Source organism: Thalia democratica, chromosome 1, assembly GCF_965202585.1.
Source record: "Thalia democratica chromosome 1, ktThaDemo2.hap1.1, whole genome shotgun sequence".
NCBI classification, from domain to species: Eukaryota; Metazoa; Chordata; class Thaliacea; order Salpida; family Salpidae; genus Thalia; species Thalia democratica.
In genome coordinates this window covers 51,247,740-51,365,582 of record NC_139165.1, presented here as the reverse complement: position 1 = coordinate 51,365,582, position 117,843 = coordinate 51,247,740, and the positions used below count along the sequence as shown (strand labels likewise).

The window sequence follows — 117,843 nt, the reverse complement described above, 5'->3', positions numbered from 1 at the left end:
TGTTTGCTAGATCAAAACGTACTCTTTTGCGCCTTCAGTCAGTTCATCGCTCAACACAAGATCAGGGACTCCATGCAGCCTCCTATACTTGTTATGCGCATTCAAGCAGATGGTGGGTACGTCTACTGTTACCAGTTCAACAGTGGTCGGCTGCGTCTGTGGACTCAGTTTTTTTGTGGTTGATTTTACCGTCGTTGGCGACATTGTTGTTTTTGGTAACGTAGTGGTTGTAACGACTGTCACAGGTTTTCCCGAGTTTCCTTGAAACCGTAAAGTACTTTATTGGTTAGTTTGACTTATTAAAAGAATCTAAGCAACTTGAATTTTTCACTAAAGCAGTAAGATTTGTAAATTGTAGAAAAAATTTATAAGTTAGAGTTTAGTTCGTTAGTTTTGAAAAAAAAAACCGAGGTTAAAGAAAAATACTTTTCCTTGAAAGACTAACTTCCAAATATTCTCCAGTATATTTCAAATCCTGTAGAGTTATAAAGTGCCGTGCTCAAAAACATAAACTCGACCGTCTCTTGTGTTAAAAATGTCATTGCATTTTTACGTCCACAAAATGTTTTCCCTGTGAACTATTAAAAAAAGATTAAGTTTTTTAATTAGTAGTATTGTTTATTGAACGACAAAAAATACACTAAAAAAGTTTGGTCTAAGGACCTGGTGTACAAAAAAATAACCTTTTGGTTATCAAGTCGTACACTAGAACAGTTTAATGTCATGTCCAGAACAGGGAACTCGTTATCAAAACTTCAAAATATATATAAGCATTAAAAAACTAGTTGGATATACTAAATATGAGTTAGTCTTTACGGTTCTTTTTATTAAACTTTATAAAATATATTTTGAGTTACTAAAAATAATCGTTCAGCTCTTATGTATAATGACAGTTATGTTAAAACAAATTAAAAAAAGACATCTTCGTTAAATAAAAAAAAATCAGTGAATAAAAACCTAAAATTTTATTTTGACTTATTATAAATGACTAATGAATAAAAAAGGTAATTTTTGATACTTAAATACTTATAAATAAAACTAAGCTAATAAAAATTTCTATTCATCATCTGTAAAGAGTTTTTTTTGTAATCAGTTTGCTTATACAAATTAAAGTAATGTCTGAAAATATTTTTTAAGATTAATGGTAATAACTTTGCATAAAAATGAAAAAGAAACTAAAAAACTGCTTGATTTTATTTTAATTACAAAACTTTCTCAAACATTACAAATTAAATAACTTTTGTACAGACATGATTTGCACAATATACGAGGCTTGTAAATTACTTCTTTAAAATGCTAATATAAATATTTACTCTTCTACTTCCGATCTTGATTGTCAAAGCATTAAATCGACATCCTTGTCTTTCCGTGCTTCCATTTAGTTCTATTTCTAAAAGCTGGAAATATTTTTTTTTAGTTTTTCTTAAAAACTATATTTTTCAGTTGTTGACAAACCTGTTCATCAGGTGGGGTAATAGTCTGTGTGCATTTTGTGCCAATAGGATACTCATTTGGTTCACTTGGTAGTGTAAGCTGTTCACATATGTCGTAATACTGCCCTTTAACTAAAACAGTATAGACAACAACAAGTAGTACTTTTGCATTCATTTTATTAAAATAAGCTTTTAAAAACTGAAAAATATTAGTCTTTGTTAGTTTTTGTATTTATTTTCTGTACTATATTATATATTTGTCCTTCGAGACACACTATATATCTAAAAGTTAAAGGTCACTACGTAGTTGTTTATATTATTTCAATATACAAAGTAAATTATTTAAATCTTTGTTAGTTTTTGTATTTATTTTCTGTACTATATTATATATTTGTCCTTCGAGACACACTATATATCTAAAAGTTAAAGGTCACTACGTAGTTGTTTATATTATTTCAATATACAAAGTAAATTATTTAAAACCTACTTTGGTTATAAAAATAGTTTACATTTTTGTCGCATACTACTTGGATACCTTTTAACGTCTTGTCCAGGACTAGTAACTGAAATTTTTACAAATGCTAAACAATGCACCTAAAATGTTTGCAATAAAATGTTATGCTTGAAGATGTATAGCTTAAAAAATTGTAAAAAAGTTTTACAAGTCTTCACAATAACATATTTTAAATCAACAAAAATTAAAATGTCTTTTAAATATTCTGTATTTTACAGTCAATATACCAGAGATCCTATAAAAAACACGACGATCAAAATTTCAGCTCAAAATACGTTATACATATTAAATATCATAATAACACCTTAGCTGATTTGATAAGCTTTTTTACATGCTTATCTATTTTTTTTGAAAAATCCCTAAAATATAATCAAAACGACCTCTTACTAAAAGACGTCATAAAAACACGATCATGTTTACATTAATGTTTAAGAACATTTTAAAAAGTTAAAAGTCATCAATTTAATTTGTATAATTAATAATTTTTTTATAAAAACTTACGTAGAAGCTACCTTAATAAAGAATCAATTTTAATCAACCCATAATTTTATTTATTGCAATATAGTGACATTTATATTACAAAAATATACAAACTAAGAGTACTTGATTACTGTACTAGTCCCTTAAAGCAACTTTTCACACTAGTTTTTTGAATTAATAAGTATACAAAACTGTAACCAACTTAATTTCAAAAAACCGAAAACTCATGAATGCTGTAGTACCTTAAGAAAGAGCTACACAATGAAGACACTAATATAAATTATAATATTAAACAAACAAAGTGTTGCAATGAATATTTTTAAAAGGATACAGAACTAATGAAATAACATACTAAAAAAGAATTAAATGACTCAATTCTTACTTAGTCTAAAACTACTCCTTTCTTATGCTTTAGTTACTATTTGTAATGCGGGTATAAGTATTTTTTTAGAGAAAATTAAATCTAATATAACGATTATATATATATAGTTTAATTTGATCGGTTTATCTAGGCAGCTAAAAAGTACAAAAAAAAATCTTAAACTGAAATTGTTGATTCTTGAGAAATATTTTTAATGAGCAAACTTACTGCCCTCTTTGCACATTCATTAACAACAAGCATGTGATTTAATACTTTTTAGACTCTTTTCGATACTTATCATTTTAGAATCATTCTTGCTAGGTCTGAGAGCTATTAAATAGTTGTTTCAAACTTAATTATTGGTTGTACCTTATAAAAAATACACGTAAAAATATAAAATAAAACTACTATTGTTTTTAATAGCTTGAAAAACAACCATTATCAAAAGGCTTCTAAAACTCGTTAATTAGATTTTTATCAAAACGTCATTAACATAAAATTTAAAACAAGTTTAAACCCTACAAACGTTCTTTTATTTTTAGGTTAATGACGTTTTAATAAAATCTATAAGCTTTGTATTCTCAAAAACTTCAGCTCTTTAAAGCTCCTTCTTACTAAATTACAGTCAAGGAAAAATATTAATACTAGATCTACCTCATTGATAGCTTTTAGCAAAGGCTGTTATGAACTTAAAAGTAAAATACTTCCCTGATTACGATTTTAACTTATTATGTTACAGTAAGAAAAATACTTAAAATTCAAAGCAAGTTTAAACCTCACAAAAGTTCTTTTATTTTTAAGTATTTTCCTCACTGTATTAAAATAAGTTTTAGAAGAAAAATTTTTTAAATATTTAAATTACAAAATATCCTTTAATATGAATACAATTCCAAAAATGAATTTTACATTCCAAAAAATGTAAAAAATATATTTAGTTATCTTAACTTTTAAGTATAAAACTTGATCAAAAGAATAGTTTTTCGGTCATTTTAGTTGTTTAAAAAAAATTAAGATGTGCCTTCAAATCAAATTTCCAGGTGTAAAATATTTTTAGCTAAAAAATTAAAATTCGTGCTCTTAATAAGTATTCGTTATATGGTTTTAATTATATTTTTCATAGTTGTACAGTTTAAACTACAGTTCTAACTAAAAAGTTATTTTAACAACAGCTTCATACTAAGAAAATATTATTCTTTATATTTTTTATTAATTACATCGGATTATATTGTCAATATAATCAATGAAATTAACAGAAAAATAACGTACTTGTACTTAATTGAAATTATTGTATTATATAAAACAAAGACTAGTTTAAACATGTTTTGAGCCTAAAGCCCTAAAACATATGCAAACTAGTGTCTGTTTTATAAAAGATATATGTTGATCTACTTTGACTATAAAGTTTAAAAAAATGTAAACCAAATTAAAATAAAACAATAATATATTTAGTTTAAATTTTAAATAAAAAATATTGTTAAACTAAGTATATTTATTAAGGTTAAATCAGTTTTTTTAATTTTATCTAAATTCTGATAAAGAATATTACAGTAACCTCTCGCTTATTTACGCACATTGTGTCCACAAAAAAAATGCGTATAGATACGAGAGATCGTAAAGATACGAGAGGTACCAGGTATACTTACTATAATAACTATTTTTTGATATTGCTTCTTAAACAACTGAAGAATACTCAGAAAGTATTTTAGAGGAAGTTGAAGTGGCAAACAGTCAAGAATGCCTGGAACTTCAAAGGATCATCTTGAAACTGATGAAAAATATTTTTCAGAGCAAGAAGAAGAATTTGAATTTGAGGGTTTTAAACCAATGTTAATGAAGACCATCAGTTTTAACGCGCAGTTGTATTCTTCCAAAGCTGTAACTGGTGCTGGTGAGCATTACGAAGAATTGAAGGCAACGTGCGAAAAAGTTCAACGCTTGCTGTACAAAGCAAGTGTTACAGAAGAAGAACTCAAACTAAAAAAAAAGCGTCAAATGAAAATTAGTGATATGCTTACTAAAAAAAACACTTGACATTGTGTTAAATGTAAGCTCTATATTAATTAAGTATCACTGCTACTTTTACTAAGAAGTTTCATTAGATTTCTTTTTCAGATGTTTATTCATATATAGGGCAAGAGTGCTGTATTATTATCATTTTTTTCAAACTCTCATTATTTCATTATACTTTCATTATTTAACACAGTCATATTTCTTTCAGAATTTTAATTTAATCTCTTATTCTTAACAAAATTTCTGGTATGCTGAAGTATAACTAAATGCTTATCAATTAGTCAAGGAACATAAGTTTACAAAGTCTAAAGATATAGAGAGGTGAGCATTTAAAAACATATTTTAAATTAAAAATTTACCAAACCTAATTTGTTCAATACTAAAAAAATTAAAAATTTTATTTTTTGAAGTTTTTAGAATTCTAAAATGCGTATCTAAACGAGAGTGCGTAATGTCACGAGTACGTAAAGATGTAATAGGTTACTGTACTTAATTTTCGTTATCAAAAAAATAAATCTATAGCTAAAAATTAAATTAAATGTGTTAAACTAGTTCTTATTTTAAAACGGCCTCTAAAATTTATAAGGTATTGAGAAAAATTTAAAATGAATTATGAATAAAATATAATATTATTCCAAAGAAATTTAAATTTCTTACTTTATCTAAAAACAAAATTAACTGTTGAATATTTTTATGTTTTTGTACTTTAAATTCAAAAATATTATTTTCTTAAGATAAGTTAGGTATAAACATTTTTGTCTTGTAAAATAGTAATTAAATAGTTTATAATTTTCAATACAACAAACTAAATTAATTAAACTATTTTTTTTAATAAACTTGATAAACTAGTAAAAAAATGCATCTTCAACAAGTGCTTATTACACATTTTCATAACTATTTTCTAACCGGATGGGAACAAAAAACATTACAAATATGTACTAATTTTTTTGTGATTACAAAGTGTATTTTAAATTGACTACATAACTTTGTATAACGGACTTACTTTCTAGAGCTAACCATAAAAAAATTCAAACTAAGTTTCTACTTTGTGTATATTTGATTTTTTTATAGGTCTCTAAAATAAAACTTCGAAATATACTATTTTATTTCTATGCATACCAAAATTTGTAAACATAAATGTTCTTATTTGTAGCTGGAAATAAACTTTATCATATTCAAAAAAATTTCAATAAAATGTTATCAGTATTTCACATTTTTTGTGAAATTCCCAAACTTAAAAAGATTTACTTAAAAAGAATTTAACTACGTACTAAAGTAAGCATTTTATTTTAGGGATTTTTAAATTAACTCTATTTTGAGTGCAAAAACAAGACAGTTATTTTACTTAAAGTATTTAAAAACTAGTTTTTATATCACTAAGTAATATAAAAATATAAACGATCATTATATTTATTATGACTTTGTTTATTGTACTTGTATTTAGAAAAAAAATTAAGTTTTATGTAAATAAATTTATAAAAAACTTTATTTTTTCTAATTAGACTTATGATTAAAAATTATAAAAAAGTATGGTTTTAATAACTAACTGAGTCTTTTTACTAAGCTTAGCATTGAGTATATTCTATACATTACACTAAACCACTAGCAGAGTATAAATTTATTAATTAGTACCATTTTTTTTCTGCATTGTATTTTCCACAACCAAAGTTTCTTTTCTTAATAAACTTTTATAAAAAATATACCGACAAATATATAATAAGTCATTTTAAACCAAAAATGAGAGACTAAAGAAAAGTATCTAGTTTTTTACAGTAATTTAAATTTTAAAACTTGTAGTGCCTTATAGGCAAGTCACTTTAATTTATAAGAATATAAAACCAGACAACAATTTATTAATTTAACGTTGGTGGACAATTTAAGGTTCAAGTTCTAAAATGCTTTCTGAAATATAACACCGATTTTCAAAATTAAGCTAAAAACGACAACTTCCTTTTACATTGTAGATATTTTTTACACGAAAATAGTTAACAAACATAATTTTTAAGTGTTAAAAAAGTTTAAAGTGTATTTATAACTTTAATTATATATAACTTAAAAAACAGTTTTAAACTTAATTACAATCAATTCAGTTTGTCTTTACTGAGTTTATAAGTTACACTATTTGGTAGGTATTAAAAACTTAAAGTTTTACAAATTTTAATTAAGTTTTTTATAGTTTAAACTTTCATACAAATTTATATAATTATTGTTCTTATTTATAGATTTTACTGTAAAATGATAAAAAGTTTTATCTTGATAGAAGAATATTAAATATAAGTAAAATGCTTCAAACAAGTATATATATGCAATGTTAAATCAAAAACGAAATTTGAAAAGTAGTTAACTTATTCATTTACGACATATCGCTGTGATATTTTAACAACTTAGTTCATCGTAATTTTAGCTGGATGTTAGATACCCTGCATTTGAAACATTAAATATCATTAACCTACTTAAATTTAAGGTTAGTAGATATCAAGTTCATAATGAAATAACTCTAAAGCTTAAAATTAGAAAACAAATTTTCGTGTTGTGTATGGAAGACTGTGTAGGTATATCTAAAATAAAGATATTTCATATCATAGTTTTACTTTTGATAATAAAGTATTTTATTTTATTCAATTTTAAAACTCACTAACCGCATTTTTAAATAACACAAAATACTATCTTTATATAGTGTTTTGCTTTCATTTTGATGATGTTCAAACTTATGTTAAAAATAATTATGTTTTTGGGGTGTCGAAAAATATGTATCTTTAAAGCGGTTGAAATACTCTTTTTAAATCGTTTTGCAAAAACAGTTTGAGTTTTTAGTGTAACTTAAATTTTTAATTATATCAAAATCATAACGATCTTTATACATTTCGTATTTAATCATTTGAATTTGAACTTTCAAATGCACTACCTATCAATATTTTCAAACGCTTTTAAAAGTTAATGTATCAATTAACATTTAAAAAACGTGATAGCAAAGATTTACTATCATAATTGTTTTGATTCGTATTTTAAACCTTTAAGCACATAGTACAGTGCAGTGAAAGCATCTGAATTTTCCAAAAAAAAATTTTGTTTTAAACAAAATTAAAAACTTTACTTATTTTTAAAAAATTTTTAGGAAAACTAAGAAAGAAAAAAACTTTCAACCATAGCATTTTATGAAGGTTTTCTTTTGTGTGATATAATAAAGACATTTAAAACACGACATAAAACCAAGGTAAGTTTTGATAATCTTTATATTGCTTAAGTAGCAACACAAATGTAAATTAACAAACGTCGTTTTATATCACATAAAAAATTAAAAAAATATATTTTACAAAAAAAATCTGCCAATAAAAATTAAAATATTAAAGCTTACCTTTATAATGCATATTGCAAAATAAAAGAGTAGGAGTAAATTTTAAATTAAACTTTGATAATTCCAGTTTTAAAATATCATCAAAAGAGTTTGTTGTAATAAACATTCATTATGTTTAGTTGAAATTTTAGATTGAAAAAAACATTGACGTTGTAGTGACGTTTTTGTGATGACATCATTGGTCAGTTATATCTTTAATCTTAACCCTTGTTAACCCTTAAGAAAACATTCATTTAGAGTTAAATAACTTACAACTAAATAAAATAAGCAACTAAAAATTGAATTTGTTTCGTTATGTTATAAGAAAGCTTAGTTTATTATGAACTTGCGTTAACCAAGCTTGCTAGTTTACAAAAAACTAACTTTAACCAATTTTATATTTAACGTTTTTAACATAATTTTTTAATAAATACAAGATTATTGAAAAGTTTGGTCATATAATAATAACTACATCCATTGAAATGATATTTTGTATTCATTTTTGAAGTATTGTAACAAAAGTAGTGTTTAATATACATACAACATTAGGGAAACAGTAAACTGCTGAGCACACTTATTTGCATTTAGTATTTTTGCTATTCAGAAACAACAAATTTTTTGACTACATAGAAGTTTTTCTTGTTAAAACAATTATTAAATTCAATGCTACCAAACATTAAAAGTTAATTTTAGGAAAACTTAGTTTTAAACAGTAAGTTTATGTTGTTTAAAACTATCTTTTGTTTCAATTTCAAAGTTTTATGAAAATTATAAATAGAACAGAAAGTGCAATTTTGTTTTGAAAAATTAAGCACTCACTTTATATAGAAAAATGTAAAACAAATTGAAAATATTTTTTGTCAAATCTTTACATTAGCATTTGTTCTAAGCTTAAATAATAGTTTACGAGATAAAATATATATAAGTAACTTTATTAGTTAGAAATCTTTTGATCTTTATGCCACAAAAATAGACAGTACTCTCTCTGTACACTGATTTAAATACCAAAAAAAAAGTGCCTATATTACTATTTTAACTTATAGTAAAAAAGATTATTGAAAAAAAGAAGATTTTTTAATGTTCTTACTAATAGTTACTCTAAATTAGCTAGTTAAATCGTATTTATATTCAAGACAAAAACTGTTTTTCTTATGGATGTGATCACGAAAAGCAAGGTTATGTCTACTATTTTTTTAAATACCATAAACTAATTTTTAAGTTCTTAAAAATTTCAGCAAAAAATTGTGCTTTAATTTGATCAAAACTATTTAGTTTACATATATATCCATAAATTATTACATTATTTAAAGCTAACTAATTTTATTAGTAAAGTTTTTTAAATTAATTTTACAGATATGTAACTTGACTAGACCTGTAGCAATTTGTAAAGCAATTTGTGAAAATGACGTTTTATCTCTTAATAAAACAATATTTGAAAGTCCATTATGCAGGTAAAATTATTTTGTTATTCAGTATATCTTATAATTATGTGTACAGTTTATTTTTGTATGCTAAGGTTTTTAAAGTAAATAGTATTAAAAAATTCAAAACACTATATAAACAATAGTACAAATTAAAAAAAAATATATATAGTTAGAGTTTTTTTCTGTTAATGTAATCAATAAATGATTTGTAGTTTTGTATCAATTTCTAAAACCTAAAAAATAGTTTTTTCTTTGCAAATAAGTTGACAAAATTTTGCTAATAGCTAAATAAATCAACAACTCAGAATTATTATAACATTAAGACAACTGTAAAAAAATAGCATAAAACTTTTTTTAAATAAAGTTTAATAGTTATATTTTAACAAGGGTATTTTTTGGCTAAAACAGAATTTTAGACTGTTGGTTTATTTATAAAATCATACCTGGGGTAGACTTAAGTGAGACTTTTATTGTAGATGGTTGTTTGTTTTAATTCAAGATTTTATAAATTTTTTTAAACTACTAAAAACTAACTTTTAATTTTATTTTCGAAGTTTTCCAAAATCTATAATTGAATAATCAATTGACTTTGTTTGGTTAGGCTTTATAATAAATAACGAGATGCGATTTAAAAAGAAATAATACTATGAAATTTTGTATTTTTTAATGTTTCAAGAACGACTAAAAGCTTTAAATTATAAGATAATATAAAGTGCTTTTATATTGCCTATCTAACAAATGAGAACATAAGAATTACTTAAAGTTTCATGCGTCGTTTGATTTTTTAATTATTGAAAATTTCTTAAAACTAATATTATTCCAATAAAAATGATAAATCTTCTAATGATAAGTTTCAGTACTTTTTTAAACGTCTTTAGCGATAATTAGACTGACTTTTTTAAATTTATGGCTACAATACGAAAACGCAATTATCGTAAGTTGATATAGAAATTAGCAAAGTTTATGATTTTAAAAATTTAAATACCTTAGTCTTAATTTAACCTTAATTTTAATTTAATAGAAATTCTTACACCTTAAGTTGCATATAGATCAGGGGTCGGCAGGCAGTTGGTGCTCGCGGGCCAAATTTCAAGTTTTCAAAGTTTTCGCGGGCCGCAGTTTTAGTTTTAGTGACATTTGAATAATTTTTTCGTTTTAGTCACGCGAGAGAAGGTTTAGTTTTTATTCACTTAATTATTTTAAATTATATTTAGCTGTACACAGAATGTCTATTTAAGTTATAAATACTTATGAGAATAACATTTACATTGACTAATATACTTAAGTGTTAAAAAACTTTGAACTTTCTTAAGGACTTAATAAGTTATTGTTAATATTTTTAATTTTTACTTACAACCTGACTCTCTATAAAAATCGAGCGTGAAAAACACTTTTATACATTTTATAAATTATTCACCATTATTTTATAATGTCACCATATTTCTAAAGTTATTTACTTTTAAAAACAGTTTTTACGTCTAAAATACACTCTTTAAAAATTTCAGTAGTCAGTTAACTAAGCAAAATTAATCCCTATTTGTACTGTAGAAAGCTCAAACAAATTTTTTAACATTATTAAATCTTGAATACTTTAATAAAATACCTTATTAGTAATTAATTAGTATTTTACATGGTTGCCACTTTAAAAGCAAAAATGTCTGAGTTATATCAAACCAGCCTAAGTTTATTAAAAGTTAAAAAAGCTAAAAACTTGCTGCTAATCAAGCGTAAATACTTAATTTATTTACCATCATTATAAAAAAGTACACATTATGTAAGTACACAAAAAAAAAGCAATTAGTAAACTACATTACAGTAATAAAAACTATTCTGATAACTTAAAGATTTATTCAAAGCGTTTGAAATAAAAGTATCACTCACACCTGAGGTTTTAAAAAAGTTTTAAACAGGTTTAACCTAGTTTTAGTTTTTTTAAACTTTTAAACTAGCCTGTTTGTTTGGCAACCCTGTTTAAAATAAAGTTCAAGAAAAAAAGAAAAAACAAAGTTTATAACAGTGAATTAAATATATAGCAAAAAATTTTTTTTAAGTCAGTTTGAATGGACAATTTAGTTTATTAAACATTTTAAACAAAAGTATTAAAGTTTATTAAGCCATTAAAGAAGTAGAAAAAAAAATTATTGATGATTATGGCAATTCTTTATCTGGTATAAAAATATTGCATTTAAAAAGTGTAAATGTGAAGTATAAGAAGAGTTATAAGAATTAAAAAACGTTACTTAGGAGTTATTAGGAGAAACGAAAAAAAAAAACAAATCGCTAAAGTCAGTTTTAAATAAGCACTTATCATTTTCAGTAACTACAGAATGATCAAAAGAAATTGTTAAGGCAAGTTATAATATAGAAAAATTAACTACTACAAAGAAGATACCGCTTACAATTAAAAACTTTTTTGAATAATTTGTGTTGGCAGTCGTAAAAGATTTTTGTTTATTACTTCAATGACTACGAGAAGTCGCGTTTAGGAAATGGCTGAAGATCATAAAGCCGCATAAGTCAAATTAGGACTTTAATCAATCCGTTAAGATGAGAGCACTGATACAACAAATATTGCTTGTCTTAGAATTTTTTTAGAGGTATTTTTACTAACTTTGACATTTTAGATGAGTTTACAGGTTTAGTTCCAATGCAAAGCACAACAATAGGTAAATATATTTTAAAAGCAAAGGTGCAATGCACCAATATAAAGTTTCTGAAAGTAGATTTTTTTTTCTATTTTTAGTATATAATTAAATTAAAAGTAAAAACAAACTGTCCTAAAAAACAAATAAAAGTTGAAATGATACTGTTAAGCTTTATACATGTTTTTTAATCAAAAATATTTATACGGTAGAATTTTTTGTTAAATTGAAATTTCATAACTTCACATGTAAAAGTTATTTGAAATTCTAAGATTTTTCAAAAATTTTCAACTTCAAGCTTTTTCCAGATTTTTTTAAGCATAAACTGTCAAATTCCAAGCTTTCAAGATTCAAGTTTTTGGCAACACTGATTGTCCACACTTATGTTGATACAATAATATAAGTAATATTTCAAATTATATCAGCTGCAAGACTTAATGTTTAACATATATCATAATTCAACTCAAAACTGAATTGAACAAAACATTCATCATAAGTTTAATTTCCACTCTTTAAAGCAAAACAGGCAGCCTGAGTGACAAAAAACTAGCCTTATATTGTCGTATACAAAAATCAATTTAAGTAAAAAACTGAAAAGATAACTAAATTGGCCTGCGATTTAAAGTCTTCAAATAGTCATAGTCTGAGTGTGTGCCAATGTTTAGTTATTTAGTTGCTTGAATTTGAACTATTTTGATTAAAAATTTACAAACTAGATAAATTCATCATCCCTAAGTTTAGTTTGTATTAAATAGGTAGTTCCAAAAAACAGCAACTGTGTATATTAGTATACCACGCATAAAAATTAAGTTAACTTGCCAAAAAAACACTGTTTGAAAAGTGAAAATGTATACTTAACAATAAGTATTTTAATTTATGTCATGTATTCTGTTTTAAATGTGTCTGTACACACTTAGATATTACATGTATAAACTAAACTTAATCTAATTTCAGTATAATAAAAGTGGTTTAAGATTTAAGCATCTCTGTACATTGGTGTGCAAATGATTTAATTTAAAGTGCAAAAAAAATCAAATATGTAGTGTCAAAATTAAAATCAAATAAACCTCATTTCTTATAATTATAATATTTTAAATGTTTTTGTGCACACTCAATTATAGCATTTAGTAATAAAACATCTATAAAATAAACTTAGGGACATAAAACATTTAAAAAGAATACCTTAAATGTAAAGAAATGACATTTTAGTTAATTACTGTGCATTACTTTTGTAAAAAACGGAAAACATTTGCACTTATTTATTTTAATAAATGAGTAATATATAACTAACTTACTAAATCCAAGCACTCTAGGTCTATTCTTTACACCTTTTTTTCAGATAATTACTTACTGTTGTAAGAAGAAAGTTATTATGCAACTGAGAAAAAAAAAACCTGTTAGAATGCTAATCTATCTTTTTAACATTTTTAATCTAACCGATTAAGTCTTTTAATTATTTAAAATTTCTATACAGGGACTTAAAACGAGATTAATCAAACTAAATCAATTACCGTAAAAACTTAATTTAAGATAAATTTTTCTTCAACGGGCCACATTTACATACTTGCGGGCCACAAAATTTTCTTTTGCGGGCCGCATTCCATTCAAAAAAAAACGTGCTCGCGGGCCGCAGTTTGCCGACCCCTGATATAGACGAATGAAACTAGCGTCAATTTAACAAATTTAGATTAGTTATGGGTTTAAAGCAAGGATCAGCAGTGTTTAGTTTAATATTACTATAAGTTAAAGGGCCATAATTTTTAGAAAAAAAGTGTGGCGTGGTTCACAGTAACTTTGAAAAACTTTCAAAAATAAAAAGGTCTTAAAATCTAAATCGTAAAGAAACTAACAACAAATAAGCATTGTTGCTAACTCACGATAAAATAAGTATGTTGTTTTTGAAAATAGTGAATTTTAGGTCATTTGCAAAAGTTTATTTTTAATTAAAAGATGCCTTGTAGGCCGGATCTTTCTGATTGACGGGCTAAAACTGAGCTGTAATTTGATGACAAAACAACCAAATAAAAAATATGTGCTTTTCAAAAATGCTTGTTTCAATACGATTAACCGCAAAAGAAATTTTGAAATAATTAATACTTAAAAACTTTTATTGCAAAAATTTTTACTAAGAATATTTGTTAATGGTTTAAACAGGTCTTAAATTTTCATGTTTTTAAAGGGCTGTAACACCAACTTTACCATCAAAGGCTGATTAAGTATCATTAAAAGTAAAATACAATAATTATTAAAACTATGTAAAAGATTAATTTATAACTAATTAAAATATCATTGATAGTTGTAAAAGTTTATGCACACTACCATTACTTAGTTAGTTCAACATAAAGTTAGATCATACCAATTCGACCACAAGCTTTTAGTAGACTGAAACCGGTTTAATCCTGATTAGGATTTATCAGTCTACCGAAGGCTTGTGGTCTAATGATCAAATTAGTATGATCAAATCTTATGTTAATTTGAGCTTGTCTCACGGCATATGAAAGTCCAGGCTTCGGCTCTGTAGACTTGCGCCAATGTTTTCGTTGATCTTAGTCAGATTATACAAACTTTCGGTAACTTTACGAAAATTTAAAAAATATAATTAAATGTGTTTTAGTCTTAAAAAGGTTTTGTTTTTGTGTTACCTACCATAAAAACAGTACAAATATCTTAATTGATCGAAAATAAAGTTAAAAAATAAAGTTTTTACCCAAGAAATCTTAAGATTTAATACTTAAATATAATTGAATCCAAAGTTAAACAAGAAAGTTAAAGTGTAACATAATCTAAGATAGAAAGATATTTTCTAAGAACTTTTTGTTTTTATAGCCCAGCAGTAGGAACTCTTCTGGTGATTTTTGCCACACTTGCTGGTATTTTAACTTTAATACTAAATGGAATTCTAATATGGTCTATCAATAGAAAAACACGGTTTAGTCAACTTAGTCCAATGGACCATTTTAAAAGCTCACTAGCTGTTTGTGGTGTTCTTTACGGTAAAATAAATCCTAACTTGTTACAAAAATTTAATTTTTTACTATTAGTTATATTATATGATTTTTATGCTTTAGTACAATGAGTTTCACTACTAACAATTTAAAATAATAATAATCTTACTTTCATAAAAAGTCTTATAGTTAAATAACATACTACTACGATGCAATTTAGTGCTTTTTTACAGTTTGAATTTCGATCACTAATTGAAAAATATCATGAAAACTAATGTAAACTTTTTGTATTATTATGCCTATTGTTATAATACAACTATAATTGATATTCTACTTAACAGCTTTTATAGAACAATATTATTTTATGAAGTTTGTTGTAGAATCAAAAACTTAACATTATAACTGTTAAGAGTATATAACAATATGTTATAATAGTTGTTATGACATAACTTTTGATATTAACTTAACAGGTTTTAGTATTCTTTTTTCTTACTTACCAAGTGTAGTGTGGACGTTCCAACAGTCGTTGGCGACTTTAGTTGAAGTTCATTTGAAACTAACGAACAATGCATTAGATTATGTTTTGCTAATGTACGTCACGTTTACTTTTATATCGACAGTCTATCATTTACTTTTACTTAGCATTATGAGACTTTTTGCAGTCACTAGAGTTTTTGAATTCAAAAATCTCAGAAATCAAAGAATTATAGCAGCCATAACTACGATATGGATGGTCTCATTTGTCATAAGCTTTACTATTTGTTAGTTTGATTTTTATAACAGCTGATACATTAACTATCATAAAAAAAAACCATAAATGTTGTGTTAAAAATAGAACAAATTAGTAAGATTTACATTTTAACAGTTTTTTATAAAATATTCAGAGCATAGGCAATATAATAAGGTGTATGATAGCATTTTTAAAATCCTTTATTTTTTACGAAAAATCATGTCTTACTGCATTAACATTGGTTTGCCTAGGTTTAGAATTTACTGTAAGCTTTAACCTATTTATTATATTTGAGATAGTAAAGTTTTTTATAATTTAAAAAACCAGATCGAAAACTTTTATTTTTTAATACATTTTTAGATTAATGTAAAACTGTACAATCTAAAACAAAATTTAACTTTAAGCGTTGAAATTTTGGAGGTCATTTTTTTATAAATCAAAAATTATTTTTAGAATTTTAATGTTTTAGGCATAACTGTTAATGTAGATCTAGTTCTACAAAATAAAAAAACTTGGAAAAAAAGTAAAAGTAGTATCGATCTAGGGTAACTAAATTTAAATAAATTCAGCTTACTTTTTAATAACTACATATTTTTTAACTAAAATCAAGAAAAAAACCTGTACACAGTAAAAACTTTATAGTTATTTTATGCTTAATACTATCGTAACAAAACTAGATTAATTTTTGAACTCCTATCTAAAATAATTTAAAGCCTAAATTTGACTTTAGAAAAGTTAGTTATTTCATTTTCGTGATATGTAGTACTTTTGCATTTAGCAAGGAGACCATCTTTCGGTTATTTAAACATTTCTAAAAAAATTTCGATGCACCTATACATCCGTAATAACTTCTTCAAACCAAATAAATTTTTACACACTGTGTTTTTATTGTATTTAACTATGTATATCTTTGTTAGGGTGAATTTTAAAAAATTCCGTTTTCTATAAGGTCCCTAAAAGCATTAAATACGTTAGTACATAAACAATTCTACGTTGCACAGTTGCCAGAACTAAATCAAATCAAAACTCAATAAAAATTTGTTTTTATTTATTCAAATTTTATGATTGAGTACATTTTGTTAGTCAAATTAATTTAAAATGGCAAGTTTGTACATTACATGGTAACAAAATAAAATTTAGAAAAATTGAAAAAAGTTGTTACAAGTGTGTGGCTAAACTTGATAGTAGTTACTATTTTGTAGCAAAGCAGTTACAGTTAAAATTTTTGCAGTTTTCTTTCCCAACAATTTAGGAGTCGCCTATGATGGAAATTTAATGTACAAGTTTTACGCGGAATCGAAAAACGGCAAAAATAAAAGTAGTGTGGGAATCATGATTTATTCGTTTTTGATCCTTATACTTCCGTGTTTAGTAATGGTTGTTTATATTTCTATTTATTTTTATTTAATTATTCAAGAGGCGGCTTTAGAGTTTTTAACAGAGGCAGTAGAGACTTTACTTGTTTTATGAAACACTAATCAATAGCTTAAAACCACAACTCATAAATGTATTGTTTTACTGTTAGTCACATAAAATTAATTACTATTTTTAATTTAAGTTTATTTTAAACTTTTAGTAAGGTTAATAATTTAATTTTTCATTTCAATTTTCTCATTGTGTCTTCATTCAATTTAAACTGTTCTCGTCATTTTTTCAAAAAAAAATTTTTACTTTAGCAACATTTTAATTTCTTCTTTAAAGTTAGAACTTATTTTTGTTATAATTATATATTTTTATTAGAATAAGCTATTTTAGCTTTAAGTTGAAGTGATAACTTTTTTTTTAACTTTAAAAAATTGAAGTGTACCCTTGGCAAAGTTTAATTATTACAGCCGTTTTATTTTCAAATTACTTTAAAATTTTAAGGCAACATCGATTTTAAGTTAGACTCCAATTAAAAAAAAATAAATTTTTATATGGTAGTTTCGGGGTATAATAGCTGAAATGACATGGTCAATTTATAATGATCTGCAAAAATCAGAACTAAACATTAAGAAAAAACTAAATATCATAATTAAATGCTAAGCGTGCATTACCTTACCTGTTTTACTATAACTCAATTTTCAAGGCACTTTTTTCAGAAAGACTCTCATTAGTTTTAAATATAACATTATAACAAACTTTAATTTACATCTGTGTTCAACTCTTGTTTAGGTAACTTTTTACTTTGTTATTATATTATAGAAAATAATTTGTAAATTTAAAGTAAAAACTAAATCTGATTCTAAAATGTATTAAATTTGATTTTTAGGGGTAACATAGACTCCAAAGTCGATGCACTATTAAAAGAAAATATTTACAGAATCAGTAATTTTTTTTTAATGTTAACAAAGTTAAGAAATAAATAAACTAGTAAAAAAAGAAATAAGTAAATAAAGTCTATGTTACAGGCTGGTTTTACTTTCACTACTTTTGTAAAAGTTCGAATAGAACTTAAAAAAGCCTCTACGCTAACGAAAAGTAGTCAAACAGCGAGTAAAGAAAAAATTAAAAAAGAGCGCGAACTTTTACATTATCTAGTATTTTTACAAATTGGAAGCCTTATACTGTTTAGTTAGTTTAGTTTGTATAAAGTTATTATTTGTATTATTTAAAAGCTACTTTATATGTATGTATTTTTTTATAATGTTTACAAAAACTATATTGTTTATTAAACGACAAGAAACGCTCAAAAAGTTTGGTCTAAGGAGTTTTATCTTAATTGCAACCATAAACAGAAAAAGATTTAAAAAAAAGTTTAGCTTAATATAACAGTAGAATATTTTTTTTTTTTAATTGTCATGCAATTTTTTTTTCTTTTATTAATTATCAGCTTTAAAAGTTTAAAAAATAATAATTTTAGTTATACATTTTAGTAAAATGTTTTACACAATTAGTATTATTGTAAGTTTACACTTATAAGTTGATTATTACCATTTTATTTGTAAAGATAACAAAGTTTAAGTTTTATTTTCTACAGTAAAATGATATACATAAGTTTTAGTATACAGATTTAGAAAACATAGTTTTAAATTTAAACTTGTTTTTTTTTGTATTTAAGACAGATATTTTGGAATTGTAAGTGATTTACACATAGTCAAAATGTAAGCATAAATTTGTAGTATAAGTATAATTAAGTTTATTTACGAAAACATCTTTAAAATATAAATGTATTATTTTTTACAATTAATCAATGTTGAAGTAAATATAGTGTGTGAAGTTTAAATGTTTCCTGCTTTAAAACTTTGGTATAAATTTGCTGTGTTTTATAGCTCCTTTTTTTGTGGTTACTACTCTTGGATTTTTGAAAATTGATCATGACCCTCTATTTTTCACATTTGCCACTTACTTCTCACATTGCATGGGGTTAGTTTAAAAAAAAGACTACATAATTTTTTTTTTATGTAAAATTCATTCTAAAACTTAAAAACTTTCTTAGTTGGAAATAAGAATTTTTTTTTTTAATTAATATCAACATTTTTTTACAACGAAACTAGTTATGTAATAAAAATTAGGTTGATGTCTGTTTTAGTTACGATGATGAGAGACTCTAAATTTCAAGCTGACATAAAACTTTTATTCAAAATGATTGGATCAAAATGCTCTTTTATAAAGGTTAAAGAATTTATTTAAACAAAAAAGTATTAATAAAGTTTATAAGTCAACTGATTTTTTTGTTTCTCTCTTAATCATTGGCTTAATTTGTCAGCAATACCTATCGCTAAATTGATAATTCTTTTTCAGTATTCCTAAAATATGTGTTTTTATTAGTTTATCTACAGTTAACAATTTTAAGGCTTTGGATTAAGAAACTTATTACTGATTATTAAATGATTAAATTTTTGCTGTTATTTTGTTGTCTGTTCTTTAATACATGGTAAATTTTGTTTATCTAAAGTGAAACCTTTTTTTATCCCTTAATTTATGCTCAGGAAAATTTATTGAATAAAAAAAATTCAGAAACGTTGTAAATGGAATTTTTTGTAGTTTTCTTTTATTGTTGTAAAACATATGCCTTTTAGTATAGTAATTTTCGTTTATTCGTTTGTATGGTGTTTTTATTTTGTTTTGTATATCTAATTATTACATTTTACTTGTGTTTTATATTTTTTTCTAGATTGAATTGATGGTGATTTTTAATTCTTTTTTTTTTCGTGTTTATTTCAGTTTAAATAGCCTAGGCTTTGATGCTTGAGCCCAGCGATGAAAAATAAACAAACAAAAAATTAATCAACCAACAGGTTTCTTAGAATCTATGTAATTTAAATTTAGATACATAAAAAGAAGGATCCAATTAGTCCTGTAACAGCATCTACATCAACTGCGGGAACGCTGAATACAAAGGTCTAAAAACAATTAGAGAAGCAAGAAACACCGAAAATATTTTAACTGAAATTATTTTATGACTTATTACTAACTAATTTTGTATATTTTTTATTATTAAGAAAGTTTCTGTTGTATATCAAGTTAAGATTAAACATGTTTTTAATAAATAAATTAAGTTTAAAAAGTTACATTTGATACTGCTTTTAATTAGTTATTTTTGACAACAAATGGTATCGATTTGATTTAGTTATGCTTAAAAATATCATTGATAACTAATGCAGTTACGTACAATTTTAGTTTATAACAACAAAGAATAAAAATATCTATAAATTCTAACAGAATTTCGACTGTATCAGTTTTTCGTAGACTTTTCTAGAGTTTCAGAGACAGTCATACCACGACTTTTTGGCACTTTTGATTCCTTTTTCTTTAAAAAGTATGTAAATTAGTAGCAATTTGAACAAAAAAATCTATTAGTTGTACCTGAACAAGTTGTAGACTTTTTCCAAGTTTACAAAGTAAATACTTTAAATCACCACGAAACTTTGAATTTCTTATCATCGTGACCACGACAGACATAAGTCTAAATTAAGTATTAATTTTGTTTGTGTTTTACAATAATAATCTTAAATAGTAGTAGTTACTACGTGGATATTTTTATGATAAATAATTATTTTACAAAAAAGTAAACTAAAAGTAAGAAATAACTTATAATAAAAACTACTTGAGTAAGAATGATAGATTAAGTAACAAAAACTTTTTTTTTTCAAACTATTTAAAAACAGATCATAAAACTTACGTTGTAGATAAATCACGATGGAAAATGGAATTAATATATACAACTAATTCTTTATCATTTACTATTAAATGCTTTTTTGTTTGTACATGCTTATAATTTAATACTTTTTATAGTTATAAAGGTCTTTATTGAAGTTTATTAAGTTGTTTTTCATAATTTGATTTTTGTAAGTTTTTTAATGAGCAGATGATAACTTAAATTTCATAAAATTTATAAAAAATACAATTAAATTTATCAAATATATTTTTAGACAAAAAAGGTGTGTGTTATTACAAATTACTTTAAGGCATAAAAACTTTATAACATACAAAAAGTTTAAGGTAACCAAAATAAATTAATTTAAACTATCAAAGTTTTAATCTGTTTTTAAATGCACCATATCTCCTATATTACACACTTTTTTTAAATTATACATACAATCTTTTTTAAGATCTTTTCAAGTAACTTTATAAATGAACTTAGCTATTTCACCTTCTAAATTTGAAGCAATTTTTTATGTAGTAATATTATGTTAAGTAAATTTCAAAAAATTTTTAATTTTTTTAACGTCATTAGAAAAAAAATAGTTATAAAAAACTTCAAGGTTTATAAGTGATTGACAAAGACAGCATTCGATATCTGAAACTCAAATTTCAATGAAACCAAAATTTGCTTTAATTCGTTTTTTGTTATTAAAATCTTTCTGTTATCATTTATGAAAAGAAGACTTTAGAACTCTAAAAAAATTGGTATTTTTTAGGTTTTTCTTAAAGTGTTAACCATTTTTTGATAACTTAAATTCCAATTTACGTCAGGCGTTTAATTAAGAACTAAATTTAATCTAAAAAAGTGCAATTATTTTAATTTTAAAAGTATACTTTCTAATAACGGTAAATAACAAAACGTTTTGAATTGTTATTGTTTAAAATAAATAAATATACATATTATATATGATATTGCTACTTTTAACTAACAAATTAAGATTAAAAGTAAGTCGTTTTAGTACCGTAGACGTGTCTCTATGTTAAAATATAACCCTTTACAACAAAACCTAAACTATTTTTGTTTTTTTTTGGTGAAATTAACTATAAGTTAAACGTCAACTTAGTACTGTTTTTAAACAACTCCACACAGTTTTGCTACACGATATTTAAAAAGTAATAATATAAAGTACTGCAAAATAAATGTCTTTTAAAATACCAAAAAGGTTAGATTAAGATAACAGCTTACCCTAGGCAGTGTGTGAAATAAGTAGCAAATGTAAAAAATAGAGGATCGTGACCAAGATGGTTTATGAATGTCATCGTTGCAACTATGAAGAAAGGAGCTGAAAAAAAAACTTCTAAAAATTTTAAAGTATTAGCAGTATGTTTTATGATAAGATTAAAATTTAGTCACAGTTTTTCAACTAATTTAAAGGCAACCTCTATTTTGATAACAAAATCACTAGACTTCGTGTACTTATTTTGAAATTTGTAAAACTTTGGTGGACTTTTTACGACATGTGTTTTATTTTAATTATAAACTTTGATTTTAAAATGCTATTATGCACAATATCAACCATTTTTTTTTTTAAAACAATATAATTTATACTGTTTCTAGCATAAATATAGAAAAAAAAAGCTTAAACAAAAGCAATGTTCGATTTTATATACGTAACATTGTGTATAGAGCGTAAAGTATTATAAATTTTTAGGAAAATTTTTGAATTGTTTTATTCGAATTATATTAGTAATTATTAAGTTAAGAGATTAATAAGCTTAGTTTCATATATGTACATTAAAAAAGTAATTTTCAAAACTAAAGCTACTGATTTTTAAAATAGATATCAACTTTTTTTTTATATTAATGCGAAAAAAAGTTACCTAGCTTCAAATAAAAACTTACTGAACAATATGATACTGCCAACTTGTAAAAAAATTAGATACTGAAGTAATTCACGCTCTTTTTTAATTTTTTCTACTTTTATTAATTGATTACTTCTTGTTATTTTCGCTGATTTTTTAAGCTCTTTGCGAAGTTTAAAGTACGTTGCTAAAGTGAATCCAGACTATAAAATTTTTAATAAAAACAATATTTACAATACTACAACATTTCTTAGAGTATAATTTTAAACCTAACTTTAAGTATCAACAAAACATCATTACTTTAATAATGTTATTAATTATGAGAAATAAAATATAAATTTCTCTATACTTATAGAACTTAGATACAATACCTACTAAAAAACTAGTTTACTTTTATCTAAAAAACAAATGTACTTAAATCTAAGTGATTGAACGTACAATAGTGAAAGCATAATGACTTTAAATAAACATCTAAAATAAGAAGTAGTTAAAAACTGGTTTATTATTCCATACCTTAGAAGCTGCTTAATCAAATCGAGAAGTTTAAAATTTGTTTTTTTCTCAGTATTTAAAGCAACTAACTTTAAAAAAAAGTATAGATGTTGACTTTAGATAATAACAAATGCTTCAAAAACTACCATAACTAAACAAGGTAAGAGTGATACCACAAATGCGTAAACTATGACACCTATAGGAATGTTGTCATTGTCAACTATAGTGTAAAAAGTGTACATCAAATTTCCATGATAACCAACTCCCAATTGTCCGGGGAAAAAAACTGAAATGCATTTATGAAAATATGATAAAATTAACTTTTGTTAACACTATAATTTTTTTTGTCTAACATAAACAACTATAAAAAACAAAAATAATTTACTAAAAGGCGTTTATAAAATTTACATAACAATTTATATAGTCAAAAGTTTAAGACAATACAGGAAATTAAAACAATTAAGACCAAAAACTGAACAAATTAATATTTGTAAAACAGTCTATGATTTTTCTAGTTTCAACCGTATTGTTAATATACTTGTAAAAGTAATAAGGCAATGTTTGCTAAACATTGATTAAAGTTTAAAATTATTTTCCAAGTTATAGTTCTATGGTATAATTAAACTTTTAATACCTATTTTTTACTGCTACAAGTTTAACTTTGTTTAATATATTGTATATGTTAATTTCTTATCTTAAATTGTCGAATATAATTTTTTTCTTATTGTGTGTGCTGTTTAAGTGGCTCAGGTTTTGATGCCTGAGTCCAACATTGCACAATAAGTTATCATAACTATATTAATAAATGTTAAGAGAATTTTTACAGACAAAAATTTTCTAAAAAAGGTTTAATTTTAAATCTTAAGCCTTTAAGTTGAAAAGTTTTTATTGCAAACAAAACTAAAACTAACAGATAGTAAAGCTTATGACAAACGAGGCGGTCCATACCAGAACTATTGCAGTTATAACCTTTTGACTTTCAAGATTTTTGAATTCAAAAACTTTCGTAACTGCATAAAATCTTAATAAACTTAGCAAAACGAGATGGTAAATGGTTGATGTGAAAGTTAATGTAACGTACATTAACAAAACATGATCTTTTACATTATTCGTTAGTTTCAAGTGAACTTCAATCAATGTCGCTAATGGCTGATTAAATGTCCATGCTACACTTGGAATGTAAGAAAAAACTATACTCAGTCCTGTAATTTTTGTTATATTTGTAAAAATATTTAAAAAAAGATTTAATAAGAGTAACATAGAAGAGATATTATTTTAAATTAGACTACCGTTATTGTGATTTCTGAGCCTTTAAACTATTGTAGACAAATTTAGACTAAAAACTTCGGGAACGCGTCAAAGTTGCACGAAGACTAAATTGCACGAGGGGACTGAATTGCACGAGTGGATTAAATTGCACGAAGACTAAATTGAACGAAAGGCCAATTTTGAACAAAGATACTTTTGCGCGAGGGGACAAAATTGTTTGAAGACAATTTTGCACGGAGGGTCATTTTTGTACGAAAGTTAAAAAAAAACTCAAAAAAAAAAAAAAACAGAAAATAAAAACTGAAATATAAATTTATAAAAAAACAAAAAAAAAATCTACTAACTGAGGGTAAGGGTTAGGGGTAACAGTGATAGTAAAAAAAAAACTAAATTTAAAAAATTAATTAATTATAAATGAATAAAATAAATAAAAAAGTAAAAAAATAAAAATAAATTAATATTTTAACCCGTGCCAAAGTGTCTCCGTGATAAACTATCTGCTCGTGCAAAAGTGATTCTTTGTGCAAAAGTTTCTTCATGCAATTTTGTCTTCGTGCAAAAGCATCTTCGTCTAATTTGTCTCTTCGTGCAATTCTGTCCGCTCGTGCAAATTTTACATCTACCCAAAACTTCAAATTAAACTTTAAAACATTATTGCTTATATGAAACTTTTTCTAACTCTTGTTTGTATTAATAGTAATTTATTATCAGCATAACATTTTTTAAACTTTAGCATACAAAACTATTTTTAATGGGTAGCTGTCAAATTTGCACGAGCGTACAAAATTGCACGAGTGCACAAAATTGCACGAATATACTTTTGCACGAAGACACTTATGCACGAGGGGATAAAATTTCACGAAGATAAAATTGCACGGAGATATTTTTGCATGAGTTTAATTTTTTTTTTTTTAGTTTATTTGTTTTTGGTTTTTTTCTTTGCTATCACTGTTACCCCTAACCCTTACCCTTGTTCAGTATTTTCTTTTTATTAAATTATCTTTTAGTTTTTTTTCTATTTATTTATTTTTATTTTTTTCTGTATTTTTCTACTCCCGTGCAAAAATGTAATTTATGCAAATTTGTATTTTTATGAACTCATGCAGTTTTGTTCTCATGAAATTTAGTAACCTCGTGCAATTTTCTCTTCGTGCATTTTAGACCCGTTTCCATTTTTAATTGTATCAACGTTTTAAGTTTTTAGAACTGTCATAGTTTTTCAAATTCAAGATTTAAATACAAGATAATTGCAAGTTTTAAGAAAAATAGTTAATTTTATAAACCAGTTTTAACAATTGTTACTTTATGTACTTTTAAATTTGTCTGTTTTATTTTATTTTTTGTATTAGTTTAGATGTATTTTACCTAAAAATAAAGTCTAAATTTATGCAGCTGGCAAATACTGATTAATCCGTAAATAGAAGCATTGAGACGTCTTTCCCTATATTTTTTTTAGAAAATAAGATAGAATTCTAACTCTGGACTTTCAAGAACAATTATTTACACTAATCGACCCTTTGTCGAATCTACTAGGACGTTTCTACCGCCAAAGTAGAATAACAACGATACTTGTAATTTAAGTTTTCACTGTTGCAGTTATTACGTAAAATGTCTCAAAAGTTCCCCTTATAGATTGATCCTCACCAAAATTTTAATTAAGGTTATATCTTTGGAATCAAATAAGAAAATATTTTGCGATTTGTTAAAATTTTATCAAAAATCATAACTGTTCCAGTATCTCTAACAGTGAAGTAGTGCAAGCTATTTTTTATATAAATATATTATAGAAACTTAACTGATAAAGTATATGTAAACAGGAAAAGTTTGCTTATCAGACTATACTTTTTAAGTCTTCATATTAAGTTGCTACATTAAGTTTATCTAATAAAACTTACACAATTTAAGTATTTTTTTGTTTCACTATAATCTCACTTATATTATCGTTAGTTTAATTTAGTAGGATTTTAAATTTATTAGTTTAAGAACTTTAAACAGTTAATCATTACACTAATCAACTTTTTATTGTATAAACAAAATTTCTGGTTTGTTTTCCAAAACTTTTAAACCATAAAAAATTTAGTGTTAACAAAAAAAAATGGCTTTTTATACTAAATATATATTTAAGTGACCTATAACTTGTTTAAAATACTACTATAATAAAACTCCTTTTATATGCTCTACCGCTACTATTGTACTAGCAAACAGTCATTCTATACATTAAAAAAGATTAGAATTTAACCTAAAATGTGTAAAAAACTCTTTTATACTTTTATCACCTTTTATAATTTAAACAATGAACTTTACCGCAAGATCAACAACAACAGCATCCGAGACAATCCTACGACCGGTTTCGTCCTTATTAGGACTCATCAGGCAGGAATAGTCGCGAAAAACCGCTATTGTGATCTTAAACAAGCGGGGTTAAGTACAAAGTACTGAAGCGACCGTTTGTGGGTAAAGTTGAAAAAAGATTTTATAATATAAAATTATATATTTGTATTATATTACTATATTTTATTATATTAAAAATATGAAGTGTAGGACACTAGCATAGTATTATTTGAGAACAAGCCTTTTCTTTTTAGATATCAATATTTTGATTTTTAGCTAACCGTAAAAAATTCCACAAACAGCTAATGAGCTCCTATAATGGTCCATTGGCGTGAGTTGATTGAATTTTTTATTTCTATTGTTTGACCAAACAAGAAGTATATTTAAAATTAACGTTAAAAATCCAGCTATTGTTGCAAACAAAACTAGTAATATTCCTACGCCCGGTCTGTAGTAAAAAAGTACTGTTCCATTTATCAATATCATCAAAACGTTATATATTTTATTTCAAGTTTTTTCGGTATGTACGATAACAAAATATTCAACATTTTAAAATCAAACATAAAATTACTATTTCAAAACCATATCTTAAACTTTTTTTTTTGATTTCACTTTTTTTTTTTTAGTTAATTTTAAATTATAAGTTTTTAGTTTTATTTGTAAAACTATTTTAAAACAAAAAATGAATTTTCAATTGTTCTTATTTGAAGTCCGATCTTTAAACTTTTTAATGCTAAATAAAAATCTTGTCACTACCATAGTTTTCTTTGTTTCATAGAATATAAATATTTTATTTAAATGTTAGTAATAACTATCACAAATTAGAGACGTTTATTCTCTTTTGAACATTTTCTTACCTACAAAATCTACTTTCAAAAATTGTTTCAGCTAAGTCAGAAGTATTTGTTTCACAAGGCAATGTGCAAACAGCTACAGCTCTAGTCCAGTTGCATTCCTATTTTTTTAATTAAAATATATTAATTCAATTTGCAGTATTTTTCGAAATTGTTTTAGAAAAAAAACTAAATATAACAAAAGTTTAAGAAAAAGTTAAAGTTTCTTAAACTTAAAGAATGAAATTAAGTTCGAGTAGAAAGTTTTATTGACTTTTTTATGTAAAATATTGCTTAATATGTATAAAATGTCAACTTAAGTAGTTATAAATGTTTTTTTTTTTGAAACTAGGCTAACAACCTTTAGTTACATAAATGTCGCTCACTTTAATACACATACTGTTTTATATATTTATGGTTTTTGAATTAAAATTTTAAATATTTTTGTTGAGCTTCAAGTTTCAAATGAAAACATTCTTTCAACGGTATAATTTGTTAAAAAATGAAGATTGACTAAGTCTAACAACTATGAAGACCCAGCAAACATAGTCTTGTTTCTTTAAAAGTTAAGTAAACAAACAAAAAAGAATAATTAAGTTAAATGATATATTCTGTAATCTTTGTACAAAGTTTCATAACTTATAGATTTTTTTAACTAGATATAAAACCTTGCGTATTAAATACTTCATATAAACAAAAATATATGTTCTAAAATTGAACACTGAAAATAAAAATAAATAATTACCTTAGAACCATTCATTTTTTTTTTGAAATACTAATTATTTTCAGTTTCTTAATTTTATAAAATGCAAAATTAGTATATTAACGCTAATAAAAATTTTATAAAATGACAAATTTCAGCACACCAAACAAATACTAAAAGTTTTTAAATAAAATTACTTTAAGTAGTGCAGGTTATTATGACTCATTCTACTAGTTAATCATTGAGAGTAATACACAATGAAGAAAATAAAAACGCTAATCTTAAAACTGAGCAATCATATTTAAAAAGTAATAGTTTTAAAAACAGCAACAGCTTTTTTGTTTTCTAATGTATAAAAAACTGATATGATAAAAATGTTGGGATTTATTTATTAAATATTTTTCAATCAAATATCTTTTATATTTGATAGTATATTAAAAAATATCGACTAACTTATAAATTAGTTAGCTAGCTTGTAGTTAATATTCGAATTATAAAAAAAAAATGTAGATGCAAACTAATAATCAATTTTACATAGGAAGCCATTAAAGAAAAACACATTAGATTAGTATATTTTATTGCTTACTTAATTAATTATACTTTGGTACTTTTTTGGTTTGACACACTTTAAGTTTAAATTTATTGGATTGACAACGTTAAGGTAATGGTAAAATGTTGTTAAACATTATTTGCTAGTTTGAATTTTTTCTTGTAAAGCCGTAGAACCGTCAAAAAAATAAACTAATAAAACTTTCATCACTAAAAAATTGAAAGTAGTTAAAAGTTATTTAAGTAGATAACTTATGTTCAAATGATATTTTTATTTATTACTTTAATAAAAAAAAATTGATAGATTTACGAATGTTGATGTTAGAGTAAATAAAGCCACTAATAAGAGATCGAAAGCGAACTTTTTTAAATGTAATAACAACATTTGTTGAGTTTTACTTAAGAGTTAAGATCTACTTGACTTAACAGCACAGGTACACACTTTGAGAAACATTTTTTCAATTTTTTTACTCGTTTTAAAATTTTCAACTACATTAAATGTAAGAACTTAAAGGGGAAGAGTAAGTATGAAGAGATGATTTGTGATCTTTTTATTATAACTGCCGATAAAAACATGTAAAATTTTTGATGGTGCTAAGGTAATTATTTGTTTTTATTTTCAGTGTTCAACTTTAGAACATAAATTTTTATTTATATTAAATGTATAATATGCAAAGTTTTATTTCTAGTTAAAAAATATATATGTTATGAAACTTTGTACAAAGATTACAAATTATATCATTTAACTTACATAATTTCTGTTTTTATTTGTGAGCTTAACCTTAAAAGAAACAAAACTACATTTGCGGGATCTTCATAGTTTTCAGACTTAGTCAGTCTTCATTTTTTATCAAATTATACCGTTGAAAGAATGTTTTTATTTCAAAATTGGTGCTTAAACAATATATATATATATTTATAACTATATTTCATAAAATAAAAATATATAATACAGTATTTGTGTTAAAATGAGCGAAACTAAACGTAATACAAATGATAAATTTATACTCAGAAGTTTTTGGTTCTTATTATTTAAATAGTTAAACTTTCAAAGAGTTAATATACAGTTAAAAACTTTTTTTTGTTATTTATGAAAAGCTCAGCTTAGTTTTGCTAATTGTAAATGAAAAGGCTTAAAAAGTGTGCTGAGAAATTGTCCACGACATTTAAATATTACCATTATAAGTAAGTACTGCTTCTATAACTGAGTTTAATGAAATGTGTTTATTAACAATTTATATTACAATAGTTTATACAAACCAACACTACATAGAAAATCTACAAATCAACTTCTACCAAAGCAAAAACTTAAATGTTGTGAAAAATAGTTATCATGTATTTGGACAACACAAAGTAAAAAGATAAGATGTAGTTTAGTTAAAAGTTTTTAGTAAATATTAGTTATGTTATCTATTACCAAGAACCTTAAAAGTTGTTGTACCTTTTATTTAGCTTTGTTGTAATGAGCTCTGACAAATAAAAAGGTTTTATTAAAGCTTATGAAATATAAGCTTTCATTAAACTTTATCATCTATACTTCCCACTTAATTTAAACTAATAGTTTCTGTACAATAACTTGAATCCCTTCAAATGGCTGTACAAGCCTCAAATATTGTATATGGATCGTTGGTTAACTGATACACTTAAGCGGATACGGCCTCAATCTTATAAGTAGCTGTTGTAAGGTTTCAGATCTTGGTTAGAATCGAAAAAATATTTTTATTATTTTTTTACTCTCCTGTATACGTATAAATGTGGTTATTTACAGTTAATACTTTTGTTAAAAAGATAAATATAGAGTTTTTAAAAAAACTATCTTTTAAGTGATAATGTTTAACATACAAAGATTAACAAAACTATCAGTAAATAGTTCAAAAAAATTGTATTTCTAAAAAAAATAACTACGTTATTATCTATTTAACCTCGTTCAGTTTATGAACATTTTTTAGGAAAACTTTACAAAACAAAAACGAATGTGCAGGTTGTGTTTTAAAAAAATATATTTTAATTAAGTTTGAGAGAAATATTTTTCAAATTCTTTTCAGGTCACTTTTTTATAGAAGTAGTTACAAAAAAAAGTATTCTTAAACCTTAGTTGTTGATTTTTTAGAAATATTTAAAATTAAGATTAAAAAATGCGTATTTTACAACTTCACACAATTTTTGGTTGTTTATATAAATTTTAATTTATAGAATTACAACTTTTTTAGATACAAACCCAAAAAAAAGTGTTTCTGAAGTTAAGCATTTTTTGTGTAAATTAAACAATATAAGCATAATCTATACCTTTTTACATTGGCTGCAACCTTTTTACTTAAAAGTTATAATTGCTTAGTTTAAAAGTTAAACTTTGATGTAAAATCTAGCTTCCCGGAATAACAAAATGGAGGATTAAATTAGAACACTTAGAACTTTGAAAAAACCATTTTATTTCTGTTTATAGTTCGATTACATGACTAGTTTTATATAAAATTCGATCAATACCTTCAGTTAATACTAAATTAACTAAGACTTTTTTTATTAAAAATCAATATGAACTAAATAAAAACGGACTTATATTTTACTAATTCTACTCCTTAGTTCTTATAAAATTTATTATAATCTATAACTTTATACCTCAAAAAAATATATAAAAAATATCTCAAATATTTTAAATTTGTACCGAAGTATTTCAGTTTTAGAGTTCTTGCATTTTTAAAATGAAGGATACAGCTTTAATCAATTAAAAGTTCTATATGAGACTAGCAGAGCGCATATACGCTGTAAACCAGCGTTCGTAAGGAAATAACAACATTATTCGATAAAGCAGTGCAGTATGGCGAGAATGCAAGAGAGTAAAACGAGTCTCCACGCCATCGAACGCTTAAGGCAAATTAAATATTCTAGTTATTTGGTCTATTTTCTTTAAAATACAAAATGGCAATACGCTGTTTAAACTAGCTTTGCTCATGGATTTAAGTAAACATTTTTTTGTTGCTCCATACAACGTTTTAGAATTGTATAAACATTTTTTAAACAACATGTTTTTTTAATTTTACATAAACAGCACACACATGATTTTTTACGCTTGGCTAAGCAGGTAGAAATTATCAATTTTTTTACTGTTGTTTTTCATCGAAATAACACAAGCTAAATTTCTTGAAAAATTATTTGCTTAAATTCTCTTTATAAAATTTATCGTCTAAAGTTTAAAAAATTTACTACATCTTTAAAAATTTTGATTTTTATGTTTAATTTTAGATTAAAAAATATAATCTGAAAATAAAAAACATGTTTTTTTAATATTTATAAAACAAATAAATAAATATGAATTTAAACATACCGATAAAAATTTAAACTTTCCTTATATTGATAAAACAGACATATTTACCTAATCATTGCAAAATCAATTAGTAATCTAACAGTTTCAGTTAAAAACCAGCTTGATTCTGTTACTAGACTCCTCATTCGGCGGCGACGGGTTCTCATGGTACTCTCCAGGCTGGTACTCCGCAGGTGGAGGAGGTTGAAAAGACCCGTTTTGCTGGAAGGCAACCCTGTTTTTGATAATTTCTTCCTCTAAGAGCTGCTTCTGCTTGGCAATGTTTATTTTTCCTTCAATTTCTTTCGACTTGTCGTCTTTTCTTTTCCTTCTGGTCGGTTGAGTGGTGGATGCTTTCGCGTGAGTGAGGATGTGCGACTTCAGGTTGGTCGACTGAGCGAAACTTCTTCCGCAATTGTCAAACGGGCAAGCGTACGGACGGTCTCCTAGAAATTTGTTCGCACATATTTAATATAAAATTTATTTTCAAGAAACATTACCAGACAACTTAATTTTCAAAAATTTTCAAGATGTTTTATAACTATTTAAATTTGAAATGTTAATCAGAATTTCGTAAGCACTAGCCTGTGTGAATCCTCATGTGAGTACGGAGATTGAAGTCAAGTGAAAACCGCTTGCCACATCCTTCAAAAGGACACTAAAAACCAAAAAAAGACAAGATATTTTATGAATAAACAATTGCTACTGTATACATATACTTTAAAAATGTATTACGAGTGAAACTTTCAAATTAAGGTGGTTATTTAATTGAAAATTAGTTAAACTGTAATTAAATGTTTTACTAGACTAAATAAAAATTTTAGCATAACTTTTCTCAAAGATTGTATTAGATGCAATGTTAAAAGTTACGCAAGTATTAACAATTTTTTCAAAACATAGCTAGTTTGTCACATTTGTACTTCCTAACTTTGACTATTTTCTAAATAAATTTTAATGGTATTTGTTTATAAAAATACAAAACTTATTGGCTGTAAACACTAATAGCTATGTTGGATTATGTTAGTAAGTTTCCTTTAAAAACTGAGATTTTCAAAAATATTTTTTTTTTCTATAGAAAATAGCCAAACAGATTTAAATGGAAACCCACCTGAAACGGTTTCTCTCCGGTATGTACGAGCATGTGCCGTTTTAACTTGCTGCTTTCAACAAACGCCTTACCACACTCGCCACACACGTGCACTCGAGGACCGTGCGTGTGCTGGTGTTTCTTCAGTGATGCCGCGTTATTGAACGACTTGCTGCACCCCTTTTTGATAAGTAAATTAGGTCATTGAGTTCTTTTGGTTTTTAGTTTATGCATTCTTACAAAAACTTTATTTGATTAAAGTAAGTGTTCTTTTTTGTAATTAAAGCAAAGTTTAGGCATAATGGTGTGCTAAAAGTTAAAACAGGAAATTTTGCAAACTCACTTTATTTACAAAATAAAATATCAAGTCCACCAACAACTTAACAAACACATTGTTTTTTTTAATAGTTTAGGTGTTATATTTAAGTTACTTTGTTCATAGTAATTTGACCCATATTAGTTAAAAAACAAACTAGTTAAGACGCAACCAACTTTGTGTGTACAGGCAAAGGTCTTTGCGCCTGAATTTCTTTTTTGATGCTTCTTTTGGATCATAGGGTGTTTTAGTAATTTAACTGGATCATCTTCATAAGCATCAATTGAAGATGATTTTGAATTGGTTGGAGAAGCATCCTTAGATTTTTCTTTAGTTGTTCCATTTTGGTTTGTTTCTTCGGAAGATTTCTCTATAGTACTTTTAACATTTTCACTTTCTTCTTGTTGAGCTTGCTTTTGTATTTTTTCCTGTGGATTCGTTCCGTTATCACTATGTTCTACCGTTGCTCCATTATTAGCAGATTGAAAATGGTCTGCATCATTGTCCATTTGACTGCAAAAAGGCTTTCTCTTATAAATTATCAAAAAGTTTGTTATATTAAGTACTAGTTTTAAAGTAATTTTAATATATTATAATCTTAATTTTTTTTTTTTTACAAAGTTCACAGGAACATCATCAACAAAGAAAAAATACGAATAATAAATTTATAACTATACATTTCTAATTATAATGTTTTTTAAATTATATGTTGTGTAAATTTCGATTTGTATATATATATTTTTTTTTAATTAGAGAACAAACAACAGTTTTGTACAGCCGTTCCGTATATGAGATACTTTTATATTTTTCTAAACAGCTGTATAAAACTGTTCTTTGTTATATAATTAAACAAATATTTAGCACCAATTTAACTTGTCTAGCACTATTGACCGAAACTTTAAAAATACTTTTAATAAATATATATACATATATATTAAAAGCCTTTCAAGTGAGCTTAGTGGAAAGTGTTTAAGCTTATTTAATCACATCATTTTCTATATATACAACAGGATTTTCTATAAATAATTTTATTGTTTTTATAAACCATATGTTCTGTTTTTTTTAAGTTTAAATTTTCTCAATAAATTATGTATATAAATAAATATATTAAAGGTTTTATACAAAGTTCTGATCGATAGTGCTCGACAAATCAAATTTGAGCTTAATATTTATTTATTTAATTATATAAAAACTATAATTCAAACAGCTGTTTCACACATTGAAATGTAAAATTTCATGTGATCGTCAGTAAGTTACAGTTTATTATCAAATAAACTAACAGTTAATTATAATAAACTGTAACTTACTGACGATCACATGAAATTTTACATTTCAATGTGTGAAACAGCTGTTTGAATTATAGTTTTTATATAATTAAATAAATAAATATAAATAAATATATATATATATATTTATTTACCACAGATGTTTTTGTGTCAAAACTTTATTCCGACTAACGGCGTTTCACTGCTCTCAAATAAAATTAAGAACAGATCTACGGAGTCTCAAAAAAGCTCTAGATATATATCATTAAAATACACAGAATAAACTTTTGCTCGCGACAGCTGTTTCTGCTTTAATACACGTCTTAAGCTAAGTGTTTTATTCCACGAGAAAATATATATCTAAAATTAGTAGAAATGGATAAACGTTTGCTTTTACAGCTGTTTCAGCGCTAAACGCCTCTTTCATCAAGGTATTTTATTCAGTCAAATCATTTGAATAAAGTACTTTGCTGAAAGATCTGCAAAACAAGTTTGGTTTCCACCATATCCTAACTTCACTCCAGCCAGAAGCAGACCTTTTTTAAAGACAAAATCCGGCTAGATCAACAATAAGTATATATACATAACTTTTGATAAAAGTTAGTAGTACATATGAAATAAAAAAACTGAATATTTAAATTTATTAAAATACTTTGTTTAAAAAAATTGTAAATAGTGAAGTTGCTTTGCGTAAAACAGACATAATTTGATAAGTATTAATTTGATCAGTCTGGCGCATATGAAACTTTTAAGACTAGACAAATAAAAGTTTAAAACATATGTTAAAGTAATAACAAAGTTAAATAAGCTTTGAACATCTTTTAATTTAATCAGCACATTTATTGACATACATTTCTGTATCAGAATCATCTTCTTCAAATAAATGAGGCATGTTGTCTGGTGGTAAAGCTTGTTGCAAGGCTACCATTGCTTGAATATGAGCCTTCTCAATATCTTCTGGGAGAAACGATTCAACATCTATGCCATCAGTTAAAAGAAGTTGACAGTTTACTGAGTCAAAAAATTCCTTTTTCAGAGTCTCCCCATCAATTTTGATGTCTTCAGAAGTAAATGGTTCAACTGTACTTATCAAAAGTTCTTCATTTCTTCTGCGCTTACTTTTTTTCTAAAAATTTGGTTAATGGATCAAAAAGTATATGAAGTTTAATAACTTGATACAAGAAGCATTAGGCTCTAAACTTAGTGTATTACTCAAAGACTTTGTTAAATTTTAAAAAAGTAAAACTAACATTTAAAAAAAAAAAAGTGCTATGTTAGGATATTCAAGTGTAAAAATACTCTTTATTAAGGAAAAAAGTCAAGAAAACCTGTCATATATCTGGGAGTAAAACTTGTAAAATTAGCTATTTTAATTAAATAAGTAGAATCGGTTAAAAGTGAAAAGTTTTAATGCTAATTTAGTTTTTTTTAGGTTTGCCAAATGTTTTTGGAAAAATTTTTCTAGGCTTTCAAAATTTCCTTAAGTTTTTGAAGGTACACATTTTTGAGTCTACTTTTAGTTTAAAGTTAAGTTTAAGGTATGAAACTGTGTTAAACAGTATAAAATGATTGAAAAGATACTCTAAATCTACTTTAAATGTGTTTTTTAATAGAAAAACTTTTTGATGATGACAAAATAATTTTATCTATATGATAGATTTTTTGAGTCAAATCAAATTTTTACTACTTAACATGTAAAAATTAAAACATTAAAATTGTTAAAAATTCCAGGTTTTTTCAGTGATTTTTGTTCAAAATTCCAGGTTTTTCAAGGTTTTTTAGCAACCCTGTTTTTTAGTAAAAAAGAAAAAAAAGCAAAATATCTAACATATTTTATTTATAAAATGTGAAAATACTTTCACTAAAAGATTGAACCCTTTAAAAGTATAAAATTCAAACTAAACTGTTACTTAAAACAATCATTACATCCCAAGTAAACCTAAGTTTAAAAACTTGTAAAAAAATCTGAGACTGAAAGAACCGATCTAAATAACTTTATTTATAAACCCATACTATATAAACACTTAACAAAAATTTGACAAAATAAATAAAATAAAACCAAGATTAAATTATTAGAATGTTTTTAAATAAGAATGCTTTTTAATAAAAACAAAAAAGTTTGCTTTTACATATTTCTATATATTTTTATCAAATGTCAAACTCATCTTGAAGCACATTCTTAATTAAGTTTTAAAAAACAATATGATAACGTAAAAAAATAATAAACTGTATCAAAATAATTTTTCAAATGTTATCACTTGAACTAAATCTAAAAAATCACAAAAGAAATGTAAAAGTTACCTTTCTTAAATGTTCTTGAGGAGGTTTGTATTTTACTTCTAATAAAAAGGTGTCAATGTCAAACTTAGGAAGAATTGTTGGTTCTTGAAAAATTGTAAAGTGTTAATTATACTGTAGAACTACATTTTGATAATAACATAACCATAAACTTTTTTTAAACAAGGTTTAACAAAAACCTAAAGTTTAAAAACCTAACTAACCTTAAGATTATTTAAAATATTACTTAAAAATTGAGAAAACTATCTAGTTAGTTTAGTTACTAAGAAAGATTTGTACTAAAGAACAACAACTCATTAACTCTAGAAACTTTCTAAAACTTATTAAGAAGGCCTTAAAAAGTCCCATGTGTTTTCTTCAAAAAATTATCATTGAATCTTCGTTCAAAACGCGTTATATAAAACCTTCATTCAACTTATTTGATAAAGTCAGTTTTATTTACTTTTTGCAATTATGCAATTATGTCAATTATGCAAACATTTTGAACAATTGACAATTTAATATATAAATTATTTTTCGAAAAAATTAGTTATTATCTTAATCAACATTAAAAGTTTTATTTAACTAGTCTTTTTATTACCAGATATGGTTGGAAAAAAATTCAACCATGTCTAGTATTAAAAAAAAAACAGTAAACTACACTCCAAAATGTTGTATACAACAGCTTGAACTTAAAAAATGTTAAAATTAAGGTTAATGAGTTAAACAGTAAACAAACTATTACATAAATGAAGACCATTTTTTAGTTTACTGCATATAGTACAAAACGTATAAAGGTAAACTAAAATATTATAACAATACGTAGTTTATAATTAAAAATACAAGCTTTCCCAAAATAAAAAAATCTTAAGAGTGTTTTTCTAAACAAAAAAAGTTATAAACTATAAAATTTACAACTTATTTTACTTAAAATTAAAAATAAACTTACCAGTCTTAATAAATTTGATATAAAACTACATAATGTTTCTTTTGTAAATACCTGACAGTAAGTAGTCATCGAGAAATTATTTAAAAAATTTTTCTTTACTTATATTAATGTTTGTAATTACTAAAAATTATTAAGATTTAAAATTCTTTATAAAAAAATCATAAATATTTGACCTTTTTCTATTATCTCCATTTGTGCTGATTGTTTCACTATATTTTTCTTGATTTTTCTTTTTCTTGTTTTTTTGTTTATTTGAGATGGTTTGACACTATCAAAAGAGATACATTCCATAATGAATATTTTGAAACAAAAATATTCTAAAACTATATTAATTCAAATTAGAAATTATTTGTAAAAATATACCAAGATAAATTATTTGATAACAAGCTATTCATATTTGATACACAGTTGTAAAAAACAGCTTTTGTCAATTTAAAAAAGTATTAATAAATAAACATAAAGTTATATAAAGGTGTTTTCAAAGTTTATATTTTTAATAAAAACTTAAACTAAATAAAGTTTATGAAAGTGTTAAGTAGTTGTTTCCAATTTTTTCAAAGGCTTCTCACAAAAAATTACTGAAGCAAAAATTTATGCCATAATTATTAAAATATATATTAGTACAAAATTTTTACAACTAAAAATAGTTTCAATAAGACTTTATATAATTGTTATTAATGAAGTTATTTTTAAATTTGATTACAACTCATAAAAATTTAGCATAGTAAAATAATATCTATGAACACTACTGTGAACTGGTTTACTGTGCACTTTTGCAACAAAACTTTAAAGAAGACTCAGTCAGCCAGAGATTAACAAATAGTCTAAAAAACTAGCATGATCTTTTTCTTCAACCTTAAATTTTATATTTAGCCTTTATATATAGTATATTTTATATATAGCGTTTTATCATGCACCAATTAAAATTTTAAATAAAAAAGATCAAAAACTAAAAGCTAAACCTTGGATTTCAAAGGGGATTATTGTTTCAATTTTAAAAAAAGTATATTTAAACACCTTATATACTTATTTATTGCAAATAACTTAGTTTAATATTTAGTGTGCACATATCTAATTTAATGACCAAATGTTCACATACTTTATAGTTTATTGAACGACAAAATAAAAAAAATCTCAAAATATTTGGTTCTAGGACCTGGTGCACAAAGAACCTTTTGGTTAAATATATAGTATAATTTGGAAACCAAATGAGTAATAGTGCTCAATCTTGAAATAGAGAGCCAAATTAATTAATAATTTTGGTTAAATAGAGTTTTTAAACTTTTTTAGATCCAGTAATTAAAATTATAAAATAGTAACAAACTTATTTATATATATGATTATCTTTATATATTCTAAAACGCTTTTAAACTTGGTTTAGGTATTAAAGGTTATTTAAATAAATCTAATTATTTCAGAATACTATTCAAAATCTTCAGATTTTAAAGAATTAAAATTTGATTATACTAACAATGTTCCTTTTTCTTACTGTTTATTTATAATTACTGAGTATTAGTTTTCTGTTAAACATATTCTTTTTCATTCTAACTACTTTTCTATTAGTTGTTCTATAAATTAAAAAAGTACTTAAATACAAAATCTTTGGACTTAACTTTTTTATATATAAGTATACCAAAGTTATCTTTTTAAAATGGCATACAGTTATATGATCGAAAATGGCTTACATTAAATTGAAACCAAGATGAGTATAGACTTAAAATATTTTAATCATTATAATTAAATAGAACTTTTTCTTTTTAAAATAACATACATTGTTCAAAGTTGTGGTCAAACTTAAATCTAAAAATTCGATAAAATAAATTGAAAACACATTGTGTTTATACGAAATCTTTGTATACCGTTTACTATATTTTAAGTATATAATGTATTTAGTGTATAACCAAGTAACAACTTTAACTTTATAATCTATTTTAACTCACTATTAGTTTTAAGGAAAATATCTAAAACTTTTTGTTTTCATTTTTGTTATTTTAACGTTATATCTAAGACAAATAATATACATTGAAAAATGAAACTTATAAAAGATATAAAACTTTTAATGAATTTCAATAAAAACCATTATGTTTATAAACCTCTTATTTTAATCAAATTTAAACCATTTTAAGTTGTACTATATCTGACATGATTTGATTTTGAATTTTAACATAAGGTATTACAACACAAACTGTTAAGTTTAAGCGAAAGCTAAAGAATACCAAACTATGAGATCATCATATTGCTGATGATGGTGCACTCGTAGATTAACCTCTACCTAAAGTCTTCAGATACTACTTAGTCAAATTTTAACACAATAAATTACAGCTATCCTTAAAATACTCAAGTCTTTAGCCAATGAATATATATTCTAGCATCAATCAGAATCAATAAAAAGGATATAAAAAATACAAAAAAAGTATGCTTTGGCTCTAATGACGAGTCAAGCGCATCATTGGACTTAAAAATCTATAGTCAAGTTGGCATGGCGTTTCGCACGTTTTCCATTTGACTGCAAGTGTTTGGGATAAACTAAAATGATAAGCACTCGTAAAAAAGCTTTTAATTTTTTTTTTGCCGTGTATGTAGCACTGAGTAGCCAAACGTGAACATTGCCTAGCGTAGAGAAGACACTTTTCACATACTATGCCTCCGCTGTCTCTTTAAAATAAGAAAGCATTAAAAGATCGCCTACGGTACTGGTCTCATTACAATGTATTTACTATTTACCATTAGCCAGCACAGGCTTCGAAGTTCTAAGGATGAGCAAAAAGAAAAACCAAAAGTCTCTGATGGATAGCGAGTTAGTCGTTGGCAAACGCAACTGCAGTCGTCCAAAATTTATAAACTACAAATAATATGTATTGCAGTCTTATATGATAGGTTTAATAAAAAAGTATATTGTAGGAGCAAAAGCTAGTCTTAGAGAGTTTACAATAAAAAAAAAGGTTATATAAAAAAACTTTTAGTAAAAATGGTTTCCCGACAATGTTTTTGATGAACAAATATATATAATAACAACTTTAAAATTAAAAAAATAATAAAAATATCTTACAAAACGTTTTGTTAAAAGGACATCAGAACTATTTATAAAGATATTAGGGTAAAAAACTCATTGCGTATTGCGTATAAAACAAAAAAAATGAAGATATATTTCTCTTTAAAGGGTTTAATAAATCAAACGTATGAAAGTTTCGAGTCTACAAATTCAGGTGTCCAAGTGATCTGAACAACAATATTGGTAAGACTTAACGACAACTTTTAGTGAGAATAAAAGAACATATAACTTAAACTAACAGTGCAGTGTTTAAACGCATTAAAAATTGTGTATATTGTACAAATCATGAAAACATTTGCAACTGCTTTGAAATTTTCAAGGTGTGTAATTTTAAAAATAGTTTATTATCTGCAGAACCTTTATTTATTTAAAAACATCACCCTAATTTTGATAAAAGTTGGTCTTAATAAAAAATCAACAGTAATTAATAAAATATTCAGATAATCCATATTGTTTTAATTACTTTTTTTTAAACAATCCTGTTAGTGTTGAATTTTAGTTTTGATTATTGGTTGATTAAAAATATATATAAATGAAAAAAAACTGTTTTATTTTACAATGAACTGGTATTTGAAAACGTTTAAAGGTCTTACTGCATTTGAATTTTATTAATTTAACTTACTGATCCATTTTATTTTCAAAAAATATTTAAGACACGGCAAAAAAAATCTTTAAACTTGCTATTGGCTACCTTTTGCACTTATGAGTTATCATACTTGATTTTTTTTTTGTTTTTTTCACATCATAATCTATATTAGTTGGACTTTCTGGCAAAGTTGCAATTGGTCATCCATCTGACAATTTATTTTATTTTAGTCTTTTGTGAAGTTTAGTAATTTAATTTGTGCTTTATATGTTTTTGTTCCATTGTTGACAGACAACATATTTATACGAGCATAAAGTTATTGTTATAGGAAAATTTATTAATTTTTCAAAAAACATAAAACTTTAATGTCAATTATTTTCCTTATCTTAAAAGTTATCTAAAAATTTTTTTTTTTATTATAGAGAACGCACCTTTGCCTTTAATTTAAAAAAAAATTATTTAATTTGGGCTTGGAATTATTTCATGGGGTCCCTCCAAAAATGAAGGTTTTTTTTCGTTTTTTTTCATCAAATAGTATTAGAACCAAAAATAAATATTTTTTTTATATTTTTTTTTTTTTATTTCCCTTAGTTTGCATGTTATTAAAACTCGTAAATAGTTATTTTATAAGTAATGTTAACATCTTTTACGATTTGGCCCAAAATCAAAATGTAGTATATTACACTATCATTTGCCTTGGCCATTTCCTAGATAAAAAATTGATAAAAGGAAAAAAAAAGTTAATAAGAATGTGAATATACAACAAATTTAATTAAATTATTTTATTTTTATTTAGTTTGATGTAATTCACATTCTTATTAACTTTTTTTTTCCTTTTTACAATTTTTTATCTAGGAAATGGCCATGGCAAATGATAGTGTAATATACTACATTTTGATTTTGGGCCAAATCGTAAAAGATATTAACATTACTTATAAAATAACTATTTACGAGTTTTAATAACATGCAAACTAAGGGAAATCAAAAAAAAAATTGAAAAAAAATATTTATTTATGGTTCTAATACCATTTGATAAAAAAAAACGAAAAAAAACCTTTATTTTTGGAGGGACCCCATGAAATAATTCCAAGCCCAAATTAAATAATTTTTTTTTTAAATTAAAAGCAAAGGTGCGTTCTCTATAATAAAAAAAAATTTTTTAGATAGCTTTTAAGATAAGGAAAATAATTGACATTAAAGTTTTATGTTTTTTGAAAAATTAATAAATTTTCCTATAACAATAACTTTATGCTCGTCATATTTATTGAGTAACTTTGTTCAAGGTAAGGATTAAGCTTTATTAAATTTAAAGATTAGTTTTTTCCAACTAATTATAGATTCTTTAAAGGTTGATTTAAGTTTATCACGGTATTTACGTTTATTTTTTCTTTGAAGTTAGAAAAATTATTTCTATCTCTTATGGTTTCGAGCTGTCTAAAATTTCTGCCTACCTTTTTTACTTTGTTGATGCTTTTAGTCAAGTTAAGGCTTGAAAGTATACCTTGATGAGAAGCCATACAACGATAAAACTTTAACTCTAGGATAAAGAAAACTCCTTAGAACCGCTTTTTTATCCTTCAAAGAGATAAAAAACTCAAATCAAAAGTTCTTATTTAGATCCGTGTAAGCAGCCTTTTACTATATTCAGTGTTATTCTGGTAATCTTTTTGACAATAATGAATCTCACCTGTGTCAGCTTTGCTCTTCCATTTAGCAATTTCTCGTTGTAGAGAGTGAAATCTTGCTGCATGGAAAAAACTCGAGTTTTAACTTTATGTTTTGGATTGGTGCTCCAAGAGGTACTATTTTTTTTTTTTGCGAAGACACAATATGGAATGCGACAGTTACCGGTTATAAGTCTAATTCTGCAGTGGGCCTAAAAGACTTTCAATTGGAATTGAGAGTATAACTCTAAAAATCAATACTTATATAAAATTTGAATATGGTTTATATTTATTTCTATAAAATTTCCCAAACTAGATTTTTAAAAATCCTAATAGAAGAAAAGTCATCAAACTTTAAGTAGTATCTCTTATAAATTTTTTCAGCTCTGTTTTTTTATAGTAGAGATATTCTTAGATAATTAAAAATAATTCATACTAAACACATATTTTAATTGTTTTTTTTTTCACAACCTTTAGATACTTAGCAAATATTAAGTATAAAGTGTTAATAATTAATAGATCTCTTTCTTTTATCAATTCATATTATTAAATTTATAATTTAATTATATTATGTAAACAAAAAACTAATTAAAATATGTACTTTTTGCATTTTTTTATCAACATCGACAATCTAGTAAAATTTTAAAAATAAGATTGCTTTCACCACGATAGCTATATGTTTTGTTAGTTCTTTTTTTTATATAATAAATCTGAGGATATAAAAAATATTGCACACATATGCAAAAAACACGTTAATTTTAGAATTTCGATAAAAATGCATATATTGTTCATATTTATACTGCAAAATTAATTTACAAATTCAGATAAAAAAAACCAAATAAATGTTTAAAATACATTTTACAAACTTAAAAAAAAATACATAAAATACAGATATATTAAAGCACTTTTTTAATATCTTTTTATTTAATCGCTGATTTTGATTTTTAAAGGCATCAACATTTGAGCTAATTAAAAACCCTTTAAATTGCCTTACGTCTACTGACATAACTTTTGTTATTGATGGAATTTTTTAGTTTAGTCTCAAAAACAAAATACACTAGAATCTTGGCTTTCTACCTACAAATTTTCAACAACTTTTTTTTTTTTTTTCAGTTGCTGGCTTTTTGTGTTCTTTTTGGCGAAAGGGTATGTGTAGTCACGATCACTCATTGGTCTGCTATAGAATGGCCATTTTCAAATGTCTGTCTTTAAACATACGATTTGTTAATCAATATTAAGAAGTTCTGAGCTCTGATGAAACCTAACTCTTCATCGTCGGACACATCTGCTTTTAATTATTGATACAGGATCCTAAATGTATTTTCTAGAATATCTTGATTCTTTTTGAAAGAAAAACCATACCACAAAAACTTGTTAAAAGAAAAGTTTTCAAGGTTTTATTTCCTCTTATAGAGATTAAGCGAAATGTTCATGTTTATTATCAACTTGACTTAAGTAGCACAAGTCTTTAAAAGTTACGTGAAGCTAGAAAGACTACCGAAGGACAACAAGGAAATTCCACTAGTTTTGTTTTAATACTAGTGCTTATGTTCAAGCTGCAACTGAAAAAGGCGACAGTAAGTCAGTTCTTAAGAAAACAGAAAAATTGTTGGACTCACAAAAACTAATGTTATCTTTAGAACATGAATATTTTTAAAACTTACATAGTAGGAATAAACATTTATGTAGATGGGTTTAACACTTTTGTTCTACATAAAATGTTATTACTAACGACACACTTAACCACATGAATAAACTACTAACAATAAATGACCTGGATAGCGAACTAACTACAAACGAACTCGCTGAAGCTCTTACTGAGATGACTTCTTGTAAAGCACCAGCCAGTGATGGTATACCAGCAGATTCTTTTGTTAGTACAGCTCCTGCTATCTTTTTCACACAATAACTTGGCCAAGTTTTGAAAAATGTGATACTACAAAATATGCCTTAAGTAAGATGATAACCTTGTGTATAAACAAGGGTTCTTGGTCAGATGGTAAAACCAGGGTAATTTTGCACGTTTATTCCTTGATTGTCGACTGCAGACTTAGTTGAGAGAGTATTTCTCGGGTCAAAATTAGTATTTAAGTCAAAATGATCTTGTTGTCTGATGATCGAAGTGATATGATAAACCTTTATGTTAACTCGAGCTTGTCTCATGGCGAACGAAAGCCCAGATTTAGGTGCTGTAGACTTTCGCCAAAGTAATCTTTAATGGTAAATGCTTAATAAATAAGTTGAAAAGAAATGTTCAGTACTTATTTGAATTTACTGTGATATGCCGTAAATCAATGTTAAAAGCGTTAAAGTTTATGTGTGTTTTTTAAATATATTCAATAGTTCCGTCTTGATTAAAAAATTTTCAAACAAAAATAAATTAGAGTTTTGCCGCCTTGTAATAAGATCTAATTTTGTAGTTTGGAAATTTGTTGGAAACTTAAAACTCCTCTGTAAGTCTTTTGATCTATTCTTTATCGTTTGTCAAGCAACCCAATAACTAATAATTACTTTGTAATACAAAACTTACAAAATTACTAATAAGTAATTGATGTAAGTATTTATAATTTAGTTTGTAATGTAGTAATATAGTTCGATTACAAAGTTATTAAGAGTTAAAACAATAACTATTATTTAGTTTGTTAATAACTTATAAATTGGATTTTAAGTTTGATTTTAAGGTCTATAACAAGTAATTATAAAGTAAATTGAGTTGGTCTGGTAGACGCAGCACCACCGAGCGGACATTATCTTTTTTTATAATTTAAAAAAAACGTTTACCTTATCGAGTTAACAATAAGTAAAAGTAATTAGTACCCACTAACTATCATGTTAGGAAATTCTATATTTATTGCTTATGTCGACCATAGTGAAGAATATGAATAAACAAAACACTTAATTAAAAATTTACATGAAGTCAGCAAAAACTATAAAGAACTTTAAAAAGTTATTTCAGTTTGAAATTGTGTACATAGTTTTTTTTTTAATTATAGCTAAATCTTAAACTAAACTTGTGTGTTAAAAAATAAAATTTTCTTAGTAAAACATATTAAACATAGAACATCAAAAAAAAATTATTTTAGAATTTTCTAAGAATTATAAACAAAAAGTCAAAATACTATGAAAATTGTGAAAGAAAATATAATAATTTGTTTTAGCATAGAACAAAATACGTTTAAAGGTTAAAAAAAAGAAATGGTTAAGGCTTTCTATAAATTAGAGGTTGAAGATGCTAAATCACACAGTTAAATTTTAATAATATAAAAAAGGCAAGTATGTTTATAGTATTGAACGTTATGCTTATAAAACCAGACTTTCTACTAATGCTGAAAATACTGGTTTTGTAAAAAAAGTGATTTAAAAAAAAGACAATGTTTTTGTACAATTTTCGTAATGGTTGGCAGTAAAAAACAACAACCAATTACCTGTGAAGTTAATTACAGAACTAACCAAGACGTTGCTAAATATAGTGTGTATAATGATGATTACAATTGTAATTACGAGACTAAAATAACTTTTTTTTTCTACTAATATGTACCTGATCGACTAAAAAATAATCTTCACAGTAAAAACAAAAATAGCGGTAAGAAAGGTGGCTTGTTGTCAAGTTGAAGAATGTATGAATTGGTGCAATAAAAAAATATAACACTTCAGGTGCGTCGTAAAACTCGTGTGTAATTGAACAAACACAGGCATTTGTTCAGAAAGAAGTCTTGAAATAAAAAAGCAATGCAAAAATAAGGCATCTGTATAGATTGTAGTGGGTGTTGTGATTTTTTGGCTCTTTCAGCAGCTGCATAAACTTACTTCAGTAATTTTCGCTTGGGTGTATCTTTGCAGACCTGTTGTTTGTTGAATTTATTGATTAAGCAAACCAGCAAAAAAAATTTAACTGTAGAACAAAACACGTGAAACAGTTAACACTTTAGGTTTGTACTATAAATTAAAAAGGTATTTTATTAATTTTTCAGAAACAAAGGCAAACCTTTAAGAATAAAAAATGTGTATATATATTTATCTATTTCAATAAAAGGTATCCAAAAATATGTTTTTGTAAATAATATATTTTTACAACTGTGTAATATTAATTAATATATGTCAGTTTTACAAAACTTTGAAATAAAATATTTAGTAAAATTTTTTATTTAACCATTTCATTAATTTTTAACTTATGATTTTGAATTAGGTCAACATAATAACTGTTTTTTTTCTGTAGAACTTTCTTACTTATTTAGCTTAATTAAAATATATAGAGTAATGAGTTTATAAAAGTCAATAGCTAAAAAAACCATACTATGTTTCAAGTCTAATCAGGCATTGCAACAACGACACAACACATGCAATTCTAAACAAAACTTTATTTCACACAATTTGCAAAAACTATTCTAAAGTAATACAATTTCATTTTTTGTGTTGGACAGTTTTAAATCAGTTTCAATTAAAATAATGCAAAATTAGTTTCATAAAACAAACAATAAAAATTCTAAATAATAACTTAGGTTTATAATTTTATTTTAAACGTATATAAAAACAAATTTTACAAAGACTTTATTAAATTAGTAAAAACAGGATTGCCAAATTTTTTTTGCAAATTTTCTCCAGTTTTTCAAAATTTCTTCCAGGTTTTTAAATTTACACGTTTTACGGTCTATTTTTAGTTTAGAATTAATTCAAACGTAGAATATTGTGTTAAATAGTATAACAACATTTAAATGATATTTAAAAGTTTCTTTAAATATGTTTTTAAATAAATAAAAAATTATGAGGAATAAATATTTTATCTTTACAATATATTTTTTGTGTCAAATCGAAATTTTATTACTTGATATGTAAATTTGTTTAAAATTGCAGGTTTTTTAGTGATTTTTGTTCAAAATTCTAGTTTTTTTCAAAATTTCTCAACTTCAAGGTTTTTTGGCAACCATGTCAAAAGCAAAAAAGAATTCTTGACTTAAGTCATTTACAACGAAATAAAAAAATTATAACATGCTAGTTAAAATTTTGAAACAATTCGTAAAAAAAACTCAATAATTCAAGGTTTTAAGTTATTGTACTTAAGATAAGCTGTTGTTTTACAAACAAAGATATTTTGAAAGACAATCGTTTGTTAAATAAAAATTAAAAGTTTTGAAGTTATTAAAAACTAAGGCAACAGCGATTAAGTTAAAACATCACTTACACTGAATAAAAATGATCTAACTTGTTTTGTAAAACAAAACTTGTATTATTGAGAAAACTTTTAGCAATTTATAAATTATAAATTTTATTTTTAATTTTAAACATCTGAAAAAAAACTTTTAAATAAGGTTAGTCCGAAATTTAAACTTTAGTTTTTAGACAACAATGTATTTTATTAAATTATGTTATAGTCCCCGTAAGTTTTCTACACACAAACAACTTTTTTTTCATGCATTAATTAGCTAGTTAAATCTGAGTTTACCTTTATTAGCAGTTGCGATGATAAAGTGAAGAATTGTAATCTCTAAATTAAATAATTCACAAAATTTTAAACAGTAATTACATAAAAAAAAACATGGCGACTAAAAAGTCAAATCTCTTTTACTAAAAATTAAACATTAATTTAAAACAAAAATTAATCACATATGCCATTATTAAACAGATTTTTTGAGCACCACATTACTTTGCTTTATCTCAACCTGAAAATATTTCTAAAACCTAGCGTAAAAACTTAATTTCTTTTTGTATAACAAACCTAAGACTCCTCCTTTTTTTCATCTAACTTTTCATTTTTATTTCCTGTGAACTCAACTGCACTGTTCCATAACTTTTCAAAAAATATTTCACTACTCTGTTCCACTAAAGCCTCATCTTCCCTTTAAAATATTAAGTTCCAAAATAAAAATGATAAAAAATTTAGTATAATTATAGTAAGGAAAATTAAAAAAGGCTAATTCTGTCAACTTGTCGTGAAAAAAATAAACTGAGTCATTTAATAGGCTGATCTAATAATTAAACTAACATAAATAATATTAAAAAAGTATGTATTAAATACCTAGTTAATTCTTGATCACTGTTTTCTATTGCTTTGTACAATGCATCAAAGGCATTATTGTCTGTCGGTAGCTTTTCTACACTATTTTCAACTTTTTCGTACGAGTTTTTCATACTTTCATCTATTATAGTTAAACTGGACTTTCTACCACTTTCTACTTTTTCTTCAATGGTGATAGTTTTATCTAACACACTTATCTTGTTTGGCTCTAAAACTGACTCTAATGACTTATCAGTGAGAGTTTCAGTACTTTTTATTCTGTTATTGCTTTTCACAGCTAGGCTGAACTTTTTTGATCTGTGGCGTTGTTTAATTAATTTTTGTTAGACTAAGACGAAATGTTAAAACGTTGTGCTTATTGATCGTGATATAGATCAGTTAGTCAGTGTGATTGCGTGTTATTGTCAGTTTTAGCTTAAAATTAAAATTTTGTAAGAAACTTCGTAACTTCGGTCATCAAACGTATTTATTAGTTTTAAAGCTTCAAAAGAATCAAATTATTTTTTTTTCAACTTATTATAAACTCACCTAGGGCGCATAGTCAATCTAGAAGTGCCTCTTGATCTACATTACAATTCCTCGTTAACTTTTTGATATAATTTAATTTATATTTTAAATTTTTTGAAAACTTTTGCTGCAAAAACACTTTACTTATCATAGTTTAGTTAAAATTTGTTCAAAGTTAGAAGAAAAGTAAGAAATAAAAGAAAAATGACAGAAAGTGCATATGTCTGTATAGCAAAGTAGATTTTTAAAAATGTAGAGTGTTTTAATGATTCACTAATTTAATACAAAAATGTGATTTTCTACTAGTAAACATTTAAACTTAAAATGTATATAAGTATTAAATAATTTTTTAATTCAAAAAATAGAAAACATTAACTTATTGAAAACTAAAACAACAACTCAAGTGAAGTAATAAAAGGAAATTATTATGAAAATGCTTGAAAGAAAACTAAAAAAAAACTAATGATAAAATCATTTTAGATTGAAAGTTATAAACTAAACCATTTTTTGATTTTATTAGAAAAGATAATCTTTCAGTTCTATTAACAAAACTATACTCTTTGTAAAAAGATAAAACTTAGCTTTTAAGTAACAGAAGAGTGACTAAATACAAAAATTTTATTACTAATTGTGAAAACTTATCTGTTATTACACTAGAAAAAAGCTTTTAAAAACTGAATTACTAAAAAATCAATACAGCATTCTACTAAGTTTATATAGAAAAACAAACCATAAATAAATCTCAAGTTGTTTTTGTAAAACTAGAACTTTTCTACTTTCATAAATAAAACAGTTTTTATATAAGTTTTCTGTCAATGTAATACAAACAACTTTTGACTAGTATAACTTTTTTTTAGTTTTGATTTTCTTATAAGCTTTTAACTGTCTTTAATCTCGAAACAAAACAATTCCACCGAATTTAAAACGTAAAACAACACCAAATAACTTCTATAAATCTTTGACTTTTTAAGAGCTCTATGTAAAACCTTATTCTTCATTTTCTGAAACTTCATCTGAGGAAATGACTTGGCTGTAATTATTTTAAATAATTGTACACCAAATATTTAAAATATCTTTTTTAAACGAAATAACTATAGAGAATAATAGAATAAAAAATTCAATATTTCAGCTTAACTAAAAAGGATCATATAAAATTTAAAAATATAAAATATCTAATAAAATAAGGAATAGCAAGTAAAGACAGTGAAACAAAGCCGTATTTTGAAAAGAAATTCATTTTTTTTAAATAAAAGTATAAGTAAAGTGTATTTGCAGTTAAAATTTTCCGAACTTCAAAAGTAAAATAAAATTGAAGATAACTTGACCAACTACGAGGATTAATAAGTTTACGGAAATATTATATTCAATATTTTGCTAAACAATTATTATGTTTAACTTTGCCGCTAAATTAACTTTTATAATTATGTTAGTAGCTAAAAATACTTTAAAGTACACCCGGAAGTAAAAAGTATTATTTAGTAACATAGTGAACTAAATATTCAATTTTATTGTTATTTATCGAAAAAAACTTAACATTGGACGTCACTTACTTAGCGGGATATTCGTCTAGTTCAAATTCCTCAGTTCTGAAATAGTTATAAATGTTATCTAAACTTTTTTCATTCGTCATAAAGCTTGTTTCATTTGAGTAACTACTTATTGGCAATATCATCCTATTATAATTAAAAAGTCAAAAAAAGTCAAAAAACTAGAAAATAACTTTAAAACTGTTAGAACAATAACTATGAACAAACTTAAGGCCATAGGGGGGGGTCCAACATTTTTTTTTATAAAAATTAACTTTGGCTTTTATATGAAAGCTTAAAGTACAAACTATAAGCCAGTTTTTATAGAATTCAAAAATATCATTTAACTTTTGAGATATTTAACTTTTTGTAAAAATTTTCCAGTATAAACGTATGGACCGTAAATTTTTCGGGGTTAATTTTCTCGGAAATTTTAAAATTCACTAAAAACCTATCTTCTCCTTCATTTTTTGACCTAGAGACTTCAAATTTTCAGGAAATGTTCCTTTTAATATTTTGAAGAATCTGAATGTTGGAATTTTTGAAGTTTTGAAAAATAAAAATTTTATCCACAAAAAACTAAAAAAAAGGGTATTTTTTTGACAATAATTTTTTTTTTTACTCAAAATTAAAAAAATTCCTACAATAGATCTCTTTAAAGTTTAATGATATACATTCTGTAAAAATTTGAGAAAGATTACTCAAAAAATGAAGGAGGAGATAGATTTTTAGTGAAATAGTCTTTTTTCGCATTTTTAGTTTTCGCCTTCCATAAGGAACCTATTGAACGCCCTTTCTTTGATTGCTTATATCTCAAAAGTTACTTTGAGTTTTTTTAAGCGGTTAAAAGTGTCTGATAGCTCAGATTAAATTCTATAAAATAAGATCAAGTTGTAAAAAACAAAGTGGACCCCCCCTATGGCCTTAATATTTTGTTATATTAAAAGTATTGCTTTTATAAGTTTTAACGAAACTAGCTTACAAGCTAGTACAAGTATAAATAATATAATAAGTCAATACAAAAAAAGTTCTTACTAAGATTATTACTTACAAAATGAGTTAGGTATAAAAACTTTAATGAGTTTTTATAGTGTCATCGTAAAAACCATTGTTTCATAACCAATTTTAAATGACTAATAAAAAATGTATACAGAATAAATAAACCAAAAGCATAAATTTATAAAAGTTCAAGAAGCGTTAGTGTTTAAATAAAATTATACATTTTAATTTTGTTTTGGGAAATTTCAAGCTAACGGAATTTCAAAAATTATATTTCAAAATTTAAGTCGTGATAGTTCATTTTAATAAAAATATACTTTTGCTTTGAAATAAAATCAGTTCTAGATTAATTAAATTTAAGAGTAAAATGTTTTTCTATTATACTTGAAAATAACATTTTTACTGGATTTTAAATTAAAAAATTCAATAAAAGTTTGCAAAATTTGATAACTAAGGACATGGAGGGTAAGAGCACAAGTTTTTTACAAGTTGACCTTATTTTGAAGATCTTTTACTCAGATAGAATTTGCTTTGTACCTTTTATTTTATAATTCAGATTAGTTTTAGAGATATAAGAATACAAAGTCGGTGAGTTCAACAGGATCCTTATGCAAAGATCAAAAAGAAAATGCAAAAAAAAAAAAAACTTCATTTAAAGTAAATCTTCTCCCACAGCTTTTAAGCAATCGTTGTCAAACTTTCTCAGTATAATATTTAAAAAATAATAAACACATTTATTGTAAGATTGTTTTTATAACTTTGGCCATAGTATGCTTACTTTTAAATTGATAAAAAGTGTTACAATACGATTCTTTTTTATGATGCAATGATCAGTTCATATAATATTTGAGTTAATTACTTTAAAAATTGAAGGAAAAGATATATTTTAAGAAAATTAAAAAAAAAAATCCGTGAAAATCAATTACGAAAATATTGTTTCCTTAAGTTTGTATAAGAAACTTTTTACTATACTGACAATATGTTTTTTATTATTAATTATTCTCTAAATTATAATAATTATTAATTATTATTATTTAATAACAAAACTAAATATATAATTAATCTCCTTAAGACTACTTAAGTTGAGAACTTTCTATTGTTTGATTTAAAGCAAACTAAAATATAATGACAATATCTCAAAAATTAATTAAAATTTCTATCATGTATTTTTATCACTTGAGCTTTTCAAATGAGGGTTAATGTTAATATTTGTAAAAAAATTGTGGAACTTCTATGACTTTAACAACTTAGTTTTTTTTATTGAACAACATACAGTAACAAAACTTTTTTTTCATTGACATTTGAAGAACACAAGTTTATAAAAATCACATTTGATTGAAGTAAAAATTAATAATATTTATACAAGCTTACACTTTCTGAGCTTGTCTCCTATACCACTTTGCAAGTTTCATTGCAATTACTGCAGTAGGTATCATGAGAAACGCTGCCCAGCCGAGTGAAAACCACAATCCATTCTAAATCGTTAAATATTTCACTGAATATTGTAACTATAAGTTAAATGGTTGTAATTTGTTGTTACAGAGCAAAGCTTATGATAATAATTTCTATCAAATTGCTACTTTTAGTTAAAAGAATATAAAAACAACATACCATCATATTTATTATGTATAGGCATCCAACTCCAACAAGTCCAGTGTACAAATTAAATACAGGTGAGCACCCTCCAAACTCATTTTCGACCTATTTAAATACTTTAACTAACTTTTTGATATGATACTTAAGACCAGTGTTTCCCAAAGTGCACCTATGCACAGTAGGTTTTGGGTGAACTGCGTTAAAGCACAGTTAGTTGCACTAACTGGTTGGTTAAATTATATAAAATTAAATATAACATTTAATTTACATATATGCATTACATTTTGTTATTTTTTAGTTAGAAATAAAACTTATTCAAAGTTTAACTTTTTTGGTAAAATTAAATGTTTAGTTCACGTAACGACTAATTTGGTAATTTTTATACAAATTATCATATTTCCTAGAATTATTTAACTGTTTACTGTATTTTCAAGAATGTATATAACTTATATTAATCAAATCATTATTTTAAGTATTACCTACCCTACAGGAAAGTTAAATAACGAAAAAATTATAACATAAGTATTTTGTCATATAAAACTCAAAACAAATATCGATTTAAAACAAATAACAGATTAAAAAAGTTTTCTATTTTACTTTTTTAGATATAGACCTAGTTTGAAGTTTTTATATGACTTGGTATTGCTTAAAAAAGATTGAATTAATTAAACTGAAGTGTTTTAAGCTTTAACCTAGAATTTATGAGGAACTCATAATTAATTTCATTGTTATGTATATTTTTTTAAACTTTGTTGATCTATAAGTCGACCTTCATAAAATTAATATAAGTTGATTAAAAACTTTTTAAACAAGGTTTTGAGAAAATGCAATGACTTTTGTTAGTTTCAAGTGTTGCACAAAAACTTTCTATTTTATAAATAATTCATTATATAAAAATAAAACTCTTCACCCAAAACATCAATTAATATTGTTCTTTTAAAATTATAAAGAATAAAATAACTGTTCAAAATATAGTTTTAATTGTTTGCTAAAAAAAGATCCTAGTGAAGTAACTTCACTGGAATAAAATAAAAACAAATTATACAGTAATCTTCCAAGGGTAGAATAAAGGAAGATTACTGTATAATTTGTTTTTATAAAGAATAAAATATGTATATTGACCAGCATTATTTAAACATTTTGTCTACTTTTGAAGTTCATTTTTGTTAAACTTTCGAACTTGTTAACTAATGATGAGTAAATGTAATACTAACTAGTCGTTCCTTACTACAGGGCGGCCAAACACTTTTGGCAAATTTACTCCAGGTTTTCAAAATTTCTTCTAGGTTTTCAGAGTTTCTTCCAGGTTTTTGAAAGTTTTTTTTGATCATTCTTTGTAGTAAATTAATCTTAAGTTAAAAAAGGAGTTTTTTGATAGACTGAAACTACTTAAATGATACAGTATTACTATTATTAGTACTGGCATCTTCAAGTTGTTGATACTCATAACCTCTTTAAAGGTATTTATTGCTTTAACAAACATAACTTCTGTTAAACATGAAACGTATTTCAATTTTTAACTTAATATATTTTGTTAATTTACAGTTTTTTGCTCAAGTAATAGAATTGATTAAAAATAAAAAAAGAAAGCCTAAAGTGTATAGATTACATAAAGCTAAAAAATGAAACCAACTAAAAAAAGGTAACAAAAACACTTAATAAAAAAATCTTATAACCACACAGAGATATCAGATTAATTATATTTACAATAACTTTTATGCTTTTATCATAGTCAAATCCAAACTATTAACTATAATTAATCAAAACATTAAACCGCAACTAATGACTTATAACTTATTCTATAAAGTTAAGATTCATTAAAGCTGCTATAAATACGTTGGGCAAAAAACATTGCATCAGACACTTTTATTTAGCTCTGCTCTTATTTAGCTCTTGATCTTAGTTTTCTCTTAATGTAAACTCTTATGTAAACTCTGTATCAGTCAGAAATAGGTTGTTGTTGACTGACTTTACAGAACATTCAATACAATGGAAATGCAAGTAAAAAAAAGTTTCATTAATAAGATCTATAATTTAATTAATAATTTATCAATTATTAATTAAAAACTGGTATACACTTTTTTTAAGTCAAATTTCTATTTTTATTAGACCAAAAATGTGAAAAAACAAAAATTTGAAAAAAAATCCAGGTTTTTTTACGATTTTTGTACGAAGTTCTAGGTTTTTTTAGCCAAAATTGTCAAATTCTAGGTTTTTCCAGTTTTCCAGGTTTTTTGGGCTGTTACTAGGTGTGGGCCTTTTATAGTGATAAATAAACTTAACAAGTTTAGAGTATAATAAAATACTAGAGATAAATTTAAACAAACACTATAATTACTTTTAGATACTAAACAAACTATTATGTAATTATTTTCAACACATTGTTTTAATACTACACTAACTATTTAAGCTAAATAATTGTTTTTAAGTATAAAAATTTCTTTATGAATATCATGTAGTAGATTAAAAACCTGATAAAAAGCCCAGTCTACATATCCTTTCACTAAACCAATTATATAGTTTGCAAATTTATCAGCCTCTGTTCGAATTAGTGAAGCATTTTGAATTTCCTTGTTTAATTCATCCAAATTTACTTTTATATCATCGACAAGTTTCTAAATATATTTACAATAAAAATATTTACAAGTGTTTTAGATTAAGTCTTGTATAATTATTCGATGCAGTTTAGTGGTCGTAAACAAATATACAAAAAATAAAAGAGTCAATTGCACGGATATTTTAAAGTTTATCTGTTTTTTTTTAATCATTCTAACTTTGATAGCTAATCGTAAGTGAGCCTAAAAAGTTCTTTTTGTAATAAAATTAGCTGTTAAGAAAATAGTAGTGACAAGTATTGTTAATTTAAAAACAAGATAAGAAACTAAAACATTCGTACACTATTTTTACATTAAAGGCTTTCTAGACTTGAATTTAAATATACAAAAACAAACTAAAAAACACAGATATTTTAATTTTTTATTTTCTACGATTTCCAATCAGGAAGTAATTCTTTATTCAGTAAGTTTTATTTTCAAATACGTACAAAAAACTTATAACAAATAAATAATAACTATACAAAAGTTTGAAAGCAACTCACAGTCACATTATTATCCAATTTTTTTAAATCGTTTGCAACATCTTCTAAACCTTTAATGTCTGACTCGATAGCTGGAATATTGTTATCTCTTATATCCTCCACGCTACTTTTCCATCCATCTATTTTATCAGCAAAAGCCTGGAAGTTTTTAATTTAAAAGATATCATAAAAGATTAATAACCGATTACTTTTTTGATTGCAAATGAAAATCTTATTTATAAGCCTAAGGTTTTTTTTGCACTTTTTTGTTATTTAAAATAATGTAATAAATAAGATAAATCTTCTAAATACTAAGTTAAACTAAGCATAACCCAGAAATCAGATTATAAATCAGAAGTATTTGACTTACACTCGCAGCAGGGGCAGTCGAACGTATTTCTGACGACTTTTCACCCAAAAAATTCGTGAATCTTGTGAGATTGACAGTTTTCAATCCTTTATTAGCCTTTTAAAATTTATATAAACTAAATTGTTATAATATCTACAAACCTTAACTTTTACAAGTTTGTTATGAACTTTATGAATTTTAATTAAACATTTTGTTTTTTTTATAAATGACCTGAAGCTATAAATAACTACTTTATATATAACTATTTTTAATAAAGTAAAACTAATCTTTGATGTTTCTAACAACTGTTTGATGGCTTTCGCAGCAATTATCAAAGCAAAACCAAGTTAACTTAGCAAAAAAAGTTATAAATTCACACAAACAAACAAGTTTAGTTTGGTCTGTTTCAAAATTCTATTGTACAAGTGTTAAGTTGTATGTGTTTGTTTGCGTTTATTCTTATTTTAAGTTTCTTTGTTTCTTTCAAAATTAATGTTGGTTGTTTAGGACTGAACTAAAACGTTTGAAAAAATCAAGCAGCATATCACACGTCATACCTGCATCACACACTTAATCTAAAAAAATAAATTTTGGAGAATTTTAGGAACAATTGGTAAAGATTCAGAAGCAGACAACCGTTTTGACGTCATAGCTCAAAGCAAGGTCTTTTTTTACTTTAAAAGTACATTCAATTGTTTTAAAAAACAAGTTTTAAATTAGTAGAGATTAGTTTAAGATTATTAAATTTACTAGAAACAGTTACAACTATGTCTAACTGTTATCAACTAATATGGCTTCGTATATTAAACACAATAGCTTTAAAAAGGTAGGCAATGTAAATAAATACACAAAACACATTAAAAAATGTAACTTTTATTGTATTTATATAAGCTGATACCTCCTTAGAATTAAAAAATATTAATATAGCTTTTTTTTTTCTAGCTTTTTATTATCCTGGTCTTAAAAAATTCGGAAGTGCAACTTATTAAACATGAAACTTATTAAACATTTATTATTAACATGTTTGGTTAAATAACATTTGATACATTAAATCTATAAATTTAAACTATACTTTTAGAAATAAACTACTTTAATTTTATTTAAGTAATCGATGAAAAAATCTTCAAATTGAAAATAGGCAACGATCAGAAAACAAAAATACTTGCAAAATTTACAAATTAAAACAAATAAGTTACAAACAGTTGCTTTAACATCATTCTTTGATTTACTAAAAAGTATTATTGTGCGATAAAATAGGAAATAATTTAAGTTATAATTTTGTTAAAAGTATTTACCTCTTCAAAAGCCTCATCTAAATCAACATCTTTTAAACCCGTATCTTTAAAATCGTCAATTCGGTCTTCAACATCCTTAGGAAAAACGCTGTAAATTAAATACAGATTTATGAGATACCTAAATTTATCTAAATTCAATATTACAACTATTTGTTCAAGTTCATTAAAATAGCTTTTAAACAAAGAATATATGTAATAACTAATTGTGGTTAAATCAACAGCAAACTATTTAATAACGAATTATAACTACTATATTTTTAACTCCAACAAACTTTAAATGATAGTTTAACCAAACTTTTACGATGTACTTAATAGTTAATCAAGTGAATATAAAAAAAATATTAAGTTTAATAAAATGTTACAACATTATTCATTCTTTAAAGCAATTTTTTTTTCCAAAAATTTTACAAAACTTTTTTAAACAGAGGTTACAAGTAGATTCTATATTTAAAGCTTTTACCTTAATACCTACTATTTATATTAATACAAGTCACAAACTTACGTAGACTTAATTGACTTTTAACTACACAAAATTTAAAAAAGTGAAAATATTTAATTATACCTTTAGTATAAACAAATATCAATACTTTTTGAAATTAAGAGATATTTGCACATTATTTATTAAAACTAATTGTTAACTACAAACTCGATATCTATGGTGTCTGGGATCGCCTTTTCAACTTGATTACGTATTTCAGTAAATACTTGTGAAACTTCCTTCTTTAAGTAAGTTGTATTGTAGTTAGTGCTGTTCAAACGTAGTGATTCGTACAAGGATTTATCACTTTCGCAAGACCTTTTAAGAATATGATTAAAAATATAAGTAGAAAATTTAATAATAATATATATTAATAACATGTGAAAAGATTCAAACGAAATAAGCTTGGTAAAATATAATTACAAGTTTTTCGAGTTCTATAATTTATTAGATCCGAAACGTTTCTAAAGTTAGGAATCAAATAGAATTATGTTATCAAGATAGCACAGCAAAAAGTCATAGGTTTATATATGAAGTTGTAGTAAGTTGAAGTATTTGAAAACTTTATATTCCAAATTTTTATCATATTAAGATTTTATAAAATTTGAAAGAGAAATTTTTTCAACTTCGTTCATATTTAGCAATTACTTCACTACAAGAGTTTATACTATTTTAAAAGTCTGCAACTCTAAAAGATGGAACTGTTCAAAAACTTAAAAACAATTTGTTATAAAGAAAATTTATACATGCTATCGAACTAACGTAAGTAAATGCTCAAAATTAAGTTCAATATCTTTGACTTTGACATAATCAGCGAGCCCATACTTTTCAAGAGGCGACGTCGAATTATTTTCCGTTGGTGTTTGCAACCACTAAAATTTTAAGGTTTTTAAATAAACTAAACTATATTTATAAGTTCTAATTATATTTAAATTATTTTTTTATTTATGTACAATGTAATTTAATGTACAATTTGTGACCTAATAAAAATTATAAATAATGAGTAATACACGAGCATCAACAACAGTGTCCGAGACAACCCACAACCGGTTTTGTCAGGACGTTCCCGGGCACTGTTGTTGATGGTAGTGGTGTATAGTTCATTATTTATCATTGATGGTGCGAAGCATCTCAACTTTGTTGATGATGGCCGTAATAAATACTGGTTAATTAAAATTAGTAATCTAATCAAATTTTTATAATTAAATACTTTGTAGCTTTATCAGCTTTTTAACATTGAAACAATAAGTTCAACATAAAAAACTTTTTTATTAAATTTAATCTAACTGATTTTTTAACATCATGTTTACAACCAGTTTTAATTCATGTAAATAAAAAGTATAGATGCGCTATCTTCACGGTAAAAAAACATAAACGTTTTAATAAAAAACTATGTCTATGTTAGCTTTTTTTTGGTGAATAAAACTGTTTACCAATTAATGTTGTAAACTTTTATAATAAACTAACCATTACTGATATGATAAAAAATAAAACCAAGTGCTAGTTCATTAAAAATTTAATGATAAAAACATACCGTAAATAATTCATAAGGTCGAGCTACTGGTTGACAAATGTATCTTTCACCGTGACCACCAACAGCAAAAAATATGATGACAAGTATCATAATCACCCACGCAAAAATAAACGAAAAAAATGTTCCACTGCAACATTATTAAGTAAGTCATTAAAAAAGCAGGGTTTTTTGAAAATTTTTTGGTAAAAAATTTGTGCTGAGATCTAATACTTTAAAAAGTTGAAAATTAAATAATATGCATATGAAATTTTTACAACAAAAAGCGAATAAAAGATAAGCGTGGGGCTGCTCAGCAACTTAAGTTTAAATAATAAATTAACTTTCTTGAAAGCTAAAAAGAGTTAGATAAATTTAATATTAAATTATTTATATAGTTTTATTAGGTAAGTTCTATTGATTTTACAAGATATCCATCGTATTTCAAAAGAAAAATAGATACTTTTTTATAAAGTTGAGTATAAATACTTTAAATACGTCAAATTAAGGTCATTGCAAAAAAATTGAAAAGCTGTCTAATTTATACCTCTTTAGAAAACCTAATTAAGGATCTTGAACAGGAGAAAGCAATAATATGAAATGAACATATGCTAAGCAAATAATTTAAACTTAAGTTTTTTTGTTTTTTTAATTGCTTTAAATTTAGAACGTAAATCTAAAAAAGCTCAAATAAACTATTTTTAGTAGTTATTAGTTTGGAGCAAAGTTATATTTTTTGCACAAAACACGCCCTAGAAAAACTCAAAATTACTTCATAATGTTTGTTGTGTAATTGGTTATTCCTGTACTGTACATTTGAGTGATAATTTCTAATTCATTGGAATCATTAAAACTGATGATTGTAGCAATAAGCTACATGAAACATTTGTTTTATAGTTTTTGAAATTCGCATTTCTAAACAAAGTTTTTTAAAGTCCATCCAGCGGCTCAGTTAAAATTGATTCAGTTTGATAAATTTAATTCAATTTGTTTTACGTAAATGTCTAAGTATAAACAACATAGAATCAACTAATATTGGTGTGGACATATCGATTTAAATTTTTAAATATAATGTCAGAAACTTACAATATCATAAAAACTCCTCCTAAACTAGACATAAAACTTCTATCTTCAACGACTGGGTTGAAATAAACTGTACCTAGTATTGTTCCAAGAAAGTAAAAAACAAGAGATATAAGTATCATAGATGCCAATATCATACATGCATACACTCTGTAACAAAATAGAGAATCAATGTTTAGTATGTACTAAGAAGAAAATAACTATATATTCAAATTTAATTATACTAAAACTGTATAAGAAATAACAGAATACAAGGTCAAACTTGTTTAAAGTAGCAAAAAAAAACACAAATGCATTATAAAACTTATTTGTGGGCTGATGCTCAATCAAGTAAACCATTAACTTTAATATTAAAAAAATAAAAACTAGAGAAACTACTTTATTGAAAACTTACAAAAAAAAGTTTTACTATACTGTGTTTAAAGAGTTTACTTTAGGTGTATACACCATTATTTTTAACATTAAACAGATAAAAACAAAAGTAAACTACTTTACAGAAAACTTACAAACAAAAGTTTTACTATACTGTATTTAAAGAGTTTTCCTTGATACTTACATAATACTGCTAAACTTATATTTTAAAAATTAACTATCTTACAATTCTTATTTATTATTGATTAAACAGTTTTGACAAAACAAAAAACAATTTTTAGTACAAAAACTTTTTTAAACTTCTATCAAACTTAAATTAATTTTTATATCTATTACATTAGTTGTTTATAGTAAGTATTACACATACACATTACTACAAATAATTCAATTATCGTAACCGTCAAAGCTTTAATAGATATAAATTAAAGTAAATGTTTGTATTTTGATTTATAAAGATAACTTGTTGTACCAAAAATACAACTTTGTGCAATCAAAGTCTCTTTTTTATTTGGAATATATTAATCTATAATAATTTTTAACAAAAAGTTATTACTAAAAACGAACTGGGTTGTTTAAAGGAGACTTTTTAGTTAAAATTACTTGTTTATCTAAATAGAACTTTAAAAAGTTTAACATACTGATAATGATTGTATTGTAGCATAGCTTCGGTGCCATTTCTAATTGTTCCCTTAAAGGATCTTATACTAGAAGTAATACTTTTAGTATAATTAGCAGTAATCAAATCTTTTATTTGTCCTATGGTATCATTCGTTACTTTAAACAGTTCATCTTCTATATCTGTTACAAATTTTAGACATATAAATTTCTTTATTAGTTATGTAAAGTTATAAAAAGCAGACATAATTTTAATTGAAGTACAATGGATTTCAAGAAAATTTTACAATCTATTAATTAAAGTGTAATATAAATTTCATACTACTAATTCAAACAATAAAAACTGCAAATGTGCAACATGCTTATGTGTAATTGCAAATTCGTTTCATTAAAAACTATACATAGACTTTGTAAATTCCAAGTATATTCTGAAGAAAACAAAAATAAATAAATTAAAAAGTAAATGTGCTAAATGGGTGAGTGGTTATCGGTACGCCCCATTGGTTTTCTAATGCCACCAACATTATAATTACATGTGTCAAATTTCTACTACAAGGCTTCGGTTATTTTTAGCTTTGTTCTTGAGCTGTTCCGCTTTTAATGATGCTCAGTCAAAATAATTCTATGAATCATTGCTGACATTTTTTGCTGCTAAATTTAATGTATGTTGCGTCATGTGGGAGAACAATTTTATTACGTCAGTAATATACTTTGAAATTATTTAGCGTTTTATTTATAGAGCGTAGTACAAAATAACATTCAATTTTAAATAAAACTCGTTAAAGTTTTACTTGAAAACCATTAAATTTGTTAAAAACTAAAATTACAGTTCGTCATATGAGCATAACATAGATATCTGCAGTAAATTGTTGATGATTTTTAGAGTTGTCTGTAGTTGACAATACCTTACTCGATTATGATTATTTTATAACAAAATTCATAATTTTTGTGTAAACCTTTTTAAGTGAAATTAATTCATAAACTAATTTATACTTGAAAATTATTTCCTGAAAATCATTAAAACTTGGTAAATTTAAAAAACTTAAAACTAGTGAACTTAGTTTTGCTCAGACGGATTTTTAAATTAACTATACGATATAAATTCAAAAACTATTTTTATAGGAATTTACTAATACTTTATACAACAATCTTTGTACTTAAGATATTAAACAAAATTTAAACAGATCTAAAATATATTAAACGACTATCACAAACAAAATAAATATAAATCAATATACTTTGTGTGAAGTGTAAGATATATTTTATGCACAGTTTAAATAACACAGTCTGAGAGTACTATTATCAATTGTTAATGAACAAACCTAGCAGATAACTTTATAATAACATTGTAAAAAATACAGTTGTTTAAAGTATTGTTTTTAAAGTTATGGATACTATTTAGTTATATTATTGTTTTTGAAAGGTTTTATTAAAATGTACAATACTGTAATCATAGTTGGTTGTAATTTTCACTTTTTCAAATAATAAAGTGTAATCAAGACCATACAAAATTCCAGCTTGTTTTTGATAAGTCGATCTTACTTTGTAGATTTTTTTATCAGTCATCAGACACTTTCTGCTTAAATATTTCAAAAGTAACATTGGAGTTGGCTAGGATCAAAGCCGGTGAGTTTAGTAGATTCTTTAAGTAAGCAGCAAAACTGATAAAGCAGAAAAGAATAGTTCACTAAAAAAAATAATTCCTCTTACATTTTTTACCTTAACTTCTTTCACTTACAGTTAGTCCGTTACTAGTATTTGAATGTTTCTACAGAGAAAATTTATTTAATGAAAAAATATTTGTCTACAGTAACCTATCGGATCTTTACGCACTCGTGACGTTACGCACTCTCGTTTAGTTACGCATTTCAGAATTATATAAAATTCAGAAAATATTTTTTTTTTTAACATTGCACAAATACGTTTAATGTATATTTTTAAATTAAAATACGTTTTTGAATGCTAACGCACCTCTCTTTATCTTTAGACTTTGTAAATTTATGTTCCTTGACTAATTGATAAACATTTAGTTAAACCTCAGTATATCAGAAATTTTGTTAACAATAAGAGATTAAATCAAAATTCTGAAATAAACATGACAGTGTTTAATAATGAAAGTATAATGAAATAATTAGAGTTTAAAACACAAAGAAATAATACAGCAGTCTTGCCCTATATATTAATAAACACCATTTTATAATTGTAAAGAAATGCTTAATTATAAATTTAATTTGCTAAGTAGAATAGAATATAAATGTTACATATAAATAAAGATTAAGATAATTTCCACTTATTATTAAAATAGTTAAATTATTTCTACTCGTATTATTATTATTTTAGAGAAATTCAAACTCTTTTTTTAATATATGTATAGTTCGATCTGTTGTTTTCATATTTGTAAATGAAAGTGCCCAGTCTACTTTTAACTAGAAGCAATATTAAAAAACACCCATTATAGTGAGTATATTTGGTACCTCTCGTTTCTTTACGACCTCTCATATCTTTACGCACTTTTTCTGTGGACACAATGTGCGTAAATAAGCGAGAGGTTACTGTATTCAAAGAACTTTTTTTCAACTTAAATACTAGCAATCTTTTAAGCAAATTAAATAATAATTTTATGAAAAGTTTAGGTTTTTAGCTCAGTAAATAAATAATAAAACAAAAAGAGATTTGTAGTAAAATTTTAAATTTATAAAGAAATTGTAGTCTAAACGTTAAGATCAGATTTTTTTACAAAATAGCTATATTATAAGTTACTTGAAAAATTTTTACTCTGTAACAATTGACATTATACTTTAAGCTTTCATATTATAGCTAATGTATTTTTAATAGTACCTTGATAACCTATGGCCTTAGCAATAATCAATTATACAGTTAGTGGTTAAAACTAAAAACAAATATTTTTTTGTTGATTTCTAGTTTATACCAAGTAAAAATATGTACATACTTAAAACAAACAACTAAATTAATGCTACCGCTTAACAAACGTGGTTATAGCTAATTGGTTAGAACTTTAAAATTTCTATTTTAGCTATCAAAAATAAGTTAAATGGATTTTGCACTTTCTTCATTTGAGTACTCTTTAAAAAATTTTTATAAATTCATAAGAACTTTATAAACAATCGCAAGTTATATAAATAATTATACTTTTTATACTATTAATCAAAAACGTATTTTTTTTAGTTTTATCATATCTCAATTCTGTGAAAATAACTATAAAAACATTGGGAAAGTTAAAAAGTAATTTTTCTGAGACTTGATCTATCCTTTAAATGTGCTATATTTTATCAAATGTAAAATATTGTTACTATACTAACCAAGTAATGGAGAATATCTTAAGTAGTTCAGCAAAACTATATTAAACTTATTTTATAATGACAAAAAATTGCTATTACAAGTACACTTATTCTGTCTAAGTAGTGTGAGTAATATTGCACTTCACAAACTTCTTATGTTAGACCATGAACTAAGTCTTATATAAATAATATAAATAAAGTTTAAAGTTTTATAAACAAGCTTTGACATTTAGAAAACCTTTTCTTGCATCTTTTGAGCTATCTTCAATTATTTGAGGAATGCTTTTTATCTCTTCTTCAACTTTATCTATTTCCTTTCCAATCTTTATGTCGTTTAACTTCTCAATAGAACTTTTAATGTCATTCGTATTCAGCTGAAAATTAAGTCTTTTATCAAATCGTAAAGAATCTTTAACAAACCAATTTTAACTTTAAGTAAATTCAATTTTAAGAATTAACAACATGTACTTCTACCTCAGTACATTTTATAGGTATATGATTTTATAAACTAATATTCAAAAACAAAGGACTAAAACTTTTTGTTAATCAAATAAAATATTCTAAAATATTTTAGTAAAAATTTTTTATAAGCTATGAAAAACAAATTACAGTTAAATTAACATCAAATTGATAAAATTTATTAAAAGATGTACTATATAAGATACAGTATATAAATGTTTAAATAGATTTTCAACTTTTTTTTTGAGTATAAAGATCCATACCTGTACAACTTAATAAAAAACATCAAGGTCAAAAACTAATTAAAACTATAAAAGAGTATACTGATTTGTCTACTCTGAGTAAATCAAACAGTTAATTTGAAGTGTTCAAACTCAAAGTAGGTTCACCCTTTATAAAAATTCTAATAATTTGTTTAAATAACCGTTTACATAATTGTAACTGAAATATGCAAGATCTTACAACAAGTATATAAGTTTCATTTATACAAAATTGTAGAAGTTTTAAGTATGCTTAAGTTGAACTATTTAAACTTAGAAGTGAGAAAAAATAACATCAAAAAATTAAACTCATAAACAAAAAATTATCTGAGATTTATAAAAAACATCGAAACTAGCCTGCGTCAGCTTAAGTTTTTCTAAAAAGTCCAAACTAGCCTGATTGTCAGGCAACCCTGATTTTTCTTAAACACATTAATACTATCTTTTTTGTATGAGTTGCTTATAAATATGTTTTAGCTCTTCCTAAATTGTCTACATGCATCATTATTTGAGTGTAGAATAACTTTGACAAAAGATTAAATAAATTACAATTACAGTGTGTTTTAATTAGTGATCTGCTAAATCTACAAACTAGGATTCGGTCGGATCCAAATTTGTTTTAAATCAAAATTTTATAAATTACTCTTTATTGCATATTACTTTGTTCTAGCTACTAATTAAATTAGATAAATACTTTTTGGCTTATTGATTTACAATCTAATGAACTTGGTTATAGAACATAGAAAAAATTTATTAAGGTTAATTATCTGCTTTCTACTTTACGTAATTAAAGAAAAGATTTGTTAATGTTTGTAAATTTATTCAGTATAGTTTTTCATAAACTGTTTGTAATATTATATAATACTGTGAAATTGCTTGTGTTTGATGGTTTGCTTAGTAGAGCCTTGTGTTTTGTAGGGACTTATAGTTATAACTTTAGTATAATATTTTTAACTAAAAACTTTTATTTCCAAAAATAAAAACTAATCATGCTCTTTTTAATCAATTAAACTCAGATCCAGCTGGATTCGGTCTGTCACTAGTTTTAATAACTGATGGCTGTTACAATGTATAAGTAGGTTAAAAACTAAAAGTTTTTTATTAAATTTTAATAATACTAGTTATGAAAAACATTGAAAGACACAAAACAGAAAGACTTAAGTAACTTAAACAATTTACAAAACAATGAAAAATTTTAAATGTGGCAAAAAAAAAAGATGGACTTTTATAAAGCCACGAAGAGAAGTATAAACTGACTTATTAAAAGCTTAAATTTGTTTTAAAACTGCTTACTATTTTTCATGTAAGTCATCTGAATTTTAACTAAGTCAATAAAAGCTGTACTACCTAAAAACAAAATACTTTGTTAACCAAATATTGAGAGTTTATCTTAGTTACTACAACTTTAAAAATAACATTATTTTTATTTTTATTAAGACATAACATATTTAGCAACAAAAAATAGAGTAGTTATTAATAGTAAGATAGAAACTGAGCCTCTGTTCTTTTTTTTTTCAATTAAACATGCCAACTTTTATTTTCACAGATTTAAAAAAAATTAAATTAAATACAGTAAAGGAAGTAGATAAATAGGTATCTGGTTAATAATTGTAGTCTTACTTTAGTAGCATCATAATCTAAATTTAAATCTGCATTTAATTGATTTTTAATTTCATCGCAAGTAGACTTTATAGGTTCTGAGTTACAAGCACTTTCTTCATCTATTTCCGAAGTAATTTTATCTGTTAAACCTTGAGTTTCTTGTTTTAGATTATTCATATCCCTTGTAAGATTCGATAAAGTTCCATTTGCATTAGAAGCAATATCCTTTGTTTTATTTAGAACTGTTAAAAGTAAATTAGGTTTAAATGCTTTCAAAAAAATACGAAGTCAGGACAAGTTTAAGCAAAGTTTTATTTATAAAACTTAAAATTACTTTTAAGAATCTATCATAATACTGAAAAAATTATAATATAAATTTTAAACATTAGTAGTTTATAAAATAAAACAATGAATAGTTCAATTTAAAAAATCTTTTTCAAACTATTCAACAAAACTAACTTCCTTCAATTTCTTCAAGATTACCTAAAGTTGGTTGGGCAATTTTTAATGCATCATCTAACAAACTTTTTCCAATTGTTTCATTTAGATCTGTTATTTATCAGCAAATAGTATATATCAGAACTTAAAATTACCTCAATTATATTATTATTTAACAGTTGATTTAGTTTTTGTTACTAAGTAAAAAAAGTAAATTATAAGGTAAATTAGTATTTTTAACTTTATGCTTATTAAAAAATAACAGAAATAACAAGAACAATAATTTTGTAAGTTTACTGAAAGCATTTTAAAGTACAAAAAATACTATTATTATCCATTGCACTATCATATTGGTTAGTTTTTAATAACTTGAGCTTATTAAGAAAACAACAAGCTTCAGTAAAATTTAGATTTTGTTAATACATAAGTTAATAAATATAAACAATATAAACTTCTATTTTTGAATTAGTGTTATTTTTAAAGAATGTGAAAAAAAATTAGTCAAAAACTAAACAAATAAAATAAGTTAAGTAAAGGAAACCATAATAATTTGAACACTTGGATTTTTGTTACAATAAAATTCTAGTTTTTTCCTAATTGTAATAAATTTGATTAAACCCAAATTTGTAGTTAAAAAAAAAACATGTTACTTTATCTTAATTCTCACTTAAAACTTTACATTACACCACTCAAAAAAAACATACAAATTTTAAATAAAAATTAAACCATTTCAATTTAACTTACTATCGACAATGTCCAAAATATCTGTTGTTAGCACACCTAATTGATCTGTCTGGAACTCTAGTTGCTTAGGTAAGTTTTCAACATAAATAGCTAAATTTTCTATTCTAGGATCCGTTTGTGTGGGTACATTTGTTAGTGTATCAGTAATCCAGCCACTTGTTAAATAAATAAACATACATGGCAAACTGAAAAAAATGGTTACATAAAAGATCCACACAATTAAGTTTCAATTACATCAAAACTTATAAATATACTTTTACTAATCATATTAAATAAAGATAATTAAAAATAGGTTTTACCATCAAAGCAGTTACATAAAAAATATGTACTACTACATTACTTTTATAAAAAACAACTGGAGTATGTAATATTAAATACTTACAATGTCAAAATAATGAAAACAATCATCATGTATGTCAGCCATACTCTTTTTTGGCTGTAAGCTCGCTCCCTAGACTGGCCATATCTTCCTCCGCATTTGCTACAGCAACATCTACATAAAAAAGTCATCATTCCTCCAAGTATTACTAGGATAATAAACAAAACTCCAAAGACTAAACAACCGATTAATCCTTTTTGAAAAACCAGTATCTGGAAAAAAAAATATTAAACTTTATTTTAAACTGATTTGAAATCAGTTAAAATTACTTGTCGCCATTCAGTTAGAAGATAGTTTAGTACGCTGTTATCCAAAACACTGTCCAGAATTTTTTCAAACAGATCTAAAAATAATATAAGTATTTAACAAAATACTTAATTTATTAAAACTGTACTAAAACTTTTCATACTAAGTAAAAAAAACAGTTGATGATTATAAATAATCAAAAACAAAGCAATTCTGTTAGTAGATAACTATATAAAAAAATTATCAAAATAACATATATTATATGTTTTGGTTTTAAGAAAACAAATAGAGATATCTCAACTACTGGAAGAGAAATAATAAATTTATTCTTTCAAGAATTTATTTTACAAACTAAGTTTTGGTCAAAGACCTCGTCAGTGCTTAAATAAATCTAAAAAGATATGTGACAGTCATAAAAAATAGCATTTAAGCAATTAAATTAAATAATTAATTAAATAATTAGGCAAATAAATGTTATTCTAATTTAATCGTTTAAATGCTATTTTCCATGACTGTCACATTTTTAGATTTATTTGAGCACTGAGGAGGTCTTTGACCAAAACTTAGTTTGTAAAATAAATTCTTGAAAGAATAAATTCAAAATAACATATATAATGAAAATTGAGCTACTTTTAAAGCTTAAAAAATGGGTGAATGTAACTTTCTTTATCAAAAAAACATACTAATTACTAGTATATATTTAATTTTAACTACTAACATTTTTACTTAAAATTTAAACCATTATAAAATAAAAATCAGTATTTAAACTAAAAAAAAAAATAATAACATAATACTGATTAGAATAGCACTGTTAGTAAAAATTGGAGCATAACATTTAAGTAAACACTCTTTAAAATAAGAAATCAACTTAAAAGCCTTAACATATAAAGAGCATTAAAGAGGTTTTGTTTTAACTTTTATATATTTCCACAACATAACATACAAAACATATCATAACAGCATAGGGGGTCCACCTTGATTTTTACAAAGTAATCTTATTTATAGAGTTTTATATGAGCTATCAGACATTTTTTACCACTTAAAAAAACTCAAATTAGTTTTTGAGATATAAGCGATCAAATTTGGTGACCTCAATAGATTCTTAATGGAAGGCACATATCAAAAACGCAATAAAAGACTATTTCATTAAAAATCTATCTTCTCCTTCATTTTTTGAGTAATCTTCTAATTTTCACAGAAAGTCCATTATTAAATTTTAAAACTATTTAAAGCAAGATTTTTTTGATTTTTATTAATTTTTTTTTTATCTAAAATAAATTTGGTGACCTCAATAGATTCTTAATGGAAGGCACATATCAAAAACGCAATAAAAGACTATTTCATTAAAAATCTATCTTCTCCTTCATTTTTTGAGTAATCTTCTAATTTTCACAGAAAGTCCATTATTAAATTTTAAAACTATTTAAAGCAAGATTTTTTTGATTTTTATTAATTTTTTTTTATCTAAAATAATTTTATTTTATTATTTTTAGAATTGCAACATTAAAATTATTTTAAAATGTAAAAGAAACTTTTCCTGAAAGTTTGAAGTCTCTAGCTCAAAAAATGAAGAAAAACATAGATTTATAGTGATTTTTTAAATTTCCCAAAAAATTGATCCCAAAAAAGTTTTCGGTCAATACATTTGTATCAGAAACTTATTACAAAAGTTAAATAAGATATTCTAGTTCTATAAAAACTGGCTTGTATTTAGTACTTAAAACTTTCATATAAGAGCAAATGCTATTTTTAGTAAAAAAAATGTTGGACCATTTCTATGCCCATAATACATTCTATACAATTTAATCCTTTTTATAATTACAAGCCACAAGGCATTGAAACCTGTAAAGTCCTTGAAGTTAACAAACACCATGTTAACAAATCCTCTTGCCATACTGAAAAGGCCTGATAAAGCTCCTAAAGGAAATTCACTAGGAAGTTCTTTGTACTGTGGCTAAAATATTTTTATGTTAAGACTTATTGCTTAAAAGCAATTATAACATAACAAAAAAAATAGTTATTTTTTATTACGCAATTACAATTTTGAATGTCAAAAAAATTTGTTTTAGTAACATATGTAACAAATAAACTTTTTCTTTAATAACCTGAGGCAATTCTCCATATGAATTGTTTACTGCATTTGTATACTTAGTATTTAATAAAACACATGTTACCAGAAATAAAAGTTTCATGGTTACAGTAATATCTGTGATAATAAAATAATTAATGATATTGTAATTTGATTTAAATTAAAAAATAGTAAGTTCTAACCTTAAGTATTTTTACAGAGACAAATTAGATTTTATTCTCACAGATTATTACAATGTTATAATATATAAAATTATAAGAGATTTTCACTTGTTAAAATAATTCCTATTCAAATAAAAACATTTTCATTTAATTCCTATTTGAATAAGAATTATTTTTACAACTGATTATCTCTTATAATTTGATAAAAAAATGAAACATTGTTTTGTTTGTATTAGTCTGTGGGAATGGGAATAAAATATTTAAAAATTAATACTTTTTATGGTCATTATATTTTAATCTTTAGATAGTTAACAGTTAATTTGTTTTTCAAATTTTAAAAATTAACAAAAAAAAAAAAAAAAAATTAAGGCTCTTACAAATTTTTAAAAATCTTTGTGATATCCTGTTTTAACTGTTACATTTAACAAATGTATAAATTATGGATATAAAAATTTATAACCATGATGTAGCTTTATTTATAATGGAACAAAATCAAACTACACATGTGAAAATTAGAATCAATTTGAAAATCAAAAATTATTCTTTAAGATTAAAATCATCAGTCTCACTTCTCTCTCTACAGAGATAAACAACTTTATAAAGACAAGCTAGTAAGTTACATCATGTGTGAGTCTACATGTGCCCCTTTAACAGTTAACAATAAACAAGGTTCCTGTTTTAATTTCTGATTAATTTCTAAAAACTTAACATACAATAAACTTATATTTTCTATGAAGTTATTTTTTTTTTAACAGTAACTAATAACAATAACTTTTTCCCTCATACCCCTGTATATCTAATGTTAGTTTTAAATTTACATACTCTTGGGCAACTTATATCCATTTCAGGCCACAGTTTAATCTTTTATGGCCCCATCACATTCAAAATGAAAACATAGTAGAAAGTCACATTTTTATCTTTTACTAGCAACATGTAGCTCACAGGCTACAACTCACAAACTTTCCAATCCTTGAAGTAGATCAATAAAATAGGTTAAACATCATAGACATTTTGAATATTTCTAATTAGAAAAATTTTACCATTTAGTCACTCAAAAATTTATAAAAGCAAATCATAAACTATAGTATCTATAACTTAAATTGGTCCATCATTGACAAAATAGGTAGTGTTAGAAAAACTGGTGTTTTTATCTTATTTTATAAAAGGAAATCCAGTATTTTTTCATTAAATTACAATAATATGTGACCTGATGGCATAGGGATCCTAATGAGAGCTTTGAAAAGTTTCTTATTTGAATGTTGCAAGACTGAAACCCATAGCCAAGTCACATTCAAAAAAAAACAAGAAAAATTTATGGAAATCCAGGGAAGTGATAACTTTGACTAAATTATCATAAAACAAAAACTTTTTGTATTTAAATAATACCGTTAGCCACGTCTTTAGCAAAAACTCACAAGGATAAAATATCAACAATAAAAACCAAAAATATGGGAAAATCATGAAGCTCAAATCACCAAGCAAGTATCTGTGAATACTGTAACAAACAAAATGCATCAACAGTCTTATGTGTGATCACTAAAAGAAATACTGCATTTATTTTTCTAATTACTTTTTTAAATTTGAATTAGATATATAAATAAAGTAAAATTTTTACCTAGTCTAACCAAAATCTGAAAATTTGCCTAACTTTTGGAAGCTATACTTTAATTTTGCAGTCTGGTCGTGCAAAACTATATTTATTTTACTTAAAAAATAATATATTTTAGTGTTGATGTATTTACTATAAACTATTTTCTAAAACAAATTCTTTTTTTTAACTTTGCAAAAAACTGAGCTATTTTTATCAAAAAATATCTGTATAAAATCATTTGAAAAATGTCAATGCAGTAAGTTAAACTTTAATTTTTTTTTTGTAAATGTAAAAAAAACCTTAAAAAGATTCATACCTCTGCAATGATAAACATTTTCTGAAAATCATACAATTTTTTAGTTTAATTTTTAAATCTTAATACAGCTATAAAAAATAGATTTCAATTATAGTAATTTGATGATATTTTTTTAAAAATAATTTTAATATTTTGTTTTTGAAATATATAGACAGTAATGACATTTTCCAAAATATTAATTTTTTTCATAAAAAAATGTATACTTTGACACACATTATAGTTCTTAAATAGATGCCAAAACATGTGATGACAAAATTCAATTATTAACTTTAGAATTTAGAAATTATTCAAAAGTCAGAAGATGTATTTTTAACATAAAAATATAACCAAACAACATAAGTTTTAAACTCTTGATGTATTTACTAATTAGAATAAGTGTGCAAAACACTTGTCATCTTTTTACAGCTTTGTCTGCATCTTCAGCAATAACTCAAACACTGTTTAAATATAGTGTGCTTTTTTACTAGTGGTTGTATTGTAGTATACTAAAGATTTTAAACCAGAGAAACATTATGTTCCAAAACAAGTATTAAGGACTTATCTAGCACTTAACTATACCGAATTAGACACATGAACAGGATATCTAAATTACTATTTTTAGTTTCTCTGAATGATTATTCACAGAAGTCCTGGACAAGACGTTAAAAAGTATCCAAGTTGTGTGCGACTCCGATAACCAAAAGACTCTTATGCGCACTAGTAGGTCCTTTTAACCAACTAGAACCAAATATTTTAATTACTTTTATCTTATTCGTTCAAAAAACAGTATCTAAATGAATAAAACACCTTCAATACAAAGTTTGATTATTACTACTTTAATGTTTGTTGTATTTTTTATTTAGGCGCTGTGCTGTGTTGCTTATATACGACTAACTACTTTTTTTCAATGTTTTATTAGTCTTTAACTTGTTGAAATGCTAATATTTAATTTTATTAAGGTGATAATGAAAACCATTATTTTTATTTTTAAAGTTGTCGTAATAAAACATAACAAGTTAATATAAAATCGAAAACTGCACTTAAAAGACATACAAAAAGTCTAAATTGATAATGTCGTGTAACACCGAAAGTTTTTGAGTAGAATATATATACAATTGTTTTACTATACTTAAGAAAAGACTTTGATTAGTATTACTGTTAAAGTAGTTATGATTAAGATATGCCTCTTTATTGTTTTTTTATTAATTCCACTTTATTTAAAGTTTGAGTTTTGTTGAACAAAACATTATTAATAATTACATTGCAGTCAAATTCAGAATCCTAAATTTTACTGAAGAATGGTTTAAAGTATTTTTAGCAATATTAGTTTCAATTTATAGAAACCGTACTTTTTAGTGGTATTGTGACAATAAGTAGCTGCATTAAAAAACATTTACAAATGTCTTGTTAAGAATAAGTCAAAAACAAGTTTTATCAAAAAGTTATTTAAAAGCTAAAAAAAATCGAAACACAACGAAAATAATATTTAAATGATACTATTATCTTTTATACTTAATTTTTATTATTGCTTTGTTTAAGGGTTTGCTAAATTTATTATCATAATCGCCTCCTTTCCAAAAATTAAAAAACAGTTACTCTCTTCATTGAAAACCCTAAAATATCAAGCCTTGTGTAAGTGAGTTGTTGTTGTCTTACTATTCATCCAATCGCTTATATTATAAATTATTGCTTTAGAATCATTTAGTATTAAAATAGTCAGTCAATAAAATTTTCTTCCAGACTTGTTACAACTGTTCTTAACAAAATACAAAAAAATACTTGGTAAACTACCTAAAAAAAATATACTGTTTCAACTCTTAAAAGAGAACACTTAGAAAAAGATATTTTATTTGTTATACATTTTTTAATTCTGCTCATTAAAATGTGTTACAGAAATTCAATTTAAATTGACTACGCAGAATTAAAATTGCTATATTAAACAAAAGACCTATTTCTAAGTGATTTTTTACAAATTAAACAGATATGGTTTTCTAACTATAACTTTATTATCATAACACCTTACTTCAGCTCCTAAACTGTATTAACATAAATTAAAAATGACTACTGGAAAGTTCGTATAAAACTTTATTATTTTCAAAAGTAAAGACAAAAACTTTATTTTGAATATATTTACAAAAAAAAACTAAATAACTTCTTTTTTTTTAAATCCATATTGTTTAATAAAACTAGTTAGGTCTAAAGCTCTTTTATATATAATAACTGGGTTATTACAATCTACAAACTATGTGCTTATGATTTAGTATTGAAAATAGTTGATTTACTCTTTAGAAAAATAACGATATATCTTTAAGAAGCATAATGAAAGCAATTTTTATTTTTTTCTAATGTATATTTATTTGCAAAAAAACATGCTGCAAAATAACATCTTATATTCAATAGCTGAAAAATTGTAAAGTAAAACAAAACTTTAACGGCTAAAAATACAAGGTATGCATGTATAGTTAGTTTAATAAAGAATTAAAATATATTGAATTAATTATAGAAGCTCGTGAGTCTGTTTATAAAAAAAAAAATATTTCTTTTATTTTAAACTACAATTTTTTTTTGCATAATATACTTTAGAACAAGGTTTCCCAAACTTTTTTTTCAATTTGCCCCCTTTGAAGAAATTAAAAAGGCTATTCCCCCCTCATTAAGTTTACCATTTAAAATACTTAACACATTTTTTTTCTGCTCTTCATCTGCAACTCAAGAATATCTAATGCAAATTTTAAAACTTTAAAATTGCCCCCTTTTACCCCTTTACTAATTGTAGCCCCCTAACTTATTAAAATCGCCCCAGGGGGCGGTATCGCCTACTTTTGGAAACCCTACTTTAGAATAATCTAAATTTTTTTTAACAACGCATTTCTTAACATTAAAAAAAACTTATTAATAAAGCTTTAAGAAAATTAACAAAACAAACAAGTGACTTATAAAAATTTCACACAACAAAATTATTAGACAATAAACGTCGATATTATTTTAAGAATACTAAATACCTACAATAGTTTAAATTCTAACAACACAAGAAACAGCAAGTATTACAAAAAATTGTTTTGGGGATTTTAATATTAATTTGATAGGAGTGTCAAACGTGTAATAACAATATAATAGTTATAGAATCTTTATTCTTATTAGAAAACTAATAATTTTAAGAAAATAATTTAAATGTTACTAAAATAGATTTTTACTCAGGTCTCTAATAAATGAAAAGCGTTTTCAGGAAATTTGTAAACACTTTAAATAAACATGAGCTTATATTTATCATAACTAATATAAATTGTAAATAGTTAAAAATAAAATACTATTTATTCTTTTCTAACTGATGTGGGTTCTGCTCCAGACACTGTTGACGTTGCGAAGCGACGGAACACTTCCCTTGGTTTTTACTTATATGTTCCATTATTTTTTTAATTAAGTGTGTGTTTCCAGTTTCTGTGCACAGACTTTGACCTTTTGGTTTTGCAATATAAAAATCTAGTGGTATTATATCCGGGGAACGTAAAGGGTATTATATAATGCCTCATCATCCTATATTTCTATCAAGAAGGTTTCTAATACCTAAATTTTAGTATGGCGGTCCCCATCCTGCTGGAAACTAATTTTTTGGAACAGTGCTATTCTAGTGTTTTGCACAATAAGATGATGCGATCAGCTCAGGAAAACACGGCCGGTAACAAAAAGTAGCGTCAAAAATAAGTATTAAACATTTACATGCATTTTTCGGGACAACCTGTATATTGCAGTAGGCTAGCAACTGAAAATAGGCAACAGTTTTATTTGCCAAGAAAACTTTTGGTCAGAAACCCAGGGTTTTTATGATTTTTAGTAAGAACTTAAGTTAAATATTTCTAAACGAATTTATTTAAATTAACGGTATGTAGTTTGAAGGGTTTTTGTAAACAAAAAATTTTTAAATTAATAAAATAAGATGCGATTGAAAATTTTTATAACATAATAGTTTCTTATCAATATTTTCTTATGACCAAAAACATTTTTCAAAATTTTGTTTGAATAATGTTAGTTACATAAATATAATTTTTTTACAAAAAGAAATAAAATTATATACTTTCTAGTTGTCGAATTTCAATGAGTCAGAGGGTATAAACCCATAAATTTAATAAAAAATAACAGATTACATCTAACTCAATCATAATTAAATTCATTTTTTTCGTGTTACAACATTTTAGCCAGTTTTTTTTCCTAAAACAGATTATTTTTTTTTTAAATTAAGTAGTACGTGTTGTTAATTATTACGATAACTTTATATATAACATCTGCTAAATAGTTACACTATGAGTTTAAATTGCCTACTATTTAAATTAAAAACAAACCATAAATATTATGAAAAGCTAGTTTTTTAAGTTCTATTATTTTTGTTTAAACAGGATTTATTTTCAGTTTGAAATAGTTTTCAGGAAAACCTTAGGCTACATTATAACTTAATATTGAGAAGTAAACATTATTATATTACTAATATAAGGTTTCGTTAGGTCTTTCAAATTTTACCGGTATTCAAATTTATACTTAGTTTTTGAAAGTACAAGTTTTTTTTGTCCATTTTAAGTAAAAATTAATTCAAGGTAAAAAATTGTCTTAAATACCACGAGAAATTAAAAAGATACAGTAATGCTAGTTTTAACGTGTTTTATAATAAATAAAATTTTAAATGATACAGCAAAAAAATTGTATAATTTTTTTTTTACATAATCTAAATATTTTCTTTTAAGTTGTAGAAATTGTTTAAAATTCTAGGTTTTTTTAAACTTTTGAAATTCCAGGTGTTTTGGCAACCTTATAATAAAATATGTTTAATATAATTAATCTACTAAGTCTTTTATTTGTATAATAGCGCTATTTGAGCCGACTTTGTACATACATAGTTATAGAAAAGAACAAAAAACCCAAAAAATAAATCTAAAAATGCATTTACATTGCACTTTTTAATCATTTAAATATACGAAACGATTTCAGCATTAAAAAAAAAATCAAAATTTCCTAAAAACTTAAAAAAGTAAATTAAATTTTGAGATCCTTGGCGACTAGGCTAGCAGTTGTTGGGTGCATTTGATTGAAATTTTCATTCAGAGCTTGAACTGCCCTGTCGCGACTTTCAGGCCAACTTCCCAAAGACCTGTACAACATGCAAGTCTATCAATTCGAAACATATCAATTTTTACTTTTGTTATTTAATTATGAAAACATTAATTAGTAAAGTAAGTTAACATTTAACTTTAAACGTACGTTTTAACGTTTAAAACTAAGTTATAAATTGATTATAAATGAATGCATAGTTTAGTTGTTGATTTTAATTAACTTTCAGTATACAACATAAAGAAAAATAATCTATTTTGAACAAACTAATTTTTTTTGGTTTATAACTTGAGAATTGTGACAATAGGAATCAAAAAAACATATATACTTTTCAACAACTTTTATTACTCTGAATTTAAAGTTTCTTTAAAAACTTCAAAAATTTGTTTTTAAATAAACCTTTTTTTTTCAAAAACTAAATGTATAACTTTCAATTTACAAGACCTATCAGTAAACAAAAGGTTTAATATTTCTGTAATTGATTATTTTCATTTCTTTATTTTATCTTTTCAAATACTAAACTTCTTTTTTATTGCTTGATTAATTTATGCCACATAGTAAATATTTAGAGTAATAACAACCTAATTAAACAACCTAAACAGAGGCCTGGTGAATTTCATTCTTCCCTGGTCGAAGGCAGCCATTTGAATAGCGGGTTGGATTGCATCGACGCACTTACATTTCAATCCAAGCTGAAGCCATCTGAACTTTATCTCGCTGTTTTTAGATGAGGAGAGCTTGTATACAGAATCCATCGCTTTGTATGCTTCTACCGTCATAGGATCCTAGAAAAAAATGACTAAGTTATCTAAAACAGTAACTTATTATATTTTACTATAAAATAGTTATTCAAAAGTTTTTTATTATAGTAAAAACTGACCTTTTCGAGTAGCTCGGCTAGAAATTCTTTCTTTTGATCAGAAGTTAGAGAAGCGATATCATCCTCACTAAATTCATTGAAGTTATTTGCCTGTCATAAGTTAATGTTTTTCAAAAATAAACAAAATAGTTAAAATCTTAAGTATTTAACTAACTTGACTATAAGTTCACTATAGATAATTAAGTATAAAGTTAAAGAAGATCAATTCATACAGTTAACACAAAAAAGTTAATATCAAAATTCAAACACAGTATATAAAACTTATATTTATAAAGTCGTAACAAAAAAAAAAGTTTTATTTAGTTTTGTATATAATCAAAAGAATTAAAATAAGATTTATAAAGAGAACATTTTTATGTATTTAACCGGCAAAGTATAAGAAATAAATGTAAAAATAATTCAATTAAATAAAAGTATATTTGAATTAAAATTTAATTCTATTTTAAACATACTTTCAAATAAATAATTGGTACGAAAGCTTATCTTACCCTCAACTATAATTTTGTTGTTTTTAACATAACAATTCAAAACTTGTTAGCACTTATCAAGAACGATTTACAAGCTAAAAAAAATTTAATACTTTATCAACTAGAAAAAATTACGTAACTGTTTTGTTATCTGAAATATGAACAACTATATTTTAAATGTTTAAATTGATATCAACTCAAAGTGAAAAAAAAAATTATCTAAAACTTTTCATTTCTTTTTAATTTTTATAAACGACTATAAAATAATTATAACGGGGACCCTCGACAGAAAAAACTCCTGAAGTGTACTATTTTCATGTTAGCAAATAAAAACAGTAACTAAAACAGAATAATTGGTAAATATCTAGTCACAGAAAAAAAAAACGACAAACAAAGTTTAGAAAACACATCTAAATACCTTAGACCACTTTTCTGCAAGAGCTTGGCATTGAACGAGTAATGAGTCATCATATTTGATGTCATCCACAGGTAGCATACCTGGCTTATTGAACCATGCGTTCCAATCAACACCGTCCAGTTTTTCTTTCTGTTTGTACTTGGTGGTTGTAAAATTGCAGACAAATACATTTTTTAGTTATGATCCAGGTTTAAGTGGTTTTGTTGACTTTTTGTGATAAAAACAAACACTAGTTAACACGTTTTATTTAGGTGAAATAAAAAAAAAATTAAAACAGCAAAAACTTTAAAAAATTAATTTTGAGAAATTTACTAATAACACTAACCTGATTAGCAAAATATTCATAAAGAAACATTTTCCATTCTTCTGTATCTAATGTCTTAAATGCAAACTTTTGCACGTAGGCTTTCAAAAATGGTTCGAAAATTTCTAGAAATATATACTATATTAAGTAAACAAGTTAATTTATGTACACAATTTCAATCTTTTAAAATAAAAACAAATTGAAAAGCTAAAAGTTAAGTCTTGTAACTTAAATTACGAAATTTACATTTTTAAATACTTTTAACCAGTATTTATTACGGCCATCATCAACAAAATTGAGATGCTTCGCGCCAACAATAATAACAAATTAATACAATAATGCTTCACGCCAACACGTGGTGGTCGTGTGGTAAAGTTCATTATTTATTAAATACTTTTAAATAAAATAGAAGTGACTATACTCTACTGTCTAAAACAACTAACTAGGTCCACCGAGAAGTTGTTCCAAGTAACACAAAAGAGAACATCCTTTTTCATATGGCACGCTGGAAAACGAGTCATCTGGATCTACATCTTTCAAAGAAGGAACCAAACAGGTTAGTGGGTTGTCGTGGCCGAAAAAGTCAACCTTAGTTTTTTGGTGAATATAGTTTCATCAATGTACACATTTACGAGATAAAAGGGACATCCTTAATTAACGTTAAATATACAATTTCAAAACTACTAAGCTTTATTTTATAATATGATTGAAGATGAACATATATGTAAATAACATATTAATTATTACAAACTAATGTATTATTATACTGTAAGTGTTTAATCAGTCTAATAGAATAGTTTTGAAAAGGATATAAACAAACGTACTAAGATAATAAAAACACTTTTAGAAAATTAGACTAAAAAGTGTAAAACCTACTTTAATAAAACTACTATGTTAAAAAAATCTCTAACATTCACTACCTGAGCTTTATTTGGAACAATTGAGCTTTAAAATTATTAAAATAAGAATATTTTAAGTTAATTGCTTTATTTTTACTTTGCTCTGAACATTAAAAATAGTTTATACATTTTGAATAAAAATGATAAAGAATCTACTACTTTCAGTTTCAATATTATTTATCAGAATTCTTAAAAAATTAGAGTAGTTTGTTAGTGTACTTAAAAAAAAACATTTTAATTTACTTTATACTCTTTTAAGTATAAAATATTTGTTTTAATTACTTTGCCTTAGTGTATTTTCGTATTTTTAAGTTGATTTATAAATGTAGTTATAAATTATCTTTTAATGCTATCTTTTTTCAAAATTTAAACTATTATACTATAACCATACTCATTGTATAATTGTAATAAAAGTTAGCTTTTAAATGATTTTTTTTATAAATCAAAAATAAAAACATAAGATGTTGTTGCTACCAATAAGCTGTCAGCCTAGAATGTAATAAAAACTTTAATAGTAAAACATTCTAACCAAACTTAATTAAAAGTATTACTAATTTCTTTCATATATCTTAGATTTAAAAAAATTAGTGAGTTGTAAGAAACTAGCATTTATACAAACATATACTTTAAACTAAATTAAATAAAACACTAAATTAACTTACAACTATTTTGCAACTTAAGAAGTTTTAAAAGAAAAATATAAACAAAATAAGCAATCATACATCTTCTTTGAGATCTTTTATTCCTCCAAAAGCGTGAAAGTCTTGGACTTGCTTTCCATGTAAACGTCCGATTATTTTCCTTTCTAAAAATACTGTGTGCCCTTCATTTAACCTAATAAATTTAATTTAACTGAAAATATTGAATTTTAAAATCAAATAATTAGAGCATCTAGCTAAGAGTATAACTTGATAAAGTCTTAAAAAAATAAAAATAATCTTTTTATTCTAAAATTAAGTGTTTAGATATAATTAACTCTGTTTAAAATAGGTCTTTATGTAAAAAACGAAAAATAAAACTACTATATTGAACTATTTTTGAGACCGTACCAAAAATGTTCCCATGTTCTGTTTGTGACGAGGTTTCCAGTCCAGCTATGAGCAATTTCATGAGCAACAACATTAGCAAGAGATCTGTCCCCGGCAAGAAGAGTTGGTGTCACAAACGTTAAGTTCGGGTTTTCCATGCCCCCATATGGAAAGGTCGGTGGTAACACTAGTAAGTCGTATTTTCCCCACACATATTTACCAGCCAATTCCTCTGCGCATTTTAGCATCTTTTCTGTCTGTAAATCATAATTTTATTGCTAGTTGAACATCTAAAGTTGTTTAATTAAAATTTAAAACACAAGTTCATTGTTCTTAAATATTAATTTAGTTAATTTTGAAATTAAATTAGAAAATATTTATTGTTTCTTGCAATAAATTGGAATAAATTGTTAAATTGATTTTTAATATTTTATAACTACACAATATCAATTTTATACTCTTAGAATAACTGTAAACACAGAAACTTTACTTAAAGAAGTGCTTTTAACACCATACCAACTAAAATAATAACAGATAGGAAAGCATTGCAATAATAAAAATACAGAACTAAAACGTTAATATATCAAGTATTAGATTCTTTTGTGAAAGTTACAATTGAAACTAATAGTACTATCAAAACTTTAGCAGTATATTTTAAGAGTTAATTTTTTTTTTAGTATACAATTTATTTTGTTCAATAAATATTCTAAAAAACAACAAACCTCTTCAAATTCATAAGCTGCTGATTCTATATTTCCCTTTTCAGACCATACTTTACTTCTTGGGCCAATCTTTCTGCTTTCAATAAATCCACAAGCAATAGCAAGTAAGTAAGAAGGAATAGGCGTAAGTTGCTCAAAGTAGTAAACAAATTGGTTATCATCCTTTTCACACTTTACATCATTGGCACCCATTAGAACTACCATAGGACTACAAACTTTCACCTGTTAAATAGAAAAAAAGTTATTTGTTTAAAAAAAAATGAGCAAAACTGTGTAATAAAACTAACACATGCTTTGTAAGTAAATTTATCACCAGGTGCATCTTGGCAAGGTAGTATGGACCTTGCGTGAATTGCTTGACATTGGCTAAACATGTAAGGGTATTTTTTGTCAAGAGTTTGTTCAGGTTTCAGCCACTGGAGTGCAGAAGCCTTTTCAGAGGTTTCATAGAAAATGTTCAATGACAAGAAATCATTTCTGTTTTATGTGATTGCTATTAAAAATACTAATACAGATACCTACATTTTTGACTAGAATATTTTTGTTATTTTGTTATTTTTGTTATTTGACTATATTTAAGTTATTACTGTAATTAATGAACTTCACACGACCAACAACAACAGCATCCGAGACAACTTACGACAAGTTTTGTCCTAATTAGGACTCATCAGGCATGCATAGTCACAAGAAACCTCTGTTGTGATCTTACCAAGCAGGCAAAGTACAAAGTACTGAACGACCGTTTATGAACAAAGTTTAAAAAATAAGTTAAAACTACAAAGTTATAATCCTAAATAAGAAATGCAACATTCTAAAAAAACATCACAAAGTATTTAAGTGCATTTGTATATTGGACCTTATATTCAGATATTTGTTGATATTTAACGTTTATAATACAGATAAAGAAAAAAATTGCTTACTTGTTGTACTTTTTTCCAAGATCAATTTCAATTGCAGATCCAAAAGCTTCATGTTTTTCAGCAATTGAAAACTTTAGTTCATTATTGTTATTGACTACCTTATCAATAACCAAATCTCGACTGTCTAAAACCTTAAAATAGTTACAATTTTAGATTTAAGTTTTTAATTACACTAACGTAGTTTATTTTAATAACTAAACAAAAAACTAACGATACTTTCAGTAGAGTCCTGTAGGATATCCAGATGTAGTTTAACATTTCCTATAAGCTTTGTCTTATCAAAATCAATCAACCAGTTAATGTCAACATGTTTAGTTGATATGACATCACAGCTTGAGAATGAGCTAGGGTCCATTTTAGTTAATACTTTATAAAACTTAAAAACTGAATAATAATTAATGATTAGCTATTTTTTTTGGAATTAATAATAAAAATCTGAAGATTTACTGTTTATGTAACATAAAACAATTACTTTTTTTTCAGAACATTAACATTTTTAAGTTTCACTTGAAATATATACTAACTTGAGTTCTATTTATAAATTCTTGAAAGCAAGTCTGACAACTATATTTTTTAAATAATTCTTCTTATTTAACTAAATTAAATAATATTTTTACAATTTTACAGGACTGGATTAAATCAATAAAAAATAATTTCCTTATTTAAGACATTATTTTCAAAAAAGTATTTTTAAAGATTAAATGACAGTTCAAATTTTTAAAAAAAAATTAAGGAACCACATCTCAAAAGTCATAATATCTAAAGAGTTTCATGTAGGTGTAACTAAAATAATTATTATTGTAAAAAAATAATTACAACAAAGGATAACTACACTTATTAAAAGTTACTATACTTTTGTAAGTTATAATATTTGTTTAGTCCTAGACAAACAGTAAGCAGTATGCGTGGTGTATGTTTCAATAACAGTAAAAATTTAACTCATACACCAGGTCCTTGAACCAAATCTTTTTTCACTCAATAAATATAACTTTCTTGTTTTAGCCCGATAAGATAAAACAACTTTAATTTTATAAGCTAAAAATTTTTCATGTAGTTCAAATTAATAACATTACAATGGTAAAATATATTTTACAAAAACTATTCATTAAAAGACATAATTCACAAAATTTAAGAACTAACAGTCTTTGAATTGCCTGAATTTGAATTTTTGAGCACCCCTTTTTTGAATGTTTACACTGGTCTAATTTTAACACAAAAATTTAATAACACAAAGCTAGCATGAGGGAATAGCAATAAAATATTTGTCTATAAACAAACAGGGTTGCCACTCTTTTGAGGCAAAAACAGCCTGAGTGACAGGGTTGACAAATATTTTTTGAAATATTTCTCCAGGTTTTTAAAGTTTATTTCTAGATTTTGAGGAATAAATTATTAGTCTATTTTTAGCATAAAATTAAATTGAATAATACAGAAGTACTTAAAAGATACTGTAATGTTACTTTAAAGGTGTTCATAATAAAAAATCTAGTTATCACAAAAAATTATTGATATGATAGATTTGTTGTATTTAGTCTAAGTTTTGTTATTTTACATGTAAACATTATTAAAAATTCCAGGTTTTTTAGTGATCTTTGTACAAAATTCAAGTTTTTCCAAAGTTTTTTTTAATTCCAGGATTTTTTGTCTAAATTGTAAAATTTTAGGTATTTCTAAGACTTTTGGCAACCCTGGAGTGACCAAAAACTAGACTGAGCTACACCAAACTAGCCTGCATTTATAATAAAATAAAATAAATTATTATAATTCAAAAACTGAAATAAACTCAAGCTTAAATACTTTTTATACAAAAAAAAATGTTTAAGATAATAGTTTAAATCAGAAAAAATAGACTAAAACTTTGTAACTTTTAGACATCCTGAGTTTTTACAAAATTAACTTTTAATTAGATAAATTTAAAAATACATTTGTTGGATCTGCCCTTAAACTTAAAGTATAGAAAAAACAAAGGATAATGAAAAAAATAAATCTATATAGTAATATTGTGTTATGCAAGATGAATAGTATTTTTTTTTTGTTCTTTCTAAAAACTAGCCTGAACTTGCCAAATTTTTCAAAAAATTCAATTTAGTCTGAGTTATCCTGATCTGCCTAAGTGTATTGTAACCCAAAACAAAAAAAAAGGTTGTACTAACTCTTTACAAACAGCATAACCATAACTATTTGAAATAAAGTTAAAATAATTTAAATTTGATCAAAAACAAAACTTTAAAAATAAACAATTTTACCTGGCTAAAAATTTAAAATTTATAGGTTTATTTATAAACAGCTTAAATTTTTTATATTAAATAATAACTCACTAAAGAAATCTAACACTTAAACATTAAGAAGAATATAAGTTAAAACATTTAAAAAAGATAACAAAAATATAATTACACAGCTAGACATCAAAATAAAGCAGGGTTATATGATAATTTCAATTATAAAAATTTAAATTCTTATAAAAAAAATTAAGAGGCCACATCTAAAATTTTTTTTTTAAAGAAAAAAAAAGTTTATTTATTTCAAACTATAATGATTATGCTTAGTGGACTAGCAAGAATCTATAATTATATTTCTACTTTAGATTTAACGTATCTAATCAAAATTTAATTACTTTACATGTAAATTTTTTTTTTAATTCCAGATTTTTTTTACATCTCAAATTCCTGGGTTTTTGCAATAATGTTTATTTATGTATCAACTTATTTTTATAATTGTATTAATTGTATAACCTATGGATGTAGAATACTTAAATAATAAACTTATAAGGTTACTTTGTAACTTATGGATGTAGGTACCCATTGATCATAAACTTAACTTATACTAAATGCTTATATTCAATAATACTTAGGGCTACTCTATTAAAAACTAGGCATGACAATGAATGAACATATTATATATAAAGAACAATTGCAAAGAGTTACAAATATATAAATAGCATTATACTTTAAAAACTATTTTAAATGTAGTCAAAACCATTACACAAGATTTAATCTAGCAGGAATATACTTCAAGAATGTACAAAACAAAATAAAATTTAACTACTTGAAATGTAAATAAGAAATACACTAAATAGAAAATAACACAAATAAAAAAACACTTTGTAAAACACAAGAAAACAATATAAATGTCTATTATTCATTATCACGTTTACTGCAGCAGGCTGTGGTTAGAATCTCCACGTCTGTCTGTTGTATCAGCTTATATAAAACATTCCATAACTCAAAGTTGCATCAGGGTTTCTGGTGTGCACTTTATTTTCTCCTTTTGTCACTGTATTAAACTTGCATTAGTATAAATTGACCTTGTGAGCTTTCTCTTAACGCTTGAATGAACTTTTAGCTCAAAACTTCTAACCAAATCTAAACAGTAATCAAGTGTAACTTGATATCCTGTTACAACTTGAATGGTAAAATATATAACACACCTACACAAACAACCATAATTAAACTTAAACTTAACTTAAACTAAATGCTGATAATAAATAATACTTAGGGCTACTCTATATAAAACCTGGCATGACAATTAATGAACATATTGTGTTAAACATTGCAAATAATAACAAATATAAAGAACTATTTAAAGTATAAAACTTTATGCTTTATAAATTACTTTGAATATTATTAAAACCTTTAAAACAATTAAAATCTAACTAAGTTTTACTTTGAGAATCTTTAAATTAAAATGATAATTAAGTGCTTAAAATTAAAATTATATAAGTACTTAAGAGAAGAAAAATTTCTTAAAATATTCTTAAATAAAAACTTTAAACAAAACAATCATACAATATAAATGTCAATTCTGTAATAACATGTTTACTGCAGCAGGCTGTGGCTAAAAGTTTCCCTCTAACTGGTGAGTATTTATATATGGATGTAGTATGCAAATTCAAAATTGCACCAGTAAAACACCTGACCTTGCGAGCTTTCTCTTAAACACTTTGAGGAACACTAACTTTAACTCAAAACTTTCCATTAAGTTTAAACAGCTATCAAATTCTTGATATCCGGTTACAATTGTTTCAAAGAAAGTTTTAATGTATAAAACTTGAAAAGTCATTAAATAAAAGACTTTAGCACAAAACTTAAGTAAAAAAATAAATGATTAAAAAACAAAACAAAAAATAGGTTTTAAAGAAAAAGTTGAAATGTAACTACATCATTGATATGGTCTGGTCAGTATTTAGTGAATTATAAGAACCAAATTAATAACTAAAAATAAGTATCTAATACTTATATAAAGATTTCATAATAAAAGACTTGGGGAATCTGTTTTAATATAACCCAGTTTTCAATTTTTAATAAGTAAAATAGACAAAATTTTGCTTTCCATAAATTAATTTCTATAGCCAACTAAGTGTAGCTAAACATAATAAACTAATATTTAATATTTTTGAACTAAAGTTCAACTATCTAGATCAAAAACAATGCACAATCATCATATATTTAAGCAAATTCAATAAAAACTTCAAGCAACTTAATAAAAAGTTTCCTATTGAGAATAAGCTCTTTTAAAGTTTGATTTTATAATGAAGTCACAATACAAACTTAATTTTAAACTTTTTCAGCTGACATCTAACTATGCAAATGCAATTGTTGAAACTTTCTTTATCTTTAAATCTTATAAATTAAACATTCATTATTAAAAACTTAGCAAAAAAATACAATTAAATCCATTAACATAAGTAAAGATTTTGAACAAGCAGCATTTTTAGTATATTTAAAACTTTTTGTTTTTTTCCTTTGTCTTCTTTTTTTAAACCAGTCAAAATCTGCCTCAATATGGTACAATGTTTCAAAAGCTTCTGAATATATATTGACTTTTTTTGTAAATGCCTGGATCACTGGGTATTGATCCTACAACATTCAACTTTTCAAAAACATTATTAGGACCCCTACCTACACTATTAGGCTACAACTTGGTACAAATTCTGATCTTGAGATTGCAATATATTATTTTTTTCTTAAAATTATTTAACTATTTATTTTTAGTGTTTGCTTATTTATATTTTTATTACTTCTTCTAAACATGTTGATAAAGTATACTATTATTTAAAAACTCTGTTTTATTGTGTTGCTAAAAAGATTTAGTTAAAAGTTTTATACAACTTTCTAGATAATTGCTTAGCATTTTGTACCAACATTTAGTCATTAATTTTAAGCAACTGATTCTAGTGTGGAAGAAGGAAGAGTGAAAACATATATATTTTCATTAAAATAATTTTGTATACTTTTGTAGTTCACAGTTAATCCTTAACAATAAAATTTTGAAAGTTTTCGTTTGTTTTCAAAACTATACTATAAATGAATGCTTAATCAGGCAAAACGAGCCCCTAGTAAAAGCTGAGTAATAAATGATAAAGCACATTTTGTAAAACCAGTTTAATTGTCAAAAACAAACATTATCACTATTTTCTGTATTCAGTATTTTCAGTCCGGGTCTATACATAATGTTATAAGTATTTTACCAAAAAATATCTACATATTTTAAAAAATACATAATAATTTATAGCCGGTAGTAAAGCTGATATTCAATCGGTGAAAAAAATAGATATACTCTTTTGTCTCAAAGATTATTGTTTTTTATTGAACAACAAAAAAAGCGCTCAAAAAATTTGGTCTTAGGACCTAAAACACGAAAAAATCTTTGGGTTATAAAGTCACACACTACTTGGATACCTTTTAACGTCTTGTCCAGGACAACCATGTACTTTCAAAATATGTTTTTGTTCAAATCGGAATACCTAATGGTTTATTATTGTTTTTCATAAAGTTTAACATAGTGGATTAAAAACATAGTCTAAAGTTAAAAAGAAGTCAACAAATTAAAAAACACCTCAAAAGTTTATCGAAAAATCAAATAAGTATCGATTAAATTAACTAAACTATACTGTTTTACATTTTTTAAAGTTCTAAAGAATGCAAATAAAATTATACAAAAATTGGATAGATAGTTTTATTTAAATGAATAAAGATTTTGTGATTACAAAAAACCAAAAGCTACATTACATTAAACTAAAAATGTAGTATTGTTATAGTTTTACAGCGTGTATCGTATTTAATTTTTTTATTTCTTAAACTTGGGTCGGCTGTAGACTGCAGTGGTAAGTTTTTGGATAGTTTTTTTAATGTATAAAATTTTGCAAACGAGGTAAAGTATAAATACAGCAGTATATTAGTAACATTTAAACCCCTATACTACCTTAACCATTTTTTATAATCTATTATACTGTTATCCCTAATCCACCTTACGTAAATATATTTAAAAAAAAATTTATTAGTTAAAACTTTATATAAAAATAACTAAAATATTAGGTAAACAAAAGCGCCTTAGATCTGTAGCTGAGGCCTTGAACTTGAAAGTTCCCGTTAGTAAAAGTTGTCACTGTGAGAATAGGTGATAACTAGTATTTTTTAATTTTACTTTAGAAGTTAAATTTTTTCCTAAAAACATTAATCGTTACAGAGGTAGAATTAGTGGCTGATGTTTTTGTTTGTAAGATTAAGAAAACTTTAATTAAAGTTATATATAAGACTTTTTTGTGCAACACTTTGAAAAAAATAAGATTGACTTTTTTATATTTTAATTTTCTAGTTTTTTAACAAAACATAGTTATATTTTATAACTTTACTGTGAAACTAGTAGCCATTTTACAACTAGTAAGCTTGTTAAACCATTAAAGCAGAGGTAGGCAGTCGGCGCACTACGTTATGCGGTCTTTAAAGACAAACCTCCAGCATGCAACTTGTATGTCAACAAAAAAAAAAACTGTGAGACAAACAAAACTACTGTAATATAAAATAACACGTTGTTGTTAGTTTAATTTTAAGTTGGTTAGAATTTTAGCTAATACCTTTTTTATAATATTTTTTCATAAACCTTTTTTAAGCTAATAAAAATTACTAAGAAAACATTTCATAAAAGAACTCTATTCTGATATAGCCAGTTATTAATAGACGGCTGCTGAGTGCTCATCTTTGTATTACAGATTTTAAATACTTGTATAACTATATTCTTAGTGTAACGTCATAAGAAAATTTAAAAACAAACCAAACTGCAAGTATATTTTTAAAATTTTATGTTCTAAAATAACAGCTAATTTGAAGCTTAGAATGCATCATGTGCTTATGAAAAAGCTTGGTCATATTTTTTTTGCATTATTACTAATTTTTTCATCAAAATAAGCAAGTATGGCTTAGAAGCACATAATGAGTTGCTTATTTGTTAATCACTTTTGCGAGCTCACAAGTCAATACGGGGCGCTTTCAAAGGGAAATTCCTTACCAGGCGCACGTCAAGTACGCCAAGAACATAAATCTGAAAAATTAGCTTGAAAAATCAAGCTCGGCGACGAAGTCATCTGCGCGGAGCTTTTGATAAACACGAGCTAGGTGCTAACCGCTGCTTCTTCGAATCCAAGTACGTCATCAAAAAGTACGAGGTGACGGAGGGAACGTTGCACGCACGAGACCGTGACGGCGATCCGCCACGTCGAGCAAGTTCTTTGCAAACGAAAGGTACAGGGAAGGAAAGGAGAGGTGGGACTACCTCTCCGCAAAGCAATTTCAAAAACGACCCCGCGCAAGGCTGTTTCTGCCGGAGCTTGGGGTGGGGCGTGTGCAAGTAGGTGGGACGGGAGAGGAAGGAAGTTATGTTGGAGGTCTTGCAGGAGCCGGTTGTTATGTAGGTGGTGGGAGGCACTACTCGCCTGGCCTCCTACGAAGACAGCAACACTAAAAAATACCAGCACCTGATCTGCTACGCCGACGCGGATTCGAGCGAGAAATTTCAGAGTTTCTGTTCGGGCGACTCGGGAAGTCCGGTGGCTTGCAGACGGCTGCGGAGGCAGTCGAAGAGAAGCCACAACAACGTTGTGCACGGAGTGCCGGTTTTGAGAAAATGGGCAGCAAAACGCAGCCGTGCATTGCGGTCAAATCTTCCGCCCACGATTCGTAGATCGAGGAGAAAGTTAGGCGGAAATCCCCAAACCTGATCGTCAAGCAGCAGGGATCAGACACTGATTTTGGGGAGGCGGCTTGGCACTTGTCGATTTCGACCAAGTACTTGAACAGGGATGAGCCAGTGATAGTATGCCAAGGCGCCGTTCTTGGCAAAAGGTAGGTTTTTACTGCGGCAAGCTGCGTTGACGACCATCCCTTGCAAAACGTGATAGGACCTCAGCGAGAATATTCAAAGAAGACCCCAAAATGTTGAGTTTTTACACGTCAAGGCTAGGCTGCATCATAAAGATCGCTTGCAACTTTAAAAAAAATACGTGTTTAGTATCAACACGACGATTACAAAGCCTTGTTTGAAAAGCACAACATCGAGTTGATAAATCTGCAAAGCGATCTTGATCTCACCAAGGAGTTTGTTATGCCGGTTTGAATTGTTTCAAAACCTGGAGGCTGCAAATTATATGGGTGGGAAGACAACTACAAAGCCGAGTGCACGGTTTTTAAAAACCGCCTGCAAGTAAGACGGCAGAAGGCGCAGTACTCCCATGCTGAAACCGCGCCCCTTGCGGCTGTTCCTTGACAACCGTGCAAGAATGGGAAAGACCCACCGTCAGCTTCGAAACCAGGACCGGTATGGTTTGGGAATGAACGAAGTTGCATCATTTGGAGGGTACTGCGAACTTGCTGGAGGCGGTGCGGGACCAAAAGTGTTCACCAGAATTCAACCGAATGTCTGGTAGATTGTTAGAATGATAGGCTATAATTATCAATCTATGTACAAGTGAAATTCGTTTTAAAAATATTACTACTGGATAAAATAAATATATATATGCAACTGCATTCAAAACTCTAAGAAAGTTTTTTTTTTTGTAAAATCAGGTATTTTCTATCACATAAAGTAAAACACACAAAGTTTGCATACAGTTTATCAATATACTGTTACTGTTTTACTTTTTAAATGTAAGAAAAATATTTAGAATAGTTAGCAATACAACAAAAAAAAATATTTTTTTTATAAAAGTTAATTAGAAATAGTTTTGTTTGTTAATGTTAAAACATTTGATCTGTAAACTAATAATTGTAACATCCATTATTTCCTGTACAAAAAAAGATATAAAAACAAAATAAGATTATAATCAAAAAACGATTAATCCAAAACTAACTTAATATGTTATAAAACTTATCTTTTATTTAAAAAGTATAGTACTAAGTATACTCTGTCAAGACTCAACAACATTTTTTTGATAAACTTTGTTTTTGTAGTATCTTTGATTAAAAGAATCAAATAAGAGCTAGTCATGTTTCAAAAAAAAGTATATTGTTTAGTTATTAACTACTAAAAACTAAAAAAAAATAGTTTAAGGTAGTCAATACTTAAACTGTTTTAAAACAATAAATTAGATCTAAGTAATAGAGTTACTTAAGTATCATAAGCCTGCCTATTTGGTGTGTCATGTAAGCAACTTCAGTAGAAAAAATAAACAAAACCACCGAAATTCGATTCTCAACATAAAAATCCTTTAATAATTAAACAATTGGTTTAAAGCGGTAAATATTTGTTTACATTAAATTTTGATAAATACTTAGTTATTTTTATGGAATAAAATTTTCAGTTAGGATAAGTTTAACAGTTTTGTTTTTCAAGCATGTTTATTTTACTTTTATGTTAGAACTGATACATCTTTGAAGTTTTGATAAAAGTTATATACAATATATACTAAAACATCGTAAAATTTAGCCAAAAATAATCATAAGGTACATGCTTTTTATTTTATAAGAATCGTGTTAGTGCTATTTTGATTAGTCTAAAAACTTAAAATATGTAGTTTTAAAAATAAAAAAAAACATTTATAAGCAACTTAGATTTAAATTTTAAGTAACTAGCTTTAGTTTAACAATATAAATGAAAAATCAAAAAAATGCTTTGTTAATTTCGATATCCAAAAATTTTACCCGAGTATCAAACTAAGACACCTTATGTATGCTATAGAGTTTGCAAGAAAGTTCACTGAGATAAGTGAAGAAGATGTGAAGATTATAACACACACTTGTAATTCAGTGCTTACCTACGATGGAAAAGTATGGACCAAGAAAAATCAAGAATCATCGTTTGACGTCCCTATGGGGTCGTACTTCGGAGCTGAGTTATGCGACCTTATTGGTCTGCACATTCTTGATAGATTAGGGAAGACATACAAGTCAAACCAGATAGGCCTATATAGGGATGATGGTTTGGCGATTATCAAGCACAAAAACAATCAGGACCTCGAGAATATTAAAAAACAAACAATAAAGACCTTTAAAGACATTGGTTTCAAGATAACAATGGAAATTGGTATGACTAAATGCAACTTCTTGGACATCACACTAGACCTCACAAACAATTGCTATATGCCATATAGAAAAGAAAACTCCTCAATCAGATATATCAGTAGTGACTCCAACCACCCGAAGATAATCAAGAAAAACCTACCCAAAATGATTGAGAAAAGACTAAATAGACTGTCCACAGACCTAAGAACCTTTGACAATGCAAAACATAGCTACCAAACTGCACTGCTCCAATCCAACTTCAAACACAAGCTTGAATATGAAAACAAAGCCAACCCTGTTGACAAGAAGAAACGTAAACGAACAAGAAGAATTATGTATTTTAATCCCCCATACTGCCAGTCAGTAAAAACCAACATTGGGGGGAAATTCTTAGACCTAATTGACAAACATTTCAAAACAGAGAGCATGAAAAAGATCTTCAACAGAAGTAATTGCAAAATATCATACTGTTGTATGGATAATGTCAAATCACTAATAAGTAGCCACAATAAGAAGATATTAAATAAACTGAATCATAAAAACAACCAAGAGGAAAAAACGTGCAACTGCCGCGACAAAGACTCCTGCCCCTTAAGTGGCAAATGTTTGCAGGGTAATGTTGTTTATAAGGCGACGATTACCAGTCAGAACGAAACAAAAGAATACATAGGATCCACAGGAAGCCAGTTCAAAAAGAGATGGTATGCGCACATTAGTGATATTAAGAATGAAAATAACAAGGGAACAGAGCTTTCCAAGTACATTTGGAGGCTAAAAAACAATAACACCAGCTACGATTTAAGATGGAGCATAATGCACAAGATCAGGGAAATGAAGAATATAGGTAAAATCTGTAAGACTTGCAATTTGGAAAAGATAGAAATAGCACTTGCTAATAAGAAACGAATTTTAAACAAAAGACAAGAGCTCTTCTACACCTGCCCGCACTTTAGGAAATTTTATTTTAAAACTTAGCGTATTAATTTTTTTATCACTTAGTTCTGTTTTTGTTATTACTCGTACCCTCATTTGTTAAGCGCCATTTTGTTTTGTTTTGTTATAAGCTAAATCCAAATCTATATAGAACAAATCATCTATTGTAAGTATAAATCATATTTAAAATTTAAAAAAAAGTTTTTCATTGTTATAAAACTTTTAATTTTGTTAACTAATTATCTAGTAATAGCGCTATACATTTTTAATTTTAATTTTAATTTGAATTCAATTATAATTTTTTGCATTATTGTATTTTCTTAAGTTGTCCATCGTTTTATGTTTATCTTATTTTACAGGCCTGAAGATCCCTTAGGGGAGAAACATTGTTGCCTTGTAAATAAATAAATTAAAAAATTAACTAGCTTAACTATTTTTTTATTTATATTTATTCATTTTCCATTACGTTCTGTCACAAAAAGAAAGAGTTTGATATTTTCTAAAATATTTCTTTGCAAAAAATATTTTGCTCAAAGAGCTCTCCAGTGCATTTATTAATAAGTAAGAAAAAAACATGCAAAAGTTAGTTTTTAATTTAGCGAATAGTTTGTTAATGAAACAAAAGCAAAACTAGGTACTATAAATCAAATTCATATTGAGACAAAAAAAAAAAACTAAGTAAGTTATAAATTTTAAACACCAGCTATATATTACAAAAAATAAAATCCTGAGCTTATTTAATCTATGTTAAAATTGCACACTTACGGTTTGAAAGTTTCATTACAGTTGATCTGCTTAAAGGGCATATGCTAAATAGCATTAAGAAAATTAGAGCTTGAAATTTCTATTTCAAAACTTAATACTTTTATATTGGTTTGTAAATTTAACTCCATGTAAAGTTATAGTTTATTAGTAAATATAAAAAAAAAAATATTAATAATTAAATTTGATAAAACCTTCTTGTGAACTTTAAACTTTTAATTGTGAAAAGTTAGAATAATATGTTGATATTTTACTGTTCTAGAAAGTTTATGTAAACAGCATTAAAAATCGTCCGACTTTTTGTGTTTTTTGAGAGATTATAAAAAAAAAGTCCAGTTCTTTTTTAATCTTTCTAGTTTTGGATTTTTATCCTTTATCCTTGTAAAGTTTGATGATTTGGTTCTTATAAAAATTTCTGAGGTTGCTTTAGGCATATGTTCTTATAAGTTCTGCGCCAAAGAATAAGCTCATGATTACGCCAAATTAGTCATTTTTGTCTTATTTTATTCATTTTTTGTTGTCATATGTAATTAAAGTTTTTTATGTGTGTTCTATCAGTTTAATGTCTATTTTCCTTTCAGTGTAGTTTTGTATGTAATGTTAGTTAATTATGTTTAGTTGATTTTATATAGACATCATCTATGTTTGGAATTTAAATATATAAGTTGCCTACAAAGTTTAAAAATAAGATTACAAACAGTAAAACAAACTGTATTTAGATTTTTTAAACACACTTTGTAATAGTAGCATGCCTTTTAGATCTGGCAGACAAGTTTCGCTTTTGATAAATATTTCTTTCAAAAGCAAATATTCTAATTGTACGTAATCAAGAATACTACTAGAAATAAACTTTATCGAGTTTGTTAACACATATTGATTCATCTGGAGAATGTTCTTCTTTTTGCAATGCTTGCTTTTCTTTTTATACTACTAGAAATAAAATTTTCGATCAACCATAGCAAAACTGCGTAACCTTTGTTAGGCTGTTGATTTACTTAATTCGAAAACTATTGGTTTTCATTTCTAAACTCATTAAACGACTTTAACATATTTTGATTTATATTTATGTAAAAAAATTAAGGCCAGTACTTCTTAAATTCCTGTTGAGTACTCACTTTTTGGCAGTGTTCAAAGTGCGTACTAAAGAGTTGTTTACTGTAAAAAAAAAGAAGGAATTGTTAGAACTAATTTTATAGTTATTTTACAAAATTTTGCAGCATAAGGTTGCAAATACTTATTAAACATGTGTAGCTATTGGTACCGATCGTTTGTTATGTTTAAATACTTATGTAAGTTTAACATTGAAAAATATTATAAGTTTTATTTCATTCCTAGTTTTATTTTACTAAATAAGTATATAAAATGAGGTACTATGCTACCCTTAAGATTTTCATATCATATAACAAACATCGTTAACTCTTTACGTTTATATTTTCAAGCTAAAAGATTGAAACACATAGAAAAAAGAATAATATTTTTAATTGTCAAAGAAATTTTATAAAAATCTTACATAGTTTTGATTTTACAAATTTTACTCAAAAAAGTGAAATTAGCTTGTGTATTAGAATTTTTTTCAACTTCTAGTATATAAAAACAATTATTTTTCTTTTTCCTTATATATATTAATAACGGAAAGTTGTTGTCACTAGAAAAAAATAAATAACAATGAAAAAAAATAAACATGCTAATAAAATTACAACTAAAAAAGTCTTTAAGCTACCTTTGGTTTTAATTCTTTGTTATTGTAAAGTAAACGTATGGTAATCTTTGATTTTAATAAAAAAATCTGAGTTTTAAATTTAATTTCAGTTTATATTTTTTACTGTTAGGTTTTAGTTAACCTATTTAAGCAGTTTTATTTCATGTTTAGCTTTGATGTTTTAAATATGAGAAAGAGCTGTAGACTACAGCCTCTAGTAAAAATTTGAAAAAAAAAAAGAAAAAATCGGAAAAAAACTATATAAGTAAATTTAAAAAAAATTGTACTGTGTTGCAAACCTAGCAGTAATTTAGGTTTTTTTTTAATATATAAGTCAATTTTTTTAACACATGTTTGATTTTTGAATATCTTAATTCGTAAAAGTAGAAATCAAGAATTTATGTTTTAAATCTGTCTACATAAAAAATTAAAGTTCTAACTTTAGTCAACAGTTATTAAATTAATTGAATTAAAAAACCAGAAAATATAATTAATATAATATAAAATTTATTATAAATTGCATCACAGAACTTTTCAATTTGTATTGTTTCATATTTTAGGTACATTTTGTATAACTTAGAGTTAATTTTTCATTTCAATACTTTTAAAGCCAGATATAAGTTTTGATGATTAATAAAATTTAGTTTGAGCTAAGTCATGTCAAATTTTTTTTTAATAATCTGTCAATGTTACTAAAACTGTATGGGACAGCAATTGTTTCACAAAATTTTGAACTTTTTACAGGAATTTGTTTGCTTCTATACTAGGGCTAGAACAAATGTTTTTTATCAATGTTGTCAATTTAACTGTTATTCTTAATATTATTTCAACTTTTATCAAAAAATTATTTTAAATGCTGCCTTTTAAAACCAGTTTTACCATTATTTTTCAATTTAAACAATGTGTCTTTCTTAATTTCTGAGTTTAAAAGTATCTTAGTGCTGCTTTAAATTAGTTTTTGTAAAATAAATTATTTATATTAGTTGTGGAAATTGATAATACTCTAACTTGTTTTATGCTTCTGTTTTAAACCAGTTTTAAGAATAATATTTGTATCACAACTTATAAGTTTAAAAGATATTGTATTAAAGGTGCTTTTGAATGAATTGTATATTTATCCTTAGTTTTAAGTTGAAAAGTAATAAAACTATTCAAAAGTTGAAATGATATTACTAGTAGGAGTTAAGTAGACATCATTTGTTACAAACAAAAAATAAAATTAATTTTAGCCATGGTATAAAAGAAAAACTGAATAAAACAAAAAAATTCCTGTGATTTTTTTTTGCTGAATATCTGCTGCCCCTTTAAATTATAATAACTAATTGTATTACTAATTTGGCAATTCTAGTTCAAATTTGAAAAGTTTTCCATTTAAAATTTTCTATTAAAAAAAAATATAAGGGCATAGGGGGGGGGTAAACACCCTTTTTTGGTTTTTTATCTTATTTTATATATTTTTTACTAAGCTACAAGATGCTTTTTACAGATTTAAAAAATTCAAAATTAATTTTTGAGATATAGCCAGTCAAAGTTGAAGCCAACAATAGGTTCCTTATGGGAGGCGCAAACTAAAACGGCAAAAATAGACTATTTCACTAAAAATCTATCTTCTCCTACGTTTTTTGAGATAACTACCTCAAATTTTCAGGAAGTGTTCCTTGATATATTTAGAAAATTCTGTCGGAAGGAATTTAAAAAAAAATTAAAAATAAACAAAAAATAACAGTTTTTTTTTTGTTTTTTTATTATAAAATTTTTTTTAAATATTTTTTTTTTAATTCCTTCTGACAGAATTTTCTAAATACTGCAAGGAACATTTCCTGAAAATTTGAGGTAGTTATCTCAAAAAACGTAGGAGGAGATAGATTTTTAGTGATTTCTAGTTATTTGCCGTTTTAGTTTGCGCCTTCCATAAGGATCCTATTGTTGCCTCTGACTTTCACCGGCTATATCTCAAAAATTATTTTGATTTTTTTGAAATCTGTAAAAAAGCATCTTGTAGCTTAGTAAAAACTATATAAAATAAGATCAAAAACCAAAAAAGGGTGTTTACCCCCCCCCCCCCCCCCTATGCTCATTATTTATGATACATTTTAACTATTAAAATTTGTTGAACATTTGTTTCAGTTGCTAATTTTAATTTTAGAAAAATATTGCTGTTCTACACACAAGGTTGCCATTTCACCTGAAAATTGAAAGTTTTTTTAATATATGTTTTGATCAATTAGTTCTGATCTTGCAACATTCAATTCAGAGAGTTTTCGAAGCATTCATTAGGACCCCTAAGCCATCAGGCCACACAGTTTGAAAAAAATATAAGAAAAAGAATAAATTTGTTAATTTATGAAAGAAAGTTGAAATATTAAATAAAAGTATTTTTAAATATGCAACAGCTTTTTCCGGTGCATAACTTATTTAAAATATAAATATAACAAAACACATTTAATTTTTTTCCGTAAGTTTATTTGAGATCTTTTGTAGTAAGTCTTATCATAAATTATATCTTAATAGTACAACATTAACTAGTTTTATTAGTACATCAAAGTTCTACAGTATAAGAATTTTGTTAGTTTTTGCATTTGATTATTATGTCACTTTATATTTTAAAACTTTAAATTACAGTATATTCTTATTTCAATTTAATTCAATTCAGTTTAATTTAGTAAGATATAATTTTTGATAAGATTTATTACAAAAGATCTCAAATAAATTTAAGGAAAAAAATTAAATATGTTTTGTTATATATTATAAATAAAATATGGAACTTGAACAACTTTTACATATAAAATAATGAAGATCAGACTAAAAAGAAATAACTATTATTTACCACTAAATAAAACTTTTGTTTACTTTTTGAGAAACACCAGCTTAGCAATAAATCATACTGACCTAAAAACTTAAATTGCTTATTTACTTATCAGCTAATAGTTGTTACATAATTTTCATTTTAAAGCTTGTCTTTAAAAAACACACAGCCATTATTTTCCATCATATAATTTATCTAAAAATCTAGTGAATAAATGCTTTAACTTTTACATGCTAACTATTAATAAAAACAGTTAAATATACCATTGTTATTTATTACACTTTTTTGTACACTGTACAGGGTTCCTATTTACCTGGATAATTGTAATATTACTTTAAACACTTGATTTCCCACTATAAAATTAATAAAAAATATTAAAAAAGTACTGGATTTAACTAATTTTTGTTGTTGCTGGACCAACTTTTATATATAATGTAAAATGATAACTAATGTTCAAAATTACTATAATAAATTGAAATTTGATATTTTTGTATTTAATTGATCATTACATATATATATATATATATATATGTATAAAATAAGGTTATTATTCAAACTTGAACACCTTCTACTGAGCCCACTTAAAGGGCTTTTAAATAATTTATTGAAATGTAAGATTTTAAAAATACTGGAACTTATGTTTCATAAAGACAAAAAAGATTGAAACAACTCAAGTTAAATTTATTTAAATAAGAGGAGTTAATTCATATTGTCGGGTCGACATATGAAAATGCTCCGCTTAAAATACAACAAATTTTGAAGTATTTTATAGTCACTTAACTGTTGTTTTTTGTTAATTTTAGTTGTTTGATTAGTTAGATGGATTAGTTTGATTAGTAGATAAATTTTTGTACTGAATATTTGTAATGTACAATGTTCAATTCTTACTTCATATTGTTTTTGTGTTTTTTTGTAAACTTTTGCATCTTTGTTTACCAAAGTGCTTTTTATTTTAAATTTGAACTGGCTGAAGATTAAAGACAATCTTTTTTGTCTTTATGAAACATATGTTCCAGTATTTGTGTATATGTTCCAGTATTTTTAAAGTCGTACATTTAAATAAATCATATATATATATGTATATATACAATTATATCTAATAATTTTTGTAAGTTTTTAATAAAAATTAAGGTTAGTTTTTATAAAAACATTCATAATGCTTAATATATGTAATTCTATAATTTATATCTACTTCAATGCCTCTCCTGCACTTAGTTAAAAGTGTTTATAACAATTGGTTTTCATTGCTTAATAAAAGATATTATAAACTATAAAAAATGTTCACAAAAACTTTTTAAAATCGAACCTAAATTTCAAAAGTTAACTTGAAATATGTGATTAAGGAAGTGTATAATTTCAACTACTTGACTACTATCGACAGTAAGTGAATATAAAAAGTAGCTTAAGTCCCTGGTTCTCTAACTCTTAAAAATCATGTTTGAAATCCTGTGCACACCAGATTGTTAAGTAAATGCATTTCTTATATAACTACAATTTATAAAATAGTAGTTTTACTAAGTTAAATTAAGTTTTAACGTTGATAAAAAAATTTAATGATACTAATTTGAAATAAAAAGTTGTTCTAAAAAAGTTAGAGTATTCTAGTGAGTAAAACTATTTCAAAATTTACCTCAGGTTATTCTTGTTTTTTTTTTAAGTTTTAGTAGCATCCCTTTATATTTTGTCTTAATTTCAAATATACACTAAAAAAAGGCATGAAAACTTGCTCTGTATAAAACCTCGGATAAGTTCCAAATTACATTTGGTTACTATTCTACATTAAGCTTATAAAAAGTCATTTATAATAAACTAGTTTTATTTTCTATGCATTTCTGATCATCAATCAGTTTAGTTTTAATTCTTAGACTATGTAAGTTTTTACTAGTTAATAAAAATATAGAATACTAACTCACCGTTTTTACCTAACTTCTCAAAATTTTTTACTTACCAAATAGCTTTTAGTAAGCAACTTCATTGTTATAATTCAAACTAAACTTTAAACAAGAACATTTAAATATGTGTTTTCTTTTTCATCAAAAACATTTATGTTTATTAATGAATTTTTATAGATTTTAACATATAAGTCATGGCATCCGGTTCTGCATCACAACTTCTGCCACTTGAATTAGTTGATAAATGCATAGGTTCACGCATTCATATTATTATGAAGTCTGAAAAGGAAATTGTTGGAACCTTGCTAGGCTTTGACGGATTTGTCAATATGGTCTTAGAAGACGTCACTGAGTATGAGTCTACTGCAGAAGGTAGAAAAATTTCAAAACTTGATCAAATTTTGTTGAATGGAAACAACATCACAATGTTGGTACCAGGAGGTGAAGGTCCAGTTGTTTAAAGTTGCAGATGGTGTATATTTTTGAAAGTATGGGACACTTCTAGGACAATTTGATAGTTATTGCTGTATAGAAAAAACATTTTTTGATAAATTAGAAATATATAATTTTTTATAATATACTTTTACTCTATAGTGTACTTGGATTTAAATATATTTTTTTGTAATAATTTCAAGAGTAACAATTGTAAATGAATTGTAATTTTACTATAAAATATTATAGTTAATGATTAATAAAAAAAAACTTCAAAACTTTTTTCAAAATGCAAAACCATGAAGAAAACCCTAGAAACTTAACTCCAGATCTTGTTTCAAGTGTTGGGGTTAATAAGCCTGCATTTAAAATATCTTCACTTAGTCGCAGAAATAAATACAAAAAAGCTTCTGGAGACTTTTTAGGTAGCCTTTTGTAAATTTGTATTACTTTATATAAAAAGTTTATAAACACTGTAATGATAATGTTCTACAAAGTAAATTTCAAGCTGTTTTTTTTTAATTTAAATAAATATTTATAAGGTTCATCAAAAATATGAATTGTTTAGTTATTTCCTTTAGTTTAAGTTTATAATTTGTTCATAAAAGTAGATTGTTGAAGTTACAGCAAAGTTGTAAAATTGCTATAAATAAAAAATAAACTTATGGTTGTTTTTATAATACTTATTTTCTTTTTTTATCTTTTCTTCGTACAGGCGAACAAAAAATACCTGAGCTGCAGACAAACTGTGAAGATGAAAACATTTTAAATGGTCATCAAACTGTTGAAAAAAGTCAATTTGGAGCTGGGGACAGCATTTTAAATACAGCATATTCAAGTGATAAATCTAACAAAAGTAGTTCTGGTAAATGCATTTGTATTTACAACACAAAATTGAAGTTTAGAAAATACAGTAATAAAAAATCTGATTTTTTGTAGTAATATTATTAACTATTTTATTACCTTGTTTCAATTAGTCATGAGTTGTGCTTTATATCTAGTTTTGTCTAAAGCTGATACAATTGTGAACGTGAAAAATATTAGCTTAAGTTTTAATTACTTACTTAGTTTTCTACTAAACTTTAAGAAAATTAATTTTTTTCTTATATTTATTCTAAAAAAAAAATCTTTTTATAATGAAAAAGTTTTTTTAAGTTACAGACTTAAAGAGCATAGGTGAGAAAGACCAATTTTTTTATAAATTAACAATGGTCCTTATATCATAGCTTTTAAGTATTAATATAAATTGGCTTTTATCTTATTTCTTAAACTTTAATTAACTTGAAGATATAGTTGTTTTTAAATAGTTATTTCACTGTCTGGTTTCTCAGAAGTTTATAAATTACTAAAAACTTATTTTGTCTTAAACCATTTTTAGATAAGTTGGGATTAGATTTTTGGGAAATATTCCTTGAATGATAAGAAAATATCCTATTGTATTGATTTAAAAAATATTAACCAATTTATGACCAAAAGAAGAAAAAAAGTGTTTTTTCTTTTGTTTTCAGAAAAAAAAGATATTAACTCACTCATAGTTTTTTTTTAGTTCTTGCGACACAACTATTTGTTATTAAATTAAGATTAAAATAATAGATAAAGTCTGAGACAGTTATTTAAGAGGGTATAAATTTAGTTTTAATTAGCCTTTTTAACATTTGTAGTGTTTTTTGAATTATAGATTTAATTATATGTATCAAAGTTAAAATTTATAAATATGTCTATATTTAGCTTACTAAAAGTTCTTTTGTATGTTAAAAAAACTTAAATTCATTAATCAAAAACATTTATAATGAGTCAGCATATGTTTCATTGGTATACTATCAAAATCCACCCACGTTCAAAATCCACCCTATTTTTTTTTACATTTTCTATATGTTTTAACTTATTTCATATATTTTTTAAATTTATGTATTTGTTTTTTATTTATTTTTAACTATCACTGTTACCCCTAACCCTTACCCTCGATCGGTAAGCGGTTCTCGAATTTTGATTGGGTGGATTTTGATCAGGTGGATTTTGAACGTGTCCCGTTTCATTGTGCATGCATTGGTTCTAAACCTTTTCTAAAATAGTACACACTAAATAACTAAAAAATAAAATCTGTTTTCACTAGACTATAAAAAAAGTCTATTGTCATTAAAATATTTTATTATAATTATGTTTTGATTGTCATAAAACATAAACATTTTTTAGAACTGTTAGCCTATGTTATAATTAACTTTTTACAGCAAAGAAATACAAAATAAATTTCATTTTAAAATATTTTTTAACCTTTCAAAGATTACTGATGTGCACAGGTGCTGCACACCATGAAGACCACTGTCTTAATTTTAAAGTGTTGATTTTGTCCAGCTTTTTAACTTAAGGTTTTGAGCACATTTAAAAGTTTTGTTATAAAATATACGAGGTGTTTAATTCTTATTTTATAGGAATTATATTTAAAATAAAATAATAATTAAAAATTAAAGTGTCAAAAATGTATATTTTTTTCAAACATAATTAGAAATCTGATTAAAAGCTTATTTTAGAGTTTTTATCTTCACATTAGTATACACATACCTAGTTTAGTTTGTTTTAACATTACAAGGTAATTTGCAGAATTAACATGATTTAGGTTATTAGAAAATAATAAATAAAAAGTATGTTATTGTACAGAAGCAGGGTTGCTAAACACTCAGCTTTTTATAACATCTCAGGCTAGTTTAAAAAAAAAAAAAAAACTTGGTCTAGCTTGAACATTTTTCAAGAAACCAGTCTTACTTATGCTTATTTTTTTTTGTTTAAAAATCAAGATTAGTTTGGATATTATCCCTAAAACTCAAGCTAGTTTATTAAATTTAAATATTTATTTTAATTTTTGTATTTTTAGGTATTCGAGGTTAATTAACAGTATAATTTTTTGTTTATGAGTCATTTTGTTATTTTTATAACCCTTTATAAACTAATGCCAAATCATGCTAGTTTTTGGTAACTTAAGTTGTTTTTATTGCCTCAAAGATTTGGTAACCTTGCAAAATAAACTAAACAGACTTAAATAAAAGACATTATAGTCTTTTATATTTATGAATTGATCAAATAGTATATTTTTATTTTTACTCATATTACTAGTGTTATTACCATAGAACCTGGAAACCTGAAAAGCCTTGGGTTTGACAGTTTAGTCAAAAAACCTAAAGTTTGAAAAATTTGAAAAAAAAGAAACTGGAAAAACTAGATTCTCTGAACAACAGGGTTTGTGCGCGTCAGGCTAAGTCAGGATAAATCAGTTTTTTTGAAAAAATTGAAAAGTGTCAGGCTAAATCAGTTTTTTTTATTTAAACATTTGAGAATCTCACTTCAAATGATTGAAAATTTTTGATAAAAAAAAATTGAGAAATCTTTTTAAGATCAAATTGAGATGTGAATTTATTTCTAAATAAAGATATAGTTATTAAAGACAAAGTCAGTCAGTATTTGTAAAAATGAATCCCTAAATATTATGTTGAATCTCTAAAAAAAATTATGAATCTTTATTATTTTATTTTGGTTAAATTATATACGTCATAATTATGAAAATTCATAAAAAAAATGCAGTTTAAACATTACAGTTTATTCCAATAACTTAGCTGTTTGTTTGAAATTTAGTACCTGTGTAAGCGTTTCTCTTTAAATTTTGTTAAAACACAACAATGCACGTCGTTTTATTATAAATCTTCTGATTATAATGTTTTTACTTAGTGCTTAATTAAATTGAACAATTGTGTTTGGTAATATATATTAAATTTTTACACTAGTAATAGATTACATATAGCATTCATTTTAAAACTTATCACTAAATTTTTATGTTAAGGGCATGGTGGGGAGGTCAATCACCTTTTTCACAATTTAGTCTTATTTTATTAAATAGTAACTGAGCTATGAGTTGCTTTTTGCAGATTTTTAAAGCTCAAAATATTTTTGAGATAAAGCTGGTTGAAGTCGGAGACTACAATAGTACTAATCAACACTCCCAATACCTAAAGTAGCTTCTAAAGGGGATTTTCCTTACTTAGAAAAAATGTCAGGCTAAATAGGTCTCAGTCAGGCTAAATGATAAAAAATTTCGCGCATGAACCCTGGAACAAAAATCACTAAAAAGTCTGGAAAAACCTAGAATTTAATACAATTTTTACATGTAAAATGAAGTAATTTAGAACAGATACAATAGGTTTACCATGTAAATTTTTTTTTGTACAATTTAGAATGTTATTCATTATAAAACACACTTAAAATTACAAAATATTTTCAATATTTAGAAAAGATTCATGATAGATTTTTATCTTAAATTTTATTTTATATCAGGGTTGCCACACACTTATGAAACTCAGAATATTTAAAAAATTTTAAGATCGCAGGACAGCTCAGGATATTTATAGTTTTTCAAACTCAGGTTGGCTTAGGATATTTTTTTTAACTCAAGATAGTTAAAAGTCTTTTAAAAATCCAGAATTTTGTTATTTTATAACCATTTTATTGTAGAACATGGATTTTATAAATTTTTGGTAGTTAATAAAAACTTTTTTTATGAGTTTAATAAACCTCAGGATGATAATTTAATGTTACTCAGGACAGTTTTTTAACTTAATGAGGGGCTACCCTGTTATACCAAAAGTGAATAAAAAAAACTTGTACTTTGAAAAACCTGGAAGAAATTCAGAAGATCTAAAAAAATTCAAATAACCTATGGCAACCCTGTATAACAATTGATAGTTGTTTATATTTTGTTGAAGTTTCCACTAAAAAAAGTTAAAGTAAAATACACCTGGCCTATTTTGTTTTAATAAAATCTGTTTAAAAAATTGTTTGTCATACACATTGATGATATAGCTAGTTAATGCAAAATATAATGAAAACTTGAATATGTTATATTTTTTAGTCCTTATTTAGTTCTAGTTTATGTTTATCTAAAGGCCTATAAAATAGTATCCAACAACTAAGTTTATACTAACGAAATACTTCAATAATGTTTTTTATTTAAAATCGAAATATTTTAATATATTCCGGACTTATATACTAACTTGTATTTATTGTATAATATACCAATACATGTCAGTTTGAATTTATATAAACACTTATCACTAAAATTGTAGATGTTTTTTTTTATAAAATCCAAAACGATTTAAAACTTTATTTATGTGTTAAAACAAAACTAAATGCAAAAATAAAAAAGGAAAAACGAATAGAAACAAAAACATATTTTTAAATTTAGAAAATACTGAGCGTTTAGCATCAATAGGAATAACAGTTTCAAAATTACTATCAAGTGCACTTATTCATCCCTTTGTAGTTTTAAGAAGACAATGTCAGGTTTGTTTTATTGGAAAAGTATAAAATTTATTTATAGTTAAAATTTTAAGTAAATTAAGCACTAACTTTGAAGTTTTTTGTATATTTTTTTCCAGTTCATTTATTAGTTGTTAATGAATTTATATATGTTACTAAATAAATTCCAAATCAATAGACAACTTCGAACTTTTGTAGGAAGATCTTGAAAATTTGATCAAAAAACTTGAACAAAATCATAAATTTGATTCATTTGTACTACACTAAAAATCATAACCATAATTTTTTTTCGTGCTATTGATTCCAAAACTTTTGTTTATGTTTTAAAACTCATCAGGTATTTTACAGCATTTTATCTAAAATTTATTTTTAATGATTTTTTATTGTACTCAAATTTTTTTTAGTGTATCTTTTGAAAATTATTTATGATTTTTTAAATTTAATTTTACATTTGAAAAGTTTTTTTTACTTTTACATAACAAATTATTTTAGTTAATAACTGCCATTTACTAAAAAATGATTAGTTGTGTTTTTACGATTTAATTTTCATTGGTTTGAAAAATTCTAAAATAATTATAGCTAAGTTTCAAGTTGTTACTACATTAAAAAGTTAATGTGCTAAATCACTTTTTATGTATAACTTGACTTTACGATTGTTTTTAAGAATAAGTTAGAAATTACCTTACACCTTCGTATTTTGTACACTATTATACACAAAAGAGTTTTTTTTGGTCATCCCAATGTTCTATAGTAATAGAATAAGCTTTTGAAAACAGTTATTAACAGTTTTCAAATTAATAAACAAAAAGTTCCTTATTTTATGTTGTTCTATTTATTAAGTTATTCATTTTTCAAGATTAAATATAAGTCTTTATATCTTATAATATAGTTTTGTTTCTTCTTGATTTGAATATTTTAAGAATGTAAAAAGTTTCCTGCTAAATTGCTTATAAAATTGTAAAATCAGTAAATTTTGTTTTAAGGTAAACAATGCTGGTAGGAAGTATCATTTGACTCCTTTTACAATAATTAACGTTGCAATCAGTGTACAAAGTTCTGCAGTAAGTTATTTAAAAGCTTTATTTTCCTTTAACAATTAAATCTTTAAATTTTTTACTTAAAATATGAATAGTATTAAAATAGTGTATTTAGTTAAAAGAAAGACTAAAACAATGGTGCGTGTCAATTCAATTGTATTTTTTGATTTTGTTAAATTATTGTCGTTTTCAAAATTTTTATAACACAGAATCAAGCTACTTTTTGTATGTGGAAGGGAGTAAGCAGCAATTTGTGGTTGTTCGCTCAGACATTAGCTGCGCAGTCTGCTATTGAAGCAGCCACTAACGGTAGACTGAAGCAAGATCTACCAGATAACTTAACATTAGTCTCGTTTAGCGAAAATATTCTACTTAAAGCTATTGTTGCTGCCCTTACCTCCCCAATGTACTCAGTTTATGTTGTTTCGTGTGTAAAAGTTAGTTGTTTCATTTTGGTTTTCGTTGTATAGTAATTAGTACTGTTTTAAGATTTTTGTTTAATATTAAACTTAAAGCTAACTGTTTTTACTTCATAGCATAAAACATATAGTGTTTGTTTACATGTTTTTTTCCGTTGAAGTGTTTTCTATGTTAAGTAAACTTATATTAAGAATTTAAATAGAACTTTTTTTTTGTGAATTGTTGGGTAGTGTAATTGATATTAAGGTAAACTATCTTCTATGTAATATATGAACTAATATGATTTATTAAAAGTTAAATATATACTTATTAAAATAAAATATTTAAGTTTTGTAACTAGTTTATGTTTTTAACGTATAACTTAAATTTCCTGAGGTTTAATTTTTTTTGTTTGAAAATTTACTTAGATTTAACAAAATTTTAAAATCTTGGAAATTCAAACGTTTTTAAATCTTTAACGGAAAACTAGAACAAATATTTTATCGAATTAAAATTAAATAATCTTTGCCTAATAATTGTCCAACATTGCTAAATAAACAATATAATAATAATAATGATAATAATAGTAATAATAATACATTTACTGTTTCTAAATTGGTGTCACAAACTAAACTAAACTCTTTGTAGATATAAACTTTGTAGACTTCAAGATTTTCTATACCTTTATATTTTTTCGGTTCTTCAATAACATTAGTTTTTTGTACCCATTTCTAATAAATGTTATACATCATTAGTTTGACAATATTTTTTACAAAGTGTCTTACTTGCAAATTTAATTATTCAAAAGTTTATTATAGTTACTATAATAGTACTACGTTTCTCTCTATTCTAGTTAGAAATAATTTTACTGATGATCTCGAAAGGGAAAAGTTTAGCAATTAGCATTATATTAAAATTTTGAATCAATAAATTTCTACTAAAATTTTTGATTTTTAATTGTTATCTGTATTTTTTAAACTCTTGGTTGTAGTTTGTAGATTTAAATGTTCTTACTGAGATACTATTTTAAAGTATTTATGAATTAACTTTTTATGAGCATGTAAATAAGTTTTATAAAAGAAAAAAATATTTTCCAATTGAAAATAGAATAATTATAGAATAATTTTCATTAAACACTTTTAAAAAAAGAAAAAACTGTAAAGTATCCACAGGTCGATTTAGATACTGAAGACGAATCATTATTAACTTGTTTATCTAATTCCTTTCAAAGAGTTTTCCACACAGGAAATTTTTCATCTCCACGTCTCATACCTTTTTATAAGCTATTGATTTCCACAGTTGCGCTTCAAACGGCCAGGTATGCACGAATATTGTTGTGGTTTTTGCAAGTAAGAATATTTCTACTAAACAAATTCAGTTTTTTCTTTGAACTTGAACATAATTAAAATTTCATCAAAAATAGGTTAATTAGAACCTTTTTTTTCTTATAATGCTTGGTATTTTTATGAAGCTGAGGTGCTACTGATGATTTTTTTATCTATTTTTTATATTTTGTAATAATTATATAACTAAATTGTATATTTTACAAATTAGTTAGATTTTTTTTTTAGAATTATTGAAAGTTTTAAAAAATATTACTGACAAAATAGATGATTAAAATTAAAAACAGTTCATGCTATTCTTATTTTATTAAATTTCTTTAATTTTGGTCTAATTAGATACCAAGTAAGCATTGTTAATCAAAAGCTATGGTACTGTTGTAATAAAGTTTGATATTTGAAAAAAAATCACGGGTTTTATAAAAAAAACAATCTGCCAAGCTAATCAGAAATTTAGTACAGAGTGTTATTAGTGTGTTTATAATATCGTTATTATATTTAAATTTTGATAGTTACTTAAAAACCATATAGATTGATAAAAAATATTGCTTTTTGTTATTTACAATGTTTTTTTATTTTTTTTATATATACGCTTATGAACACTGGTGCATTGTTTTAAATTTAGTCTAATCTTTTACAGATATGCGTTAACATCATTATTAGAACGACTATTATTAAGAATTATGAAGTTACTTAAAACTAAATTTCACAAAAAACAAATATATATCACTCCAAATATGGATTATACTTCTTCACAAATAACAAATTTACCACCTAATGAAAATAAGTTACTAGAGGTAAGTTTAGTATCTCGAAATAAATCTTTGATATTTTTTTTTTAGTTAGTTGAGCTTCTATGTGTATTCATTTTTTTTTTCTTTTAAGTTTGATTCAAAAAATACTATTCTTTATTTTTTTTTTTTTAGTAATTAATTGATATTATTTGATATCCTATAGTTTTGAAACTGTAAGTATTTTATATTAGTGATTTAGAATATATTTCATTTTAATTGAATTAATATAATTTTAGTTTTAAAAACTATTTATTTTATATGGCTTAATTTTCTGGTTTTTAACTAATTGCTACGTAAAACATATAATTAAGTATAAATTGAAGTTCATAATGAGAGCAAAAATTTTCAATTGTCTTTGATTAAGTTTTTGATTTATAAGATGCACAACAAATATTGTTTAACAGGTTCATTATCCACAACTAATTGCAGGATTCTTAGCAGAACTAATAGCTGATGTTATTTTGTATCCTGTTGAAACTACTTTACATCGCATAATACTTAAAGTCAGTTTTTGTTGGTGTTTTTCAAAGAAAACAAGACAATAAATTTTGTGAAAGAATAGAAAATAGTTCTTATTTAAATTAATTTGTTCAAGATTGCCATACACTCAAGCTAATTTTAAACTATTAAAAGCTCAGGTAGACTCAGGCTAGTTTGTTTTCTTTTTGATAAATTCACGCTAGTTTAAGATTTCTTGAATAACTCAAGTAGGTTTTTGTAAAAACTTGAGAATTTTAGGTTATTTTAGTTTTCAATGTCTGTTATTTTTTAGATAACTTGAAACCTCTTTTTTTTAATTTTTTAAAATTTTAGTGTTAGTTCAATTATTCGATAAATGTTTTCGTTGAACTAGTCTGTAATATATTTTTTAAAATTAGTCAAGTGCTAATATTTAAATTAACGATAACAATACAAATAGTTAAGAAGAAAATGGTTAAAGTTATTGCTATATAGTTATTGTAGGTTAATATTTGTAAAGAACTCATGATAGTTTAACAATATATGTACTTTTGCATTTGTTTAGAACCACTTTTTTTTGAACTGAGTACTTTGTTTAAGTAGAAAGTTCTTTTAATTTTTGTAAAGCCTTCTACATATACTTGTTAATGTTTTTTTGTATTATACAGGGTTGCCACAAGGTCAGGAAACACTAAAAAAAGACAAAAGTCAGGAAATTTCACAAAGTTTGAAAATATTTTGTTAGTTTAAATTTACAAAATTCCTTATTTTTAATTGCCTTCAAATGGTAAAAAGTTAGTTAAAAATCCTTTAAAGTCAGACTAAAATTGCAAAATTTTCCTAAAAGCATACAAAATTACTTAATTTCCAATGCCTTTATCTGGTAAAAATTGATAAAATGAGTGCAAAAAGAAAAAAAATGATGCCCACAAACTGTAGCTAGATATAAAGAAAAGATTCCCTTCGAAAAGTGTAGGAGCAGCAGATGAGAACGATTTTAATAAAATTAGGCAAATGGTTTTAACTGCCAAAAAAATTAAGCAGGATGCAGACCAGATAAAGGAAACTAACTGTGTTTGATTAAGTTCTTTATTGTTTTAAGGTTTCTACTATAAAAGTTCGATATTGTTTTAAGGTTTTAGTTGTAAAAGTTCTTTATCGACTTAAAATTTAAATTATAAAAACTATAACAAGTCTTTCCGTTTATTTAGATACATTTATGTTAGGAAATTCTAAAATATTGTTTCTTTTTTCAGACAAGTTGTGTTTAAAAGTTAATAAATGCAAGTACTTTGCTGATAGAACTTTTTATCGCAAATACATCAATCATACATATATGGTTCAAGTGATGTAATGGAAGTTAGATGATTGAATTCAGCAAAAAAACTGTTGTTTATGTATATGATTTTAAGCTTAATATAGTTTTAAGTGTTAGGTTATGTATTTTACAATAGGTTTAGATAAAGAGCTTGATTTAGAAAAGTCAGGAAATTTTTCTCAGCTTGATCTGTGGCAACCCTGATTATATATACAACCTACTTTAAGTAATTCATGCTTACCTGTTTGATACTAAAACTAGTTCATATTTTTTCTACTTTCTTTATACAAAAATGCTATCAACAGGGCACCAGGACCATATTGTACAATATGGACACCGGTCGCGGTTTCACATCGGTCGGTACCAATTACGAAGGATTCACCGACTGCTGGCACAAAACGGTTGAAAGTGAGGGCAAGCTGGGTTTGTACCGCGGTTTCGGCTGCCTCGCACTGCAACACTGCGTCAAATATCTCGTCATAAAAACCGTGCATGTCGGACTCGAGTATTTGTCTTCTTAACGAAAACTGTCGATATTAAAGTATTTTATTTTTATAAAGAAATATCTTAATATTCGCACTCTTAGTTTATTTCTTATTTATCATTGCATGTTTTTATAGTTTTAAATAAAGACACTTGTTATTGACTTCTCATATCACAATTATATCTGCTGCACAGGTATAATTTTTGTTTTTAGCCTTATCATTAACACTTATTTTCTCTCTAGTGGTTTTAACCACTCTAAAATTTTTTTTTTGTGGTAAAATGTTTTTTGACAGTTTTTAGAGTATATACCTTTATATAGCTGCTATTAAAAAATTGTGAGTTTATTTTTAAAGTTTTTTTATTAATTTTGAAGTTACATAAAAAAAGTGAATTTTATTTAAAACAATGTCTTAATTAATCGGTACTTACAATATTTTGCAGTATAATTTTTTTTTAAGTTTGGTAATATCCTGTACTTATCGCTTTTTTTTTATAACTTGGTTTTCAATGTTATCTTATCATTAAAATTTGTTTTCGATTTTCTAAAAATAATTTCTCTTATGTTAATTGAAAAAATAAAGCCCTAATTATAAAGATGATTTTTTACTAAAGCTTTTTAGAAAAGGTTTTGAGAAAGGTTGTTATTTGATAAATCTTTATTCGTATGATCGGAAGTTTTTGATTCTGCTGTTTAATAAATCTTTGCCATTTTTTTTTATAAAAATATGTTATATGTTTTTATTTTCAAAAAACAAATAAAGAGATCTCAACTTTTTCAGCTTTGTTAGAGTTTTTTTTTTCTTACTATTCTTTATATATATATGTTGTATACACCAGAAAAGTTGTCATATTTTTATGAAATTGAGCACTGCATGTTATAAAAAACTGTGCACTCTAGATTGTTAAACATATTTAAAAAATAAGAACACTGTTATAGTGATTTACTTGTCACAAAATTCATTTACATTTAATGTTTTTACCACTCTCTAAGAACTATACTGAATCGTTTTTTATTAATCATAAGAAACTAAAGTAAGCAGTTAATTCAACTTCGAGCTAACAAACAACCTTTGTTTAGTCGAAAAATGTTTAACATAACAGATATTAAGCCTAACTTTTTTTTCTAGTAGTTATTGTGTTACATTGTTTGTATCAAACAGGGTAAATTTAGTTGATCACTTTAGTTTTCTTTTATAAGGCTAAAAATATGCTTTTATTTAAGTTTTTATTTAAAGAAATATGTTAGTTTTATATATCATTTGCATAGTCATAACAAATCGGTCATTACAACTATCTATAGTTTTCATATTTTCATAGTTTTATAGATCAGTAGTTTTAAACCTAAAATATAAATTTTTTTGTTTTAGATAAAAGTATTAGCTTTGAATTAATTTATTCAAATGGTTTGCCCAACAAAATTTTCTACAAATTTATATTAAAACTTGATTTTGTTTAGCGTATTTATTCGATTTTTGTTTTAAAACTATGTAAGTCAATTGAATATTGGTTTAGTAAACATTTATCCAAAATTAAAAATATTTCTGCAATAAATAGAACAAGTGATTACTTTAAATTTATGCAATGATGTATTTAGAAACTTTTAATTTAGGTATAAAATAAAGGCTATAACTAATAAAAATTGTATAGCACGAAAATGAAAGCGATCTTTTTTAATAGTTGTATTAAAGTTGTTACACATAAAAATATAACTTAGTAAATAACAACTTGTAGAATTCTAAAAATAAAAGCCATATTTTGATTTATTTGAGAAGTATAAGAAAGTAAATCGAAGCTCATACATATAATTATTTGACTTGGTGTGGATGATACCTTTCAGTTATCAAGTCACACGCCACTCATTTACTTAAAATATTATTCTTTAGTAACACTTAATTGTAAAGTTTTAATACAGTTAATTTTTCAAGTACGTATAAAGTAAAATATTAGCCAAAATAAATTTATGAAACGTATTTTCACAGTTGATTAAAATGTTGTTAACAAAATTTAAAATACTTTAATTTGCTTTTAAATTTTGTTAATCGGAGGTTGCAATAGCAAACGTTTTAAATTAAATGATATTGATAATCTATTCAAGAATATTTCTAACAAATTAAAAAATTCTATATTAACTATACTTTAAAATGAATAACAATTGAAATAATATAATAAAGTTTGCTTATTATCTGTTAGATATAGCATCATAGGGCGTTATATCCAAGAGCTTAATACAAGCTATAGAGCTGATAAATTTTTTATGATAATTTTACTTGATGAAAATCAGTTTCTTTTTCATATATTAAGGTTAAAAATCTCGCTATGTTGTCTAAGTTTAATGCCGTTGTCAAAACAAAAAACGAAATAAAATCCAAAAAGAAACCATTTTAGTTCAGAAAATCTAATATAATTAAACAAATTTTGTAAAACTGGTTAGGTTATTATATTTTATTACTAACAGGGTTTTTTAGTTGAATGTACAAAAAGTTTTTCATGATTTGTAACTGTTTAATTTTCTATTAACTACGTTTTTGTGTAACTCAAACTTAGACGGTATTTAAAGTAAAATTAGTATATTTTAATAAAAAAGAAACTTAATTTGTACAATAATTAGAACAAAATTATAAACTTAAAATTAAAAATCGCTTTTCTGCTTCACAAATATAGACTATTTTTGACAATGTTCTTAATTAACAAAAAAAAAAAATTCTAGATTAAAAACATGA

The 117,843-nt window shown here is 25.0% G+C and overlaps 5 protein-coding genes across 9 annotated transcripts; 2 read left to right on the top strand and 3 right to left on the bottom strand.

Annotated features, from left to right (window-relative positions):
• Window positions 1–32,305: 32,305 nt before the first annotated feature.
• On the bottom strand, window positions 32,306–38,484 carry LOC145836085 (uncharacterized). The gene is made up of 7 exons (XM_082943888.1): window positions 38,349–38,484; window positions 37,251–37,333; window positions 35,801–36,075; window positions 33,861–34,197; window positions 33,390–33,548; window positions 32,867–32,939; window positions 32,306–32,727 (listed from the first exon to the last, which is right to left on the bottom strand). Exons 1-7 carry the CDS (start codon window positions 38,464–38,466, stop codon window positions 32,387–32,389), a joined length of 1,386 nt encoding a protein of 461 aa, XP_082800014.1. The 5' UTR covers window positions 38,467–38,484; the 3' UTR covers window positions 32,306–32,386.
• An 8,016-nt stretch (window positions 38,485–46,500) lies between these two features.
• On the bottom strand, window positions 46,501–72,525 carry LOC145828482 (prominin-1-A-like). Of its 4 annotated transcripts, XM_082936240.1 has the most exons (23): window positions 72,429–72,525; window positions 72,166–72,277; window positions 70,347–70,420; window positions 70,081–70,289; window positions 69,699–69,883; window positions 68,976–69,065; window positions 68,535–68,758; window positions 66,434–66,569; window positions 62,920–63,079; window positions 61,913–62,059; window positions 60,851–60,977; window positions 60,079–60,188; window positions 59,485–59,634; window positions 58,839–58,926; window positions 57,565–57,660; window positions 57,216–57,353; window positions 56,590–56,733; window positions 54,134–54,223; window positions 53,894–53,997; window positions 51,548–51,583; window positions 50,019–50,054; window positions 48,918–48,959; window positions 46,501–47,319 (listed from the first exon to the last, which is right to left on the bottom strand). In XM_082936240.1, exons 1-22 carry the CDS (start codon window positions 72,513–72,515, stop codon window positions 48,923–48,925), a joined length of 2,580 nt encoding a protein of 859 aa, XP_082792366.1. In that variant the 5' UTR covers window positions 72,516–72,525; the 3' UTR covers window positions 46,501–47,319; window positions 48,918–48,922. The 4 variants fall into 4 exon arrangements, with proteins under 4 accessions (XP_082792366.1, XP_082792373.1, XP_082792379.1 ...); XM_082936247.1 differs by lacking the exon at window positions 48,918–48,959; XM_082936253.1 differs by lacking the exon at window positions 50,019–50,054.
• A 6,794-nt stretch (window positions 72,526–79,319) lies between these two features.
• On the bottom strand, window positions 79,320–85,565 carry LOC145847924 (leukotriene A-4 hydrolase-like). 2 transcript variants are annotated; one of them, XM_082953764.1, is made up of 12 exons: window positions 85,406–85,565; window positions 85,195–85,325; window positions 84,562–84,751; window positions 84,275–84,496; window positions 83,574–83,809; window positions 83,247–83,358; window positions 82,069–82,213; window positions 81,647–81,750; window positions 81,322–81,459; window positions 80,437–80,526; window positions 80,151–80,341; window positions 79,320–79,596 (listed from the first exon to the last, which is right to left on the bottom strand). In XM_082953764.1, exons 1-12 carry the CDS (start codon window positions 85,547–85,549, stop codon window positions 79,482–79,484), a joined length of 1,818 nt encoding a protein of 605 aa, XP_082809890.1. In that variant the 5' UTR covers window positions 85,550–85,565; the 3' UTR covers window positions 79,320–79,481. The 2 variants fall into 2 exon arrangements, with proteins under 2 accessions (XP_082809890.1, XP_082809893.1); XM_082953767.1 differs by having other exon boundaries at window positions 81,322–81,450.
• An 18,173-nt stretch (window positions 85,566–103,738) lies between these two features.
• LOC145840105 (U6 snRNA-associated Sm-like protein LSm5) lies at window positions 103,739–104,238 on the top strand. The gene has a single exon (XM_082947288.1). The coding sequence runs from the start codon at window positions 103,752–103,754 to the stop codon at window positions 104,016–104,018; it is 267 nt and encodes an 88-aa protein (XP_082803414.1). The 5' UTR covers window positions 103,739–103,751; the 3' UTR covers window positions 104,019–104,238.
• Window positions 104,239–104,252: 14 nt separating this feature from the next.
• LOC145839944 (mitochondrial outer membrane protein SLC25A46-like) lies at window positions 104,253–115,818 on the top strand. The gene is made up of 9 exons (XM_082947256.1): window positions 104,253–104,414; window positions 104,705–104,854; window positions 109,217–109,314; window positions 110,274–110,351; window positions 110,537–110,764; window positions 111,899–112,044; window positions 112,707–112,863; window positions 113,265–113,363; window positions 114,943–115,818. The coding sequence occupies exons 1-9, from the start codon at window positions 104,279–104,281 to the stop codon at window positions 115,156–115,158; spliced, it is 1,308 nt and encodes a 435-aa protein (XP_082803382.1). The 5' UTR covers window positions 104,253–104,278; the 3' UTR covers window positions 115,159–115,818.
• Window positions 115,819–117,843: the final 2,025 nt, after the last annotated feature.

Coding starts and splice junctions, on each gene's coding strand:
- LOC145839944 (XM_082947256.1), top strand. CDS start 104,279: ATGCAAAACCATGAAGAAAACCCTAGAAACTTAACTCCAGATCTTGTT. Junction 104,415..104,704: donor AGCTTCTGGAGACTTTTTAG/GTAGCCTTTTGT, acceptor TTCTTCGTACAG/GCGAACAAAAAATACCTGAG. Junction 110,765..111,898: donor ATGTTGTTTCGTGTGTAAAA/GTTAGTTGTTTC, acceptor AAGTATCCACAG/GTCGATTTAGATACTGAAGA.
- LOC145847924 (XM_082953764.1), bottom strand. CDS start 85,549: ATGGACCCTAGCTCATTCTCAAGCTGTGATGTCATATCAACTAAACAT. Junction 84,497..84,561: donor AATTTACTTACAAAGCATGT/GTTAGTTTTATT, acceptor TCTATTTAACAG/GTGAAAGTTTGTAGTCCTAT. Junction 81,751..82,068: donor ACAACTTCTCGGTGGACCTA/GTTAGTTGTTTT, acceptor ATATATTTCTAG/AAATTTTCGAACCATTTTTG.
- LOC145840105 (XM_082947288.1), top strand. CDS start 103,752: ATGGCATCCGGTTCTGCATCACAACTTCTGCCACTTGAATTAGTTGAT.
- LOC145836085 (XM_082943888.1), bottom strand. CDS start 38,466: ATGGAATGTATCTCTTTTGATAGTGTCAAACCATCTCAAATAAACAAA. Junction 36,076..37,250: donor CTCAAGAACATTTAAGAAAG/GTAACTTTTACA, acceptor CCAAATTTTTAG/AAAAAAAGTAAGCGCAGAAG. Junction 33,549..33,860: donor CCTTTGCCTGTACACACAAA/GTTGGTTGCGTC, acceptor CTTATCAAAAAG/GGGTGCAGCAAGTCGTTCAA.
- LOC145828482 (XM_082936240.1), bottom strand. CDS start 72,515: ATGAAACTTTTATTTCTGGTAACATGTGTTTTATTAAATACTAAGTAT. Junction 70,290..70,346: donor TTCTAACTGAATGGCGACAA/GTAATTTTAACT, acceptor TTTTTTTTCCAG/ATACTGGTTTTTCAAAAAGG. Junction 60,189..60,850: donor GACCTTATGAATTATTTACG/GTATGTTTTTAT, acceptor TTAAAATTTTAG/TGGTTGCAAACACCAACGGA.